Genomic DNA, 144,179 nt, shown 5'->3' with positions numbered 1-144,179 from the left:
TGCCCATTTTTGGATTGGGTTGTTTGTTTTTTTGTTATTGAGCTGCATGAGCTGCTTGTAAATTTTGGAGATTAATCCTTTGTCAGTTGCTTCATTTGCAAATATTTTCTCCCATTCTGAGGGTTGTCTTTTGGTCTTGTTTATGGTTTCCTTTGCTGTGCAAAAGCTTTGAACTTTCATTAGGTCCCATTTGTTTATTTTTGTTTTTATTTCCATTACTCTAGGAGGTGGGTCAAAAAGGATCTTGCTGTGATTTATATCATAGAGTGTTCTTCCTATGTTTTCCTCTAAGAGTTTGATAGTGTCTGGTCTTACATTTAGGTCTTAAATCCATTTTGAGCTTATTTTTGTGTATGGTGTTAGGGAGTGATCTAATCTCATACTTTTACATGTACCTGTCCAGTTTTCCCAGTACCACTTATTGAAGAGGCTGTCCTTTCTCCACTGTACATTCCTGCCTCCTTTATCAAAGATAAGGTGACCATATGTGCGTGGGTTTATCTCTGGGCCTTCTATCCTGTTCCATTGATCTATCTTTCTGTTTTTGTGCCAGTACCATATTGTCTTGATTACTGTAGCTTTGTAGTATAGTCTGAAGTCAGGGAGCCTGATTCCTCCAGCTCCGTTTTTCGTTCTCAAGATTGCTTTGGCTATTCGGGGTCTTTTGTGTTTCCATACAAATTGTGAAATTTTTTGTTCTAGTTCTGTGAAAAATGCCAGTGGTAGTTTGATAGGGATTGCATTGAATCTATAGATTGCTTTGGGTAGTAGAGTCATTTTCACAATGTTGATTCTTCCAATCCAAGAACATGGTATATCTCTCCATCTATTTGTATCATCTTTAATTTCTTTCATCAGTGTCTTATAATTTTCTGCATACAGGTCTTTTGTCTCCTTAGGTAGGTTTATTCCTAGATATTTTATTCTTTTTGTTGTAATGGTAAATGGGAGTGTTTTCTTGATTTCGCTTTCAGATTTTTCATCATTAGTGTATAGGAATGCCAGAGATTTCTGTGCATTAATTTTGTATCCTGCTACTTTACCAAATTCATTGATTAGCTCTAGTAGTTTTCTGGTAGCATCTTTAGGATACTCTATGTATAGTATCATGTCATCTGCAAACAGTGACAGCTTTACTTCTTCTTTTCTGATTTGGACTCCTTTTATTTCCTTTTCTTCTCTGATTGCTGTGGCTAAGCATGTGTTTTTTGAATTATGGTTTTCTCAGGGTATATTCCCAGTAGTGGGATTGCTGGGTCGTATGGTAATTCTATTTTTAGTTTTTTAAGGAACCTACATACTGTTCTCCATAGTGGCTGTATCAATATACATTCCCACCAACAGAGCAAGAGGGTTCACTTTTCTCCACACCCTCTCCAGCATTTGTTGTTTGTAGATTTTTTTTGTATTGCTGAATTCTATTTGCTAATATTTTGTTAAGAATTTTACATTTATGAGGCATATTTGATATTTGTCTCTAGTTTTCTTTTTTTGTACTATCTGTGGTTTTTGTGTCAGGGTAACACCAGCTTCAGAAAATGAATTGGGAAATATTCCCTTCTCCTCTATTTTCAGGAAGAGATTGTGTAGAATAGATGTTAATTCCTCTTTAAATGTTTGCTACAATTCTCCAGTGATACCATTTGGGCTTGAGCAATTTTTTTTATTATGTACTAATTCAATTTCTTTAACAGTTATAGAGCTGTTGGACCCCCCAAATTCTACAGATATGAAACAGGCTGATAAAACTATTCAGCTGCCAACAAGTACTACCTTCCAGGAGAAAGAAAGGTTAACACCAAGACTGAAGCTCTGAGCTTAGAAAATGGAGCCTTGAGCCACAGAAGCCTTGAAACCTAATGAAATTTGCCCAGCTGGATTTCAGAATTGCTTGGGACTGATGACTTATTTTCTCCTTCCATTCTCCCTTTTGAATGGCAATGTCTTTAGCTGCTATTCTATGCCTGTCCCATCACTGTATTTTAGGAGCTGATGTCTTGTTTTCTAGTTTTACAGGTTCACAGATGGAGAGGAATTTTGCCCCAGGCTGGATCATAACCAGGGTCTTCCTCATACCTATTTAAATGACTTAGATGATGAGATTTGGGACTTGTACGCTGATGAGAATTTGGATTTTGAGTTGATGCAGTAATCTATTGAAACTTTCGACAGCTTTAGGATGTGGTGAATGAATTTCGTATGTGGGACAGGCCTGAATCTTTGGGAGCAGATTGTGGTAGGCAGAACAATTGCCCCCTCAAAAATTTCCACATCCTAATCCCCAGAACGTGTGACTATATTACCTTAGTTGGCAAAAAGGCCTTTACAGATGTGATTAAAGATCTTGTGATGGGGAGATTATCCTGGATTCTCCCAGTGTACCCAATATAACCACAAGGGTCTTTGTCAGTGAAGGAGAAAGGCAGGATACTCAGTGTCAGAGTAATGTGATATGAGAGAGACTTGACTGGACATTGCTGGCTTTGAAGACAGAAAGGATCCACAAATCAAGGAATAAGGGCAGCCTTGAGAAGCTGGAAAAGGCAAGGAAACAGATTCCCCACTGGAGGCTCCATAAAGTAACACAGGTTTCACACACCTTGGTTTTAGCCCAGTGAGACCCACTTTGGAATTCTGACCTCCAGAGCTGTAAGGTAATAGGTTTGTATTGTTTTAAGCTACTAAGTTTGTCATAATTTATCACAGCAGCAAGAGGGAACTAATACAAGTCCATACACTGAGATTTTGATTACTGTATTTTCCATTCTAAAATTTCCATTTGGTTCTTTTATATATGTTCTACTTCTTTGCTGAGGCTTCCTATTTTTAAAAAAATTTGTTTCAACTATATTCATAATTGCTCATTGAAGCATTTTTATCATTGGTTGCTTTAAAATCTTTGTCAGATAAATCTAACATCTCTGTCATCTTGTGTTGGCATCTGTTGAGTATTTTTTTTTCCTTCAGTTTAAGATCCTCATAGTTTTGGGGGTGATGAATGATTTTTGATTGGAACCTGGACTTGCTGTATTGTGTTCTGAGGTCCTGGGTCTTTTTTAAACCTACTCTTTTAGCTGGCCTTCGCTGACACCATTCTGGGAGGGGAAGTGGGGTTGCCACTTTGTTAGATCCAGGCAGGTTAGAAAGCCAGGTTCACCACTTGGTCTCCATTAACACTAAAGTGGTGGGGGTTAGGGAAGCTCCTTGTTATTGCTGTTGGGAATCAGAGTTCCAGTGATGGGAGTGTCCTCATTAGCACTGGGTGGGTGTGAAAGTTCCCATTCTCCACTAGGTCTCCTCTGATACCTCCCCTCTGGAGAGTGGGAGGTATGCCTCATTACTACTGGAGAGGTTCCCCAAGATGGGGGGAGGTTAGGGCTGCCTACCAGTGGTAGTGGATGAAAGTCCTGGCTTTCTACTTGGCCACCTCTGACACCACCCTGGTGGCGTGCTTGGGGCACCTCATTACAACCTCACAATGGTGGAAGTCGAGGCTCCCCACTCAGCTTTGTTGCTTTGGGCAGGGGTGGGGCCATAGTTTTTCCCAGTGACATTTGGCTGGGGCAGAACAGTTACTGTCTAAATGTTTTCTGTCTTGTTGGCTGCCCTTTTTCTGTCCTTTAGCTATAGACAGCAGACTTTTCTTGGGGCTTGTTTTTGTTTATACCTGCTGGCATTTCTGGATCACAGGCTTGCTCCAAATCTAGGATGTATGAGTCAAAAAGAAAACCCATGGGACTCACTACAGACAGTCCCCAACTCATGACGGTTCAGCTTAGAATTTTTCGACTTCATTATGGTGTGAAAGTGATACGCATTTCGGTAGAAACCATACGTTGAAGTTTGAATTTTGAGCTTTCCTGGGCTAGTGATATGTGGTACGATGCTGTCTTGCAAATCTGGGCAGTGGCAGCCACGTGCTCATGAGGGTAAACAACAGATACACTTACAACCATTCTGTACGCATACAGCCGTTCTGTTTTGCACTTTCAGCCCAGTATTCAAGAAATTACATGAGCTACTCAACACTTTATTATAAAATAGGCTTTGTGTTAGACGATTTTGCCCAATTGTAGGCTAAGTGTTCTGAGCACATTTAAGGTAGGCTAGGCTCAGCTCTGATGTTTGGTGGGTTAGGTGTATTGAATACATTTTTGACTAACAATACTTTCAATTTATGACAGGTTTAACCTCTGGGTCTTTTTTATATTATATTGATTATATTGGGTCCACTGGGAGAATCCAGGATGTAACCTCTTCTTAAGTCGAGGAATATCTCTGCTGTGCTGTTCCTCGGGTCCCAAGATCCCTATCTAATCTGGCTCTTCTCTTCACTTTTTAGTAGTGTTTATTTTGTATATAGTGTCCAGGGTTTTTGGTTGTACTTAGTGGGAGGAATAGGGAAACATATGTCTATTCCATCTTCCTGGAAGTGAAAATCTCTCCTTATCCTTTAATGCTGGTAACTAGTTAAAAGTAAAATTCACACATTTTGGGAAGGAATGTCAAAGAAAAGAAATCCATAGATCTTACTTGGCCTAGGGCTGTCAGTTTATGATTTCTGTGTTAACAGAAGAGAACTGAAGGAATGGAAGTGTTTACGTGTGTGCGCGTGCGCGCGGGCGCCTGTGGTAGGAAGTGGTGGTGGAAAAGAGGGAGGGATGATAGAGAGATACTGTTGGAGTTTGGGAATCCATGGGGCATGGCCTAGAATCAGGCACCTCCAAAACACAGACCACAACAGGTCTCTGGAGGGAGACACTCTGGCTTCTGAGAAGGCTCTTCGTACTTGAAAGTTCCTGTGATCAAGTTTGCTAGAGGTAACTGCTTTGGAATTTTTTTCTTTAATTACCTACTTAATAGAAGAAAGTTTTTCTGATTGTAAAATTAATGCAGTTTTGTGTGGGAAAATTAGAAAAATTCAGACAAAGAGAAAGTGGGCATAATACTTCCCTAGGCCCTTTATCCACAGACCGCTGTTAATATTTTTGTGTGTTTCCATTCAGTCTTTTTATCTGTCTATTCATCCATCTATGTGAATAAAATTGCAGCTATTCTTTTCTGTATGCCTTTAATCACCTTTTCCTCTTCATTTTAATTTAATTATAAATGTACTCCCCTGTCACTGAATATTTGGGAAAGTATGCTTTTTGACAACTCAATTGTATTCAGTTATTTGAAATTTAGCAATAATTCTCTTACTGTTGAATGTTTTAGTGTTTATTATTTCTCACTCTTATAAATAGTGCTGTGATGAGAATGCTTGACCACATGTCTTTTTAATCCTAGAAGCGGAAATACTTGAGCGAAGGACATTTGAGACTTTTGATTCCTATCATCAACTTGTTCTCCAGAAACACTACCAATCTACATTCCCACCACCAGTACTGGAAAAGTCTTGCTTCACTCTAGTATTGCAGGCATTGACTGTTATCATTTTACAAAATCTTTGTGAATTTGAAGGCAAAAAAATGTCTTACTGTCATTTAATTTGCATTTATTTTATTACTAATAGTGTTAAACACCTCTTCTCTTTTCTGCCTTTTTTCTTTCTCTTGAGAACTGCTTTTGTTATTTGCACATTTTTTTCTATTGTAATTTTCTTCTTAATGGTTTGTTAGAGGTGTTACAAGATTATTTTTCCAGTTTGTCATTGCCTTTTAATTTTGCATACGATGGTAATTGACATAGAACAGTTTACAATTTCAAATCTGTTCTTTTTTTCTTTTTTTTTTTCGATTCCTACCAAGATTTGTGCTTAGAAGGTCCTTCTCCACACATTCCATTTATCTACTGCTGCATAACTCATGGCACCAAAACTTAATGACTTAAAACATAACCATTTCATTATATGTTATCGTTTTTGTAGATCAGGGATTTGGATAGGCTCAGCTGGTGATTTTTTGCTCCATCTGGTGTTGACAGAAGTCATTCAGTGGACCTCAGCTGGCTGATTAAGAGGATCTAAGATGGTGTCACCCACATGTCTGGAGCCTTGTGGGGATGGCCGAAAGGCTGGGTTTAGCAGGGACTGTCCCCTGAGTGCTTCCATGTGGACTGTCTGACATGGTGGCATTGGAGTAGTTAGAATTCTTACCATGGCAGCTCAGGACTCCAAAAAGGGACATTCAAGCTAACAACTGTAAGGTCTTTCATGACATAGCTCTGGACTTTGTCAACTAGTCTATCAGTCAAAGCAGTCTCAAGCCTGCCCAGATGCAGGTGGCCTTCATGGGAGATGTATCATAGAGTCTGTGGTTGTATTTTCATATTGCCACTCCCATGATAAGTTAAATGCACCCTCACATTTTCTTCTATCTTGTTTATGCTGCTTTTGCCACTGCAGCTGCTGCTTCTTTTTCTTTCTTTTTATAAATATAAATCCTCAATCCATCGAGAAAATATTTTTATATAGGCTTATAATGAGGTTTGAATTTGAATATTTCCACCTAATAAATGATTTCACTATAATCTTTTCTTGAATAACCATCTTTTTGCTGATGGCTAACTATTAGAGACACTAGGGCCTGTGTGAGTATTTTGTTAATGGATGAAAAACACCCTTCACCTTTCTCTTGACTTTTCTGGCACTCTCCTCCTCAAGATAAAACTGGAACCTCCTGGGCTTCCCTGGTGGTGCAGTGGTTGAGAGGCCGCCTGCCGATGCAGGGGACGCGGGTTCGTACCCCAGTCCGGGAGGATCCCACATGCCGCGGAGCGGCTGGGCCCGTGAGCCATGGCCGCTGAGCCTGCGCGTCCGGAGCCTGTGCTCCGCAATGGGAGAGGCCGCAACAGTGAGAGGCCTGCGTACCGCAAAAAAAAAAAAGGGGGGGAACCTCCTGGTTAAGTGTAGCTGTCAGTCTGAGGGGCAACGAACCACACCACCGATGCCAGGTTGGCCAGCAAGCATCTTTCCAGAAGGTCGCTCTCGGCTAGAAGGGCTCTGTAACTCTGCGCCTGGCTGTTGACCTAACTCAGAGGGGCTCCTACTTTTCAATCTACTTTTTACAATAGCAGGTTCTTCCACTGCAGCAGAGCTGTGTGCCTTGGGCTGCTGCCCTGGGTGTGTCTGAGGTACTCTTGTTGTTGTGATTCCAAGTGCAATAATTCCCGGGGAAGATTGCTTCTGAGATGAAGTAACTTGACTGCTTCTAATGGGAGATGCATTCGCTCACCTTTACTAAGGTACTTAGCTCCGCTAAACAGGAAAGGAAACTCCAGTACCGTGAGGTGGTTTTTCCACAACCTCCCCCTCTCTCGCCAGTTCTTATCTCATGCTGGCTCCACCCTACATTCCTCCACCCCAGAGGGACCTCTGATCTGGCCTCCAGTTTCCTCACTGACATCTCTACTTCCTTCTACCACACAGAAACGCAGAGCCAAGCCCTGCGTCATAGGTCTCACAGTGCTGTATTCTGCTGCTTGGTTATCCATTTATTAATAACCTCCCACGCTATTGCTGCAGTTGCTATGCTACGCACATCCCTTATACAGCCGATATTCTGTTAGCTTTACTACCTTATTTAATTCCCCCTAACACTTTGGTGGTGTAGCTATTGATACTATTATTCCCGTTTTAGAGATAAGTGAATGTTTGCCTAGAGATAGGAATGCACTCACCCAGTGTAGTTAGTAAGTCCCGGAGCAGGAATTTTAATCTTGGTAGTTTGCTTAATTTTTAAACACTGTGCGATACTTCCCCTCTTCTTTCATCTTAATCCCCAGTTCCTAACTGTGGATCGGTGTTCCCACTTCTCCCTGAAAAAGAGCACACACAGCTGATACCATGGGCCACAGGAGAAAGATACCTGCTTGAGGACATATAATCCTGTCTGGCAGGAACATTTGAAACTCAATCCTCCTGAAAGTTTACTTAGCTCATCCCTCTGATTCTAGCCAACTCTTTCTGACAGGTAGGAACGTCATCCTCTTAGACAAGGCACAACAGAGATGACCACACTTTAGCTAACTGGCCCACCCTCTGAAAACTCCTGGCTGTTTCTTCAGGGGAGTTTTCTGTGTAACTTCACTCTGCAGCTTCATGACTCCTTTCTTCTTTTCGAGGTTGCTTCAGAGGAAATTTACTTCTGTGGTCCGAGCCCAGAACACACTCCAGCCCTCTCTGGAGAGAAGCAGGGTCGGAGAAGGAAGAGATTTCATAACTGGGGTAGCGCTGGTTGTTCACTGCTGAGGAATCTGAGAGTTGCCTTGCGTTTATCCTGGGTGGAAGGCCCAGCAGCTGGGGAAGGCCTGCTGTAGGGGGAGGAAGGACTCAGCGGGCAGCACTTCCGGAGAGGAAGGGGGTAGAAGAGTCAGCGGAGGCTCCCAGAGGCTGTGCCCTTTGTTCTCCTTTGGCCCTTCTGATATCAAAATTGCGGCTTGAGCTTTCAGCACCTGTGGTCCTGCCAGGTTTCAGAGAGTATGACTAGGAGAGAGACCGGCCAACCTTAAATCAAGTGAATGAATAATGAGTGATCAGTAGAACAGCAACTTGATCATCCAATTTAATGCTTAATATACATCTTTGAGAGGAAAACTTGCAGTCACATCTTGAGGAGGACTAGAAGATTTCAAGTTTTTCCAAAAGAACCTTTATAGAACCCCCAGAAGAGTCTCCGGGCAAGTCGTGAATTGTATTTTTTTGATCATGAAAAAAAGCATTGTATTCTTCAGAGGGAGGCATTGGTCAACTCTGTAACAGAGACTGAAACTAAAGTCAAATAGCACCGTTCCAACGTTGACATTTATCTGGAACTGGGATGTGCGTACCATTAAACCATGTGACTCAGCAGGTACTACAAGAAGATTTTGTTTTCTTTGCACTGGTGAGCCTACTTTAGTATTTTGCATAGTAGAAGATTTCAGTGGGGCCTTGTTACTGTTTCATCCCACACAGATAATAACGGTAGAGCCATTCCGAGTTAACACTTTCAGAAGCCTTTATCTCTTCAACCAGATTGGGCTCTGAGTAAGCAGAATCCTTGTCTTACAATAGTTTGATTTTCCCACACTTAAAATTAAGATACTTTTACTCATTTCCTTCCTAGAGAGGCCAAGGGACCAAACCTCTCTGTTGCAGAAACTGTCGGTTGCCTGCCAGGGAGCCGTTTCGATTTTGGTTGCCTTCCTTTAAAGGGTTCCGTCCTTTTGAGGAACTTAGACTCTAATCACATAGGGTGAGACTTCATTGGTCTAGGCCAATTGTGGTGGCCTCACCTTGCATAGTGATTAAGCATGGGCAGAGTGGGCTAATTCTGGCCAGGGAGACATGGGGAATGTCTGATGGAGGGACCAGGATGGGGACATTCCCTCTTCTTTCGGTGTCTAAAGCTTTTTGACAGCATATGAGGCCTGACCTACAGCAGATCTTAGAACTGTGGGGGGGGGAAGCTGCAGAAAAGGTAAGTGAGATCTGTGATGTTTGTGTGTCAATGAATTGACCCACTCTGAAACTGTCCTACCTCCAGACTTCACGTGATGCAAAATATCAACATCCTTATTGTTTTCAGCGGCTCATAGTTAGATCTGTCCTTTGCTATCCAAAACATCTTACACTGCCTTTTTAAAAAAATTAATTAATTAATTATTTTGGTGGAATTTGGTCTTTGTTGCTGTGCACAGCCTTTCTCTAGTCGTGGTGAGTAGGGTTTACTCTTCGTCGTGATGCACGGGCTTCTCATTGCAGTGGCTTCCCTTGTGGCCCAGCACGGGCTCTAGGCACACGGGCTTCAGTAGTTGTGGCTCGCGGACTCTAAAGCACAGGCTCAGTAGTTGTGGCACACGGGCTTAGTTGCTCCGTGGCATGTGGGATCTGCCCGGACCAGGGATCGAACCCGTGTCCCCTGTATTGGCAGGCGGATTCTTAACCACTGCGCTACCAAGGAAGTCCCACAGCCTTTGTTTAAAAAGGGGAAGTTGATGTTGGTTGGGGAATCAAGGCAAAAAGCTCCTTCCTCACTCATGTTTGAGGAGGGAGCCATGTTTGCCTGGCAGTTCTGGCTGGTCTATCTCCTAAGGCCGCTTCTCTGCTAATACTCTTCAAAGACCTGATACTGGTGGGAAGACTAGTTCCTAAGGTTGAGCTGGTTCAGAAATAGAATACATTCAAGAAGTAGCAAAGAAAGGTTTTCTCCCATGTGACAGGAGGCAGAACTCATTGTCGACACCTTTCTGCACAGCAAGAAGGGTTCATAACTGTTTGTGGCTAACTTTGCACAAACATGATTTCAAAATGAATCTCCTCTTGCCAAGTTGAGACACAGGTGAGGATCTAGTGAGGGATAGAGAGTATGTGGTAGTCGGGGTGGAGTGGGGCAGGACCTCTCTAGCTTGGGGCAGGGCCAGGCTGATAAGCATGTATCGGATGCCAGGGAGCAATAAGAGCTTCAGCATGAATACATTTATCAATTTAACTGACATTCACTGAGTACATGGTACATGTCAGGCACTGTGTGAGGTACCTGAGAAAGAAGAAAAAAATGTTCTTTGACCACAGAGAACATACAGCCTAATATACAGTCCAGCCTTTAGGTAACCACTCCCAGCCCCTTCTTGTCTTAGCACTCTGGCGGTGTGAACATCTCCTCCCATTCATAAATTATGGCAACGTTGGATTGTAAATGCATGCATACCAGCCGCTCTTACAAATATTCCACATGATTTCCTTGTTATCAGGATTAAGAAATGTAACATTTTAAGTCTGTGAAGAGTTACCAGTTCTCCAAAGAAGAAATACAGATGGCACATGAAAAGGTGCCCAACATCGCTAATTATTAGAGAAATGCAAATCAAAACTACAATGAGTTTGACCACACTGGTCAGAATGGCCATCATCAAAAAGTCTACAAATAACAAATGCTGGAGAGGGTGTGGAGAAAAGGGAACCCTCCTACACTGTTGGTGGGAATGTAAATTGGTACAGTCACTATGGAGAATGGTATGGAAGGTCCTTAAAAACTAAAACTAGAGCTACTATATGATCCTGCAATCCCACTCCTGGGCATATATCTGGAGAAAAGCATAATTCAAAAAGATACATGCACCCCAATGTTCATTGCAGCTCTATTTATGCTAGCCAGGACATGGAAGCAACCTAAATGTCCATTGACAGATGAATGGATAGAGAAGATGTGGTACATATATACAATGGAATATTACTTAGCAATAAAAAGAATGAAATAATTCCATTTGCAGCAACATGGGTGGACCTAGAGATTATCATACTAAGTGAAGTAAGCCAGAGAGAGAAAGACAAATATCATATAAATTTGGTTATATGTGGAATCTAAAAAAAAGGGTACACATGAACTTATTTACAAAACAGAAATAGAGTCACAGTTGTAGAAAACAAACTTATGGTTACCAAAGTAGAAGGAGGGGGAGAAGGATAAATTGGGAGTGTAGGATTAAAATATACACACAACATATAAAATAGATAACCAACAAGGTCCTACTGTATAGCACAGGGAACTACATTCAAAATCTTGTAATAACCTATAATGAAAAAGAATCTAGGGACTTCCCGGGTGGCGCAGTGGTTAAGAATCCGCCTGCCAATGCAGGGGACACGGGTTCGAGTCCTGGTCCAGGAAGACCCCACACGCCGCGAAGCAACTAAGCCCGTGCACCACAACTACTGAGCCTGAGCTCTAGAGCCCACAAGCCACAACTACTGAAGCCTGCATGCCACAACTACTGAAGCCCGCATGCCACAACTACTGAAGCCTGCGTGCCTAGAGCCTGTGCTCTGCAACAAGAGAAGCCACCGCAGTAAGAAGCTCATGCACCGCAATAAAGAGTAGCCCTGGCTCGTTCAAGTAGAGAAAGCCCGTGTTTAGCAACGAAGACCCAATGCAGCCAAAATAAATAAATAAAATAAAATAAATTTATAAAAAGAGAAAAAGAATCTGAAAAACTATATATAACTGAATCACTTTGCTGTACATCCGAAACATTGTAAATCAACTATACTTCAATAAAAATAATTTTTAAAAGAGTCATCAAGCACCACTACGATGAGCCAAATGGTGTGGGAAATACAAAGGTAACTAAGAAATCCTGTACTTCCAGGAAACCACAGCTCAGGTGGGAGTATATAATTTGCATACTAAAAGTCAGAGCAAGCAACTAGGTGAAAAGCAAGCATTTGAATGGTGCAGATAATTAGTGCTAGGGAAGTTGAATTCAATTCCACACATATTTGTCTAGCCCTTCAGTGTGTCAAGTACTGAGTCAGGCCCCTGGGACACAGGAATGAATAAGTTCAATTCCTTCTCTTATTGGAGCTAACTCTGCAGTAGTGATGATACAGTAATATTAGTCATATCAAATAACATTTATGAAGCCCTAATTATTATTATACATTTCTTTTTTTTTTTTTTTTTTTTGCGGTTGCGGCCTCTCCCATTGCTGAGCACAGGCTCCGGACGCGCAGGCTCAGCGGCCATGGCTCACAGGTCCAGCCGCTCCGCGGCACGTGGGATCCTCCCGGACCGGGACACGAACCCGTGTCCCCTGCATCGGCAGGCGGACTCTCAACCACTGCGCCACCATGGAAGCCCTATTATTATACATTTCTATGTGCTTTCCATATAATAGCTCATTTATTGGTTAACTCTATGAGTAGGTATTAATATTATCCCCATTTTAGAGAAGAGGAGACTGAGGCAGGCAAAGTAACTTTCCCAAGATCACAGAGTTAGTACGGTAGATAAGAGATTAATGAAGACTCTAACAGTTTATCAATTTTACCTGTAATAGATCTAGATATGGGAAAACTAGGTTCTTTAGGCAAAGGAGACGTGGTAATAAATGGACAGCTAGCCCACTATGGGACAAGTAGGTTAAATTGCCTACACATTCTCCCAGCACTGCTGGAACCACAGAGCCCCAGTGACGTCACTGGCCCACAGTTGTGCCTGCTGCTATGGAAAACAGAGAAGTCGGGAAAGAAAACTAGCAGAGCACCAGCTTTCTTCCATCCACATGTGCTGAGCTGAACTGAGGTTTATTGAGGACATTTGGGACATTGTGGGACACCTGGAGTTAGAATCCCATGGAAAATTACAATTGAACCAGGGTGTAAATCTCCCTAAATATGTAATCTAATTAAAGCCATCAACACCAGCCAATGAAAGACAGGAGGGTTGCTTGGCATTCTACATCAGGCTCTGCCTCCCATGGACCTGTAGGTAAATTGAGAAGTGCGGAGAAGGCAGTTTCTCATCTACATTATCTTCTCCTCTTGAGGGACTGAATACATCCCTCCTGATCCTAGGTCATCTTTTAAAAATGATAGGACCCATTAGCAGTCTTACCTTGAGGTGGCTGTGATATTGTGATTTATAATAATAAATATATATTCAGCCTTCCTCCCCTTTCCTGGCAGAGTTCCTAAAACTCTTGGAATTCCCCCAAGTGATAAGAGTCATAAAGATGAAAAGAAAGTGTTTTGTTATTCACAAGGAGGTTCTTTCGACCACACCTGAATTTGTTAATGAGCTGGGTTTGGGGAAAGCCCCTAGAGAACCACTCAACAGGTGCTGGCTGTCAGGAGAACTCACCAGGATTAGAAGTTTGGAACTTTTAGCCCCTTCTCCACCTCTGTAGAGGGGAGGGTCTGGACTTTGGATCAATCACCAGTGGCCAATAATTTAATCAATTATATCTGTGTAATGAAGCGTCCATAAAAATCCCTAAGCATGAGATTCAGAGAGCTTGGTGAACAAGAATGCAACCACATGCAGGGAGAGTGGCATAGCCCAGACTCCCAGAGGACAGAAGCTCCTGTGCCAGGAATTTTTCTGGACCTCACCCTATATCTCTCTTCATATCTCAATAAGTCAGTAATAATAAAGTGTCTCCCTGACTTCTGTCAGCTAGTCTAGTAAATTATCAAACCCAGGGCTGGGGGGTGGGTAGGTCAGTCAGAGCCCAGGTGAAAACCTGGGCTTGTGGCTGGCATCTGAAGTGGGGGCAGTCCTGTGCGACTGAGCCCTTAATCTGAGATGTGATGCTGTCTCTAGGTTGATAGTCTCAGAATTGAGTTAAATTGTAGGGCTCCCCTGGTGGCGCAGTGGTTGAGAGTCCGCCTGCCGATGCAGGGGACACGGGTTTGTGCCCCGGTCCGGGAAGATCCCACATGCCGCGGAGCGGCTGGGCCCGTGAGCCATGGCCGCTGAGCCTGCGCATCCGGAACCTGTGCATCCGGAGCCTGTGCTCTGCAACGGGAGAGGCCGCAACAGTGAGAGGCCCACGTACCGCAAAAAAAAAAAAAAAAAAAAATTGTAGGACACCCAGCTAGTAGTGTTGGAGAACCACTTAGTGTGGGGAAGAACCCCTATATATTTGGAGTACAGAAGTCCTCTGTGAGTAGAGGAGGAAACAGCAGCATATGACCTACATTTGCTAGAGATTACAATCTGTCACCCGTACTCAACCACGGACAGCTCTAAAATGAGTAGTTTCTTTAAGCTGTAAGGATGTATTTCTGCCCTAGGAACTGGACTCTTGAATTCAACATGATGCCCAACCTGCATGCTGTACATTTCTCTTCATTCCTGATCTATTTCATACCTCATTCTGCTGGAAGAAACCAAACCCCTACCTCATCACACACCCCCCAAAAGTAACTTATCTATATCCCTATGTTTCTAGAGTCTTCTGATTAGAAGAATATGCTCCTCAGCCTCTTGGAAGGACCTGAGATGGACAAATAGGAAGGAGATTCAGAAAGCAAGTGATAAATTTCTCTTGAAGCATCTATTCTTCCCTCCCTCCCTTCTTCTCTCTCTCTCTCTCTCTCTCTCTTTCTGTTTAGTGAGGCCCTACTTGGTGTGAAGCTCTGGGCCAGGCAATAGAGACACAGAGAGGAATAAGATTAACATGGTCTGTGCTCTCAGGGGTTTTCAGTCCACTGAAGGCAACAAAACATTCAATTATAAATTAAAATAAGTGCTGCAAAGGATAAAATATAGATAATATGACAGAGACAACGAATGGGGAGCAAACCAACTATACTTTTGTGGTCAAGGAAGAAGGTTACATTTAAAGCAAGACCTGAGCCTTGACTAATCCGTTTTGGAGAATCTTTCCAGGCAGGGGAAACACTTTCCTTTGAGACACTGTGGCAAAGAGAAACTTGAGTGTTCAAGAAATTAACTAAGATGGGTTGAGGGGAAGGAGAGAATGAGGAAGTGAGACTGAAGAAGCGGGCAGGAGCCACGGGAAGGATTTTGCATTTTATTCCAAGTGCAGCGAGCAGTCCCAGGAAGGCAATGTGTAACGACACTCCCTCCTCAGAAACTACGTGACATCACTTCCAGAGCGAAGGGGAGAATGCTTGAGGGGAGAGTGATGATGGAGGAATATCTGGTTTCCTCTGAAAACTCTGGGATTTTGGAAGACCTCTGTCTGGCTATAAATGATGTTGTCAGATGTGGGGTTTACAGTTCTAGTATTAGCACTATTAACGTAACGAGACGGCCTTCAAAGAAGAACTTGAAGAACGGATGTTTTAAAAGGAAGTTCTGAGTGGAGGCATTGTGACATCTTCAGGTAAGACTCATTTCCCACGGCGCTTCCTCCACCGGACAGCCAGGGTGAGACAGGGTCAAAATAAATACATATGTATTGAGCAATTACTCCATGCTTAGCACTGTGGTAGATGCAGTGGTGACTCCAAAAAATGGTCCCCGTCCTCAAGGACTTTAAAAGATATTATAGGAAGGATGGTCGAAAGAGTCCATCAGAACAGTCCCGTGAACAATCAGCCAAAATGTGTGTAACCTCCACCTTGGGTTTCTATTTGACATCTCACAATACAGAATTCAAAGTGGTCAAAGGATAAGGATCTCTGGAGGAGTAGTTTGCAAATCATTAGGGAGGCTTAGCCATGCAAACAGGTAAGCAAGGATGCTAAGGTTCTCCTCACAGGCTGTCATTCTTTCCCACGGGATTATTCCAGACATCTGGAAGAGAGCAGCTGACTGGGGTGTCCTTTCCTTGCCCACCCTATGCTTTTATCATTAGTGGTAAACTTGTGCAAACATGGGGAATCCTGGCTGTCATGGTTACTTCCCAAACTCCGAAAGGCCAGAGGGAACAATCACTTTAGATTTCTCATAGGGATGGGGACGTGTTTCCAGCGTCATACTGCCCGTTTCTGATACCAACTCAGGATTAGGAAGAAGAGGGTTGCACAGAGCTTGTGTAGAGAAACTTGGGTGCTCAGGCCTTAAATGCCACAGAGGTCGTAGGCTGGCATGGTAGAAGTCAGAGTCTGGGCCTGTCATCTCAAGAAAGACATTTGATCTCATTCTTATTCAAATGAACCATTTGTACCCGATAAACTCAGGCCAATGATGTCTCACTCCAACTAGTTCCAGATTCCAGGAGAAGTGGGGTCAACTGCTTTTCCCCTCTCCTGGTCATGAAGTAGAAAACTCAGGAGATGGCTATTAACAAAGAGTTGAAGCTGTGACCCAAAGCACACAGTTGAGTGTTAAGACCGCTCTTGGAATCTCGGTTCCTTCACGTACTAGTTGTGTGATGCTGAACAAGTTAACCCAAAGTTTCCTGATCAATAGAATTAATTCATTGTCTATCTACTAGGCTAGTAAAGACAGGAAAATGAAATAAAATACATGAAAGATCTGAGTAAGGCACAGAGTACTACACAGATGTGAAGTAGTCCTATCACACCTAGTGCTAAGGTAGGTGACCACTGTAACAGCTACCTTCCCCAAATCAACTACCACCAGCTCTCTATGTGGGGGTCCAGGGTCTAAAGATACACAGTTTCTCATCTTACCCAACTGATGCTGTAGGCATAGGGCCTAGTGCTTCGAATTTTTCACAGGTCTATTAAAATATTTGAGACAAGACATGGAAAAAATATACCTTCGAGACATGAGAAGGGCAATATGGAAAAAAGGAAGTGAATGTTTCAGTAAATGTCCACAGAAATGATTCTTTCAATTAGTCAACTGCAACACAACCTACTTCAAACAGAGCTGTATATCAATTGTTTAACATGTGATAAGGGTACATCTTAGTATGCTTAATATCATGTAAGGTAGGCTCTCTAAAAGGAAGTTCTTAGAGCCTGTGTGATATCCAGGCAGCCCTGTCTATGTCACTGGAGAATGTGAAGCAGGAACAAAGGCCTTTTTTTCTTTCTCTAGCTAAAACCCACATTCATCTGTTAAAAGCTGGCATCACATCTATTTTTAACTGCATCATAAATGCTCTTTTCATTTCTTTTCTTCCTCTAGTGCCCTGCAACTTATCCATAGAAGCTACAGAAGATGAACCGACTCCAGTTTTATTCAATCCAAGATTAGGCACGCCCACTTTCTGTATGTTTTCAGGAAGGTTTATGCTTCAGGAAGGTCACCTCCAATTTCCTTCTCCCCATCACCCCCTCTTGTCCTCCTATTCTTACGGTGTGTGGTACCCATGGGGCTCTGGTTATTTGCAGGTATTTATTGAATTGTGAGAAGGCTCATTGGTTAGGTGGGCCTGAGTGGGAGCTAAAAAGCTTTGAGAGAACAGGTGGACAACATACCAGGCTCCCTTCTTACCTCTGACACTTCACTGTCTGACCTTGGGCAAGGCCTTTCCCCGTCTGCTCTTCCATTGGCTTATCTGTATAATGAGATGTGTAACATCTAAGAGAGTGGATGACCAACAAATCCAGCTTTCACGTACTGTGATTCTGATTGCAGTTCCGAATGACTCTGTCATCCAAGCGTGTGTCACAGACCCTAAGTAGGTAGACACTTCCATAACCTGCTCCATGGAACAGGTCAGGCTTCAGCTGACCTCGGCTTGTTTCTTTCTTCCAAGTTGACAAAACTTTTCAAGTTTGGAAAGCACTTTCAAGTTTGGAAGTGTTGCTTAAGTTGTATGATTAAACTCCAAATGTAATGAAACTCTTTCATCTCAGGAACCGAAAGCCACTTGACGTTTGTTTTTCCCGAGTTAATCAATCACCCGCTTTTCCTGCAGGGCTATCTGTGATGGGAGATGAGGGAAGATGGGAGTTCTGAGTTAGCCACACCGTTGGCGGCCTCCCTGCTGATACCTGCTAGCTAGCTGCACTCTGCCTTGCTGACAGACCCCTGATTTGGTTTAGGTATTGGTGTCCACACTCTTCAGGGGGAAGACAGGTCCCTACCTAGCCCTGGGAGGTGGGAGAATATGGATTAGATAATTCAATCATAGTAATTCCATTTCTTTTGTCTGTAATTTTGTGCTTTAATTCCATCCAGTGCAATGTGAAGGGAAATCTGCTAGGGTGGGGGAAACCTACAGGGTAAGTTTCTCTTGTTTTTTTAAAAGGGATGCAAGGTACGATGCTCTTGATTTTCCTGCCTTCCCATGTCACTGTGTGAGTCTACAGGGCTTGGGACTGTACCAGTTATCTGGATACCATGAGCACAAATACCTACAAGCTGAGGACGGTAGAGAGAAAATGGAAAGAACCTGGGTCCTTGGTAATATCTTTGAACCACTCATTTATGTAACCTTGGGACTTCTCTGCTTTGGAAGCTCTTATGGTGAGAGAGAATCATTTGTCCTGTCGCTCAGGACCACGTCTGGTTGGGTTTGCTGTTACAAAAGCCTGCTAACAGCTGAATGAAGCTGCCTCCTTGGTGCTCACGTTTCCCTTTCTGCTTGGAGAGGTTTTGGAGAAAGTATCCCAAAGGCAGAGGTACCTCAGTGGGCAGCCTCACACCAGAGCTTTTCAAACCAGTCCACAACATAGGACGAAGGGGAGGGAGTCTAAATCCCTTATGGGATTGGGAAGTAAAGCCTAAACCTGCAACCAAAAAGCTGAAATTTATTTGACCTCTTATGTCTTTAACTTTGAAATTCACGTGAAATTTTCATTCTGTTTCCTAATACCTTTATTTCCATGTAAAATCAATATTTTACCCACTTACCAGTTAAATTATTTAACTTCTCCTACCCTGCGAATTTTCAATGTAAATTAATGCTGGACTGACCCCTGGCAATGTGTCTCACATGATGCCAACAGGCAGAGCATCTGCTTCCAGAAGGTGTAGGTGGACAGAACCTGCAAAGGCCCATGGGATTATTGTTGCAAACGTGGAAGAGGTCAAAGCAAGAGGAAGTACATGGGGAAGTGTAGCAACTTTCCCTTCCTCTGAATCCTCAGCCTAGAAACTCTAGGCAGGCGATGGTGACACAAGCCACACACGGACCACATTCCTGCCTCAGATAAGGTTTGTGTAGGTGAATTCCTGGGCTGCGCAGGTGACTCCTGAGAGGCTTGAGTCATTAAGCCCAAGAACCCAAGTGACTTGCCCCAGGCTGCTGCTCGATTTCAGGGACAGTGTCTCAGTCCACTGTGCTTCACCCATCCTGACAGGCTGTCATTTCAATCAGATGTGAAAGGGCAAATCACTGAATCATTTTGGGTAAGTTGTTCCTGTTTCCCTTCTGCCCAGGTCTAAACTCTCCTTTTGTGAAAGCCCCCTAGAGTATCAGCTCAGGGAAGCCAGGGACTTTGCTTCTCTTGTTCCCTGATGGATCCTCAGTGCCTCTTACTGTGTCTGGTACATAGTATATGCTTCATAAATATTTTTTGAATGACTTTGAAGAAGTCGAATTAGGAATACTTTGAAGGCCATTCTATAGTAGGAGAGAGGAAAAGTGCTTTGAGAGTTGAGGTGCTAGGAATGGAGAGGGACAACCAAAGATGGGACCCTGGAAACCCAGGAGCAGACCTCAGAAGGCATCCAGGGAAGGAGCTGCTGGAGGAGGTGAGGGTGTGAATCTAAGGGTGCCCCGTGGAAGAAGTGCTGCGCAAGTTCTCATGAGCCACGCGGGAGAACACGGTTCATCTTTACTTGTGTGAGAACCCCTGTGGGCCTGCATGGAGGGTCTAAGCCAGGCAATGCTTTTGTGGCCTAGGACAGAACTGTGATCCATCCCCTTGGCACCCCACCCATGGCCCGGCCAGGAAGACTGAATCTGATGACAAGATTTCCTTGGTCTCTGTGCAATTAATTATCTCTTCCTCTTCAATTACCCAACAAATTCCCAGAACACCAGTCAACTCAAAGTGGGTGGTTTCCACACCCTGGCGGAAAGGTTTGGGGAATTATTGTTAGAGATCGTTTGCAGGCCCTCTGCGCCAGCCACCTGCTGCCTAGCTGTCTGTGTGGCCTTGACTTCCTCGGCTCTCTATCAGCAACAAACTGGCCTTTCTCCTCCCGGGTTCAAGAACCTCTTGAATTCTTTGGTTCTGTTCCATCTGCTCCCTCAGGTACCTTACTTCTCAAATTATATAAACCAAAGGAGGGAAAAATTTGGTCAAAGGTTCTCAGCTGATTATCCCAGCTAAGATTACCTAGGCGGTTGGGCACAGTGGTTGGACACGCAGCCCGTGGGGTCAGCCCAACTGGCTTCCACTCCTCCCGTGCCTTTCTAGCTATCAAACCCTGGGCAATTCACTTAACATTTGTAGATTTTAGAATTCTTCTCCATAAAAGAGATAGAATCTTACGGGGCTGTTCCAAGGTTTAAAAGAGATGATGTATGTAAGGCATTTAACAACAGGCTTGGCATGTAGCAAGTGATCAATAAATGTCAACTATTTTTATTTTTGCTTCTCCTTTTCATTCTTCCTTTTTATCTCTTGCCTAAATTGATAAATACTTTCATCTCCTCATGGGATGAGTGTGTTTGTGAGGAGTGAAGATAAGAATGGTAGGGGGGCAGAGACATTATTCTGTTTTATTTTTTAAGTTTTTTTTTTTTGATGTAGACCATTTTTTGAAGTCTCTATTGAATTCGTTACAATATTGCTTCTGTTCTATGTTTTGGCTTTTTGGCCCTGAGGCATGTGGGATCTTAGCTCCCTGATCAGGGATCGAACCCGTATACCTCACATTGGAAGGCAAAGTCTTAAAGACTGGACTGCCAGGGAAGTCCCTGTCTTATTTTTTAAGTCATCAGATACACTAAAAAAATAATAATAATAGGGAGGAAGATGAAGATGGCAGAGTAGGAGGATGTGGAACTCACCTCCCCCAGCAAACACATCAAAAATATTGGGTTGGCCAAAATGTTTGTCTGGGTTTTTCCTAAGATGTTACAGAAAAACCCAAACAAACTTCTTGGCCAGCACAATACCTCTACATATGGAACCATTCTCATGGAAAACTAACTGGGAACTGGCAGAAGAATTCCTATACAACCAAAGCCGCAAGAAAGATCTCTATGTAACTGGGTAGGATGGAAAGAGGGCATTGGGTTGGGACCTGCGCCCTTGGGAGAGGTCTGAAAGGAAGAGAAGGTCCGCATGGGTGGACCCTCACCCTGGGGAGCAAGCAGGTTGAGCCACAATCTGGGCATCCCAGTCCTGGAGTCCTGCGTGGAGGAGACAAGCCACCTTGGCTTCTAGGAGAACCACTGGGGGAACTCCCCGGCAGTCCAGTGGTTAGGACTGCACGCTTTCACTGCCAAGGGGCTGCGTTCGATCCCTGGTCGGGGAACTAAGACCCCACAAGCCGTGTGGTATGGCCAAACAAATGAAAAAACAAAAAATGGTGAACCACTTGGACAGACAGAAGGGCTGAAGAACTTAGACTCTACTCACGAGGAGTGCACGTGGGCTGGTTTGCCGACAATCAGGATGGAGAGAGCCTTGCGCTGGCAGCGCCCCACCCCAATTCCTGAAGCCACAGCACCTCAGCTACTCTACACCACAGTCTTGCACTGGATCTGGGACTAACACAACAGGGGGAGGGACACAACCTTGGGCTGCCTCTGAGCATAATCATGGACACCTGTACAGGTGGCATACACGTCCTCTGTGAGTGCACGGGCCTCACTTCCTTCAGCAATTACCTCCTTTGGGGCAGGGCACACACTCAAGGGCAACAGAGCCTGATTCAGGCTGACCCTTAGGGCTTCTACATCAACAACTGGAGAGCAGGCCTACCCCTGACAGGACAGCGAAGCTACAGAGCAGAGAGGAAGTCCCACCTCACACCCTGCACAGGCTTTAGATCCCCCCAACACCAACCATACCCACTATCAAGGGCGCAACAGCCAGCACACCCTGAAGAAAGAGGGGGTTGCAGCCATTCTGAAACCAGCCCTTGCACCAGAGATATTGGACACAAACAGTCTACACAGGGACACTGCCACATAAAAACACCCCTTGAAGACCACAGTGGGGTAACTGTTTCTCCTAAATTATACAGACAAAGTTAAGTAAAATGAAAAGGCAAAGGAAACCATCAGTAAAACAAAAAGGCAACCTATGGAATGGGAGTAAATATTTGCAAACGATGTGACAAATAAAGGGCTAATATCCAAAATATACAAACAGCTTATGCACCTCAATATCGAAAAAACAAACAACCCAATCAAAAACTGGGGAGAAGACCTAAATAGACATTTTTCCAAAGAAGACATACAGATGGCCAACAGACACGTGAAAAGATGCTCAACATCGCTAAGTATTAGAGAAATGCAACTCAAAACTACAATGAGGTATCCCCCCACACCGGTCAGAATGGCCATCATGAAAAAGTCTGTACACAATAAATGCTGGAGTGGGTGTGGAGAAAACAGAAACTTCCTGCACTGTTGGTGGGAATGTAAATTGGTGCAGCCACTATAGAAAATAATATGGAGTTCCCTTAAAAAACCAAAAATGGAGATACCATATGATCCAGCAATCCCACTTCTAGGTACATATCTGGAAAAAATGAAAACTCTAATTTGAAAAGACACATGCACCCCAATAGTCATAGCAGCACTATTTACAATAGCCAAGAAACAACCCAAGTGGCCATCAACAGTCGATTAAGATGGCTTAAGATGAGGTTTATATATACACATATATATATATATATGCAATGGAATATTATTCAGCCATGAGAAAGAATATTGCCATTTGCAACAACATGGATGGACCTAGAGATTATTATACTTTGTGAAATAAGTCAGAGAAGGCAGATACTGTATGAGATCACTTATACGAGGAATCTAAAAAATACAAATGAATGTATACGCAAAACGGAAACAGACTCACAGACATAGAAAGCAAATTTATGATTGCCAAAAGTGGGAGCAACAAATTAGGAATATGGGACTCACAAATACAAACTGCTACACATAAATAGATAAGGAACAAGGATTTACTGTATAGCATAGGGAAATATATGCAATAGCTTGTAATAATCTGTAATGGAATATAATCCACAAAAAAAAATAACCTGAATCACTATGCTGTACACCTGAAACTAACGAAATATTGTAAATCAACTACACTTCAATAAAAACAAAATAATAATAATTGTCGTCACTTATCGAAGACCAGGCATTTCATATGCTGCAGTGCTTTAGAAGCACATCCAGAAAATTTTGACACTCCTTCTAAAGGAGGAGGGGTCTAATCCCTCTCCCGTTCGTTGATTTGGGTTGGCAGTTGTTACTCGCTTCTAGTAGAAGTGATGTTGTATGACTTTCGAGGCCAGACTAGTAAAGGTGATACAGTTGCACCTATTTCTCTCTCAGGACATATGCCTTTAGAGCCCTGTTCTGCCCTGTAAGAAATCTAGTGACCCTGCAGGGGCTGTGCAGGAAGGCCAGGTGGGTAGGTCCCCTGGGCGGGTAGGGGGATATCCCGGGGGAACCCCAGCTGCTCCAGCCCCTGCCGTTTGTCTTCCCAGCCCAGGCACCAGACGTGAATGAGGAAGTCTTCAAAATGATCCCAGCTCTAGCCACCGACTGACTGCAACCTTGAGGGAGACCCCCAGTGAGAATAGCCCAGCTTAGTCGCTTTCAAATTCCTGACCTGCAAAAAGCACTAGAGCTAATAAACAGATATTGCTGTTTTGAGCCAGTAAATTTCGAGCTGATTTGTCATGCATCGATACATGATAAACATGGTATCAACTAATAACACTGGGTGATAGGTACTGGAATCTCAGTTTTACAAACAAGGAAACTAAGGTTTAGAGAACTTAAGAAACACATGTAAAGACACCACTTGGAACATGCAGAGCAGGGACACAAACGTATGTCCACGTGAGTCTAGAGTCCATGCTTGATCCACTGCACCGGGACTGCTTCATTTGACTGATCCTGGAGGAGGTTGAAAATAATGGGCAAAAATGCCTTTTCCTTATCTGCCCTACAAGCTTCTCAATATTCCAGGATAAAACACATGATCATATTGTGTTTGGAAGATCACCACCTGCTCCACACTCTCTTGGCTCATCGAAAGTAACTGGCAAAGTGAGTTTCCCAGAAGTAAACTCTCTCATTGTCAGGCATTGATCTCAGGTAAGCTTCAGAGCAGGGTTGCTAGCAGTAGTCTGCTGACCCAGAGGGCCCAGGGTGCCCCGGGGAGGCTTGTGGACAGTTAGAAAGCCTGAGTTCAGGGCAGGCAAGGAAGAGCCAGATGGTGTGTGGTGGAGGAAGACAGTACAAACAAGGCGAGGAGTGGGAGAACAGCTGAGAAGGAAATGAGAAGTGATACACTGTGACAGAAATTCCAAAGAGAAAAGAGAAAAATGTTCACGGAGAGAACTGATGAGTGTTCCCTAGAGACAAACAACAAGGGCTCCTGCAGCTGCCGAAGGGACGTGATTGGCTTGATATGAGCCCCACGAGGATGTACATGCCACAGACTGCTTTAGAATCACCACCCTGACCCTTGCACCTCTAAGATGCTGCATCTCTAAGAAACAAATGTTTCTGAGAAGACAGGGTCTATTCATTCAGGTTTGAATGTCTATAAAGCACCTTTTGCACATCAGGGACCCTTTGACAATGGAACGTATATAATATAAATAAAAACATGTTTTCTGCCCTGGTGGAGCTTGAGGTCTGGAGGGGAATACTACTTTTTTGAGACCTGTTGTGTGCCCGTCCCTATACTGGATGACTTTCTTGTTATCTCATATAATCTTGACACCAATCCTATAAAAATAGGCATATTACCCTTACAAGAAAATGAGTGTAGAAAAATTAAACAACATGCTTAAAGTTATATACAACAAGCAAGTGCTTGGTATTTTAATCCAGGTTAGTTGAATTCTAAAGCCCATGGTTACTGTACTATAGACACTGCCTGCATCTCAGACCTGTGGGTTCATATTACCATTCTGTGTAATAGGAACTTTCAGACGGCAGAGGAGGAATAGGTTAGTTCTGCCTCAGAAGAGACCCAGGGAGGCGGTGCAGGGGTTTCACAGAAGTTATTAGATCTGGGCTGTGAAGCATGAGGAGGAGTTAAGTATTTAGAGAAGGGCATTGTAGGCAGAGGGAACAGTGTGCCAGGGAGGGAATGGAGGGAGACAGACCTGCAAAGACCAGCCGGGGCCAGGTTGTGAGGGACTCTGTTTCTTGTTAAAGGAATATGGACTTAGTCTGCAGGCAATGGGAAGCACGGAGGTTTTGAAGCAGAAAAGTTCCTTGATCAGATCTGCCTTCTAGAAAGGTCAGTCCCATAGCCTGTAGAATACTGTTAGGAACACAGAGTGCCTCTGAATTTTTACTTGGGTATTGCACTGATCCCTGAACTTCAAAATTCTCACAATGAAGTGCACGGTTCTCTTTCTCTTGCTTGCAAACCCTCACCTCCTCCTGGGGCCCCAACTTAGTGAACAGATCATATCATTCCTCTGCTCAAAACCCTGCCTTAGCCATCATCAAAAGTCTGTAAACAGTAAATACTGGAGAAGGTGTGGAGAAAAGGGAACCCTCCTACACTGTTGGTGGGAATGTAAATTGGTACAAGTCACTATGGAGAACAGTATGGAGGTTCTTTAAAAAACTACAAATAGAATTACCATATGATCCAGCAATTCCACTCCTGAGCATATATCTGGAGAAAACTACAATTCGAAAAGATACATGCACCGGAATGTTCGTGGCAGCACTATTTACAATAGCCAAGACATGGAAGCAACCTAAATGTCCACGATTGGATAAAGAAGAAGTGGTATATTTATACAATGGACTATTACTCAGCCATAAAAAAGAATGAAATAATGCCATTTGCAGCACATGGATGGACCTAGAAATTATCATACTAAGTGAAGTAAGCCAGACAAAGACACATACCATATGATATCACTTATATGTACAATCTAAAATAAAAAGATACAAATGAACTTATATACAAAACAGAAATAGACCCACAAAAGGGGAAAGGAGGGGTGGGCGGATAAATTAGGAGTTTGGGATTAACATATACACACTACTATATATAAAAGAGGTAACCAACAAGGATCAGTGCAGGGAACTATACTCAATATTTTATAATATTTTATTATAATATTATAATATATTTTATTAAAATATTTTTAAATAATATTTTATAAAAATATAATATTTTATAATAACATAATGGAAAAGAATCTAGAAAATTATATATATATATATATATATATATATATATGCTGTACACCTGAAACTAACACAACACTGTAAATCAACTATATTTCAATTAAAAGAGAAAAAGAACCTTGACACAGTTTTCACTGAGAGCAAAACCCAAAATCCTTAGGATGGCCAATCCAGCAGGGCCACACGGAAACTGACCCATTCACGCTCTGAGGTTTTGCCCATCACTCTTCCGTTTGCTCACACTGCTCCAACAGCACTGGGCTCCATGCTGTCCTTCACCACTGCAGGCGCACTCCCATCTCCCATCACAGGGGCTGTGCCCTAGCCTTCCCCTCTGTCTGCAGTGCCCCTCTCACAGTGCTCACATCTTGCAAGTCTTTGCTCAAGTCTTCCCTTGTCAATGGGGCCCATCCTCAACACCATGTTTAATACTACAGCCCTCCCTTTCCTTTCCTTTCCCCTGCAGTCCTGGACCTCTTTGCCCAACTCTGCTTTTTTCTCCATTGCATCTATCACCTCTGACTTGCAATATAATTCGCTGGTTATTGTGTTTCTATTCATTTTCCATCTCTCCTCTCACTAGAATGTAAGCTCATGAGAACATGGATCTATTTGTTGTGTCTGTACACTGATGCAGGCATTATCCTTGATTTTTCCCATTTTCTTTCTCCCTCTATCCAATCCATCAGCATATCTATGGATTTTGTTCTCAAGAGCCTGGAACAGTGCCTGCTTTTTGACCATCTTGCTTACAGTTTTGTTAGCAATTTTTATCTGACTCAATCACAAAATGGTACCCAATTATGAAGCAGAAAGCTGCCCTTGGGACCAGTGGTTAAATGAAAAGGAGAAACTGCTCCAGTGGGGTTCAGCTCTCAACCCTGGCCTGAGAGGCACAGGAGTTCACGATCATACAATAGCAGTTCAACAGGAGCTCCCTTCTTCCCACCGTCGTCTCCACCCATCCTCTGCCTTTCCTTCCCACAGTGTATGCATCATCCTCATTCTTATCAAGGGCCAACCCCTCCTTGCTGCTCTGGGTCCTCAGGCAATGACCCCTATAAACACTCTTTTTCTGTCTTCTGTGTGGAGTGTCTCCCTCTCACAGGGTTGCGGCCATCAGAATGCAAACTCTATTTTCCATCTTAAATGCATATGTCGTATACTACCCATATACTTTTTCTAAATGTTTTTTTTATTGTGGTAAAAGTCACAGAATGTAAAACATACTATTTTAACCATAGTTAACTGTACAGTTCAGTGGCATTAAGTACCTTCACATTGTTGTGCAACTCTCACCATCGTCCATCTTCCGAATTTTTCACCTTCCTAAACAGAAACTCTGTCTCCATTAAGCACTAACTCCCCATTCCCCCTCCCAACCCCTGGCCCCTGGCATCTACCAATGTACTTTCTGACTCTATGAATTTGACTATTCCAGGTACCTCATAAAAGTGGAATCAAACAGTATTTGTCTGCACCAAATGTATATTGGAATGCATTTTTAAGGTTAACATGTCCTGCAAGCAGGTTGTACCTTCTTTCCCCCCCCCCCCCCCCGTGTTATACAGTAGGCCCTCAGCAGCCTTCTACTTCATACATAATAGTGTACATACATCAGTCCCAATCTCCCAGTCCATCCCACCACTCCCCCCCCCGCCCTTAGTGTACATACATTTGTTCTCTATGTCTGTGTCTCTATTTCTGCTTTGCAAATAGGTTCATCTGTACCATTTTTCTAAATTCCACATATATGTGTTAACATACGATATTTGTTTTTCTCTTTCTGACTTACTTCACTCTGTATGACAATCTCTAGGTCCATCCATGTCTCTGCAAATGGCACAACGTCATTCCTTTTTATGGCTGAGTAATATTCCATTGCAGATGTGTACCACATCTTCTTTTCCATTCCTCTGCTGATGGACATTTACGTTGCTTACATGTCCTGGCTATTGTAAATAATGCTGCAATGAACACTGGGGTACATGTATCTTTTGGAATTATGGTTTTCTCTGGGTATATGCCCAAGAGTGGGATTGCTGGGTCATAATGGGCAGAAGGCCTAAATAGACTTTCCTCCAAAGAAGACATACAGATGGCCAAGAGGCACATGAAAAGATGCTCAACATCATTAATTATTAGAGAAATACAATCAAAACTACAGAGAGATACCACCTCACACTGGTCAGAATGGCCATCATCAAAAAAATCTACAAACAATAAATGCTGGAGAGGGTGTGGAGAAAAGAGAACCTTCCTACACTGTTGATGGGAATGTAAATTGATACAGCCACTATGGAGAACAGTATGGAGGTTCCTTAAAAAACTAAAAATAGAACTACCATATATTACCCATATACTTTTGGGTAAGATACCAGGAAAAAAAAAAAAAACTGACTTTAATTCATGTGTCCATTTCCTCACCTCGTGTCTCCTTAGCCAACTCCAATAAAGCTTTGTCCTCCCCACTGCACTGGAACTGCCCTTGTCAAAGTCACCAGTACCCTGCATCTTGCCAAATGCAATGATCACTATTCTATCCTTATTCTACCTTTTGGCAGCTTCCTACACATTTGTCCCTCTTTCTTGATAAGCTTTCTTCCTTTGCTTTCTGTAAATTTATTGACTGAGTTTTCTCCTTAAACACTGGCCATTCTTTTTCATTGCATTTTTGGGATCCACTCCCCGCTCCTTCCATCAGACCTCTAAATATTAACCTCCCCTCCCCTCTTTCCCCTCTGCTCTCTCACCTTTACCCTTTGGTTCCCCTCTTTCCACCCTCCCCACCTCTTCTCTTATCAACACCTTCTCCTTAGTAATCTTATCTAATTTGGGTCTTCAGATACCATCTATGTGCCATTAACTGCCTGACCATGCCATTGATCTCCAGAGCAGTTTATCCAGCTGCCTTTCTGACCTATCTACCAGGTTGTTTAATAAGCATTCCAAACTTTTCTTAGGCACCTTAACTTTTCCACTTAAACTCTTTTTCCCGCCATTTTTCCTCCATATCAGCGAATGGACTCTACCACCCCCAGGATGACTAAGCCCCAAACCTTGAGAATCAAGGCATATTTTTGATTCATCTCATTTCCTCTCTCCCTATAGTCAATCCATCAGCAAGCTGAGTTGATTCTACCTCCAAGATGTAACCTGAATCTGTCTGCTTCTCTCCATCTTCACTGCTGCCAGCCTGACCCAACTTTCACCATCTCTGCTAGATCACTCCAATAAAGGTTGAAACTCCAATAAGGGTTGATCTCTACTTTCTCTTTTGCCCCATCAGGAATCTAGTCTCTACTAAGCTGCTAAAGTATCATCTACAAATTTAAATCAGATCCCACCACTCACTGCTTAAAAATACATGAATGGCTTCCAATAGTGCTATGAATAAAATATAGACCCATTGGCACGGCCTACAAAGCCACATGAACTGTCCCTGCCTCTCCCTGAGCTCACGTCACTCACATGCCCCTGAACTCTGTGCTCCAGTAATCTGGCCTTCTTTCTTTTCCTTAAACAGGAACAGGTTTATTCCAGCCTTAAGGCCTTTGAGTTCGCTGTTCCCTCTTCCTGAAATTGCCGAATCCTTTTCAGAGTTCAGACTTCAGCCTGTCTTTACCTCCTTTGGGGAAATTTCCCCCAACACTGTAACCAAAGTAGCACAACAACAGATCCCCAACCCCTGGAACTCTGTTTTTTATCCTGTTTTATTTTCTTTATAGCACTTATTGCTTTCTGAATTTGTCTTCTGTGTTTATTTATTTACTGTTTCTTTCAAAGAGTAGAATAGAAGTTTTGTGAAAGCAGGGATTTTGTCTGCCTTGGTCACTGCTATGTTCTCAGTTCCTAAAACAGTGCCTGGCACTTATTAGAGTCTCAGTGGTTTATGTGTTGAATGAATGAATGAAGGAAAACAGAGATAGAAGAATACATAGCTGCTTATACGGATGGTGAAAAATTCACAGCTGCTTTGAAGGATGGTGAAAAGACCTTTCTTTCCCCACAAATCTTTCCATCTTGCCTCCTGCTAATACCTGAAGTTCCATTTTTAAAGAATAACAACTGACTTTTATTTCTGGTTATGACTTAGCTATACAGGACTCTCATGCCGAAAACATACATAAAACCTGAGTAAAATTTATAAAGCAATTTTTCTCTCTCCTCTTTGGTATTCTTTGTGTATCCAGAAGCTGAGGATTCATGCTTTTCACCAATTCTAGGAAAATCCTTGGTCGTTATCCATTAGATACTGTCTTCCCCATTCTCTCTGTCCTCTATCTTGTCGGACACATGTCGAAACTTCATATCCTAGTATTACGTTGTTTTCCTTCTCTTTCATTTTTTTTTATTTTTGGCTGTGTTGGGTCTTCATTTCTCTGTGAGGGCTTTCTCTAGTTGCGGCAAGCAGGGGCCACTCTTCATCGCGGTGTGCGGGCCTCTCACTATCGCGGCCTCTCTTGTTGCGGAGCACAGGCTCCAGACGCGCAGGCTCAGTAGTTGTGGCTCACGGGCCTAGTTGCTCCGCGGCATGTGGGATCTTCCCAGACCAGGGCTCGAACCCGTGTCTCCTGTATTGGCAGGCAGGTTCTCAACCACTGCACCACCAGGGAAGCCCTCTCTTTCATATTTTTAAGCTCTTTCTCTGTGCTGAATTCTGGATTTTGTCTTCAGCTCTATCTTGGTTGACTAATTCTTTCTGCGGGTGTGTTTAATCTGCTCTTTATTTTAGCTTTAAATTTAATCATACCATTTTTCCCTTCTAGGAGTTAAATTTTTCTGAAATTGCTTGTTTCTTGATAGTTACTTTTTCACGCTTTAAATGTTATCATTAATTTATTAATAATTTACAAACATTTTTATAATTTAACCAATAATTGCATTATCTCAATTCTTCGGAATCAGATTGAGCTCTTTTGTTTTTGCTGACTCTGACTCATGGTGGCTTAGTCACTCATGCTCTTTATGTGTTCACTTTTGAGCTCATGTTCAACTTGGCTTTATCTGTGGGATTCTGTGGAAGCTGTGTTGAGTATCTATCCCTCCAGGTATGATTTATTTTGGCATTTGCTAAAAGTTTGATTTTGTTAATAACCTAGGATCATTTTATATTCCTTTCTTATCTTGGGTTTCTGAGACTATACAGATAGCGTAAACATGAACCCCTAATTCACATGAGGGCAGGTTGGGGTTATGAACTCTCAGAGGAGACTTTTTTCCAAAGAGTCCCGGACAATATGTCAAGTATTGTTTTATGCCCCCTTTGTCGGTGGGCAGATATTTTTCTTGTTCCCCTTCATTGAGGATATTTCAATGTTCTTGGCTTTATGCAGGGGTCTTGGATTCAGCCCTCTACCTTGTGCGTTTCAAGGAATTGTCTCCTGTTCTCATGTTTTTCCATGGGTAAAGAGAATGAAAGTTATCCTCAGGATACTCTTTTCTTCAGTACTCTCTGGGGAGTTCCCTTCTTTCCATGGAAGGTCAGCTATACATCTCAGAGCCTTGCCATATGTGATCCAGCAATTTTAAGTGCTTTTTGTTGGGAAGATTTGTATAGTATATAGCCTACCATATTTTCAGAGATAGAAGTCATACATTTTCTGTAACCCATGTATTAGTTAATTCTTCATGTCTTTATATACTGTCTACCAATTATTGATAATAATCTTATCTCTTTAGATAATTTTTTTTTTTTTTTTTTTTTGCGGTACACGGGCCTCTCACTGTTGTGGCCTCTCCCGTTGCAGAGCACAGGCTCCGGACGCACAGGCTCAGCAGCCATGGCTCACGGGCTCAGCCGCTCTGCGGCATGTGGGTTCTTCCCGGACCGGGGCACGAACCCGTGTCCCCTGCATCGGCAGGCGGACTCTCAACCACTGCGCCACCAGGGAAGCCCCTCTTTAGATAATTTTAAAGCTCAAATCCTTTTCATACTTATTCTCCCATACAAATCATTGCTTTCTTTTTCTAAATATGAAAACTGGGCTCAGAGTTAAGTGAGTTGTCTAATAATAACTATCATTTTTTTGACATCTACTCTGTGTCAGGCACTATAAATATATTATGGAAAATGCTTACAGCAGACCCATGAAGTGGTTATCGTTTTCTGTGGTTCAGAAAGCTAAGTGTCAAATGTGTATGCAACTGGACTAAGGTCCCATAGCTCATCATACTCAGGCCTGCCTGATTCCAGAGCCTGTTCTCTTTCTAGTGCTGTCTCTGTTTATTCCATTTCCCCAGGCTGCTCTCCTAGATGTGGGCTTAATGAGGGCATTTATGCATTTTAGTGAGAATATTTACTTAGCAAGTTCTTTACTAATAAATGTGTTTAGTAGTAACAATGGTTCATTGGTTTGTTGCAAGTGTGCACTATGTACCTTTTCAATCTCAGTTACATCTTGGAGATAAGCTCTTTTGGAGTCTTAAATGACTCAAATGAACCCAGATACTACCAATTATTGTTGTGACCTTTTCACGGTGTAGATATCTCGTCTAAAGGTTACTAGCTGGTACCTCAAGCTGTGGTTTTTAATCCTTTTCTTTTTGAGCCATGAACTTATTTTTCAAATGATGTTTTACACAGAATCCTAATACAAATCAGAGAATTAGTGGCCCTTCCTGAGGAGTACATAAAGACCTGCCATCACAGTTCACTTCTTGAAAAATTAGTCACCTTGTAAAAAAACATGTATAAACAAGTACAAACAAATAAAAATCATCAGCTATGACAAATAAATTCAACTATCTGTGAATACAGCTCTTGATTCTTAGTTTTCAGTTTCCATTATTTTTGTCCATATAATTATGGGAGCCTGTGCTCTTGAAAAACCACGTCTCTAAGAAAAATGAAATTGTTTGTACATTGAACCTGATATGCTGTACCAGCTCTCTTCAATTCAGTCCAACATTCTTAATTTGTCAGTTTCAATGAAACAACATAGTGTCCATCAGCCAAAATCAAAGGAAGGGAATGTGAGACTTCAAAAGAAATCTCTCTTCCCAGTAGCCACTTTGTATTTTCTCCAGGAATGCATTTTTTTCTCTGCCAATCTGGGTACTTCCATGTAAAAGGTCTAGGAGGGCCTGCCTCAGGTTGGAGGTTTGAACTCTAAAACCAGGGGTCTTTCCACTGTACAACAGCCTTCCCTGGTCCTCCCTCTTTTTCTCAGCCTGGCCAAAATAATTCCATTTTTTATTTGAAACAAAAATCAAGTCTCATTTTCCTTCAGAAGCAACCCTTGGTTGTCTCTGTTCATAAAGATTTTTCTGTCCTTTGAACTTAGAGCTGATATAGGATTACAATTCCACTCAAAATATATATCTTGTATACCTTTTCTATCTATCTACCCCATTCCTTTAAAGGCTATATGGTACCTTATTATTTGTATAGTATACTTTGTTTAGTTCCATACTGAAAGACTTTTATTTTGTTATCACATTTTGGTATTACAAACAATTTTGTAATGATTTCATGGTACTTTCATCTTGGCATATTTGTTCCAATAGATATGTAAAATAAATTCTTACTATCAAAGCGGTTGGGTTAAAAGGTATAGACAACATATGTTTTTGATAGTTATTAGCAATTGTATGAGAATGACTGTGCACACCCTCACCATCACTTGGTGTCATAAAAATTTAGATAGAATAATTTGGTTTACCTATGTTAGGTTAGGTACATACACAGCTAGTGAGGCACTTAACAAATATATGTGCACCCTTCTCTTTTTTCTCTAGAGAAAGAGTTTTTTAGGTGTTGTGGCTTTGAACAAATTTCATCTAAGTCTCAGTTTTCTTATCTGAGAAATGGGGTTAACAAAACCTTAAGAATACATATAAAGTTGTTGTCAGGATGAAATCATACAAAGCAAATAAAGTACTTGACCCAATATTTGACAATGCTCACTACATGGCAGGAACTTTCTCTTTGTGTTTTCTGTACTGGGTACAAATGACACTCAGTGAAAACAAGGGGAGGAAAATTCCTTCATCATCATCATACCCAACATCTGCTAAATACTGACCACACGTGCTACCACTGTACTTCTTTACTTAAATTTTTATCCTATTTTACACCAACTTAAAGGTACAAGTTAATTAGGTGTGGATCAGAGATCTAAACCTACGCAGTCTGAATGTAGAAAGTGTTCCACCTTTTGGAAATCAGATGCTGTATGCAACAGGTTGCTCACCTCTTGTTTCTCTCAGGCCGATGTGCTGTCCCTGGAGCTGCCATCTTGCTAAAGCCAGTCGGCTTCCTCGGCTGGCTTTACCATTCCTGCCTGGACGTGACAGCACGTTTATAAGGGTCACCTGTTGTGGTTCAACAAAAACACTGTAGTTAAAGAGGACAGACAGAGAAAACAATAAGCATGTTTATTTCAACAAAGTAAAAAAAAAAAAAAAATCACAATTTATTTATCCAAAGACTGGTTTGATTTCTATTGAATACTATATAAAGCCCTACATCTAAAGATAAGCCCAGGTGGATCTCCAACAGCTAAAATGTTACACTAGGACTTTATCAGTGTGCGTTTAATAAGTCATGGGTTGTGTGTTTTCAGGTGAGTATTTAAAATGGCATTTTGAAATAAGTGTAAGTATTCATTGTTTGCTTCGCTTTTTATAATTTCTTTGCTCAGCGGCCACGGCTCACGGGCCAGCCGCTCCGCGGCATGTGGGATCCTCCCGGACCGGGGCACGAACCCGTGTTCCCTGCGTCGGCAGGCGGACTCCCAACCACTGCGCCACCAGGGAAGCCCACTTTTTATAATTTCTGTGTTGATATCATCAGTGAAGGATTGTAATAAGAACTGGGCACCTTAATTTTGAAAGAGAAAACATCCCCTACAGCCCAACGGATATAGGTAATTTTGTTTTACATAAAGGTAGGCTGATAGACAATGGTGATCTTCTCATTATACAAATGAACATTGAGGCCAGGAGTGTCAGAAACTTGAACTTTTGCTGTGCTATTAGGACAAACAGGGGTAGGTCTGTGGGGTGCAGCCTTGGGCTTTCAAAAGGGGTCCTGCTTTGTGCATTAAAAAAGTGTGTAACAATCACATAGAGAAAAAAATCTGGAAGGTTATACAGCACAATGTTAACTCCATGTGGTGGGATCAGAGAATATTTTTACATTTTCAAAGTATCTTTCTAAATAGCCTGAAATTTTAAAAAATGAAAATCTTTTATAATCAGGAAAATGAAGAAGCCATTAATGAATAAAGAAACAAATCTGACGGAAAGCAAAGAAAGCTCTGCCTTTCCTGGTTCCTCTGAAACTTGGGAATCTAGGCTGGGCTCCCTACTCTCCTGTCCGTCCTTCCAGATCTCATCCAGATTAGTGGGCATACTTGGGCTCTTCCCCTCACTCTGGCTCAGATGTGGTGTCTTGTTTTTCTGTTTCATTCTGTGAACTGAGGGGGGTCTTGGAGTTATCATTCAAATGAAGTTCTAGTCAGTTGTCCTCTGCTATCTGACCTTAGTCTCTCTCTCCAGTACTCCACACAATATCTCAGATGAATAACTTTTCACCCTGCTGCGTGGAATTGTGGAGAAGGAAGCTTTCAGAATTGGATAGCTGGGCATTCAGGTTATCTAACCAGCCTGAGTTTCAGTTTCCTTATCTGTAGAGTACAGATAATAATCCTACCCTCTTTTTGTTTGCTTTAAGTACTAGAGATGATATAAAAATAGTGTTCACCAAAGTACCTGTCACTCCCTCATTCAACAACAGCTATTTATTGTGTACCTATTTATGCCATGCACTCCTCTGGACACTGGTGATACACAGAATCTACATATTTTTTTAGATGAATATGTATTTTTCATTTCTTAATTTTAGTATAGAACATCCTCTATGACCTTTCAACTTACTAATTTTATAGATACAGAGCTATGCATATAAACTCTGCCCCCACCAACAGATGTTATCAGCAGTCCCCTGTGGCCATTATAGTTTTGCCATCAGTCATGGCTTAAGGTGCGTTTGCTGGGTTTTGCTTTTTTTGAAAGGCAAAGCAAAACACAAAGAGTGAGCTAAAAAACTGTAGTATCTAATACCACTTTGATATTATAGCCATTAAGTTTTATGAAAAAGATAGTTTCACTGTTCAGATATCAGAATCCTAACTTTATGAAAATGTCCATAGTTGTTGAGAGATTTATGTAAATGTCCACAGTTGTTGAAGACCTAGTCTCTTATAAATTTTATATGCAGTGAAAATAAAGATAAAATAAGAGCATCTTTTTAAGAGATCTGAAATGAAGAAGAGTTGGAACTGAAGCCATCAATATCTACAGTTCTCTGAAGAAATTTAAGCTTGTATAGCTAACAGTGTTGACAATTATTGAACACTTTTTAATGTGTCAGGTACTGTTCTAAGTGTAGGAATGAATTTAATTCTCACATCAAAGAGCTATTATTATCATTCCCCCCCACCCCACATCTTAAAAATGAGAAAACTGAGGCACAGAGAGTTTATGTAGCCAGGTTGCAGGTAATAAACGGCAGAGTTGGGATTTGAACCCAGGTAGGTGGGCTCTATTGTACTGATATATGCACATTGGTTACCATGTAGCTTCACTGTAGACTTATGTACAAATGGACTTATTAACAATTCTTTGAAATCTAATCTGCTCAGTGGTAGAGAAATTCCTGACTAGACACTTAACTACTAACTGCGGTTGTGGGGATGCCAGAGATGGAATTGTTGGGTCAGAATCTTTCATGGGAAACCCAATATTCTATTTTTTAAAGATCTCCCAATACTTGGAAAATCTGAGGAAGAAAAGAGAAGAATTCGCTTTCAGTGGGGAATCTATTTCATACCTCCATTTAAAAATTTTTTATCAAACACTGGCTGATGTTTAAATTGAACTGAAATGTTAAACTAAAAAGAGAAAAGACCCTTTAGGATGCCTAGAAGGGACTGGTAGTTACTGAACTCACTGGTAGTCTGGGACTGAGAAAGAAGTCAAAGGAGTGAGAAATAAAACATAAACTGAGTTACCATGAGTAGTCCCTTTCTCACTGGTGAGATAATCAAGGGCAGGTTCTGCCTATCTGACTCCAGGTTCTTTGCTTTTCTTCCATGACTTGAACCATGAGGAGGGAATTTTTCTAATACTGATAGTTTTTTCAATACTGAGTCTATTGGTGCCTTAATTCTGATGCTAGTAAACAGCTAAAGAGCTAACATAATTGTGACCAGCTGGTCAAAGTCTTGTGACTCTCAAGCAAAACCAACTCTAGTTTTGATGTCCCATCAGATTTGCAAGACTTCTGCAGAACTGGGTTTAGGCTCAATGCACAACTCAGGCTTAGAAGACTTACTGAATTGTGGTTAAATTAGTAAATCTAGTGACAGAAAGCATTTGACCTTGATGTTTGTATTTCTTTAGTTCATTCTCCAGGTTTGATCTCTGTGTTTATATTTTGGGAATAAGTTAAATAGCTCATTGCCTTAGGTAAAAATAGAGGAAATCTGAATAAAGCACAGACTTTAGTTAATAATAATGTATCAATATTGGTTAATAAGTTGTAACAAATGTACCACACTAATGTAAGATATTAGCATTACAGGAAACAGTATAGGCTATCTGGGGGGCTCTGCATTATCTTTCCAAATTTTCTGTAAATTACAAGTTATCATAAAATAAAAAGTTTACTTTTTAAAACAAACAAACAAAAAACTCATTGCCTTATCCTTTATATAAACATTGAGTTGTATTTTAAAAAACAGTGGAATTTTTATTAAAATTTTTGACTTCAGAGGTAATAATCACCAAGCTTAAGACGAATATACCTAGAGAGCATGACTTACTTAAAGAAACAACTCTTAACTATAATTAAGTACTTTCCCCCCAAATCCTTAATCTAATGATTCTAAATTATTTCTCTTTCTTTCTTTTTCTTCCTTCCTTCCTTCCTTCCTTCCTTCCTTTCTTTCTTTCATTCTTAATGTAAGCCATCCATTTTGGAAACTTCTGAGACTATGATAGTGTCAAATCCATCATGGCTCAAAGCAGTTCCATTACAAGCATTGGTGACCTTGCTGTATGCCGCACTGCATAATTATTCACCCTCTGCTCTTTTCCTCCTGTCACTGTGGAAGAGATGTTTCTTCTCTAGTTCCTGGGTATGGACCCTCTTTCTTCCCATACTTGCTGGGATGCTGCCTCATGCCTACTATCTTTTCTGGATTGTCCGTCTCTCCTTTTTTATTGATTTATTGCCCTGGTTTCACGCAGGCGTCTCTACTCTACTCTGAGCAACTTGGGAGAAGGGACGTGGATCACTTATTTCTGTATCTCCCAGCCTATCTAGCACACTGTAGGAGATCAAAATAAAATTATTTTTAACATTAAGATGTAATGATAAAGACAATAACCTTTTCTCTATTTTTCCTCTTATTCTGAGTTGATGAAGAAACAACAACGAACCTTAAGCAGAGCTTGGCTCCACGGTTCACTGAGTGTTCAAGTCCCTTCATGAGGATAGCTATGACTTAGTTTTAGCTCCTTTGCTACCACAGGATTGACTGTGTTGGTGTGGACATCAGGAGGGACGAGTAGACCAACCAGATCATTCCTTTCTGTCAATCTTGTGCCTAAATTTTTCCCTGAGGCAGAAGCAGAAAGAGAACTACCATCTCTGCATTGTCCATCCATATGTTGGCCACACAAGTCCCATGCTCTCTTACCAGTCAGATTTCTCTGTCAATTCACCTTTTCAGGTCCTCTACTGAGTGCTTACTGTACCACTGTGCTCCCTGCAACGTAGTTTTCCTTGGCGAGGAATCCTGTGAATATACCAGGCAAGCCAGGCAGTCTAGGACTGACCAAGAAGTCAAAGGAGTGAGAAATAAAATGTAAACTGAGTTACCATGAGTAATCTCTTTCTCATTGGTGAGATAATCAAGGGCAGGTGCTGCCTTTCCAGCTCCAGGTTCTTCGCTTTTCCCCTGCAGCTTGAGCTGTGAGGAGGGAATGTTTCTGATACGGGTAGCTCTGGAGTCTATTGGTATCTTTATTCTGATGACGGTAAACTGTTGTCAAGACCTTGGAGTGAAAGAATCTCAGCATATACCAGCCTCTGTTTCCTAGGACAGTTGGTATCTCTTCCACGACAAGCTATTTTAGTTAGGCTAACTGGAAAACAGATTTTCTAAAACTACTATTTAATGTATCACACATAAAATCACACATACGCCATGAGTTGTTAAAGCAAACTTGAAGGTAATCGCCTCTGACTAAAAGAAGCAAGAAGGAAAAAACGCAAACCTGATCCCTGAGTCTGGGAAGACAAAATGGGGATTGTAATATTTGGTTCACTTGAGAGAGAGAGAGGGAGGAGTACAATAATCTTATCTGTCTCTAACAGTCCTGTTCCTCAAGGTCATGCACATACAGAGATTTTTTTTTTTTTTTTAATTCAACAGAACTACGCAACACTCTTTCGGCTCCACAGTGTCCTGACTGAGGCCACCTCTCTAGGCTACTCTCCCCAGGCTTTTAAGTCACAGTGAGATTTGCCACAGGCATGAGATCAGGTCCACAGAACCTGAGCTGAGCAGTGACCCACAGGTGCGGGATTGCTGGGATTTGCACCAGATGATGCATGCAGGTGATAAACGAAGGAAAGGAAAATGTGTCCTGAGGGACACTGAAATCTGAGAATCGTTCTGCTCTAGTGACTCCCTAATTTGGTGGTTGATGGCAGTTATTCCTAGCAGCGCTAACCCCTTGTCTTGCATTTCCCTTGGCCAAACATCAAAAGAATGAAGAGAAATGCCAGAGAATGTCAACTTGAATTCCATTATCTTAGCACCCCTAATTTCATTTAATTAATTTATTTTTATATCAATATATTCTCTTCCGGAACTCATCTTTTAATCTACTGAACACACTAGTTAATGATGTAAAAAGAAGCAGAATCCCTTATTTGAATTTTCCTATTTAGTCAAGGATGAAGAAGATATTTTCACGTGGGTAGGAAAATTTTGGAAATTTGGGGGTGTCTGAATCTTTGGCTTTCTGGCTTCTGCTTAGTTGGTACCTTATTTAACATTTTTCTTTGTGACCTTGGGAAAGTTACCTCATCTTGCTGAGCCTTGCCAAAAATGGGTAGTAAAAAGCTTTGCTTCAGCCTGCAGAAAGGATGACCCAACATATCTGGGGGAGTGTTGATATGAATAATTAACATGGTACATACTACTCATTCTTTATAGTTGCGAATATTTTCTGTAACCCTTTCTAAAAAAATTCAAACCTACAGAAAATTTGCAAGAATAGTACAATGAATGCCCATTTACCCTTTATCTAGATTTACCAATTAACATTTTGCCACATTTGCTTTATCTCTTTCTTTCCACACGTATGCACATTCACACAAGTATATTTTTGGTAAGCCATTTGAGAGTTCTTTTCACAGAGAATTCAGTTACTATTATTCTAAATATCTTAACACGTTTTCTAAAAAAAGGACATCCTCCTACATGACAACCATAAAAGTATCACATTCAGGAAATCTCACAATTGAAAACATATTATCTACTATACAGACCAAATTCAAACATCCTCAATTGTCTCAATATTTAGAAAAGATACATCCACCCCTATGTTCATTGTACCATTATTTACAATACCCAAGATATAGAAGCAACCCAAGCACCCATCAACAGATGAGATAAACACACACACACACACACAATGGAATATTACTCAGCCATAAAAAAAGAATTAAATCTTGCCATTTGCAACAACATGGATGGACCTAGGGGGTATTATGCTAAATGAAATGTCAGACAGAGAAAGACAGATATTGTATGATTTCACTTATATGTGGAATCTAAAAAACAAATGAACAAACGAAACAAAACAGAAACAGAGTTCTAGATACAGAGAACAAACAGGTGGTTGCCAGAGGGGAGGGTGTGGGGCAGAGGGAAGAAAAAGGTGAGGGAGATTAAGAAGTACAAACTTCCAGATGCAAAATAAATGAGTCATGGGTATGAAATATACAGCGTGGGGAATATAGTTAATAACTATGTTATCTTTGTATGATGACATAGCATAGCTGGACTTACTGTGGTGATCATTTTGAAATGTACAGAAATACCAGATCACCATGTTGTGTAACAGGAACTAATAGTGTTGTAGGTGAGTTATACTTCAAAAACGAACAACAAACAGACAAACAAACTCATAGCAAAAGAGATTATATTTGCGGTTACCAGAGGTGAGGTGTGGAGTGAGGGGAAATTGGATGAAGGCAGTCAAAATGTACAAACGTCCAGTTATAAGATAAATAAGTACTCAGGATGTAATGTACAACATGATAAACATAATTAACACTGCTGTAAGTTATATATGAAAGTTGTTAAGAGTGTAAATCCTGAGTTCACAACACAAGCAATTTTTATTTCTTTAATTCTGTATCTATACGAGATGATGATCACCATGCTTATTGTGGTAATTGTTTCATGATATATGTAAGTCAAATCATTATGCTGTACACCTTAAACTTTTACAGTGCTGTATGTCAATTATACCTTAATAAAACTGGAAGAAAAAAAATTTGTTTTTCAATCCAGGATAGAATTAAGATCATTCATTCCATTAGTTGTCCAGTTTTTTTTTTTAAATCTAGATCAGTTTCTGAACCTTTAAAAAATTATCTTATCACCTTGATAATTCTGAAGAGCTCAAGCCAGTTGTTTTGTAAAATGTCCCTCAATTTGGATTTACCTGATTGTTTCCTCACGCTTAGATTCAGATTAAATTTGGGGGGTGGGGCAGGAGTACTGCATATGTAATATTGTATCCTTTTCAGTACATCATATCAGGAGGTGTAAGATGGCAGACAGTCCCATTATCGATGCTGTAAACTTTTATCACTTAGTTAAGTTGGTATCCACCACATTTCTCCATTTAGAGGTATTTTTTTTTCTGTTTTTAATAAATAAGCAACTTGTGGAGTGGTATTTTAAAATTGTTCACTGTTGGTGGATTCTCGTATGCTCATCTTTGTTATTGGAACCAATATTTCATTAATTATTTTATTCATAACAATACTGTTTTCTTCATCTTTAACTCCAATTGCAATTCTATATCTATCCTCACTAGTGGCACGGCTTCTAGCATGCTTGGTCATCTTCATTAGTCCTCTACTTGAGCTTAATAAGAAAGTCCTATAGTCTAACTTGGTGAAACTTCGCTCCAAAGAGGGTTTGACTTTGACTTCTGCCCATGGAAGCATCACTTCCAGCCCTCCTTGTGGCTTTTGACTTTGAATGGAAAGGTGGGCTCAGCTTCCCGACCTCACTCCTCTTCCAAGATTCACGACCCTCACTGCAGAGAAGTTCTTAGAACCTTGCCTCTTTCTCTGTTTAATAATATGGCTTAAAAGAGTCTTAAGGGTGTTGCCCCACAGCAGCCTCACAGGGAGCTGAAGGTCAAGAAAGACCTATCTCCAAGCATTTGTGGCTGTGGCTTTTTGCCTAGTGGAGTAAATTATAAATCGATACCTAAAAGTTCACAGAGTTTTAAAAAGAATTGTATTGGCTTAGATTGAAAGTGACAAACAGCGTGAAATGAAAGAACTTTGGACCCCTCAATCACTATAGACAAGGAGCTGGTTGAGAAAACTACTCAGCTGCTAACTCAGGCCAGTCTTATTGCAACGGAATGATGACTCAAAGGGCAGAACCAGGAGCCCCAAGGGAAGAGCTAAGAGCCACAGAAAAAGCAGCAGAGCTGAACCCACAACAAAAACTGGCCCCATGTGCCCAGCTGGCTTTCAGGATTGCTTACAGATCTGTGATTGCTGTGTGCCTCTTGTTTTCCCCCCTTTTGCACAATAGTGTCCACATTGGTTAGATTCCCCTCATTGTATATTGGCTGTGTAGGGGCCAAAGCTAATTCTCTGGTATTTAGATTGGAGAAGTGGAGCCTAAATTGCTGCATCTGGGGAATTCACGCACACATGGACCTGAATGAAATGACTTGAGCTGGTGTCATGATGAGCTGGGACTTGGTGGTCTTGGGGGAGGGGATCAGTATAGTTTGCAGGTGGGAGGATGTGAATGAAGTATTGTGCTCTGAGGATGTGCTGTCGTGACTGTATTTTCCAAAGATGACCACAACAGTATTTCCTGTCTTCCTACAACATGATCTTGCCATTTCTCTTGCTGGGGCGGGGCAGGGTCTACGTTCCCTTTTCTTGAATTTGGGCAGATTTATGACCATAGTGGAAGTGAGGCTAGATCATACATGGTGATATAGTGTCCTGCCTGGTTCCCTTGGGATCGCATTCTTAAAACCCAGGCACTTTGCACTGAAGTCCAAGCAGCCACGTGGACAGGACACGTATAGGTGTCCCAGCCAACAGCCAGTATCGACTACAAGACATGTGAGCAGTGAGCCTTCAGATGGTTCTGATTGTTCAAGTCTTCCCAGCTGAGTCCAGACATTGTTGTACAGTGATAAGCTCTCCCTCTCTGAATTCCTGACCCACAGAACATGTGGGCATAATCAAATGTTTTTGTTTTGTTTTGTTTTTGCCATAAGTTCAGGGTCATATGCATCACAGCGAGAGTAACTGGAACATTGAATAGAGCTTGCATCTCACTGGGGACTATTCCGCATTGTCTCTGCAGTTACTCTTGTTCTCCTCAGTGCCTCCAAATAGAAGGTAGCTGGGGGAGCTCTTTAATTTTTAGTAAACTAGAAGCAAGGAACGAGGCATTCCGCAGATGAGGCAGGATGCCAGATATTGCCTGAAGAAAAAAAAGTTGCGGGGAGGAGCAATCTTATTTCAAAGCTGGACTCAAGGAGTTTATCTCAAACATTCTGCTGAGCACCAGGGCATGGAACAAATGGAAAGGACGAGCCTGGGGACATATACCATCAACAGTTCAGCACTTCTTCCTATGTCCAACTGCCTGCTTCTTTTTATATTTTCCACTCCAAGTTCTCAAGAAGGAATATGATTTTTCTACGTAATTACCATTATTCTTCACTGGACAGAGTTTTCATATCAAGCCACTTGATGGCCTGCTGACTAACCTATGGACTGTCTGCCTTTGGGTCAGCCATCTGCCCACTTTAAGCTTTTGTGATTGAGGTGATTGGAACTGTTTGGGGCTGAATTGTATCCCCTCAAAATTCATACATTGAAGCCCTTTATTTGGAGATATTTGGAATGTGACTCTATTTGGAGACAGGGCCTTTAAAGCAGCAATTAAATAAACATGAGGCCTTTAGGGTGGGCCTTAATCCAACCTGACTGGTGTTCTTATAAGAGGAGGAGATTTGGACACACAGAAGGGCACCAGGCATGCAGCAAAGAGGAAAGGCCATGTGAGGACACAGTGAGAAGGTGGCCATCTGCAAGCCAAGGAAAGAGGCTTTAGAAGAAACCAAACCTGCTGACATCCTGATCTTGCTTCTATACTTTAAAACATACATCATCTTCTTTGTAAGGAATTAGAGATACTCCAATAGAGAGGTGTGAAATATTACACATATAACTTAACATATTGACATCAACTTCAAAGTAGGTCGTAAAGCACAAAGTTCGTTCTTAAAATGTGCCTTTAAACAGGCAAAACACTTCTACAGTCTAACATGTATCGATAGAGGAGGAAGGAACTGGGGGCAAGGTTTTTGGTCTCTGAAAACAGAATCTATCAGCGGGACCAGGATGGGCATCACATTTCAGGAGAATAGAAGGATTCTTCCAGGTGAAAGGATCCTTGAAGATTGTCTGACTTAACCTTCCACACCACAGATGAGAATCCTGTCATTCAGGGAGCCTCTGCCAGCCTCCCGGATTCCTGCAGAATCGGCCCATCTCTGGAGCCCAGCTTTTGCAGACATGGTCCAAGGCAGTTCAGTTCCAAAGCTGAATATTTAAAATGTCAAATTCTGAGGGTAACTGCCTTGGAGTCTTCTGTGCCACAAGGTGCCCCCCTAACAACAAGGGACAGCATTTCCCAACATCTTCATCAGAAGCTCTTGGGCCGTTTGTTAAAAAAGAACACCAACAAAACGGATTTCCAGGACACCGCCCAGATGTAAAGACTCAGAACTCTGGTATAGGAATCTGTTTTAACAAGCATCCCAAGTGATTTTTATTTACATTAAAATTTGAGACCCACTAGCCCAGGACAAGTACAGAAGTCTGAGATCGTCCCTGGTGATCATCTTTTCCTTTTGGTCGCCAGCCCCGACGTCTCTGGCTCAGTGCTTTGCTGGGCCTCCCCAGACCACACGCCCCCTGCAGCGTTCTTGCTTCCCCCATGCTCCTTTTCATCTTTCCACTGCCCAGGCATTTTCCTGTTCCTTTTCTCTTTCCTTCTTTTCGTTGCTCTTCTTTGCTCTTCTTGTTGTCTCCCTTTCTTCTTCCTGTATTTTACTTCCTCTTTCCCTGGCTTCTACCCACCCTACTCCCTGCCCCACCCAGCCCCTTCCAAAGTGGTGCTGGAGCACTGACAGGATCTAGAGGCAAGGAAGCTCCAGGTCACAGAGAGCAGAGTTCTGATCAGAGATGACAGCTCAGGAAGCACCTGGGGAGGCCAGAGACAGACTCTGTATAGCTGCAGGGGATGTGGCAGGGAAGAAGGGAGGGAGGGAGGGAGGGAGGGTGCAGATTTACGGCACAGGAAATGCCAGGAGGAAGTAGATCAAGGATCCCAAAGTGCCGGGCGGGGCTGGGCAGAGAGAACTTGTGCACACCTGCTCACTCTCTTCCTAGTGACCTGTGTGTGGGTGCGCTGATGAGCAACTGAGAATCAGGTGTGCACTACCGCATAGCCCCTTCACCAGACATGTTCCCAAGTGCTCACTCTACCTGCCAGGAGGGGTTTGTGTTCTCATTTTTCAGATTCAAGATTTTTTTTTTGTAGTATGTTGATTTGTGTCGTATTTTTTTAAATAGATTTTTTTTAAATTAATTAATTTATTTTTGGCTGCATTGGGTCTTCGTTGCTGCTCTCAGGCTTTCTCTAGTTGCGGCGAGCGGGGGCTACTCTTTGTTGCAGTGCACGGGCTCTAGGCACAGGGGCTTCAGTAGTTGTGGCACATGGGCTCAGTAGTTGTGGCTCTTGGGCTCTAGAGTGCAGGCTCAGCAGTTGTGGTACACGGGCTTAGTTGCTCCGTAGCATGTGGGATCTTCCTGGACCAGGGATCAAACCCGTGTCCCCTGCATTGGCAGGTGAATTCTTGCCACTGTGCCACCAGGGAAGTCCCACGATTTTTAAGGAAAGCCGTGAACACACTTTAAAGATGTGGGACCTTAAGCATATGGCAACTGGAGGCTTGCTCCACGCATCCCTCACGCACAGAGGCCCGGAAGGCAGGATTCTACCTGAGTGTCCGATGCACTCTGCCTTGGGTGAGATTGAGAAATGAAGTTGGTCTTGTTTATTCAGTATAATCTAACAAGCCAGTATAGAAGCACTTACAGTTATGTGTATGTGAATAAATATTACTTATACTCTGGCACGGAGTAAGTAAGCACTCACTGCATGTTGGCTATTATTTATTTTTTGCAAATAGTCTTATATCTGCCATACGCCAGCATTTACTTCCCACTCAGGGTGGCGGTAGGCCTAGCATTTTGAAAGCTCTCACGAGGGGGCCCAGAACACCTGGAAGGACAACTGGAGGCCATTTCTCCTTCTACTGGACAGACAAGATGCCATCCCCATCGGGTGTGGGCTGGGCTCTTCGGAGGCCCAGGAAGTACCACCGCTGACAAAAGAGACCTGCACCTGTTGCGTGTAGGTGTGGCATGTTCCATAAACCCCATGGGGCAGGACAGTGCCTCGGGAGCAGAAGGGTCCTCACCCAGGAGCCCTCCTCTCCAGGATGGAGCTCCCCCAACAATGCTGTCTGGGTAGGTCAGCAGCACCTGAGGCAGGAACTCAGGGAGGCTCTCTTGTTGGTCTGGATCAGCCAGAAAGCAGCCTCATTTCCTTACTTCCTTTCTTTGGACTCCCAGGTATCTCCCCTCAGAGGGTTGTATTCCTTAAGGCTAGAACACCCTTGGTGATAGGGGCTGCCCTGCCATTCTGTTCTCGTCTTCCAGGGCAGGGGATCTTATTGGGCATTTCTTCTAGAGGCTGTATCTGAATTTGAATGTGAGTTTCTCCATCCTTTGTGAGCTGCCTTCTAGAATCACAGGGTGAGCCCTACACATTTGGGGCCGGCCTTAGCCTCCTTTAGCTGACCCATTCATTCTTTCATTCATTCCTTCTCCTGTGCCCGCCGTGATCACTCTTCCTAAAGCAGGAAGCCCCTGCTGATGCTGATCAAAGTACCTTGTTTATTTTCTTCTTGACCTTACTACTGATCTACAATTATTTGTCTATCTCCCTCATTAGGATACAGGTTCCTTGAGGACAGAGATCTCATCTGTCTTTGCTCTAGTGTCTTCAGCACCAAGTACTGGGCCTGCTCCAGTATTTAGGGAATGAACCAATGAGTGAGCAAACGTACATTTCACTGGTTCTGGGTAAAGGACAGGAGGTACAAAAGAAGTAAGCCAGAACTTTTGTTTTCAGTAGGCTTGCTCACAAATGGGGAAGCTGATGATACCACAAGGCAGAATGATAAAAGCTGACAGAGCAGAACACAGGAGCTCATGGGAAGGCGGAGGACTAACCCAGACTGCGGAGGAGGTGGGTGTGGCTGGGAAGTGCCACATTTGTGTGGGTTCCTGAACACGAGCAAAAGTTGGCCAGGCCGGGCTTCCCTGGTGGCGCAGTGGTTGAGAGTCCGCCTGCCGATGCAGGGGACACGGGTTCGTGCCCCCGTCCGGGAGGATCCCACATGCCGCGGAGCGGCGGGGCCCGTGAGCCATGGCCGCTGAGCCTGTGCGTCCGGAGCCTGTGCTCCGCAACGGGAGAGGCCACGGTAGTGAGAGGCCTGCGTACCGCAAAAAATAAATAAATAAATAAAAGTTGGCCAGGCCAAGGGGTGTTGGGAAGGCCATTCTAGGGAGGTGAGGCACACGTGCAAAAAGCCCAGTGGGAGAGAATGGGAGATGGAAGAAGTGCAGTAGTAGGCCACAGAGGGACGGGCCTCTTGCAGGGTGGCTGGCTGTTCTGGGTGGGCGGGACTCTACTTCCTTCAGCTCTGGGCCAACACGCAGACACCAAGGCCTGAAGAAAGTGAAGTGCTGCATGCCCGGATAACCCCAGTCTTTCCCCACTCAGGCTTTTCTCTCCGTGGGATCCCAGGAGGCAGAGGACAGAAAGGCAGTTCTAGGGCGACCCTGCCTAGCGGCAGGCTTTGCACAGGGCCCTCCCTGAAGGGCACACGGCTCTGAGGAAGCCGGTCCAGGGAGGGCAGTGTTTGGCAAACGGTGCTGAGTCAGTAGGAGTAAGAGAAACGCAGAGGAAGAACCAGGGCTCTGGTTCCTGAAAGAAGGCAGAGGACAAACTCCAGGAAGCTTCTTTTCAAGACTCTGTGGGATATACACACTACTATATATAAAATAGGTAACCAACAAGAGCCTACTGTATAGCACAGGGAACTCTATTCAATATTTAGTAACAACCTATAAGGGAAAAGAATCTGAAAAAAATAATGTATGTATAACTGAATGACTTTGTTGTACACCTGAAACTAACACAACATTGTAAATCAACGATACTTTGATTTTTTTTAAAAAAAGATGGAAAGAAAAAAATAAATAAGAAAGTAGGGGGAAAAAGTCTTCTGTGGATACTCTTGAGCTAGAACCTTCGGGGGCGCCGTTTGAGATGCAAGAGAGGGAGGGTGACAGCTGGCCTGTTTACTGCCCTCCTTTCTTCCTTTCCACTAATAACGGGTGTCTATTATTTGCAGGGAATGTTCTAGTCATTGGAAGTAGGACATCGAGCCAAGCAGTCAACGTCCATGCTCTCACAGAGCTTACATTCTAGGTGTGTGTGGTAGACACATATAAGAAAAAAACCACATGTGTAATGCATGTCAGGTGATACGAGTGATGAAGAAAAATAAATGAGGATGAGAGAAAAAGGGTGATGAGGATGGGTGTGTGCTGTTTGAGAGACGGGGCCAGGGATGACCTCACTGGAGAGGTGACATTTGGACAGAAACCTGAATGAAGTGAGGGAGAGAGCTGTGTGTGTTTCTGGCTAAAGTGTGTAACTCTGTTAAATGAGGGTCTTGTTCTCTGTGGAGGTGGTCTGGTCTAGCAGGGTGAACAGGGCTGGAAATACTCCCCCATTCATGAATGACAGAGAAATATAATACATGATATATATATATAATACATGTGCTATTATAGTATTATAATAAATAATTATATTAATTATGTGATATAATACATTATCATATGTTATGATGATATATTATTATATAACATGGTAGTGCTAAGATTTATTTTTTTATTGGAGTATAACTGCCTTACAGTGTTGTGTTAGTTTCTGCTGTAGAACAAAGTGCATCAGCTATATGCATACATATATCCCCATATCCCCTCCCTCCTGAGCCTCCCTCCCCTGCCCCCAATCCCACCCTTCTAGGTCATCACAGAGCACCGCGTTGAGCTCCCTGTGCTATCCTGCAGCTTCCCACTAGCTATCTATTTTACACATGCTAGAGTATATACGTCAGTGCTACTCTCTCACTTCATCCCACCCTCCCCTTCCCCCCCTGAGTGGTAGTGGTAAGATTTAGAATAAAATACTTGAGCATTTTTCTCCCTTTGCAATTCCTGGATTTACCCTCTCTTCATTCAGTAGTGTGATTATATTGGGCAGGGATTTCCCAAAATACAGACAGCAGAGAATCAAATTCTTGGCTTTTGTGTTCCAAAATGGGCTGACTTCATTCTTATAATAATTTCCCTGTAAAAGTAAGTATAATTATGTCCATATTTTTGAGGCAAGAAATCAGAGGCTTAGGAATTCTTAAAACTTAAAGCAGAAACAGTGGTCTGAAAGGCCACGGTTTTGACTTGCAAGAGTCGAATCACTAAATAATCCGCTCAAAAACAACAGATTGTTAAGGGAAGCACTGAGCCACGAGGGGTCCTGGCCCTGGCCTGGAGACTAGTTGAGAGGGGAGTGAGATGGGAAGCAGGAGACCTGAGAGGCAAGGTCAGCGTCCCTGGAAAAGGGCTCCGTGTTGGCCTTCCCTCTCTGGGCTGAGATGGAGCCAGTGGCTGGAAGTCTGAGAGTCAAGGCCACCTTCTGCTGTAGGAGGCGGCCACCAAGCCTCTGCAAGGGGAGTAGAGGGAGAGAGAGGGTTTGCATAGCATCACAACGGATGGGTCTGATGCTGCATTTCAGTCTCCTGCCTGGAAGGTCCATCAGGAGGAAGGGCTCTGATATCCTTTGGGGCAGCGAGGAGGGGCTCAAATGTGCTGAGTGATGGCCTGTGTACCTTGAAACCTGGATGAGGGAAAACAGAAAGACTCCTTGTGGACCAAGGACTGGAAACCAGATGGAGTCTGAGACTTTCCAGCAAGCGCCTGTGAGAACAGGTGCCCATAATGGAATGATGGTAGCATAAACAGCTGCCACTTAGGCATGAGGAAGATGGAGGAGGGGGATGTGGAAATGACTCTGTTTAAACTTGAAGTGAATACCATTTTTCCCTCAAGGGACTGGATCGAGATTTCTGCCAATGGCCAGAATCAGTGCATGAAACAGAAGTTGAGTCATAGAAGAGTAAACAGAGCTTTTTTTGTTGTTGCTTTTTAGGGGCACATTTGAATCCTGTAGTTTGCAAACTAAGCATTTTTACCCACTCCACTAATGTTGACAAGGTAGCAGACAGATATGCAGAGTTCTCTAGGAGATTTTCCAGCAGAAAATCCATTATCAGTCTTTGTGTCCTCTGAACCCAGAAAATGTGATCAATTCTCCTCTGCTGAAAAAACTGTGAGAGTTTCCTCAGGCTTAAAAGCCTTGTGGTTCAGAGAGGGAAGTCGGTCTCCTTCTTGCTTTTCTACAAATACTGTGATGTTATTTATACCTCATCTGACTTCAGCAGCCCTGCTCAGTCTTGTGCCTTTGAAATCCCAGGCACAGGTCTTTATGGGATGCTCCCTGTTAATATTTTCATTTTCATGGGAATCTCCAAGCCTGGTGTTTTGGAACAGCACAAAGGAAGTTTCAGGGTTAGAATCGAGTGTGGCCTCAGGGGCCAGGTAGGAAGAAAAAAAGAGAAGTTAGAATCAGATAGATTTTGGCTTTGCCACTTGCTGGCTGTGTGACCTCTGGAAAGTTACTTTACCTTTCTAAGCCTCTGATTCATCACCTTGAGAATGGACATTTATACCCACTTTTACATAAATATTATAAAAAAAAAATGAGGTAGTGTATTAGTTTGCCAGGGCTGCCATGACAAAATACCACAGACTGGGAGGCTTAAACAGAGGTCACTTATTTTCCTCACAGCTCCTGAGGCCAGAAATCTGAGATCAAGTTGGCAGCAGGGTTGGTTTCTTAAGGCCTCTCTCCTTGGATTGCAGATGGTTACCCATCAGTCTGTGTCCTAACATTAATTTTTTTTAATTAATTTTTTTTAAATTGAAGTATAGTTGATTTACGATGCTGTGTTTCAGGTGTATAGCAAAGTGATTCAGTTATACATACATATATATCTATTTTTTTTCAGATTTTTTTCCCTTATAGGTTATTACAAAATATTGAGTACAGTTCCCTGTGCTATACAGTAGGCCCTTGTTGGTTATCTATTTTTTTTAAATAATTCTACAGCATTTCCATTGATTTATTGACTGATGGATTGGCTGTGTCGGGTCTTCGTTTCTGTGCGAGGGCTTTCTCTAGTTGTGGTGAGCTGGGGCCACTCTTCGTCGTGGTGCGCGGGCCTCTCACTGTCGTGACCTCTCTTGTTGTGGAGCACAAGCTCCAGACGCGCAGGCTCAGTAGTTGTGGCTCACAGGCCCAGTTGCTCCACGGCATGTGGGATCTTCCGGGACCAGGGCTCGAACCCGTGTCCCCTGCACCGGCAGGCAGACTCTCAACCACTGCGCCACCAGGGAAGCCCAGTTATCTATTTACATATAGTAGTGTGTATATGTTAATCCCAAACTCTGAATTTATCCCTCCCCGCCCCTTCCCCTTTGGTACCCATAAGTTTGTTTTCTTTGTCTGTGGGTTTATTTCTGTTTTGTATATAAGTTCATTTGTATTGTGGGGTTTTTTTTGGTTGTTGTTGTTTGTTTTTGTTTTAGATTTCACATATAAGTGATACGATATGGTATTTGTCTTTCTCTGTCTGGCTTACTTCACTTAGTATAATTATCTCTAGGTCCATCCATATTGCTGCAAATGACATTATTACCACCACATTAAAAAGAATAAAATACCTAGGTGCTGGGAAAACTGGACAGCTACATGTAAAAGAATGAAATTAGAACACTCCCTAACACCATACACAAAAATACACTCAAAATGGATTCGAGACCTAAATGTAAGACCAGACACTATCAAACTCTTAGAGGAAAACATAGGAAGAACACTCTTTGACATAAATCACAACAAGATCTTTTTTGATCCACCTCCTAGAGTAATGGAAATAAAAACAAAAATAAACAAATGGGACCTAATGAAACTTCAAAGCTTTTGCACAGCAAAGGAAACCATAAACAAGACGAAAAGACAACCCTCAGAATGGGAGAAAATATTTGCAAACGAATCAATGGACAAAGGATTAATCTCCAAAATATATAAACAGCTCATGCAGCTCAATATTAAAAAAACAAACAACCCAATCCAAAAATGGGCAGAAGACCTAAATAGAACTCTCTCCAAAGAAGACATACAGATGGCCAAGAAGCACATGAAAAGCTGCTCAACATCACTAATTATTAGAGAAATGCAAATCAAAACTACAATGAGGTATCACCTCACACCAGTTAGAATGGGCATCATCAAAAAATCTACAAACAACAAATGCTGGAGAGGGTGTGGAGAAAAAGGAGCCCTCTTGCACTGTTGGTGGGAATGTAAATTGATACAGCCACTATGGAGAACAGTATGGAGATTCCTTAAAAATCTAAAAATAGAATTACCATATGACCCAGCAATCCCACTACTGGGCATATACCCAGAGAAAACCATAATTCAAAAAGACACATGCACCCCAATGTTCATTGCAGTACTATTTACAATAGCCAGGTCATGGAAGCAACCTAAATGCCCATCGACAGACAAAGGGATAAAGATGTGGTACATATATGCAATGGAATATTACTTAGCCATCAAAAGGAATGAAACTGGGTCATTTGTAGAGATGTGGTTGGATCTAGAGACTGTCATACAGAGCGAAGCAAGTCAGAAAGAGAAAAACAAATATCGTATATTAACACGTATATGTGGAACCTAGAAAAATGCTACAGATGACCCGGTTTGCAGGGCAGAAACTGAGACACAGATGTAGAGAACAAACGTATGGACACCAAAGGGGGAAAGTCACTGGGGGGGGGGGTGTGATGAATTGGGAGATTGGGATTGACATGTATACACTGATGTGTATAAAATGGATGACTAATAAGAATCTGCTGTATAAAAAAATAAATAAAATTCAAAAATAGTTACAAGGATATATTGTACAAACTGGGGAACATAGCCAATATTTTATAATAACTATAACTGGAGCATAACCTTTAAAAATTGTGAAACACTATATTATACACTTGTAACATATAATATTGTACATCAACTATACTTCAATAATAAAAAAAATTTAATTAAAAAAAAAGAAGTAAGGCCCTTTTAAAATAGATAGCTAGTGGGAAGCAGCTGCATAGCACAGGGAGATCAGCTCGGTGCTTTGTGACCACCTAGAGGGGTGGGATAGGGAGGGTGGGAGGGAGATGCAAGAGAGGGGAGATATGGGGATATATGTATATGTATAGCTGATTCATTCTGTTATAAAGCAGAAACTAACACACCATTGTAAAGCAATTATACTCCAATAAAGATGTTAAAAAAATAAAGAATACCTAGGAATAAACTTACCTAAGGAGGCAAAAAACCTAACCTCTTCTTATGAGGACACCCATATGACCTCATTTCACCTTGATTACTTCTGTAAAGCCCCTATCTCCAAATACAGTCACATTCTGTGTTATACTTGAAGTTAGGCCATTAACATATGAATTTAGTGGGGACACAATTCAGCCTTTGGCCATACAGGTAGTGTATGCTCTACCGTTAGTGTATGAAAGGGCTCAGCACGTCCAAGATGCTCAATTAATGTGAATTCCTCTCACTGTCTCTTCAGGTTGCAGTATGAGACTCAGACTATTAATGACATCTGCTCTAAAGAGATGTTCCCCTCTGAGGTTGCCCATGGGCAAATGGCTTAGAGGCAATATACTGAATATAGGAGATTTAATAGTTTTAACAGAAAATGTAATTCCACTGATACTCTTCAGACGTTTGAATGTGAACCAAACCCATGATTTCTCCGATTCACTTCCTGACAATAACAACTAGCTAACAGGGTGGATATCAAAATTATAACAAAGCGATAGCTCTGAAAGTGCCTAGTACACTGCTTGACTTCTGTTAGGTGTGTCATAAACATTTCTTCAGTTGGACATGGAGGTTTTTGGTAAAGTCCTCAGTGTTAAACAAATGTGAGATACTATATTCTCCTGCTGCCATGACTTTAGAGCTCCACTTTGGGAAGTGGAAATACCCACAGGTTATAAAAAACCCAGATTTGCTTATCTCTTTCATGCTGTTTCTCAGGCGACTGGCTCCCTAGATGTTTGGGGCTGGGTTCGCTCCCCCATAGGTACTACCTGAAGGGGATGTTCCAGGTAGTTGCTGTTCTCCAAGGTTCTGAGGGAGGAACTGGGGTGCTTGTTCCTTCTGTTTTCACTCCTATTGTGTGGGAATCAGTGGGAGAGCCCTGCAGGCCTCCTCTCAGGTTTCTCTGTACCTTCTCCTAAAAAGACACACACAATGTTCCACGCCCCTAGTAACCAAATGTGCTTCAAGCTCCCACACTGACTGGCTTTCTTGAAGGCAGAGCCAGGTGTGGACTTCTCACCACAGGTGCCTGTCATCCCTTCTGACAAATGGTTCGTGCTCAGTGTTAACTCAGTGGATGCCACCTTTCCCTATTCTCAGCTGAATGGCCTTCACAAGTAGTAGAAATCCCTCTCGGGCTTTCATAGTTCCCAGAACCTTCTCCATCTCCATAGAGATACTGTCCTGGTGAGGGCTTCCCTCGGCTGTCTGATCCCCATGGGAAGGGGGAGGGTTCATGGAAGAGAGAAACTTCAATTTGTGTGCTTCAGCAAGAAAGTGCAGGGACAAGAGTCGGCCTGTAGTTGTCTGGTGATCTCATTTCTTTCCAAACCAGCTCTTTTTGCTTTCTATTTTTGTTTTCTTTGTCCTCGGAGGCCTTACCCATCCAAATGCTCTTGTTATGAAGTCCAGAATGTGAGTCAAATGGCTGTTTTGGGCCCACAGGGGATTGCCTGCCCTTTCTTGATGGGAGATCAGCGTGGGGAATAAATCACAAATTCAGTTCTGCTTGGAAAGGCTGGCGTGGACATTCAGTGAGCAAACGCATTTGAAGGAGATGATTGACCAGTCCCATTTGTTGAGGTTTTCCTTTACAGTCAGCAGAGATGCTTTTAGGCTCCCAGAACCATCTGGAAGGCCCAGTGACGTCAAAAGGAGAAAGATTTTATTGGATTTTTCCCTTCAAAGGAAAATTTGGTTTATGTGTGGTATCCTAAATAGCACTTCATTTTTATTTTTAGAAAAACCTCATTGGGTTATAGTGATTCCTCTGTAGTGGTCAATATTGACTCTCTTGAGTAGACAGGTGATTATTTTAATTTGTTAGCACAGGGGAAGCCATTTTTTCCAAAAAGTTGGTTTAACTGAGGTGATGTTTACATGCTGATATAGTGTACCTGGGGAAAAAAACGGGTCCCGGTGAGATTTCCTGACACATGGTATATATAGATTATTGCTGTAGCTGGGTGGCCCTGCTTCTGCTCTGGAAATAGGTGTCCTTATTCTGAAAAGGAAAGGGATTTATTCCTATAGTGATGATAGCTAAATAGGAGGGCATATTATGGCTCCTTGCAGACAACGAAGGATATTAATGGCTACTTTGCTTTTAATATATTTATTCCCTGCAATTACTCAGTGAGTCCTATCAATTTTCCAATCACAGGCATACCTCAGATATTATGGGTTTGGTTCCAGACAACCCCAATAAAGGGAATATGGCAATAAGGCGAGTCACATAAATTTTTTGGTTTCCCAGTGCATATAGAGGTTATGTTTACCCCATACTGAAATCTATTCAGAGTGCAATAGAATTATGTCTAAAAAAATCAATATACATGCCTAATTCAAAATAATTTATTGCTAAAAAATGATAGCCATCATCTGAGCCTTCAGTGAGTCATAGTCGTTTGTGGGTGGAGGGTCATGCCTCAATATTGATGGCTGCTGAGTGATCAGGGTGGTGGTTGCTGAAGGCTGGGGTGGGTGTGGTGATTTCTTAAAATAAGACAATGATGTTTGCTGCATCAATTGACTCTTCTTTTCACAAATGATTTCTCTGTAGCATCAATGCTATTTGATAGCATTTTAACCACAATAGAACTTCTTTCAAAATTGGAGTCACTACTCTTAAGACCTACTGCTTCTTTGTCAACTGTTTATGTAATATTCTAAATTCTGTTGTCATTTCAGTAGTCTTCACAGCATCTTCACCAGAGTAGCTTCTATCTCAAGAAACCACCTTCTCTGCTCATCTGATGCAATTCCTCATCTGTTAAAGTTTTTTCATGAGATTACAACAATTCAGTTACAGCTTCGAGCTCCATTTCTTTTACTGTTTCCACCACATCTTCAGGTACTTCCTCCACGGGAGTTGTGAAGCCCTCAAAGTCATCCATGAGGATTGGAATCAACTTCTTCCAAACTACTGTTCATGTTCATATTTTGACCTTTTCCCATGAATCATGAATTTTCTTAATGGCATCTAGAATGGTGAATCCTTACCAGAAGGTTTTCAATTGACTTTGCTCAGATCCATCAGAGGAATCCTTATTTATGGCAGCTATCACCTTACAAAATGTATTTCTTAAACACTAAGACTTGAAATTGAAATGTCTCCTTGATCCACGGGCTGAAGAATGGATGTTTTGTTAGTAGACATGAAAACAACATTCATTTCATTGTACATCTCCATCAGAGCTCTTGGGTGACCAGGTGCATTGTCAATGAGCAGTAATACTTTGAAAGGAATTTTCTTTTTCTGAGCAGTAGGGCTCAATAGAGGGGCTTAAAATATTCAGTAAACCATGTTATAAAACAGATGTGCTATCATCCAGGTTTTGTGGCTCCATTTACGGAGCACAGGCAGAGGAGATTTAGCATAATTCTTAAGGGCCCTAGGATTTTCAGAATGGTAAGTGAGCACTGACTTCAACTTAAAGGCACCAGCTGCATGAGCCCCTAACAAAAGAGTCAGCCTGTCCTTCGAAGCTTTGAAGCCAAGCACTGACTTCTATCTATGAGAGTCTTAGATGGCATCTTCTATCCAATAGAAAGCTAATCATCTACACTGAAAGTCTGTTGTTTAGTGTAGCCGCCTTCATTAATTACGTTAGCTACATCCTCTGGGTAACGTGCTGCAGGTTCCACATCAGCACTTGCTGCCTCCCCTAGCACTTTCATGTGATGAAGACAGCTTCTTTCCTTAATCCTCATCATTAACCTAGTTTCCTTGAAGGAACCTCTGCTAGCTTCAGACTTTTCTTCTGTTGCTTCCTCACCTCTCTCAGCCTTCACAGAACTGAAGAGAGGTGGGACCTTGCTCTGGATTAGACTTTGGTTTAAGAGAATATTGTGGCTGGTTTAACCTTCTATCCAGAACACTAAACTTTTCTCCATATCAGCGACAGGGCTCTTTATTTCTCATCATTCATATGTTCACTGGAGTAGCACTTTTAATTTCCTTCAAGAACTTTTCCTTTGCATTCACAACTTGGCTAATTGGCACAAGAGACCTAGCTCTTGGTCTGTCTCAGCTTTTGAGATGTCTTCCTCACTGAGCTTAAGCACGTCTACCTTTTGATTTACAGTGAGAGATGTGTGACTCTTCCTTTCACTTGAACACTTAGAGGCCATTGCAAGGGTTACTCATTGGCCTAATTTCAATACTGTTGTGTCTCAGGGAATAGGAAGGCCCAAGAAGCGGGAGAGAGACAGGGGAAGGCTGGTGGGTGGAGCAGTCAGAACACACACAACATTTATCCCTTAAATTGGCTGTCTTATAGGGGCACGACTTGTGGTGCCCCAAAACAATTACAGTAGTAATATCAAAGATCAATGGTCACAGATCACCATAACAAATATAATAATAATTTAGAATCTGAAATACTGTGAGAATTACCAAAATGTGATACAGAGACATGAAGTAAACAAATGCTGTTGGAAAAATAGCATCAATAGACTTGCTTTACGCAGGGTTGCTACAAACCTTCGGTTTGTAAAACATGGAATAAATGTGAGGTGCAATAAAGTGAGGCACAATAAAATGAGGTGTGCCTGTCTACAGATGAGGAAACCTGCTTAAATACCCACAGCCAGAATATAAAGGAACTGAAATTCAAACTTAGGTCTAATCTGATTTTAAAGCTTTTGCCCTTAAGTGCTACATTCTCCTGCATCTCAATTTAGGGGTTATCTAATCAGAATGTCCCTACAGTAGCTCTCAAAGTATGGTCCCGAGGCCAGTATTATTAGCATTACCCGGACACTTGTCAGAATTGCAAATTCTCAAGCTACCTCAAATGATTACATCAGAAATTCTGGGGGCTCAAGCTTGAGTATCACTGCCCCAAAACATTCCAAACAGGTAGTTATATAACCTCTCCGTGTGGCTCTTACATCCCATAATGCAGTCATTCTCTATGCTTTGCTTGTTTAACTGCACCAATCATTAGAAAGTTCTTCCTTATACTGGAGTATAATTTGCTTCTCTTCATTGTTCACTCTTTGGTTCTGGTTCTGCTGTTTGTCTCGTCAACAAAATAGCTGAATGTAGCTATTGAAACTCACATGATCAACAACAGGAAATTGCTAAGGTATTAAAAAGAGCTTGTCTGATGGAACATGTGAAGTTTGAATGCCAGCTTCCTTTTTTTGTACATTTACCACAGATGCTTTATTCTTTGTCTCACAAATAAGATAGAAGCGGAACATTTTTGAAAAGGGGAAAAAAGAAAGACTGAGGAGTCAGGGTTCAAGGCTCCGCTATGTCTTTAGGATATAGCCCTTCTAGTAGCTCTGGACCTGGAAGATGTTCCGTTTCCTCCAAAGTCATAGGTCAGATATAAAATCTCTCATGATGAGCAAAGTGGATCACTGAAACTTGAGGGAGTTTCAGAGCAGGGTGAGACTAGTTTGGTTAGAGTTGCTGTAGGTCAGAGTGGAAGGAGAGTTTAGAAGACCAGAAATCATATGTGATGAGCAGATGATTGAATCTTTGCCCTTGGAACTAAAGGTGAAGTTCATGTACTTCTTTCTTAACTTGGCTACCCCAGAAAACAAAGCTTCCATGCTATGGCTGCATTACATGCTATCTTGGGGGGGAAAGGAGTGAGGGGAAAGGGATGTGATTCAAGAATAGAGGGAAAGCCAACACAACAATGCGTCACTGAGTTATCTTCTACTCCGTATGAGTACGTGCTTGATTCTGCTGGACCGGCTTTTCAAAGCTAGATTGTTATTCTTGGGGGAGAAAGAAAATTTATTCACTGGTTTCCATCTACCACCTGTTAAAAGTTCCACCCACAGAGTCTTAACTTCCCCAAACTCTGGGTCATGCATGTGTGGGCCCCATGTTGGGTCCTACACCATCCCATGCCTCATGGTCAATGGGATGGGAGGCGAGAGGCACTTGGCATAGGCATGAGATGAGGTACTGTCAGGTTTTACCTGTGTGAAATTGGTCAGAACCCAGGCAGAACTGATGGCCACAGTGGTGGCTAGAGCAAGAGTCAAGTGAGGCTGAGAGGCTCTGAAATTGCACAGAAGAGGTTTCTGATATAACACCCTTAAAGTAATTTTGAAAAAAAAAAGAACATCCTTTTACATTATAAGGTCGATGTCTAAATTTTTTTCGTCATTAGTTTAAAGAATGGCAAAGGATAGCATTCCTAGCTTATCATAAATGCTGATTAACATTTTAAAACAAAATTGGGTTCTGGTTTCAGGTATGATGACTAAGACTCTACTGGATGACCACTCAACTTCCATCCACGTAGAAAATAGCTGCAAAGTCTGGACCTAACACCAAACCAAACCAAACAACCAAAAAACCAGAAAATCAGTATCTGAAGGTACTGGAGAGCAAGTAGAAGTATACCAACTCTGGTGGGAAGTTCATACTTGTTTGGAGAGGGAAGACTGAATTAAATAAATAAATTTCTGTCTCTGCGGCATTTAGCTTGAGGCTAAGTACAGCCTGCATGTGGCAACAGCACACGTGACAAAACCTGCAATCTTTCAAGCCTGGAGAATAAGAAAATTGAAGTTAGGAAACTTACTAACTTTAATACTAAAGAGCGTGGGTAAATTCTGGAAGGGAAGAACAAGAGTGGGGACCCCCAAATGCTATCTATCCACATCTCTGATAGGACTCCTGAACTACGCATGGGCAGAACAGACTCAAAGCAGCCAGCTAAAGATGAAAAAGATCTGAAGAGACCCAAGTTGCCATATAAGAAACAGAGTTTGCAATTCAAGCCCAGCCACGGAAAAATACCTGCTAAAACAAATTTCCTCTTTGGAGAAAAATAACAGAATCCATATTTTCCACACTATGGCATTCATAATGTTCGGCATAGAATTCCAAGTTACGTTTCACATGAAGGAACAAGGAAATAAAGCATATTCTCAAAAGAAAAGAACATGAAGCGGATCCGACGCTGAGATTAAATGGATGTTGGAACTAACAGACAATGATTTTAAAGTAGCTATTATAATTATTCTCAATAAAGTAAAACAACGTATGTTTTTAATAAAGGAAAGTCTCAGTAAATACAAAATTATTATATCATTCTTTTCACCATATCCATTTGAATTTTAATATTATAGTGATTAAATATTAAAAAATTGCACAAACATTTCTTTTTTAATGGTCATAAATTTTACATTTTTTTCTCCTTGAAATAAAAATTTCATTTTACTAGTCCCACAGAATATTATCTAAATATAAAATAATATGGTTCAAATATTTTGATTATTATCATAATTCTCTTAAAATACATTTAAAATTTGCTTTTTTTTTTTTTTCTTTTTTTGTAGTTTAGAATCTTTAGTCACACAACATCAAGAATAGGTTAGTTCCAGGGCAGTGCGCCATTCCATCACCTGAGACCTTCTCTCCCCCCTGCACACTCCACAACGCAGTATCATCAAACGGCGCCTTCGTCTAGAATAGAATGTTTAAATGATACCTGTTCAATAACTGTCCTTGCTTCTTTGTGGTGTTGGGAAAGGAAAAAAAAGAAACAAAACCCAAAAAAACAAGAAAGCAACAGAACCCAAACCCTTTGCGAGCCGCTTGGTACCTATATTCCCAGGGCATTTTTAGTGGAGTTTCTGCTGGGCCCTGACCTCTGCCCTACTACATCAGTGAGGACAGAGGCCGTGGGACAGGTTTGGGCATCCGTACTGGAGTAGAAAGAGAAAACAAACAGAAGTCGGGCCACAAGTGGATTCTGGCACATTTTTAGATGAGGTTAAAAATGTCATGGCGTGCACAGGGAGCAGGCAAAGGACTTTTCCGTGGGAGGTAATGCCTGTAGGCAGAATAAACTGTCCAGTCTACTCTTGGGGAGGAGCTCCCTGCGGTAAGAACAGAGGAACGAGGGGGACTCGAGGAAGGTGTTGGCTCGGAAGATGGAGGAGACGATCTTGCCGGTGGCGTTGATGGTGCCTTCGCTGTCTGAGCTGGACTCAGAGTCGCTGCTCCCAGAGTAGGCGCCCAAACCTGGTAGGATGCCGATACATACAGCAGCGGAGGGGCAGTCGACGGAGGGAGGGACCACTCAGAGATGTGCTTCCACGAGACAAGCAGGATGGGGCTTATTGATTCTTGTCATCTGGGTCAGGGTCCGATTGCAGTCTTTTCACACTGTTGCCACTCTCTGAGCTCTTATGCTTCAGAGCTCCTGCCGACAGCTTTGCCTGGGAGAACTTGGTCTTGGTTTCTGTGGGTTTCACAGCCACTTTCTAATCCACTTCCTTCTTGTTTTCTTGAGAAATTCCAACCTTGTTGAGATTACTTCTGTATTCCTTCAGTGCTTTCAGTTCTTCTCTTCCCTGCTTTTCTATTAGTTCCTGCTGCCGAGAAACCTCATCAAGGAAGTTGGCCTCATCTTCGTCCAAGCCTCTTACCATGTTTTTCAATTTGAACTGTTCTTCATACTCTTGCTGCTTCCTATCTTTCTGTTCCTGTTAGCCTTTCATACAGAGACCGAGGATCATAAACGTCCTCCGGGCATTCTCCTGGATCTTCAGGTTTTCGAACTTTTCGAACTTTCTCCCATTCTTCTTGCCTCCTTTTGTGCCGTTCATCTAATTCTGCCTCAGACACAAACCTCTTTTTGATAACAAAGGTTACCATCATCCCCTCCACCTATAATGGAACAATCAGTCTACCAGCGTGCAGGAGGCGAGACCCCCTCACCTTGACGGTGCCCACCCCAAACTGCCACCACAAGGGCCGCTCGCTCTTAAGGAAAAAGAAAAAGAAAGTAAAAACAGCCGTTTAAAATTTTTGTTTTATGTACTAGCATAAGGTTCTAGGTGTTAAAAGTCTATTTTAAATTGAATCATTATTCTCGATAGTATTACTATAGAATTGGTCAAAACAATGCAAGTATATTACACATTTTTATAGCTATTCAATGGAATACAATTTTATTGCAAATGCATATCTTGATAAAACAGATGAGGTTATTTTATTTTTTCTGTTTGTTTCTGTGTTCTTGGATGGATATTACTGCTAGTGTAAGTTAATGTTTTTATTTTTTATAGGTATAAATATTGAGAAACTGCATTCATATAAGTAAGTGGACAGAACTGAAAGGGGGATTATATCAGTAGCAGTCAACAGTTATTGTTCACTAAAAATGATTCTTAATGAGCCATCAACTAACATCTTCCATTTTGTAGAAAGCAAAGCATTGGAAACCACCTGATTTATGAATATTCTTTTCCCTAGTTCATTAGAGACACTCACTTTCTTATCACAAACACAATATTTAATTGTTGCATTTTTAGTGCCCTGGTTTTTTTTTTTTTTTTTTAACACTCTGGGGCAATGCATTGAAGTAAGTTTAGAATGGATGAGCGGTGAGTTTTTCTTTCATTAAGTTGGACAGGGATAATTAGTGGTCCAGGAAAACTCAGCTTGAGCAACTATGTTGTCACCCATATCAATGAGGAATGAGTTTAAACAGAAATTTAAAATCTAGAAACTGATCCTGTTGAAATTGTGCACTAGTATGTACTTCCTGGAAACTCTTTATGTATGTGAATGCGTGCTCTAGTTTGCAGATCACTGATTTAGATAATCAGGGTGCTGGAAACCACCCACTGGTTAAGAGACCTCAAAGGGAGGGAGTTTAAGAATCAGTTTTGTTTTTCTTTTTTACCTGAAAAGGTGAGAAAGGATCTCAGACTAACACTAGCCAACAGATTAATGTGAAACAGGAAAAACTTGAGGTGGTACAGACTAACACAGTATCCAAAGTGCAGCTAACAACAGTGAAATCTTGGATTTCTCAAGGAGCTGGAGAAAAAAATTTCTCATCTGAGCAGTGTAATGCAGTGAATACGTGCATAAAAATACAAAGAAACAAAGATGGAGAAGATCATCAGATGTGATAAAAGTAGCAGTACCAGCAGCACTTGTAGTTAAGGATAGAAAGTCATTTTTAGTAGATGCTGGATTTGAGTGAGTGCACTGGAGTCTGAGGAAACCTGTGGAAATAGCCTACTTCTAGAGGTATTAATAATAACAGAACAAAACCGTCAGTTTCAGGCAGGTTCAACTGAGGACTTACTTAAATACAAGGTGAAATAAGAAGCTATTTAGAACTGAAATAGTGATGGCACATGACTGAGTTCACTAAATGTAGTTACTTTTGACAGCACTGGTGAAGAAAGCAGGGTTCAGTCTTATGCTATCACATCCTTTCTACACCTGCCTCTTGCTGTATCATGTGACCAAAGAGTTTAATGGAGATTAGACCAGATAATTGCTAAACTTCCTTCTAGTTCTAACATCCTATGGAAGAACACTCTGCAAATGTTCATAGCAGCATTATTCATAAAAGTAAAAAAGTGGAAATAATGAATGGGACAAAAATAAAGGTGGAATAATGAATGGACAAATAAATGTGGTATATCCACTCAATGGAATATTCTTTGGCAATAAAAAGGAATGAAGGGCTTCCCTGGTGGCGCAGTGGTTGAGAGTCCGCCTGGCGATGCAGGAGACACGGGTTTGTGCCCCGATCCGGGAAGATCCCACATGCCGCGGAGCGGCTGGGCCCGTGAGCCATGGCCGCTGAGCCTGCGCGTCCGGAGCCTGTGCTCCACAAGCGGAGAGGCCACAACAGTGAGAGGCCCAGTACCGAAAAAAAAAAAAAAAAAAAAAAAGGAATGAAGTACTGATATATGCTACAATATGGATGAACCTTGAATACATTATAATAAGTGAAAAAAGCCTGACAAAAAAAGACCACATATTGTATGATTCCATTCATGTAAAATGTTCATAACAGGCGAATCTATATAGACAGAAAGTTGATTAGTAGTTGCTTCAGCTTAGGGGTTGGGGAGAAATGGGGATGACTGCTAATGGGTACCAGGTTTGTTTCTAAGATGATAAAAAGTGATTGTGATTATTACACAACTCTGTGACTATAGTAAAAAAACTACTGAAATATACTTTTAAATGGGTAAATTGCATGGTATGTGAATTATATCTCAATAAAGTTTTAATTTTTTTTCAAAAGAACATTATGAAAGAATTTTTAAGAAGAGAAAAGAGCTTGGATCCTGGCACAGACATAGGACTGTTCTGTTTTGACAGAGATTCTAAAAGGAGAAAAAGGCCAGGAGTAAGTAGGGATGAGGGGCTAATTAGGGAGGTTAGGGCAGACAGCCAGTAGCCTGAGGAGAATGGGCATTTGGTGGTAGGGGAGGATGCTGGCGAGATGTCCTGAAATGGAAAAGGAGGGTATCTTAAGGCAGACTCTCTGCCTCAAGCCTTGTCTTTTGCCACATTTGCACCTGGGCATGTCTTTCTAAATGGACCCCGCTTGGCCCTCTACCCCCATATTCATATCCAGGCAGCTAAAGACACAACTTTTCTCTCAGTTCTTTTAAACTCTTGTTAAAATGTCTTCATCTTCCCTAGCTTCTGCCTCTTTTGACATAAAGTCCTTCTCCTCTTTTCATTGGGTGCATACCGGGTACTTTCTCTCTCCTAGGTTTTGACTTTTATATTTCATTTATTCTTCCCTTGGGTCTTTTGTGACCTTATCATAAAGGTTTATTACATATAAATGTGAAGATTCACTAATACACTTAAGATGAGGGAAACCAATGTAGCAATTGCTGATAAGATGAAACACTGTATACAATAAAAATAAGAACAAAGCTATCTGACATTTATTTTCAATAATTTACACAATAAAGAAATCGAGAGCCACCTTAAATTTTTTTTTTCTGTATTCTCATTTATTCTCTAACCAGTAAGGACACAGTTTTATGTCTTATCCAGGGTTTAGCCAAAGTATCATCTAACTTTTTACACAACTAAAACTAATGCTAGATTTCACATTCATTCATTAATCTAATCATTCATTCACTCATTTAACAAATATTTATTGAGCATCTACTATGGACTAGGCATCTTGCTAGATGCTAGAAATATAATGATGAAAAAAGGGGCAGAGTTCTCCTGGCTCTTGACACATACAATCCAGCATGAGAGACAGACGTTAAGCAAATAATCACACAACTTCCATAAATAATGATATAATTTAAATTATGATGTTTTATAAAGGATAAATATAAGGTAATGTTATATATTGGGTTGGTCAAAAAGCGCCTTCAGTTTTTTTTTTTTAATTAATTAATTTATTTTTATTTTTGGCTGTCTTGGGTCTTCATTGCTGCTCGCGGGCCTTCTCTAGTTGCGGCGAGTGGGGGCTACCCTTTGTTGCGGTGTGCAGGCTTCTCACTGTGGTGGCTTCTCTTGTTGCGGAGCACGGGCTGTAAGCTCACGGGCCTCAGCAGCTGTGGCACACGGGCTTCAGCAGTTGTGGCTCGCGGGCTCTAGAGCGCAGGCTCGGTAGTTACAGCGCAAGGGTTTAGTTGCTCCACGGCACGCGGGATCTTCCCAGACTAGGGCTCGAACCCATGTCTCCTGCATTGGCAGGCGGATTCCTAACCACTGTGCCACCAGGGAAGCCCAGTGCCTTCGGTTTTTAAGTAAAAATAAAAGACACATTTTTCATTTTCACCAAGAACTTTACTGAACAATGTATTCACCCTTTTGTTCCACTACCTTCTGCCATTTTCCAGGCAACTTCATAATTCCATCTTCCCAAAACTTTTTATCTTTTTCAGCAAAGAACTGTTCCAGGTGCCTTTTGCAGTCTTCCAGGGAATTGAAATGTTTTCCATTAAGAGAATTTTGTAAAGACTGAAATAAATGGAAATCCAAAGGTGCCGTATCCGGTGAATATGGCAGATGAATCAGAACTTCCCAGCCAAGCTGTAATCGTTTTTGCCTGGTCATCAAAGAAACATGCGGTCTTGTGTTATCCTGATGGAAGATTACACATTTTCTGTTGACTAAGTCTGGACACTTTTCATCGAGTGCTGCTTTCAGTTGGTCTAACCGGGAGCAGTACTTGTTGGAATTAATCATTTGGTTTTCTGGAAGGAGCTCATAATAGAGGACTCCCTTCCAATTCAACCATATATACAACATCACCTTCTTTGGATGAAGACTGGCCTTTGGTGTGGTTGATGGTGGTTCATTTCGCTTGCCCCGCAATGTCTCCTGCTCCACATTATTGTACAGTATCCATTTTTCATCACCCGTCAAAATTTGTTTTAAAAACAGAACGTTTTCGTTACATTTAAGTAGAGAATGGCATGTGGAAATATGGTCAAGAAGGTTTTTGTTCTCTTAACTTATGTGCAACGCAAACTTCAAAGTGATTAACATAACCAAGCTGGTGTAAATGATTTTCAGTGCTTGATTTGGACATTTTGAGTATGTCAGCTATCTCCTGCATGGTATAATGTTGATTGTTCTCAGTTAATGACTCAATTTGATCACTATCAACTTCAACTGATCTACCTGACCATGGAGCTCTGTCCAGCAAGAAATCTCCAGCACAAAACTTCCCAAACCACTTTTGACACGTTCGATCAATCACCACACCTTCTCCATACACTGCACAAATCTTTGTGTTTCAGGTGCATTTTTACCTTTCTTGAAATAAAAAAGCATAATATGCTGAAAATGTTTTCTTCCATCTTCAATATTAAAATGGCTACACAAAAATTCATGAATTTTGATGTTTTTTTAAAAAAATGCACATTGATATGACAGCTGTTGTAATAAAATCTAACAAAATTGTTTCAAATGAAGTTCGAAGAACTAAGCACTACTAGAGCCATCTTATGGGAAAAAATGAACGAAACTTTTGGCCAAACCCAATATAACAGGGCTCCTTCTTTCTTGATTTTCTTCCTGCACTTATTTGATAAAGAAGCCCATGAAAATATGGGAGGGGATTTTCAAGTTACTGAATATTTTAAAAGATATTAAAATTTAAATCTTTCAAGTAAGTGCTTTAATTAACTCAAGTAGAGCTGGCTTTAGTTTAGTGACTAGATCACTCACTTGTAAAGCAACATTAAAAAGTTTTAATAACTTTTAATTTAAGTATAACCTACGTAGGGAAAAGTGTGGAGATCATATGTATACAACTCAATGATTTTTTACAGACTGAACACACCTGTGTAACCAGACCCTAAATCAAGAAACATTATTAGAACCTCAGAAGTTCCATACATGCCTACTTTTCTTCACCAAATTCCGTTTACAAGAGGACTAGTAGCTTTGAGCACTTGTTATGTGCTAGGCTCAATGCAAAGTCTTTTATAGACCCCATATTATGTGAAGAGCAGTTTTTTTCTCTCTTTTGTTTTAAATTATTCCCTGAGAATCTAATTGACATCCATCATTTAATTAGCAAATTCATCCTTTTCAGATAGCCAGAACAGTATCCTTCAGCCCAGCACAGATAGGACTCTGCAGTTCTGCTTTCCTGGAGACTTTCCACAAGTGCAGGAAATTTCCATGATGGCAGTGGCCTTGGAGCCCATGAATAGAAGCAGGGAAGTAGCAGTTTATCTGGATGGCTGTGTGCCAGGCCCTTAAGCAATCGGGTGCCAGGATTTCTTAATTTGCTGTTCCATATCTCTTCCTTCCCCAAGGAGAAGAGTCAGCCTGCGTGCCTCTCTCCAATCCCCTCACCATAAAGTCCTCCTTAAGGATAACTAAGATTGATTTGCTAACTTCTCTGAATAGTGAAGGTCACTGTTAGGTGAGCATCTCTTAGCCAACTGTAATCACTCAAAGCTCTGAAGAAATTTATATCTAGTATTTGGGACACCATCTCTTTGAATTCTAGGGGCTTGTGGAAGGGGATTGCAGTGGGGTTTTAAGGAGTCTGGCTGGAAAAGAAAAACAAAGGAATCCAAAGGACTCTGGGAGAAATAGAGACAGAAAAAGTTACCTACTGCCCAAAGGAGGTTTGGACCTCTAGGAACAATACTAAGAAAGTTTACAAGCAGTTTTGTGGGGTTTTTTTGTTTTTTTGGTTTTTTTTTGCTTTAGAGACCAATCTAGATGAGAAAGCAGGAACAGGAACCAAGGACTTAATATTGTTATCAATTATCCTAGGAGCTATAGGGGACAAAATGTATTGGTGAGGTTATACCTACCAGAAACTGTGCTGGTGAGACCTAGCCTATTTAGATGATAAGGTAGCTGCATACTTATTATTATGGTACATGCTAGGTTGGGAGGAGTAGTGTGATCTCTGGAGATTAATAAAGTACCATGGGCAGGACACGCCTTGGGCACTGGTGAAAGGGAAAGCCATCTCTGTGGTTTCTCCAAGACATAATAAACATCTCCTTATTATAAAAACAAATATGTGAACAAACAATAAGAAAACTACTTCTAACTGATCCTGACAAGTTCCAAAGTCCCCTAATAATGTGCCTCTTTGTGCGAGGCACTGAAATCCCCAGAAACAATGTGGGTGTCTTGTAGCTGGTGAGATCTCAGAATTTCTGACTAGGCCTTCTATAAAACCTAGGCTTCTCCTGGGCCCTTGGTGCTTTTTGAGTATGTGCTGATTTTCCACCATTGTTCTTTCTGGCGATGTGAAAGGCTGTGTCATATCTCTCCCACCTCCACCCCAACCTCAATCTCATGTTTTTTCCATGTGGGGAGACAACTTTGCTTTTCCTTTGCTGAGAATCTTGAGGTCACCATGCAAGGTCTTCCTTACTTTCTCTCACTTCTCTCCTCTGCCCCTCAGCACAGTCTTTTCACATGGGCTTTGTTGATTTTTCTCCTGTTTCAAAGGACAAAACTCCTTCTTGCATCCCAAAGCCATTCTCTGTGCTTCTTCTCTGGGACTGTGTTCCTCAGTAATTTCATTTCTCTCATACTTTTGTTTTAAACTTTTATTGTAACATTTTCCAAACATATACAAAAGTAGAGAGAATAGAATGATTCCCTCATATACCCTTCACCCACATTCAAAAAATTATCAACATTTTTGCCCACTTACTTTATCACTTTTTCCCTTCTCTCTTTGCATCGTATCTTGAAGCAAATTCCATCATTGTCTCAGAATGTCTTTTTACAATTGGTTTGTTTAAATTCGGATTCAAACAGGGCTTACATATATTTGAGTGCTGTGTCACTTCATTTTTATCTAATCCAAACATCTCCCCAGCCCCCTTCTATTTTCTGCCATGTTATTGACTAGTGAGGAAAGCAGATCAGTTCTACAAAATGTGCCACAATCTGAATTTTTCTGGTTGCTTCTTGGTGTTATTTAACTAGGTGCTCAATCGCCTGTATCTTCTATAGCCTGGAAATTAGACTTAAAGGCTGATTAGTTTCAGGGTCTCCCCTACCCTCTTACTTCTCTTGTTTTATGATCTCTGTCATGCACAAATAGCTCATGACTATTCATTATAAAGTGTTTGCTTTTCTCTCTGTGCCCAGACGGCCTCTGTCCCATCATTGCTCCATATATAGAGCAAACAGTCTGCATCAATTTTCTCTCCTATTCACATACATTTCCCCCCTAGCGCTTTTATATGGCCTCTGCCCCTATCAACTACAGAAATAATTCTTTCAGAGATCACTGAACATTCTTTAACACAAAACCCAATGACTTGTTAGTATTATAATTAATGATTATCATCATCACTAGTTGCCAACTCCCATTTGTAGCCTTGTAACAACCTATAAAATGCTTTTTGTCACTACTCTTTTTTTTTAGTCCTCCTCCTTTATGACCTCATTCCTCTTTCTTGACTTTTTTATTTTCACTGTTTAATACTATTTATTTCTTTTTATATAACGCTAAGGGCATTTTTTTCTGTTTTCCTTTACTTATTGCATTATCTCCTCCCACCAACAAACATCCGTGATTGTTTTTCAAAGTATTGTCTTTTTCCGTTATTGGTTTCAGGAACCTCAGGGCTTCATTGCTTAACTTCACGTGATGGCTCTGCATCTCTATCTGTAGCTCTGACCAAATCCAATGAGCTCCAAGCCCACATCTCCTTTTTCCTAATGGGCAATTTTTCCTGTAAATGATTCACCAACCCTTGGAACTCAGTTGATTTCAGTCATGTCATTTTCCCCTCAAATGAACTGCTTCTTCTAATTTCTCATCTTTCATAATGATATTGCTGTAAGTACTTCTGCTTGGAAGTCATTTTTACTTCCTTTTTTTTTTTTTTTTGCTGCCATTTCTAATCTATTGACAGCCCAGCCCAGCTTGATCTGCAATATCTGTCCCAATCATTTCTTATTTTCCATCTTTTCGGTGCCCATTTTCTCCATTTAGTCTTCTCTACCTAGTTAAGACATTGTTAATCTCATGTCCTGCACATTCTATTGAAAATTGAGCCACCACTACATTTCATATCCTTTTCCATGCTTAATTTTTCTCCATAGCATGTAACAAATTTGTTTTACTATGTATTTTGTATATGTTTTTTAAAATTGTCTGTCTCCCTTGACGGGAATATAGGCAAGGTAGGATTTTTGTTTTGGACAGAGAGGAGGTACTCCACAAATATTTATCAAAAAGACAATGTAGAGCCTGAATCATATAATCGGATTCAATTTAAACAATCTTTATTATGTAAACTTATGATAATGCTAAACTGATTTTCTGAATCGTAAGCTCCTTGAAGATAGAATTCATATCTCATACGTTTTTGGTATTCCACCCGACCCTCTCCCTCCTCATCCCCATTTGAATACACCTATATCTCTATGCTTTTTGGTGGTTGGCTTGGCAAATGTGACATAGGTGGTCTTCCAGACCACCTATGGTCTGTAGAGAGAGAAACAGGAGTGAAAGCAGGAGCCACAAGAAGGAAAAAGGGATAATGATGGAAGTCTTATCAGCAGGAATGAACTAGAGAAGGGTCTTGAAGACTAGTGTGTGTGTTGGGAGATGGTGCAATACAGAATCTACAGAATGGCAACTGTATTTTGAAAATGGAGTTTCCATCTGAATAGGTCCATAGATCTTGCTATTTTCTAGCTTATTAGTCTCATATAATTAACATTACTCAAATTGCAGAATAAGTCTTTGGGCTGCGCCAGTAAAGTTGTTTGCAAATTAATCTAAAAAGAAAAGAGTGATTAGAAGCTTCTGTTGATTTCTCTCGTATCACTTTCATCCTGATTAAAAGACTTCTTGTAACATCTCTTATGTCATGAGTTTGCTGATTATAAATTCTTTTAACTTCTTTTTTTTATATATCCAAAAAGCTTTTATTTCATCATGATTTTTTGAGAGATATTTTTGCTAGGTATAGGATTCTAGGTTGACAGTTTTTTTTCAGTACTTTAAAGATATTGCTCCATTGTCTTGTTGCTTTCATTGTTTCCATTAGGAAATCTTCTGTCATCCTTATCTTCTTTTTTCTCTATGTGTAATATGTCTCTTTTCTCTGACTCCTTTTAAGATTGACTGGTATTTTGGTTGTTACAGGATGGTAGGTTAAATCCTTTTACTTTATCTAAGAGAGATATTGTCCTAAAGCAGCTTTTTGCAAATTTTTCTATTTAGAGATTATGTTTTAGAATTAAGTATTTTTGCCCAAAAGATCAAGGATAATGACACTTATATTGATTTATTTTGATTTGGTGATATGACATTTAGTTAAGAATATGTATTTAATAAATGAATTTAATTCAATAGGCATTCTTACTTTTTATAATGCATTGTGATATATTTAATACAAAGAGAAATAAATCCTTATCTCTATCCTTGAGGATATCTTGGAGTTAATATATGCCCAAAAATAACAATGCAAGGAAAAAGTATTAAGTGTCACAAAGGCATGGCATATACTTTTGTGGGAAACATATGATTGAATCTTCTTATAATAGGAGGACTTTGCTTCTAATTGGGAGAATGCAGGAGACTTTGTGGTTTTGAGGTAATCTTATATGATAGGTTATTTGAAAATGAAGTGGTTTGTGAGTACATGAGGAGGGTGATTCTAGAACTGATAGAAAACGTTGATCAAGTGCCACACAACAAGAAATACAGGGTATGTTAAAAGGCACACAGGTCAGTTTGGACTGGATCCTAGGGTGTATGTAGGAAAGTAAATCAGGCTTGCTTGCAAGGAAGGTTAGTACCAATTCATGAAGGATTTTGAATGCCTAGTTAAAGGTATTTTCCCTTTTATTTATTAAGTATGGGGCATCTTTGAAAGCTTCTGGGCAAGAGAGTGAAAAGATTAGAGAAATGCTGTGGAATTCTTGAAAGTAGTGAGAGTGGATGGGAAGGGCAAATGTGGAAACAAATTACGAGGCAATTGTTTAAGAAGTCATGAACTAATGTAGTGACCATGGGAAAGAAGTGGGGATTGAACTTATTTTCAAGTGATGTTTCTTGGATAATATCCACAGTGTATGGAAACAGAATAAAAGAATTTGAATTCTCAAATCTTCATAATAATAGCTAATATTTGTTGTTTACCATACAACAGTTTGAGTGCTGTACATATCAGTCTGCATTCTCTGTATCTCCACTTGGATATCTAATAGTCATCTCACAGTTAACATGTATATAACTCAGCTCCTGAGATTTCTTCCCAAATCTGCCTCTCTATGTCTTTTCCATTTCAGATAATGGGAAATTGTTTTATCTAGTTCTCAAACCAAGATTCATCCTTGACTCCTCATTTTTTGCTCATACCTCACTTCTAATTTGTCAGCAAATTTGTTGATTCCATTTTCAAAATATATGCAGAATTCCACCACTTCTCACCACCACCACTGTCATCACATCTCACTAGGGTTGTTTCAGTAGCCCCCTAACTGGTCTCCTTGCTTCTGTCTTCGCTTCCCTTAAGTCTATTCTCAATACAGCAGAGTGATTTACTTAAAGCATAAATTAATTTTAAACCTGTGCTCAAAAACTGTCCAATAAGAACTAGAGTCCATAGAGTGTCCTACGGTGCTCTCCATGATCTGCTCCCTGCCCACTGCATTACTGCACAGGTATTTTCTTTTCTTCTCTCTTTCCCTCAATCCATTCTAGCCACACTGGGGTTCCTTGTTCCTCTAGTTTGCCATCTCAGGGCTTTTGCACTTGTGGTTTCTTCTGCCTGGAACAATTTTCCTCCAGTATCTGCAAGGTTCACATTCTTATCTTTTGGAGCCTTTGCTGAAAGTCACATTATGAGTAAGGCCACCATACTTAAAATTACAACCTATCCCTCTTGACTTCACATTCTGTTTCCCCCATTAAACTGCTCTGCTTCTCCACCCTCACACCCTTCAGTTAACTTATTACACTGGGCCCCCAGTGGGAACATGCCCTACAAAGGGGAAGGAGGCAGGCCTGGAAAAACAGGTGGAGAGACTCTACATATTTCCCTCTGTATTTATGGAGTCACAAAAACAGAAGTTTCCCACACCTGTGCCTCATCTTTAGCCTGCCTGCTTCCTTATGTTACCATCTTGGAGTGAATAAGATGGGAGGACAATGAAAAATTTCAACACAGAAGAACATTTGGAGGAGGAATCTGAATCACAGGCTCTTCTAAGGTGTGATCTTCAAAACTTCTTTGAACCCTGGATACCCCTCCCACTCTACCTAGAAACCATTTCTACAGTCACACCTCTGATAAGACATATTTCTTCTGTGCCTTTGAAGCTTTTACTCAGCTCTTTGAAAAGCAGCAGTAAAAATCTCTTAAGTGTCAAAGAAAATTGGTCATGACCTCCCAGCCTGTGGGAGCAATGCTGCTGAAAACAGTCAAATGGTGTGGCACACTGCCTGCAAATAAACACACACAGGGTAGCTTTCCTGGTCACTGCTGTGCTGCTTGCAGCTGAGGCTAAGGGGAAATTATAGACTGTCCATCTCAGCGCCAGGTCCAGAGGAGGCTGATGAATTCACCTTGGCCTTGACTGTCTTGATGACTGTGCACAGATGTCTCTGGTCGGGGGGCTACCAAACATGCCCACACAGAAGAACCTCTTTGGTGAGTTCCCTGGTGGTCCAGTGGTTAGGACTTGGCACTTTCACTGCTGTGGGCCTGAGTTCAATCCGTGGTGGGGGAACTAAGATCCCACAAGTCTCTCAGTGCAGTAAGAAAAAAAAAAAAAAGAGAAGAATCTCTTTGGAGTCTTGTTAAGCATACTGATTTCTGAATGTTCTGAATCTGAACCTTTGGAGGTGCTGGGTCTAGAAACCTGTATTTGTCCCAAGCTCCTCAGGTAGTTTTCTACAGCCCACTGATGACTGCTCCACAGACTAATGTATGGGATTCAGTGCTCTTCTCACATTTCTTTAAAGGTTACTTATACGTACTTTTTTTCCTTTTATTGGAGTATAATTGCTTTACAATGTTGTGTTAGTTTCTGCTATACAATGAAGTTAATCAGCTATATGTATACCTTTATCCCCTCTCTCTTGGACCTCCCTCCCCTGCAACCCACCCATCTAGGTCGTCACAGAGCACCGAGCTGAGATTCCTGTGCTTTATAACATGTTCCTGCTAGCTATTTTATGCTGGGTAGTGTGTACATCTCAATCCTAACCTCCCAATTCATCCCACCCTCCCCTTCCCCCACTGTGTCCACATGTCCGTTCTCTATGTCTATGTCTCTATTCCTGCACTGCAAATAGGTTCATCTGTACCATTTTTCTAGAGTCCACATATATGCATTAATATACGATATCTGTTTTTCTCTTTCTGACTTATTTCATTCTGTATGACAGACTCTAGGTCCATCCACATCTCTACAAATGACCCAATTTCTTTCCTTTTTATGGCTGAGTAATTGGCCGAGAGGCACATGAAAAATGTTCAACATCACTAATTATTAGAGAAATGCAAATCAAAACTACAATGAGGTATTATTTCACACCTGTCAGAATGACCATAATAAAAAATCTACAAACAATAAATGCTGGAGCAGGTGTGGAGAAAGGGAACCCTCTTGCACTGTTGGTGGAAATGTAAATTGATACAGCCACTGTGGAGAACAGTATGGAGGTTCCTTAAAAAACTAAAAATAGAACTACCATATGACCCAGCAATTCCACTACTCGGCATATACCCTGAGAAAACCATAATTCAAAAGGACACATGGACCCCAATGTTCATTGCAGCACTTATATGTACTTTTGACATTTGGTTTTGTGTGAACTAATTCTTAACCACAAATAACCTTGTCCTGCATGAGTTGGAGGTGGTGTTTTCTCCTAGTTCCTGAAAACCTGTCTTGTGTGGAAGATCCATCCCTCGGGCATACTCTGTGTACTTACCCAGCGAGTGCCCACAGTCATCACTGTCTCCCTGACATGACCCCCAGACATGGGCACTTCCATTTTCTCTCTATAACAGTGGGATAGGTATGTGGTGCTTGGGGTGTGACAGCTCTGAGAGGCATTCAATTAAGAGGGAACTTTAAATCTGGCAGTGTATGGAACAAGACCATGACTTGTGTTAGGATTTAATAAGGGAAAGTACAAAGTGTAGTTTGAAAGGTTATTTTGGTAAGTGGCCCGGAAAGAGGGTGACACACTTTAGAGTCATGCTCCAGTAATAACAGATGTTTATCAGTTGCATTCTTAACGGCTGGGGCAAGCTTGGATACCTTCAGGGTTTGGGTGGAAAACTGCTGTGTGGAATCTTCATGTCCGAGGCTTGGGTCCCATTCATTAGGGAATGAATGGGTCCTTTCTCTGACTCCCTTTCTCCACGTGGCATTCATCATTTGTTCTGAATAGAGGTTGAACAAATACTATCTGCCAGGTGAGACACCCCAGTAGGGAGTCAGACAATACAGACTTTAGGTCTGATCTCACTGTCAAGTCTCCTTGGTGTTATCCTCTCTAATCTTTCCAGGAAGAATTAATACCTCCCTTAGCATCTCATACTATTGTTGTACGATCTTCTACAGATTGACTCTTGGTTTAGAGGGTTGCGTATGTGTCTGCTTCTCCTACAGACTGTGAATTTCTTAAGGACAGGACTCATGTTTCATGTACCAACTTGTTAATTAATTCTATGTGTTATTTGGTGTCTGCTATAGCCAAACACTATACTTTGTGGCCTTTGGATTTGAAACAGTAAAACCATAGAACAGGCAAAGGGTCAAGGGAGCAACAACAACAGTAAACATTAGCTAACACTTATTAAAATTATTTCCCCTTTAAAGGATTTTCATTCAAGTTTAAAGCAAGTTTAATTCATTTGACCATCACTCTAATCCTATGAGGTAGTTACTATTATTAGGTTATTTTACAGATGAGCAACTGAGACACAGAGACATTAAGAGAGCAGCCAGAGTCCCAGAAAGACACAGGAAGCTGTCAGGTAAGGCATTTCTGCCTGGCCATTAAGTGGAGTCTGGTCTTCAGTAGAGTTGAGAGAAGAGACGTATTTTTAGAAATCAATTGGTGAGGACACTTAAACTAGGAAATTATAGCAATTATGGAAGCAGAGACCAAGAATTTAATTTTCTATAAATTGTAATGTAATACTAAGAAGTTCAACCACCTTCGGTGGTATTTTCATAAAGTCCTTAGTTAAAATACCCTTCAGATAGAATTATAAATAACTTTCTGAATCTGTTGAGCTCTAACTGAGAATTATAGTCAAAGTTTTATCCAGAGTGGGCAGATCAAGAAGACGACCTACTTGGAGAATGCAGTTTCAAAAGATGTGTTCTGTATTGTACTCAAGGTTCGGGGCTGAGAAAGGTGACAGAGGGAACACAGAAGAGAAATTTCTGTGAGGGATGGGGTTTTTGTCTTGTTTTGTTCACTGTTATATCATTTGTTCTAAACAGTGCTTGGCACATGGTATGTGGTTTAACCACGATTTGTGAATGAATGATTGAGTGACCGGGGAGAGATATAGATAGAGCATGGTGGAAATATGCATAACATGTGCTCAATAATTATATGTGAGGTTGAATGGAAAAGACAGTTTACAGAGAGGTCTCACTAAGGCAGGAAATCAAGTAAAACTAAAAACAACAACAACAAAAACCCTAAACAAATTAACACAGAGGTAGTGTAAGCCAGACTTTCTTGACTTCATGGGTACTAGTATGTAATAACCTGTGAAATATTTTAAATTCTGCTTCTAGCATAGAATCTCTTTTCAGATGTCCCCTCTCCATGCCCCTCACGTCATCCATGATATTGTGATTCAAATGGAAAAAGCCTAAGGTTTTTGTTCTCATCAAGTTTCATCAAGGAGAGCTGGGTGATAAAGAGAAGAAAGAAGACTCAGTCCTTAGAGAACTTGGAACAGGTTGCTGAAGGAGAGAAGAGGTGGAAGCCTTCCCAGAAATCTTGGGCTCTCTTTGGCAGGACCTCATTTGAGAAAACTTTTTTAAATTATTATTTACAGGGCCATGTCTCTTTACGCCACCACTACATTTTCTGCTGTTTGGGTCCAGTTTTGCTACTTGACTTAACTTGCCTGTGACGGGTGTACATTTGTCCTGCTGGCATTTTCTGTACATGTGGGAAGGTACGTCTGCACATAGAACAAGACCTTTCCGGTCTCTTTTGGTGCCTGGCGTGGGGAACCCCATCTCTTTAGAATGACTTCCCTGGGGATAATTTATACCTCTAAAAAGCTCTACCAGGGTGCCATCTCAACTTTAAAGTTCTTACCAACCTACTCAGGTAGAATTAATGACACTATTGCTATTTGTTTCTTGTATCGAGTTCCATTTATTGTTACATCAATGGAGGAATGAATGAATGAATCCAGAACTCTCATCTTATTCTTTGTAACTCCACAGCTCTGCCCAGCACCTGACCCAATAACCACAAAATCACGGCATATCATGGAGGATCAACAAATGTGCAACTGTACTGAACTTCACCTTCCATTTTTTTCCTTTTTTCCTTGATATGATGATCATAAGAAATTAGAATTAGTGGGAACTTCAGAGATCATCTGCTCCTTTATACTAATCAATTTAGAAATCCTCTCTAGAGTGGGTTTTATTGCCAACTTGAACATCTCCAGTGGTGGGACAGTCACTAATCCATAATACAGTGTGATCCATTTTGAACCACTCAAATTGTTAGAAAAGTGTTTTTATATTGAGCTGAAAATTCCTTCCCTATAACTTTTACCTATTGGTCCTATTTCTCTCCTCCCCCCCCCACTGGGGACTATCTAAAATAAGACTGAACTCCCCGTATATGGCCATTCTCAAGTGTTTGAAAACAACTGTCATGTTCCATTTAATATTCTCTGTTCCCAACTTGGGCCATTATATGCTAAATCAGACTTCAACACTCTCTCATATCATATGGTCCCTAGGCCATTTCTCTTCCTAGTCTTTCTCATTTGACATCCAGTTAGTCAATGTGGTTTCCACAACCTAATACCCAGGACAGGTGCAATGGTACCCAAAAGTTCAAAGTTATAGTTATGATCCTTGTTAACCTTTTTGAGCCTTCTGAATGCCAGGGCTGTGCCGGGGGCTGAGCATTCAGAGTTGGCAGGGTCTGCCCTCAACAAACACCTGAAGGAAAAGACAGACTTCTCACTGAACTTCTGCTCCAACACCCTGTTTGTTTAGTTCCTGTTGCTATGGCAGAAGCCAGGTGCTCATCTCTTGTTGGCCTTTCTTAACTGAGGTGATCTGAAATGAATGAGATTGCCTGGAGCGGATGAGGGAAGGAGTGGTCAGTGGTGGTATTTGGGCCTTAACAACCGCTGGCAGGGATGAGGAGGCTGTGTATGAGGGCCTGTGGTGGGTATCAAAGCCAGCGGATCCCTGGATGACGGGAGAGATTGGCATAGCATTGGGTTGATTTCTGAGACTTGCTGAGAGCCCACTGAGGTGGGGGCTCTTCACTTTGGGAAAAGCAACTTCAGTTGTATGGACCCTCGGCTGCAGTCTGCGTGTTCACCTGCAAAGTGGAGGAGGCACACAAACAGTGTGGAGTAGCTGCCAGGTGTTAAGCACTGAGAAGTAAGTGGGAGAAGACTGGGCCTTCACTCTCCTTCCCCTCCCCTCAGTACCTACAGTAGGTTTACAGACATGCAAAGGGTTCGTGCCAGACAAGAACTGACTGGATCAAGCAGTGCTTTCAGAAAAGTCTTTCCTCCTTCTCAAACTCCAGGTGGGACCTCACTGCCAAACATCTGGGGAAATCCAGAGGAGGGCAACATTTGCTATACCTCTGGGGTTCCTATTATCAGATACCAGATTGTTGCCCGGAATTTATTATCAGGAAGCTTCTGCAGCTGGCAATACATTTCCAAGACTCAGAAGTCATTCTCAGCTTAAAGACATGCACACTGAGAACCCTTAAAAAACAAAATGGTGTCACAGAAGCAAGATATAAACATTAAAAAAAAAAAGTAGATGAAAGGAAGCCGACTGTACTGAATGGAGGTCATCTGATTAATACAGAACACAAAGGAGTCATGAGTTTCAATGATTGGGTCTGGCCCTGTGCCCAGAGAAGAGCAGATCAGGGGTTGGAGGACACAAAGGGATAAAGACAGTGGGAAAAGGCTGAATTGGGACTCTGACAGAAGCTGTGGTGACAGATATTTTGTCATTCTTATTAGGTGTCGCATTTGAGGGCAAAGGCCCATGAGACGGCTTGTGTGGGACTCTGAGCAAGCTTGTGTCTGCAGGGAGAGGTATGGTGTTGGGCATGGCAGGGTTGTGATACTGGAGAAGGAGCAGGAGACAGGAGGCTCTGGCTCTGGTTTCTTCTTGGGTACTTGAGAGATGACGCATGGATAAGCTGGCCGTAACACAAAGCTCCTCACAAGTAGGTCCCATGTGGCATGAAGGGCCACGGCGAAATATGAGTGACTACCTCCACTGTTCATCTGCCAGTGTGAGTCCTGTGGGAGCAGCCAGATGAATGATCAAAGCTGGCAGCAGACTCTGTCGGTAAAGGACACACTCAGAGCAGTACAGGATCCTGCCTAAAGACCTTAGCCCCTGTTTCTACCTCTTCTTCTTCTCTGATTCTGAGCGAATCATTCTTTGTCTTTCTCAAACATGTCACCATGAACAAACATCCATTTGTTTGTGAACTGTGTCCCCAACTTAAGTCCTACAGCCCTCACAAGACCTAGAATTCTCTCACCTCAGTACAATCACTCTGATCCTACTTCAAGTCAAGTAGGATCAACTGATGCGGATGCCAGTTCCCCCTAGTCTCAGTTTTCCTTCTTTTCCTGCCAATGATTTTTCTTGGACCATAAACTAGTGCCAAATGACCATTCCTTTTTCTTACTCACTGCATCCTTGCCCAGGAAAGTTACACTCAGCCCTGGTTACTGCAGTTGAGAAGAGTAGAAAAATAACTAAACTGTCTTTCGTGAAAACCATTTGGTCTGGGGGACCTTCAAGATGGCAGAGGAGTAAGACGTGGAGATCATCTTCCTCCCCCAAAATACATCAAAAACACATCTACACATGGAACAACTCCTACAGAACACTTAACTGAACACTGGCAGAAGACCTCAGACTTCCCAAAAGGCAAGAAAATACCCACATACCTGGGTAGGGTAAAAGAAAAAAAGAAGAAAACAGAGACAAAAGAATAGGGACGGGACCTGCACCTCTGGGAGGGAGCTGTGAATGAGGAAAAGTTTCCACACACTAGGAAGCCCCTTCACTGGCGGAGATGGGGTGTGGCGGGGTGGGGGGGAAGCTTCAGAGCCATGGAGGAGAGCACAGCAACAGGGGTGCAGAGGGCAAAGTGGAGAGATTCCCAGACAGAGGATTGGTGTCAACTAGCACTCACCAGCCTGAAAGGCTTGTCTGCTCACCAGACGGGGCAGGTTGGGGCTGGGAGCTGAGGGTTGGGCTTCGGAAGTCAAATCCCAGAGAGAGGACTGGGGTTGGCTGCGTGAACACAGCCTGAAAGGGGCTAGTGCGCCACAGCTAGCCGGGAGGGAGTCCGGGGAAAACTCTGGAGCTGCCTAAGAGGTAAGAGACCACTGTTTCAAGGGTGCACAAGGAGAGGGGATTCAGATCACCACCTAAATGAACTTCAGAGATGGGCGCGAGCTGCGGCTATCAGCTCAGACCCCAGAGATGGGCATGAAATGCTAGGGCTGCTGCTGCAGCCACCAAGAATCCCGGGTGCAAGCACAGGTCATTATCCACCCCCCCACCCCGAGAGCCTGTACAGCCTGCCACTGCCAGGGTCCCATAATCTAGGGACAACTTCCCTGGGAGAACACATGGCGCACCCCAGGCTGTTGCAACATCACTCTGGCCTCTGCCACCGCAGGCTCGCCCTGCATTCCAATGATAACTACCATACCTCTCCCTCTCCAAAGGCCTGATTCAGCAAGAGCCCCCTAATCAGCCACTGCTTTAACCCCCTCATGTCTAGGCAGGGAACAGATGCCTTAGGGTGACCTACATGCAGAGGTGGGGCCAAAACCATAGATGAACCCCAGGAGCTGTGCGAACAAAGAAGAGAAGGGAAATTTCTCTGTGCAGCCTCAGGAGTGGTGGATTAAATCCCCACAATCAACTTGATGAAACTTGCATCTGTGGAATATCTGAATAGGCAACGAGTCATCCCAAAATTGTGGCGGTGGACCTTGGGAGCAACAGTAGACTTGGGGTTCGCTGTCTGCGACTGACTTGTTTCTGATTTTTATGTTTATCTTAGTTTAGTGTTTAGAGCTTGTTATCATTGGTGGATTTGTTTATTGGTTTGGTTGCTCTCTTCTTTTTTTATTATTAATTTTTAAATTTTTTATTTTCATAATTTTTTTAATTTATTATTATTTTTCCTTCATTTTCTTCTCCCTTTTCTTCTGAGCCATGTGGCTGATAGGGTCTTGGTGCTCCAGCCTCATGTCAGGCCTGAGCCTCTGAGGTGGCAGAGCCAAGTTCAGGACATTAGACCACCAGAGACCTCCTGGCCCCATGTAATATCAATCAGCGAGAGCTCTCCCAGAGATTTCCATCTAAATGCTATGACCCAGCTCCACCCAAAGGCCAGCAAACTCCAGTGCTGGATGCCCCATGCCAAACAACTAGCAAGACAGGAATGCAACACCACCCAATAGCAGAGAGGCTGCCTAAAATCACGCTAAGGTCACAGCCACCCCAAAACACACCACCAGACGTGGACCTGCCCACCAGAAAGACAAGATCCAGCGCAACCCAGCAAAAACACAGGCACCAGTCCCCTCCACCAGGAAGCCTACACAAGCTGCTGAACCAACCTCTCCCACTGGGGACAGACATCAAAAACAATGGAAACTACGAACTTGCAGCCTGTGAAAAGGAGACCCCAAACACAGTAAGGTAAACACAATGAGAAGACAGAGAAATATGCAGCAGATGAAAGATCAAGGTAAAAACCCACCAGACCAAACAAATGAAGAGAAAATAGGCAGTCTACCCAAAAAAGAATTCAGAGTAATGATAGTAAAGATGATCCAAAATCTTGGAAATAGACAAAATACAAGAAACGTTTAACAAGGACCCAGAAGAACTGAAGGGTAAACAAATGATGAACAATGCAATAAATAAAATTAAAAATTCTCTAGAAGGAATCAATAACAGAATAACTGAGGCAGAAGAACGGATAAGAAACCTGGATGATAAAATAGTGGAAATAACTACCTCAGAAGAGAATAAAGAAACAAGAATGAAAAGAATTGTGGACAGTCTCAGAGACCTCTGGGACAACATTAAATGCACCAACATTCGAATTATAGGGGTCCCAGAAGAGGAAGAAAATAAGAAAGGGTCTGAGAAAATATTTGAAGAGATTATAGTTAAAAACTTCCCTAACATGGGAAAGGAAATAGTCAAGTCCAGGAAGCACAGAGAGTCCCATACAGGATAAAATCCAAGGAGAAACATGCCAAGACACATATTAATCAAACTATCAAAAATTAAATACAAAGAAAAAATATTAAAAGCAGCAAGGGAAAAGCAAAAAATAACATACAAGGGAATCCCCATAAGGTTAACAGCTGATCTTTCAGCAGAAATTCTGCAAGCCAGAAGGGAGTGGCAGGAAATATTTAAAGTGATGAAAGGGAAAATCCTACAAACAAGATTACTCTACCCAGCAAGGATCTCACTCAGATTCAATGGAGAAATTAAAACCTTTAGAGACAAGCAAAAGTTAAGAGAATTCAGCACCACCAAACCAGCTTTACAACAAATGCTAAAGGCACTTCTCTAGGCAGGAAACACAAGAGAAGGAAAAGACCTACAAAAATAAACCCAAAACAATTAAGAAAATGGTAATAGGAACATACATATTGATAATTACCTTAAATGTAAATGGATTAAATTCTCCAACCAAAAGTCACAGACTGGCTGAATGGATACAAAAACAAGACCCATATATATGCTGTCTACAAGAGACCCACTTCAGACCTAGACCATACAGACTGAAAATGAGGGAACGGAAAAAGATATTCCATGTAAATGGAAATCGAAAGAAAGCTGGAGTAGCAATTCTCATATCAGAAAATATAGACTTTAAAATAATGTTACAAGGTACAAAGAAGGACACTACATAATGATCAAGGGATCAATACAAGAAGAAGATATAACAATTGTAAATATTTATGCACCCAACATAGGAGAACCTCAATATATAAGGCAAAGGCTAACAGCCATAAAAGAGGAAATCAATAACAACACATTAATACGGGATTTTAGCACCCCACTTTCACCAATGGACAGATCATCCAAAATGAAAATAAATAAAGAAACACAAGCTTTAAATGACACATTAAACAAGATGGACTTAACTGCCATTTATAGGACATTCTATCCAAAAATAACAGAATACACTTTCTTCTCAAGTGCTCATGGAACATTCTCCAGGATAGACCATATTGTGGGTCAAAAATCAAGCCTTGGTAAATTTAAGAAAATTGAAATTGTATCAAGTATCTTTTCTGACCACAGCACTATGAGACTAGGTATCAATTACAGGAAAAAAAAAACTGTAAAAAACACAAACACATGGAGGATAAACAATATGCTACTAAATAACAAAGAGATCACTGAAGAAATCAAAGAGGAAATCAAAAAATACCTAGAAACAAATGACAATGAAAACATGGCAACCCAAAACCTATGGGATGCAGCAAAAGCAGTTCTAAGAGGGAAGTTTATAGCAATACAATCTTACCTCAAGAAACAAGAAAAATCTCAAATAAACAACCTAAACTTACACTTAAAGTAATTAGAGAAAGAAGAACAACAACAACAGAAAAAACCCAAAGTTAGCAGAAGGAAAGAAATCATAAAGATCAGATTAGAAATAAATGAAAAAGAAATGAAGGAAACAACAGCAAAGATCAATAAAACTAAAAGCTGGTTCTTTGAGAAGATAAACAAAATTGATAAACCATTAGCCAGACTCATCAAGTAAAAAAGGGAGAAGACTCAAATCAACAGAATTAGAAATGAAAAAGGATAAGTAACAACTGACACTGCAGAAATACAAAGGATCATGAGACATTACTACAAGCAACTATATGCCAATAAAATGGACAACCTGGAAGAAATGGACAAATTCTTAGAAATGCACAACTTGCCAAGACTGAACCAGGAAGAAATAGAAACTATAAACAGACCAAACACATGCACTGAAACTGAAACTGTGATTAAGAATCTTCCAACAGGGCTTCCCTGGTGGCGCAGTGGTTTGGAGTCCGCCTGCCGATGCAGGGGACACGGGTTCGTGCCCCGGTCTGGGAAGATCCCACATGCTGCGGAGCGGCTGGGCCCGTGAGCCATGGCCGCTGAGCCTGCACGTCCGGAGCCTGTGCTCCGCGGCGGGAGAGGCCACAACAGTGAGAGGCCCAAGTACCACAAAAAAAAAAAAAAAAAAAATCTTCCAACAAACAAAAGCCCAGGACCAGATGGCTTCAAAGGCGAATTCTGTCAAACCTTTAGAGAAGAGCTAACACCTATCCTTCCTAAAGTCTTCCAAAATACAGCAGAGGGAGGAACACTCCCAAACTCATTCTATGAGGCCACCATCACCGTGATACCAAAACCAGACAAAGATGTCACAGAAAAACTACAGGTCAGTATCACTGATGAACATAGATGAAAAATCCTCAACAAAATACTAGCAAACAGAATCCAACAGCACATTAAAAGGATCATACACCACGATCAAGTGGGTTTTATCCCAGGAATGCAAGGGTTCTTCAATATACGCAAATCAATCAATGTGATACACCATATTAACAAACTGAAGGAGAAAAACATATGATCTTCTCAACAGATGTAGAAAATTCTTTTGACAAAATTCACCTTATTCATTATTTATGATAAAACCTCCAGAAAGCAGGCAGAGAGGGAACTTTCCTCAACATAATAAAGGCCATATATGACGAACCCACAGCCAACATCATTCTCAATGGTGAAAAACTGAAAGCATTTCCTCTAAGATCAGGAATAAGACAAGGTTGCCCACTCTCACCACTATTATTCAACATAGTCTTGGAAGTTTTAGCCACAGCAATCAGAGAAGAAAAAAAATAAATAAAAGGAATACAAATTGGATAAAAAGAAGTAAAACTGTCACTGCTTGCAAATGACATGATACTATACACAGAGAATCCTAAAGATGATACCAGAAAACTACTACAGCTAATCAATAAATTTGGTAGAGTAGCAGGATTCAAAATCAATGCACAGAAATCTCTTGCATTCCTATACAGGAATGATGAAAAATCTGAAAGAGAAATTAAGGAAACACTCCCATTTACCAATGCAACAAAAAGAATAAAATACCTAGGAATAAATCTACCTAAGGAGACAAAAGAGCTGTATGCACAAAACTAGAAGACACTGATGAAAGATATTAAAGAAGATACAAACAAATGGAGAGATATACCATGTTTTTGGATTGGAAGAATCAACATTGTGAAAATGACTATACTACCCAAAGCAATCTACAGATTCAATCCAATCCCTATCAAACTACCAATGGTATTTTTCACAGAACTAGAATAAAAAATTTCACAATTTGTATGGAAACACAAAAGACCCCGAATAGCCAAAGCAATCTTGAGAAAGAAAGATGGAGCTAGAGGAATCAGGCTCCCTGACTTCAGACTACACTACAAAGCTACAGTAGTCAAGACAGCACGGTACTGGCACAAAAACAGAAATATAGATCAATGGAACAGGATAGACAGCCCAGAGATAAACCCACTCACATATGGTCACCTTATCTTTGATAAATGAGGCATGAATATAGAATGGAGAAAAGACAGCCTTTTCACTAAGTGGTGCTGGGAAAAACCGGACAGCTACATGTAAAAGAATGAAATTAGAACTCTTCCTAACATCATACACAACAATAAACTCAAAATGGATTAAAGACCTAAATGTTAAGGCCAGACACTATAAAACTTTTAGAGGAAAACATAGGCAGAACACTCTATGATATAAATCACCCGAAGATCCTTTTTGACTCACCTCGTAGAGAAATGGAAATAAATATAAAAATAAACAAATAGGACCTAAAGAAACTTAAAAGCTTTTACACAGCAAAGGAAACCATAAATAAGATGAAAAGACAACCCTCAGAATGGGAGCAAATATTTGCAAATGAATCAACTGACAAAGGATTAATCTCCAAAATATACAAGCAGCTCATGCAGCTCAATATCAAAAGACAAACCACCCAATCCAACAATGGGCAGAAGACCTAAATAGACATTTCTCCAAAGAAGATATACAGACTGCCAACAAACACATGAGTGGATGCTCAACGTCATTAATATTAGAGAAATGCAAATCAAAACTACAATGAGGTATCACCTCACACCAGTCAGAATGGCCATCATCAAAAAAATCTACAAACAATAAATGCTGGAGAGGGTGTGGAGAAAAGGGAACCCTCTTGCACTGTTGGTGGGAATGTAAACTGATACAGCCACTATGGAGAACAGTACAGAGGTTCCTTAAAAAACTACAAATAGAACTACCATATGACCCAGCAATCCCACTACTGGGCATATACCCTGAGAAAACCATCATTCAAAAAGAGTCATGTACCACAATGTTCATTGCAGCTCTATTTACAATAGCCAGGACATGGAAGCAACCTAAGTGTCCATCGACAGATGAATGGCTAAAGATGTGGCACATATATACAATAGAATATTACTCAGCCATAAAAAGAAATGAAATTGAGTTATCTGTAGCGAGGTGGATGGACATAGAGTCTGTCATACAGAGTGAAGTGAGTCAGAAAGTGAAAAGAAATACTGTATGCTAACACATATATATGGAATCTTAAAAAAAATGTTTCTGATGAACCTAGGGGCAGGACAGGAATAAAGATGCAGATATAGAGAATGGACTTGAGGACACAGGGAAGGGGAAGGGTAAGCTGGGATTAAATGAGAGAGTAGCATTGATATATATACACTACCAATTATAAAACAGATAGCTAGTGGGAAGCAGCTGCATAGCACAGGGAGATCAGCTCAGTGCTTTGTGACCACCTAGAGGGGTGGAATAGGGAGGTTGGGAGGGAGATACAAGAGGGAGGGGATATGGGGATATATGTATACATATAGCTGATTCACTTTGTTATACAGCAGAAACTAATACAACATTGTAAAGCAATTATGCTCCAACAGAGATGTTAAAGAAAAAAAAAACTCTTTATCCTCCTGAGCAGAGATATGCCCCTTCTCAAACATGATGACTGTTACTGAATGTTCTGACATTTACTTAAATTCTTATGGTTTTCGTGGGGATGGTGTTACGTCCATTCCTGTTTCTTCAAACAACACTGCACAGAAGTGTGTCTGCAGTATGTCTATATATGGGCTATGAAATCACTGGGGAGAAAGTAGAGACACAGAGAAACAGCTAGCTGCCATCCCAGTACACCTGTTTCTCTTTATAAAACTGCCAAGTATATAATATGAGAACAGCAGAGATAGTATTATAAATTTAAGAAATACAACCATCCTTCAACTTATTCTAGAATTTTTAAATGTTGACACTCTACCATATCAACTTCTGGGCTTTTTATTTAGTTTTTTTAAATAAAGCAACAAAATTATATACACATACAAAAGCCATACCTTTCACATCCCCCTCAGTTCTTGTTCTCCCCTTCCTAGAGACAACATCACCTTGAATGTGCTGGTATCCCTCATGCATTGCTTTATGGTGTATATGTGTTCAAAAAAATACATTGATAAAAGGAATCAACACAGCAGAATGGAGAAATAAAACATGATGTAACTTGCAAAAAAAACCCAAACATTTGCTCTCAATCTCCTTGTGTTTGTGGACCATTTTACCAAGGTAATGCCCCCCTCCCCCTCCCCCTCCATGAGATCTTGTATTACATAAGAGTTTAATATATAAAAAGGAAGGTACTGAAAATCAGAGGAGTAGGAACTGGGTCTTGTTGTCCATTGAATTCCCAATGCAAAGCACTGGGCCTCGTACAGAGTAGGCATGCAAAAAATATGTGTAGTACAATTAGGGACGAATGAACAATTACTCAACAAATAATCATTTGATAATTTTTCATTGGCATATAGTTGATTTACAATGTTGTGTTAGTTTCAGGTATATAGCAAAGTGATTCATATATATATACATATATATATATATATACACACACACACACATGGCTATTTGAAATTTGAAAAGAAAATCCATTCAGAGAGCCATCATCTCATAGTATACAATAACAGAAATTCCAGGTTAATTAATATATTTTAAAGTAAAAAAAAATTAAATCTTAAAAAAACTAGAAGAAAACATAGAACGTTGTTTATTTGATATAAAGAAGGATTTTCTAAGTTTAAGGCAGTGGATGGAATTACACAGGAAAAGATTGATTTGACTAATTAAAAAATTAAAAGCTTCTGTATTAAAAAAAGGTGAAAGGTAAATTTGAAATAGTATTTGGAAAAATATTGTTGAGGTTTCAGGGGACTCATAATTAATATTCCTTTCTTTCCCCTTCAAGTTTGGAACCAGTTTAGTAGTAGACACAGAAATTAGACTGAGATCAAAATATCACCTTATTGGTGATAAAAAATCGATTGGAGTCTACAGTTTAGATTTGAGGCTGTACCAGATTTCCTAATACTTTACCCAAGAAATAAAGTTGCTTGCCTTGTCACAGGCAGAACAGGATGGCTACAGAACTCCCCAAGGGCAAAGCTTCTCTTGGTCAGTTTATTTCATGGCAGAGAGTAGGTAGATCAGAGAAAGAGAGATAGAGAGACAGACAGATGCGTTGAAAATATTCCGTTCCTTCTCTAACTCCTTATGAGTCAGATGAGTCAAGGGATGGAAAGAAGCCATGAGTGTTACTCCAGGGCAAGAATTTTTAAGTGTTTGGTGCCATGGACCACATTCACAGTCTGGTGAAGGCTATGGACTCCCTTTTCAGAATAATATTTTAAACTCATTTAATAAAATACATAGAATTATAAAGGAAGCCAACTGTACTGAAATGAAATTATACAAATATTTAACAATTTTTGTGGTTAAGTAAAATACACCCTTCTTAATTACCCCATTACATATCATGACCTAACAGCAGACCTAAAAACTACTATAATTTTGGTGTGATAAATCATAATTTGATATATGCAATGTGATATAAAAATACCTATGATTTCTATTGGTGGCAAAGTCACAGGTACTGCTAACATTAGTTAAAGGAATCCTAATTTCAAGGTAGGGTTCATAAAAATAAAGATGTATTTTTTCCCATTCAAGTTCAAAAACAACACTCCCCCACCCTCTACTACTTCTATCGCCAAACCTGATAGACTTCAGGTGAAGAATCCTTTCTCTAAGGAAGTGCCTTCGTCCTAACATGAGGTCAGGAACTTCAAAGTTCTCCCAAATATTAAGCATATAAATGCCTCATACAAATTAACAGGAAAAGCCCCAAAAGACGGACAGGCCATGGGCATGATGAATAGATAGACGATCATAAAAAAAACTGAAGAAAAATTCAACTTCAAAACAGAGAAGCAGAAATTAAATTTTTTTGGCCTATTAAACTAGTCAGGTAAAAACATGCACCCACACAAACACTTACAAATTCTGCCGAATGGCACTGATATGACTATTCTCACTGCTGTTTGAATTGAAAATTGGTACAGTTATTTTGGAAAACAGATCTTAAATTATTCTTTTTTTTTTTTTTTTTTTTTTTTTGCGGTGCGCGGGCCTCTCACTGTTGTGGCCTCTCCCATTGCAGAGCACAGACTCCGAACGCGCAGGCCCAGCGGCCATGACCCATGCGCCTAGTCGCTCCGCGGCATGTGGGATCCTCCCAGACCGGGGCACGAACCCGTGTCCTCTGCATCGGCAGGCGGACTCTCAACTACTGCGCCACCAGGGAAGCCCCAATTATTCACATTTTTGAATCAATAACTTATTAAATCAACTTGAATTATTGTCTTTTATAATGGCTAAACTCTTAAGGTTTTTCTCATAATACTGACTACCCAAATCTTAAAGGACCCACTGGGTCATGTATACCAACAGCTCCCGCCATCACTAATATTTCCCCAGTCCCAAAACCATATATGTAATAAACCCCACCACATTCCATTATATATGCTTAAACCTCAAAGGGGCTGGTTACTTATGCTGAACTCTCCTCTGAATCTGCTGAACTCTCAGAATATTCCTGGAGGAATGGCGAACTGCCCAGGAGAGCACGTATTTGGGTCCAACGGTTAATTTTATGTGTCAACTTGACTGGGCTAAGGGATGCCCAGATAGTGGGTAAAAAATCACTATTTCTGGGTGCATCTGTAAGGGTGTCTCTGGAAGAGATTAGCATTTGAATTAGTAATCAGTAGACTGAGTAAAGAAGATTATCCTCGTCAGAGCAGGTGGGCATCATCTAACACATTGAGGGCCTGAATAGGAAGAAAAGGCAGAGAAAGGGTGAATTCACTGTCTCTGCTTGAGCTGAGACATGCATCTTCTCCTGCCCTCAGACATCGATGTTCCTAATTCTCAGGCTTTCAGACTCAGATTGGGACTTGCTCCATTCTCAGGTCTTTGGAATCAGATGGAATTATACCACTTTTCTTGGTTCTCAGCTTGCAGACAGCAGATCACAGGACTTCTCAGCCTCCATAAACATGTGAGCCAATTGCTTTAATATATCTCCATATATATAATATATATTATATATCATATATGGTATATGGAGATTATTAAATGAATTATATATTAAATATACTAATTATTAATCAATATTGCTTGATATATTATGTTAATTAAATTATATATTAAATATATTATATACGTATATATACACACAGCTCCTACTGGCTCTGTTTCCCTGGAGAACCTGACTCATTGGGCATGGACATTTGGGCACAATATTTAGTGGCCTATATTCAATTTTTGCTCAGATAGTTTTCTTTGTTCATATTTTTACTATTATCTTTGTTTTCCCTTTGGCCTTTCTACCATTAAGTCTTTTGCTTGATCCTGGCATCACTGTCCCATCCATTTAATAAGTATTTCTTGACAGCTTATTATGTGCCAAGAATTGTACTAGGTATTAGTGATTCAATGGTGAATAAAATAGACTTATTGCTGTCCTCATAGAGTTTACAATCGATTGCTGGGTCAGCAAACTACAGTCCATGGGCCAAATTCAGCCTGTCATTTTTTGTACATTTTAAAATGTAATAAAAATCAAAAGAAGAATAAAGTTTTACCGAAACACACCACACTAATTTGTGCATTATTTATGGCTGCTTTTACACCGCAGCAGCAGAGTTGAGTAGTTGCAACAGATATCGTATGGCACAAACCTGAAATATTTACTATCTATCCCCTTACCGGAGAAGTTGGCAGATTCCTGAATAGTGGGATAGATAGAAAAGAAACACATAATCAAATTATAAATAATCACAGATTGTGGCAAGTGATATGAAGGGGAAAATGAGGCCAAGATTGAGAATGTCAGGAGCACCTGTGTGGATGGGGTGGTCAGAGAATGCTTTCAGGTGCAAGTGACAGTGAAGCTGAGATGGGAAGGGTGAGAAGAGTCCAGCTATGCTAAGAGCAGGGGCAGTTCTGTTCCAGGCAGTGGAGAGGGGGTGGGTGATGGCAAAAGGACTGATATGGGAAAGATGTCAGCCTGTTTGAGGAGGTGAGACGCCTTCATGTCTGGAGAATAGTAAGAGGGGAGCCTGACACATAAGTACATGGGAAATCAGTGAAGAATTTTAAGCAAGGGAATGACATGGTTTGATTTGCATGTATCAAAGATCACTTCAGCTGCTCTGTGGAGAATGGATTGCAAGAGAAAAAGAAAAGAGAAGGAGAGAGTATTTAGAAAGGGAATGCTCTAGCCTTTCCTATAAGGCCCCCTCCCACACCTTTCTCCCATGAGCATGTACTACGGTCAACTCCATAAACCAATCAAGGTGAGATGCTTCAGGATTCTGTAATGTCTTGCAATTCTTTTTTTGAAAGTCGGTTATCGAGGTTTAGATGTGTAGAATAGCAGCTGCTAAAAATTTCTGAAGAAGCGTGTGTTTTCTATCAGATTTTACTCTAATAAGAACTCATTGAGGAATATTTTCTTATGAAAAAATAAGAGTTTTCAAATATGATGCAGTAGAATATAAACACTGTTATTAGAAACCGTAACTAGTGGCAGTCACTTTAATCTTCTGGCAAGCTGTGTAACACTTCTCTGGAGTAGATACCCATACTGGGAAGGAAGGTGAGGCCAACACTGATAGCTAAACATCTGTGCACAAGAAGTGAACAGTAATCTGTGGTTGATGCAATCAGGGAGATGGAAAGAGTTTGGAGAAGGTAAGATAGAGACTGAGAAACATGGCTGTGGAGACCAATGAGGAATTTCTGGAGAAGGATTAGCCTGAGGACTTTTAAGAACTCTGGTATCTATTGTTTAATTGTGTTACATTTTGCAGTGCTGCCATTTTAAAACCTTCCTTTTTTTTTTTTTTTTAAAGACTTCAGTGAATATCTTATACAAGTGCACAGACTTGGGTTGGTGGTTTTCTGGAAGTAAATGGGGTGCTATCTCACAAAATATGAGATAGTATAGAGAAGGAATCACGTGTGTGGGGTGGTCGGGTGATCTATAAAATAAAATAGTTAGGTGAAAGCAGAAATTCAGAGTCAGATGGACTAGGAGAAAATTTAAGAAATATAAGAATTCTAAGAAAGACCAGGTGAGAAAACAAGTTTCTCACCAAAAGTAATAGGGATTTTTGAGGCCATTTTATTTGACAGTTTAAGGACACTACAGCTGCAGCTTACATGCGGGTTACAAATCATGGCCTCTCATTAGTTCTATAATTTACATAAGGTCAGTAGTGTGTTCATTTCAGAGACTGGGAAGAGCAGCCAGAGAGCTTAAATAACATCCAAGGGCACTGACATTCCCAGGGATAGAACCCCTGTTGTTCCTCTGGCCACTGGGGCCCTTGATAAAGCCCGTGCTTCTGGCTACTTGCTATATGAAAGCCAAGGTCAAAGAAAATCCAAAAAGAACAAAAGTAAATGTTTATGGAAAAACACAATCCAGCATTTACAGGAAGTATTTGCTTCCTCGTGTCTCTTGTCCTTTCTGAATTCTGGGTTTCCCTAAAAGAAACAGTTCTATTTTTAGGAACACACACACACACACACACACACACACACACACACTCATAAGGGCCAGATTTTGCTGAGCCTTTTTCAGGAAGCATTTTCCCACCAATCTGTTTCTGGGTTTCACACACCAGCTCAGAGAGTGTGAAACATGATGTTTCCATAGTCTCTTCCAGTCAACTCGGTATCCAATAAAAAGACACAATTAAAAGGATAGTTTTGTAATTTAAGAAAGATGAGGTAATTTAGCATTGAGGATCCCAGTAGGAATCTGCCTAAATCTGCACAACATGAAGAATAATGAGGACTTTAGTCAATTCAGTCTCATGAAGAGCTTCTTTGATATGCTTTTTACTTTCCTAATCTTAGGACTGACTGACAGTGTCCTGGAGACTAGAGTGGGCCTCTTGTTACCCAAGAACCTAAGCAAATGACCTTAGCTATGAGGTATCTGGTGCAATGGTGTGGATGAACCTTCAGGATGTGAGTGGGACTCCAGGGTCTTCCCTGGAATGGCCAACAGGAGTTGAACTGCCTCACTTCCTCTCTACTATAAGTCCTACCAAAAAATTCTGGAAGAGCCCCTCTCTCTTTCCCACATGTCTTGGATGAAATCCTGACCTAGACTCCTAGTAGAGATAGGAGCAGGCCAGATAAGAGGGCACAAAACCCTCCTTCCACAGACCCATAGAAATGGGAGTCAATACATGGATGAGAAGTTGTCTTGGCTTTCCTGACCCTGCTTCTCTCCATTTTTCCAGACTCAAAAGAATGTTCTTCTTCCTTCTCTCTCAGAATGCAAGAATGAATAAATAATTGTCTACAAAGCCTCTTGAGTTTCTTGAAGAAAAGTACTGTCTGAATATAAAAGTAAATGTGCTAGACAGCTATCAGAGCTCAAAGCAAGAAAGTTGCAGACTGGGAAGAAACTTGCAAAATATAACTTAACATGTCAAAGTCAAAATCTTGTACAAATAACTCGGTAGCATTTTTTTTTTGAGGTCAAGAGAATCTGCAGAGCCTGCCGTTCCCACTAAATAATAATCACCACCACCAATCCCTGTTTAGTGATTAATAGTTTGCAAAGCACTTTTAATACATGGCCCAATTTCTCATCAATGAGACATGCAAGTAAAACAGAAACATTGTGAGATAATATCTATTCTTACCACCAATTAAGATGAAGAGAACCTAAGACTCAGGAATGGTAAATTTTGCTCATTTCCTCAGTTGATAAGTGGTAGAATCAGCACCTGAATCCAGATCTTGTGAAGCCCAAATCCGTGCCATTTCCACTATATGGGACCACTTCTCCAGAGAGTTAAATATCCCTTTCCCCTCCAACTTCCTGTCTTGTTATGAATAGTCCATTAAAATATGATTCCTGACTTCTTCAGTGAGGAATCAGCACTTTAGATACCAGAACCAGCCTAGAGTGGCTCACAGGGGCAATAGAGAGCTACTTCTAAGGTGATTTAAGTCAGGTCCTTCAGATCCAAGATATTCCTTCCTCTCCAAGCTGTAAAGTTTAAATTCTAAGTCACCAAGTGAAATAAGTTCAAGTTCTAGATCACCAAGAAAAACTCTAGACAGCCTTTCTTTTCCACAACTACCCCTCAGATATATCGCGTTTAGCTATGATTTATTGCCCCTTCTTGTGCTAGACATGAGCACTTCACATAAGTCGCCTCAGCCACTCTTTCAGCATTTGTGTTTATGAGTGTTTGGGGCATATTTCTAATTGCTGCACATAAAGTAGTGAACAAAATGGTCAACCCTAACCCTACAAGGGGTGGGTGGGTGGCACAAACAATATGCAAACTAAACAAGTAAGTAATATGTCAGGGGGTTGATAAGCTCTGTGGATATAAATTAAGTAATCAAGAGGGACAGAAGTGTCAGGGTTGGGTGGTACAGGGGTGGCAGTGGGATATTGCTGTTGGGATGTAGCTGGGTCTCTGATTTAAACAGCTCTCCCAAGGACATGGGAAAGCAAACCACATGGTTATCTGGGGACAGAAGTTTCCAGGAAGAGAGAAGAGAGTGCGAACGTCCTTGGGAAAGAATGCTGGGTGCGTTTGAAAAACATGTAGTAGAACAGTGTGACTGGAGCAGGGGGCACAGGGGGAGAAAGGTAGAATATAAGACAGGAAAGGCGTTGGGTGAGAGGTCCAGACAGCTTGGAGGCCATTGTCTGAACAGAGATTTCAGATGAATCTTCACAACAAATACGTTTACTGACCCCCCCCACCTTTTTATTTTTTACTATTTTTTAAATCGAAGTATAGTTGATTTACAACATTTCAGGTATATAGAAAAGAGATTCAGTTGTAATAAATATACATATAACTATTCTTTTTCAGATTCTTTTCCATTATAGGTTATTACAAGATATTGACTATAGTTCCCTGTGCTATACAGTAGGTTCTTGTTGTTTATCTGTTTTATGTACAGTAGTGTGTACCTGTTAATCCCAAATTCCCAATTTACCTCTCCCATCCCCTTTCCCTGATTTTAAAGTTAAAGACACTCAAAGAGAAATTTCATAGTTACTCAGGGCTACTGCAGGGTGGTCAGGAGTTTAAATCCAGAATTTCTGATTCCAAAGTTTGCTTTCTGTTCTCCTTCTTCTCTATCCTGAGGGTCCTTTTGCTCCCATGTTCCTGAATATAGACTTTAGGCAAATAGCTGTGTCCACAACACATAAATTTTGATGCACATTTCTAAAGTGTAAACATTAAGAAAACTTCATACAGGACATTTTAATGAGAGGCAAATTACATTCTAAATTGTTGCATATATTAAGTTGGGATTTACAATCTAGGTAATCTAATGCTTTGTTTGTAACAAGGGGAAGAAAGGCAGAAGAGAGGAAGCTATGGCTGCAAGTCTCAGAAATGTTGAGCACAAGGGCATACTGAACAATCAGAGATCAAAGAGGCCAGTGGAAATGCAGCCAGCGTGAAATGCCAGGCCAATCCCCTGAGGATGAGACAGAGATGCTCTGCACCTGTTATCTAGGAAATCTTCTGAAATGCACACAATGAAAATGCTGTCCCATGCTTTGGTTTGAGTCCCTTTGACAATGACTACAAACTCTAGAAAATGTCAAATCTCTCTTTCCCATGTTATTTCAAAATTCCAGTAAATATGGTTGGTCATTCACATCATACCACTAAAAGCAGTGCTCCTGTGATTATATTTTTTGATGAGCCCTAGGGCCCCTGTGCAGACCCTCTGGAGCATATCTCATTTGGGGTCTGCTCATTCATGTCTTGACTTCCGAGCTGTGTGGGACCGTCCAGACCAGGTTCATCCTTCATGTCAGATACATGCATCCCTAGGTATGATCCCCTGTAGGTCCAGGCAAAGTCACCTGGTTTCATGTGGAAACAGATGGATAGTAAACCTTATTGACCCACACAGGCAGGTTGGGTGTTTAGAACACTGGAGCTCACTCCCTTCAAAGGAGCAACTTGATAAAAATCCTACTGCAGCATCGGCTCTCAGCAATTATGATGCTCTGAGGAATTCCAAGGTAGCTCAAGAGTTCTATCAGAGCAGATGACTTACTGGAGGTTCTGTATGTCCTCATCCAGCTGTTCCCTGGCTTCCCGACAGCCATCATTCGCATGTGGAAACCAGGTAGAGTTCTGAGACCACACCCCTGGAGGAATCCCCTCACCAGCACAGATAGAGAAGGCAATGTAAGGCTGATGAAAACAGTTAAATGAGAGTTGTAGGAGGTCCAGGAAAAAGAAAGGTATCATTCTGGTAGGGAGGGCAGGGTGCTGCTAAGGAATTCATCCAGACAGATCCTGAGAGACAGCCATGAAGTCTCGCTTGTGAAAAGGCTGACTGGACCTGTGGCTTCCTCTGTGGTATAATTTCAGAAATGCCAGGAAAAAAACATCATGTTTTCAGAACACCTTCTTGCTCCTGATTGTTGCTGCCTACAATTCCTTTCACTTATAAGCAGAGGAGTGAGTATAATTTGAGGTCAAAACCCAAAAAATCTAGGAACAGCAACATCTCAGTGTAAACTCACCTTAGTGTGCAACTAACTGACCCTTCGAGAGGAGGTTGAATGAGGAGTAGTGGAATGAGGTGATATTCGTTTTCTATTGCTGGAAAACAAATTAGATCAAACTTAGTGGCTTAAGACAACACACATTTATTATCTCACAGTTCTGTAGATCAAAAGTCTGGGCAGCTTGGCTGGGCTCTGCTCAGGGTTTCACAAGGCCAAGATCAAGGTGTTGGCGGAACTGCAATCCTTACTGGAGGCTCTGGGGGAGGACCTACTTCCAGGACCTCTCAGGTTGTTGGCAGAATCCAGTTTTTTTAGTTATAGGACCAAAGTCCCCGTTTCCTTGTTGACTATAGGCCAATGTTCTCAGCTTCTAGAGGCCGCCTGCATTCCCTGGCTAATGGCTCCCTCTTCATCTTCAAAGTCACCAGTGCTGGTTGAGTCTTCATGTTCCACATCTGTCTCATCTCTCCTCTGCCCCATCTCTCCTGCATCTTCTTCCACTGCATCTCTCTGATTCCAACTGGAAAAATTCTTTGCTTTTAAGACTCAAGTGATTAAATTGGGCCCATCAGAAATTCAGGATAATCTCCCTGTCTTAAAGCCTATTACCTTAACTACATCTGCAGTCTCTTTTGCCCTATAATTTAACATATTTATAGGAGCCAGGGATTAGAGTGTGGACATCTTTGGGAAGAGGGCCACTATTTGCTCTATCACAGAGGTGAAGGGGGACAGGTCAGGCTTTTTACACACATTATTTCTTTTAATCCTTACAATTACAATGAAGTACCAGAGGCTCAGAGATGTTAAGAAACTTAACCCAGGTAATATGGCTAAACCTTGGCAGTGTTAAAATCTGAATACAACTATGTCAACTCATAGACAAATAGACTGTTGGATACAGAAGGGGCCTTAGAAATTATCTAGACCGGAAATTGTTACCCTGGGTCTGTAGATTTGAAGTCCATGGGTCCATCAGGGAGTAAGAGAGCCAAGAGAAATTGAAAACAAGGAGGTATATATGTAAAAGCATGTTTTTGTTTTTGTTTGTTGTTTTGAAAGAAAGAGAGGGTTCATGGTTTTCATAAGGACCTCAGAGGACTCCTATACAAAAAAGGATTAAGAAGCACCAATCCTCATGCTTCATTAATTGAGTTTATTTAAACATCGCCAACAACCCATTTTGTTGTAGCTGTGAAGAACAGACATCTAGACCCAGGAGATTTCTTCTTCAGATCTCCTTACATCCATCAGCATCATTCAATTTCTATCCTAACATTCACTGAAAACAATGCAATCCTACAGGGTTATTTTAAAGGTTGGTGTAAAGCTGAAAAGATATTAGCATCTCACCTAGGGCTTCTCTATCACTGTTATTCATGAATATTCATAAACCCTGGAACACTGGAGATACTTTGATAGAGGAGGGAGGTATAAGAAAACGGAAAGCTGTGTGGTTGTGAAATTGTATAGAATCTCTTTCAAAGGTCAGTAATTTTAACCTTCCTCTCAACCAAGCCTTTTTAGCTAATTTTCTTTGCTGTTCCTTTGGTGTTCTGTGCCAGCCTTCTGCACTTCATTCATTGCTTACCTTTTCCTACTCTGGATTTTGACACCCTCAAGGTCATGCCTACACTGTGCCAGGAACTGCGCTTAAATCCATGAAACCAAAGAGACACGTTTTCCATAGAGCTTACAGACTAATGTTTCAAGAAACGTTTTTCTTTTAAACTGAATATTAAACAGTCAATATACAAATATTGGTTATATTATTTCTACTGATAATAAAGAGATTGATTTAAATTGCTGACTAGAGATTTCAGCCATGATATTGATTCAACATAATGTTTTAACTAATTCAGCCAAAGAGCCAAAAGAATTATTAAAATAACATATTGACCACTGAAATAGAAACAGAGGGCCATTTTCTATATTTGTTCAATTATGGAAGCAGAGGGGAAAATATGAAAACGTTATGATCCTTACAAATGAATTTCAAGATATTACATACTAAGAGAATAACAAAGTAGATTTTCTTTGATTTTTCTTTTAATTGAGGCAGAATAAAATGGAAAATAGACAATAGAAGAAAATACCCTATGGTATATATATGAAAGTAAGAAAAGTGACAGCAAATGAAAAGATACATTCAAATAAAATTATCAACCACTAGCTTTGCAGAGTGGAGACAAACAGAACTGTATGAGTTTAGACAAGTAACTTAAAAACGATGAGCTTCAGTTTTCTCATCTGTAGAGTCATGACAATAACTGTCTTTCTATATTTTTAAAGAGTAAATTTTAAAAATTAAATTATATTATGTATATTTATAAGTAATCACTATCTAAATAAGAATGCATATGCCATAGTAAAATACCTTGAAAACAGTGGAGTTTTAAAAGTGTTACTAGTGTTTGATTGTATTGTCTCTTTGTTTAAAACATCAGTGAAAAGAAAACTATGAAGGACCCAAGATGTATTATTGTTCTTAGAGGAAAAAACAAAGAACAAAAAAAACACTCAAGGCACCTGCTGTAAATGGTAGCACAGGAGGAACCAGACCATTTTTCAGTTTTATTGTGACTTTCTAATGGAGTCTTTGGCTTTGGGGATTTTAGCTAATCATTCGACTCATACTTGTGTCTACCACAATGATAAGGGTCTGGGTGTAAACACAGAAAACAAGTAATTAACTTAAGGAGGTTGCAGGGGAGCATGACTGTGGTTTGTCCTCACTTGATGTGCCTACGCTTTTGTGTGAGGTTTAAAGAATGCTATTAGAGCAGGAAGGCTGATGGAACTCAAAGGACAGACCTGCCACATTGCCTGCAGAGAACCTCCTCTTGCTATTGTCGCAGAGCCTGACAAATGTGAGAGCCCCTACTTCACACGTACCTATGAAAAGCAGTGACTGTGGTCCTCATTACCACTGCCTCAAGGAATAACTTCTCCGTGGCATAACTCTGCAGAAGGCTGTCTTGTTCCTAACAATATACTGGAGTCCTACCACGGAGTTTAGCATAGGATAGGTCTCGGTAAATATTTGTTGTATGAATATATGACTGAGCTTTTTTTTTTTTTTGTGGTACACAGGCCTCTCACTGTTGTGGCCTCTTGCGTTGCGGAGCACAGGCTCCGGACGCGCAGGCTCAGCGGCCATGGCTCACGGGCCCAGCCGCTCCGCAGCATGTGGGATCTTCCCGGACTGGGGCACGAACCCGGGTCCCCTGCATCGGCAGGCGGACTCTCAACCACTGCGCCACCAGGGAAGCCCATGACTGAGCTTTTATGTAACTATTTGGTTCAAATATATGGAAATAATGCCCAAACATCTAGCTAAGCTGCAAAATGCCTTATTTGTCAATATGGTGACATGGCAGAGGAGCTTTGCTGGCTGCACAGAATGAAACATCTACCATTATGGACTTCTATCAACATATTTTGTTCCTCAATTAAACCCTTTTCTATGGCCACAGGTTTCCCAAATAAAGAGCCTTTAGATGAGAGGAAGGGAAGGAAAGAGAGATGAAAAGACAGACAGGCTGGTACAACCGGATAAGTCATCACTACCACTATATAAATGATTTATACATCATGTATAAAAAGGAAGAGTTCAGCCCTTTTTTATTACAACTTATTTTTTTTTTTTCCTGTCATATTTTAACCCTAGGAAGGTCAGACAGATCTAGGTTCTGCAACTTGCCATCTTGAGCACTAGGGCAAGTGACTCTGGGCTTCAATTTCTTCATATGTAAGACGAGAATATTCAAGGATGATGGGGAAGGGGAAGAAACCAAGGAAAGGCAAGTTTTAATTTGAAAGAAATTCTCTCTTTCACACACATAAACACACACAGAGCCTGTTTCTCGTTAGGACCTTTCGCACCCAGCATAGAGTTTAGTAGTGCTCAATAAATACTCCTTGAAGGTGCAAAAAAAAAATTCCACTCTCCATGATATTGTGTCATCACAGACCCTAATTTACACTAGAGAACACAGCAAACAGGGCAAGACCAAAGCCACTACCCAGTCATAAAGTTCAGAGCCCTCAAGAGGGGAAAGGAGTTTACCAGAGGTTGCTATGGGTGGGCCAGGGTGGAGAGGCCAGCCCACCCAGGTAAAGCTCATTCCAGGGTCTACTGGCTTCCCAAGAAGCCTGGCAGGGGGCACTCCTCAGCAAGCATGCAGCCTAACACCATCCTTTCCCGCTGAGACTAGAGTGCCTTGTGGGATAGGGATTGTAAGAAATGTTTAGAGCAAGCCTGGCAAACTGGCAGTCCACCAGTCAGATGTAATTTTTATTTTGTTTTGGTTTGGTTTTGACTTTTTCATAGTGTTTTCCAAACGCGTGATTTCAAATGCTTTATTTTTGATGCAAGGGCGCAGGTGTGCCCCAGGTGACGCTGCCCCACCTCTTCCTAGTCTTCTTCCTGGCAGTTTCTCTAATTCACATAACCCCCAAATTTTGGGTTTATAACCTCTGCTTGGAAGGAAGCCATAGGAAACATTTAGCCTAATACTGTAGAGAAGATAATAAAAGTATTAATTATAGTAGCAAACATCCGGGTATGTGCTTACTCTGTGCCCGATTCTATCTTAAGGGTTTTTTTTGGTTGTTGTTGTTTGTTTGTTTGTTTTTGCAGTACGCGGGCCTCTCACCGTTGCGGCCTCTCCCGTCGCGGAGCACAGGCTCCGGATGCGCAGGCTCAGCGGCCGTAGCTCACAGGCCCAGCCGCTCCGCGGCATGTGGGATCCTCCTGGACCGGGGCACGAACCCGCGCCCCCTGCATTGTTAGGCGGACTCCCAACCACTGCGCCACCAGGGAAGCCCTATCTTAAGGGTTTTATAGGCATGCATCATCTAACCTTTAGAGCAGGCTGAAGCCAACACTGTGGGGTTGTGTTCAGATCTCAGAACTTCAAAGAACTGCAAGAGAGATCAGCTGACGTGTTCTATTTCCACATTCACTGGAGTGACAACTAAGCTTGAGGCTGCTACAGAGGTGGGCTAAGGGCTGAGGTGGGGCAGTTGGGAGACAGGGCTTGGAATTGAAAGATTTCCAATGACCGGATAGCAGCATCAAACCCTTCTCTTACAGCTTCTTTCAGAAAACAAAAGATACCAGCTGAACTCTCGGGAGTGTTTTGAGAGGCAAGGCAAATGGCACATTTGAGAACTGAATTTGGCTCCATTTGTTCAAGGGAAGGTGGGTGGCTTCAGCTGCCTAGGAAACAGGCTTTGAATATGTGCTTCCTGGAATTCTTTATGCTTCTCTCCTGAAAGGGTTCCTAGTGTTCCTGATGAAGGATTCTTATTATTTGGCATTTGCAGGCAGCCTAGTTTTGGCAGCATTCTGTTCAATTCTTTATGTTGGTGAGCTCTTACAAAGCCCCGTATCTCTTCAGAGCTAGGCCAGAATTCTCCCTTCTCCCTGCCTCTTTCTCCTTCCCTCTCTTTGCCTCACTCCCACCTGCCAAACTTGTGCATACTTTTATTTTATTTCCAATCTGAGAGCTGAAACTCTGGCACAGCTAGGTGAAGCTACACACAGAGCATCTGCTTCAGTGTTTCAGGCTGCTGCCTAGGAGAGTAAATAGCATATGCAAGGCAGGGGTGCTGTATTGGAAGTGAAACAAGCATCACCGTGAATGGCTGAATGTTGACCGTGACACAAAACCCATGAACAAAACCTCTAAGACCTTGCACTCGAAGAAGCAAAAATAAGCCTTGGCCTGTCCTTTCATGTCATCCAGATCTAAGGTGTAGAAAACAAAGGGAATGAGAGAAGAAGGTCTAGGAAGAACAGCTTCATTCTTCATTCATTCACTTGTATGTTCAGTAAATCTTCACTAAGCAAGTATTAGTTTCAGTATTGTTCACTTATGAGAATCTGAGTAATGGAGCGATACACTTCAGTTAAATGAGATAACGTACCGAAGGACCCAGTAAAGCACTGGGCACACAGTAGGCATTCTATACATATTAATGATAGCTAACATATTCTGGGCTTCCTACTTGCCAGGCACTATTCTAAGCATTTTATATGTAATAACATATTTAGTCATTGAAACGATCTTTTGGAATAAGTTACCCCAATATTACAGATAAAGTCAAATAACATGTCCAGTATCATTTACTTAACTCCTTTGTCTTACTTATATGTAGTGTACATCTCAGGAGCCCTGCCCTTCTCAGCAAAGATTAGCTGAGCACTTGACCAGACTAGGGAAGCAGAACTTCTTTAGGAAGTTTGGGACTATGTATCTTGTCGGGAAAGATGAGAAAGAGGAGATAGCTGTAATCCTAAGAGACTATTACAGCCTAGGAGTCTCACCATAATCCTATTGGTTCAGCATGCTGGTAGAGGAAGGTAAGCCACAGTAAGTAGCAATAGGGGCAGAGACTAGGGATCCTGCCACTATTTCATCACACATACACATACATGCGTACACATGCATACGCACACACAGAGTTTCTGCATTCAAGAGGCTTGAAATCTTTTGTGGATACAAATCACATATACCTGAAGAGACTTACAGTATAATACAAAACAACAACTAGATTTACCATGCTAAATACTATAGGGATATAAAATTAAGTGTTCCTTTCCTCAAGAATTTTGTGATCTTGTTGGTTATATCTGTACATGATTCGTAATTTTTGGAATTCAGACCAGTTGATGTCTACCCATGTGAGCTATTCACTGCAGCCTGAGTGCTCTGCTCAATGACATTCCAGGCAAGGCTTACACACAGCTATATTTGTCACATGGTCTGTCAAAGAAACACAGTGGATGGTTCAGTAATAAGCTAATAGGCAACATATTGCATTGGGATCATGTGTTATAACTGATACTTTCATTGCATATTTTATGTTGGACTTGTTTGACTTTTATCTTCATGATAAGAAGTTCCTACTATTGTTAGATATTGCTAGCAAAACACTATTACTCCTCTTTAAAGCATTTGGATCCATGTAATTGAAGCAGAGCCTAAGACTGCAAGGGATGCTGTTAAAAACAAAATTATACTGAGGCTGATATAAAAATACAAATACCATGGATAACCCCTGAATTAAAACTTTTGTGTTCGGGCATCCCTGGTGGCGCAGTGGTTGAGAGTCCGCCTGTCGATGCAGGGGACACGGGTTCGTGCCCCGGTCTGGGAAGATCCCACATGCCGCGGAGCGGGTGGGCCCGTGAGCCATGGCCGCTGAGCCTGCGCGTCCGGAGCCTGTGCTCTGCAACGGGAGAGGCCACAACAGTGAGAGGCCCGCGTACGGCAGAAAAAAAAAAAAAAAAAGTGTTCATCATTAGTTTTTGTGTTGAACTTTTGTGTTCGTCATCATGAACGCTCCATTGTTCTATTTAGTTGACAATTTGCATTCGGCTTTATACAAAGAAATGCATATAGGGAGGGTTCAAAATAAAGGAATATTCTTTTGAAATCTTTTGTGCCACAAATGACCATCTTCTGATCTATCCTTTGTACAAATCTTTCATATATAGTGAACTTCATCTGAAACAATTTCATACCATAAAAGCAATTGAAAACCCCTGACGTAGAGTATCAACTCTGTGGGAAAAATGAGAGAGAAGACTTGAAAGGCAGAGTGAAGTCTTATACATCATAGAATGATATTAGCAGCTATGACTGTAGAGCCAGATATAGGTAGGAAATAGATGCAGAACACAATCAGATACTTAACTATCTATGCAAAATATGGTCCTTCCAGAGAGGAGGAATGTGTAAAGAATTCTATGGAGTCAAGTGGCCGATTTATTAATTGAACCAGTTGGGTAGTAAATCAACCTGCACGAGCATATGGAATTTTTTCCCACATCAATCAGTCAACAAAGCTAAAATAGATTATTAAAGAATTAAATTAAAAACATCATTAGAAATTTGAGAGTGTATTTGTGGAAACAACCCCATTTAAGGCAAATGGCCAGGATCTCCAACTGGCAAAGCATATTATGAATAGGTCTCAGCTTTCAAAGAAGTATGACTCTGGATATGGGCAGTTTTAGAATTCACACCCCAGCCAGAATCATTGGTTGGTAATCAACCTCTTTTAGTTGAGCATTATAATCGTCTCCTGTGAATTCTAGTTCACTTAGGTGGTCTTCCTGTTTCTTTTGTGAGTTGTCTTTTCACTCTGAGAAAAATTATACAATATGCATAGATGAGATGCTATTTTCTATCCATCGAGAGTGGCAAAAGTTCATAAGCTTGACAAATTATATTAGTGAAGTTGGGAAACAGGCATTTTCATACATTGCTGATGAAAATGTAAAATGTTACAAACTCTATAGGCATTGTAAATGTTAGTGTTTACCCTTTGATCCTAGGGCCTACCTTGAAGATATACTTCTAACAATAAAAAAACATATCTGCAAAAGGTTATTTATTGCAGCACTGTTTATACTGCAAAATTTTGGAACTACCTAAATGTCCAAGTATAGGAGATTGGTTGAGTGAATTATGGTACAGTCACATAATAGAATGCTACATGGCTGTAAAAAAAAATAAGAAAAGTCTCTATGAAAGTATTGAGTAGTGATTGCCAAGGGACAGTATTAAGTGAAAAAAAAGTACAAAAGAGCATATAAATATAGTATGTTACCCTTTGTGTAAAAAAGATGAGGAAGTTTAAAAAAAAACATATGTATACAGTTTCTTTTTACAAAAAGAAACAGGAAGAATAAACCAGAAAACGATAAAGTTGGCTACTTACAAGGGATGGTGGAAGGGAAATGAGGTGGAAGGGATATGGAAGGGAGTTACATAAAATTATTCTTAGAGAATAAAAATATCTTTCTGTTTAATTTGCCTTTTGGAAGCGTGTTTATGCACTACATATTTAAAATATATACAGTTGTCCCTTGCTATCCACAGCAGACTGGTTCCAGGACCACCCCGCAGATATCAAAATTCATATATGCTCAAGTCCTTTATACAAAATAGCATAGTATTTGCATATAACCTATGTACATTCTCCTGTATAATTTAAATGATCTCTAGATTACGTCATAATACCTAATACCATGTAAATGGTATATCAATAGTTGTAAATACAATGTAAATGCTATGTTAATAGTTTCCAGCATGAGGCAAATTCAAGTTTTGCTTTTAGGAACTTTCCGGAGTTGTTTTGAATTTTTAATCTGTGGTTGTCTGAATCCACGAATGTGGAATCTGAAGATAACAGGGGGCCAACTGGGTATAAAATATACATTAATTAAATCAGCAGGGATGGGAAGGGGGAAAAGAACCTAACACTGAAAGCAAACTGAAACATATGAACCTTAAAGAATTTCAAAGAAATTCTGAAGCTACTTCAGGTGTATTCTAGGATTAAGCAAATGAGTAAATATATAAATATATATTTTGTTGGGGTCCAGATATCTCATTATGGAGAAGGTACATATATGGAATGGGAGTAGGCAAGAACAAACCCTGTGGGGATAAATTGTATTTCATATTATCTGTGTGAACTCGTTATTTCTAAATTATGTTTATGTATGCATAAATATATACACATTTATGTACATGTTTGTATATGTATATATATAAACATTCCTATATTTTCTAGCTTTGTCTGCAACAAGGATCTAGAAGCAAAATCACCCCAACAACACCTGTAGCAATTAGCTCATCTTGGTTTCTAAATACTGCTTCCCAATAAATGGAATCAGGGCTCCTTAGAGAAATGGCAAATCCCAGGGCTGGGATAGGGTAGGTAGAAAATGAGATATTTTGTTATGTTAGAAAATAAGGAAGTTAAAACACACAAAAAAGACACAGATCCTACTTGAAGGGGCTCTCACTGACCAAATCTGGGACAATGTCAACACCAAAATAATTAACGGCAATAAGAAGGTCACTGATAATCAACAGATAAGTAAACAAATAAATAAATGGGTGAGAAGAGAGGGCTCTTGCCTAGAGTAAGTCTGAGCACTGACTGGAGGAAATGCTGGAGTTAGAAATCTATCATTCTGCAAGCATCCTAGTTAAGATTGGTTCAGGCAAGAGCCAGTAATGGATACTAAACCTAGTGGGGCACTCGGATAGGCCAGGCCTGGAAGTGGGGCCTTTGGCACTTCCATGCGCATCCTATCAGACCAAACTCATTGACGCGGCCACACCTAATTTCAAAGGAGGCTGGAAAGTTTGGCGTGCCCAAGGAAAACAAGGAGAACACAGATATTGGTGAACACTAGTAGTCCTCATCAGGGTTTAGGAGATTTTGGCATACTGGAATATTCAGCTGTGATAGCTAGTCTCTAAGGAAGGTCCCCCAGTGAACCACACGTCCCGATACTTGATGCTCTTGTGTGGTCCTCTCCCACATTGAATCAGGGCTGGACTCCTGTTAACAAATAGAAGGAAGTGGAAGTGACTCTGCTCCAGTTCTATGTCTGCTTAGACGTTAAGAAGACTTGTAGCCCTCACTGTTGGAACCCTCACTTTTGGAAGCCATGTGCCGTCGTGTAAGAAGCCTGGCTTTCCTGCTGGAGGGTCCATGGGGAGAGGCCACGTGGAGAAGAGACATGGGACTGAGGGGGAGGGAGGGGAGGGAGAGAGAGAGAGAGAAAGAGAGAGAGAGACATAGCTGTCTAAGCAATTCCAGTGAAGTCTCCAGATGATACCAGACAGAGCTCTGGGCCCAGAAGTATGACAGCATGTTTGGCACATAGATCGTATGACCAAAAAAAAGAGAGGAATTTCAGAAACCTGACCTCAGAATTCCCAAATTCTAAGTTAGGGATAAGATTTTCCATGACGGGTTTTGTTTTTCGGGGAAGTGGAGATAAGTCATGAACGCTCTCCTAATAAACGCTTTACAAAGTCTTACTCTGGGGCAGTTGAGGAGAAATGATCTTTATGCATGATATGTAAGTTCGGCACCGTGCAGACTCAATCTCTGAACTGGCAGAAATGTTTCAGGCAGCCAGCTCACAGATAAAGCAGGCCAGGAAGCTGGTCCCTGGTCCGAATCCTCTGATTGGGACATTCAGACCCAGGGATGGTGTGAAGGGGCCCCTGAGGCACAGATGACGCAGTCCTTCCAGGCCAACCACGTTAAGAGAAAGGCCCAGTACAGATTCAGTTACGGAAGGAGGGTGCTGTATGCATCTTTGAGTTCTGCCAGTTTAGTCCAGAAGAGAGAGAAGTGCTCAGGATGAAGTTAAATCCTGCTAAAAAGCTCACTGATTGTTGAAAGGGGTGGGGATGGAGGGTAGAAGTTGCAGATGTGCAGAGAACGAGAAATAAAGGAGGAAGGAGAAGAAATAGGAAAAGAAAGGAGGAGGAAGGAAGTTTTATGTTAAGCTCTGTCAATATCTAAATTTGGTGTCTATGTTTAGACAGCCAATAATTTATTTCCGGATCACTTATTCTGCCCTGCTGTCTATGTGAAATCTCACACACTCTTCACAGAAGTGGATTAGATTACCGCGGGTTGGGGTTTGGGGAGAGAGAAGATTTTAACCCACGCTCCTTGGCAGTGGAATGTCAGTATTTCTGTGTAGGAAGTACTCTGGATAGTAATGTAGTTGGAAAAGGGCTGGCTAGGAGACTTGCATTGAAACTCTGCTCAAATGTGAGAACACTTTTTTTTTTTTTAGCTTATATTCTACTGCTTATTTGTGATGGATTGAAAAGGGGTCTAAGGTGTCCCCAAGTCTCCCAAATCTCCACCCCAACCCCATCCCTGGCACCTCTCACAAGAGACCATGGCAATTGCCAAGCTGTAAGAGTGCCTCTCTGTTTCCGTGGCTGAGCTGGCTGACAGGACTGGTGGATAAGCTGACCATAGACTGGCAGCCATTCCCCCAGCACTCTCAGGATCTTTGTAGGTTCGAGAATCTCCCTTTCGTCTAGTGACATAGATCCTTTATCCAAGCCACCCACTTAATTTCTGTTTTCCTACCGGTTCTTTAGTGATCTTTCTAGTGCAGGAATACGGCTAACCTTAGCTTTTTACACGTTTCACTCATGGCATTTTCAAAGGCCCTACATTTATATTGTGTCTAGGACAATGGACAGTTTTCATCAACTCGTCTCCATTCTTTGGGCATTATATTCTAAAATAATGCTACTGGAAGTGTAGTTGCTGGGCTAGCAGCATCACTTGGGAGCCTGTTAGAAATGTGAAATCTCAGCCTCACCCCAAATATACTAAATCAGAATCTCTGAGTCTAGGGTCCAGGAATCTGTTTTAACAAGTTCTCCAGGTGATTTCATTGCTATCCAAGAGTCTGAGAAACACTATTCCATTTGTCATTTTGTATTTTTCTTCTTTCTCTACTGTTTATTACTGACTGAGATTTTATTTTTGAATATAGGGATAAAAAAATAAATATCTGCTCAAGCAAGTTGATTTGAGACGTTACATAAAATTTTACATGCCCAAAAAACATCCCTAAAACATGATATTGCCATGGCGCTGTCTCTGCTTTTGTTAGTTTCTGGACTGAGAATGAGTGAATGAAAGAGAATCTCTAATGTGCTTTGGATATCAAGATCCAGGAGGAAAGGGCATTGTATTAATTAGGATTTTGTTTCGGCTCTATAACAGAGAGATCCCAAGTAATAATGGAAATGGATTAATCATAGTAAAAGTTTATTTCTCTCTCACATAGAAGTCTAGGTGGGCAGCATTGTAGTTCCACAATGATGAGGAATCCAGGCTTCTTCTGCTTTGTTGCTTTGCCATCCTCAGACTACATCATTCATTTTGTGGCCCAAGGTGGCTGCTCCAGCCACTGTCATTACATCTGCATTCCAGCCCATAGAAAAAGAGAAAAGGGAAGCGAATAATACTATAAATAATACTACGAGACAATATGGCCAGAGCCACAGAAGATGTGGATCCAAATTGCACTGGGTGCTGTTTTGGTCTTGGTCCTCTTTGACCTTAGACCCTTTCCTCCTCTTTTTTCTGCTTTTCTCTGTTTGGACAAAGGGCTGACCCTTGGAGGCTGTATCTCCCAAGCTCCCTTGCCAGCTGACTTTCACTGGATTCAGTCATTGGGAAACACTGGTGAGAGATTAGTAGGTAGCAGGAAGGGAGCAACTGAGGTATTTTTTTCCTGTCTCCTTCTGTCTTCATGCAGCGATTCCAAGGATGACTGTGTCTGTCTGAGGTTCCAGCTCCTACCGGCCCCTCGGCTCTAGAAACACTACCTCCTTTCTTCATCTTTCCAGTCCTCTGGTGGTAATGGCTTCTTGCTGGTGTTAACCTCTGGATTGCTTCATCAACCTGTTTGGTTTTTAAGCTCTTCCATCTCCTGAAATCAACTCCTTGTATTAAAATCCCCCAGTTGTAAGTAAGGTGGTCAAACGCTGTCCAGCATAGAAGGGGATACACTATCTAGGGGAGAATTCACAGAGGAAGTGACATTTGTTCTGGATCTTCAAGGTTTGCTGATTGATTTCTATTAATTAATGCCAATTTGGTCTTTCTGGACCCTGGGTGTAGGGAAGACACAAAGGAAGAAGTGGTTTGGGGCTCAGATAATTCAGCACAGGATTAGCGGAACTCAGAGCTATGGGTTAGAACTGCTTCCAATGCAGGGTTTCTTGAGCTCCACACTACTGACATTTTGGGCCAGATAATTTTAGTTGGAGTGCTGTCTTGCGGACTGCAGGATGTTTAGCTGCATCCTTGGCCTCTACCCATTAGATGCCGTAGAACCCCCGTCCTGGTCAAGTTATGATGACCAAAAATGTCTTCAGATCTTGTGAAATGCCCCTTGGTGGGGTGGGGGTTAGGGATTGTAGGTGAAATCACTCCAGTTTACAAACACTATTCTGTGCTGATGGCTCAGCATCTAAGCACTGCACTGGAAAACATTTTAATTCTAAAGGTCAGAAAGTCACTACCTTCCAGAGAGAGCAGCTGCCACCCTGCCCCTCTCCTTCATCTCCACTTCCCTCAGCTGGTGAGTGCCTTCAATTCTGATAAACACTGTCCACTAGAGAACAATGATCCCTTAGTCTCTAAGGGAGTGTCAGGGCCAAACCACTGTCTTCTTGCCAAGCAGGGGTGACACAGGAAATGGGGAGTCATCACCATTACAATATTATAATTCTTCTTTGAATTTTGAGATGAAAGTTGCAGAGCTCTGAAGGATATTTAATTTTATCCTTATGATAACCTTTCTTTCGTAAGACAAATTTTGTTCCTCTCACCTCCAAAGGCACATCAATCCTGGCCTATTGCACAATAAAAGGAACGAGGAAAAACACATCCTCTCTGAGAAAAAAACAACACCCTTACTGCTATCATCATTCCATCAAGAGCTGCCCATCACAAGTCAGACAGCTTACATGCATGCCAATATATGATTAATCCTTATAACAGCCCTGTAATGTCAACATAGGTTTTTCCTATATTACAGATAAAGAACTAACTTCCGTAAAGAAATACAGCCAATGTTGATGAAGGCATTAAAAGCTCTCCTACCAGTTAAAGATAACAGCAATTCTTTACATTTGCATCGTGCTTTCCAAATTTTTGTTGGGTTGGCCCAAAATTTCGTTCGAGTTTTCCATAAGGTGCTATGGAAAAGCCCGAATGAACTTTTTGGCCAACCCAATAACTATTACTTTCACATATGTTATCTAAGTTGTACTTATAGCTCAAGTACTGTGAGAGTTCAGGAAAAGTTCTAGAATGTTTGGTGTGGTTGGAGGGAGCTTCTGAAAGAATTAGGAAGTGAGTTGGTCTCAGAGAGTGAAATGGGTCTGAGAATGGTTGCTGGTGTTATTGGTGGAGGTGGTAGTAGAAGGTTCATTTAGACAGAACATGTGAGCAAAGACCCAGGGTTAAGAATAAGAGGGTGTACAGGGAAAAGCAAGGGGGATAGGTTACCTAACAGGAGCAGATGATTTGTGATGGCAGGGAGAGAGATGGGGTGGTTATGTCTGGTGGGATCAGATTATGCAGGACCTAGAAATCCAGACAGGGGAGTTAGGATATTATGAAATAGCCATAGAGAGAAGTTGGAAGTTTATAAACACAGATGAACATATTGCACTGTACTGAGTATCACCTCCCCTCTGATGCTCTGCTTTGGGTGTCAGTCTTTTAGTATCCTGGGGCTTCCCTTGATCATGGCCCTACAAGACTGTAAGCTCTTTGGGGGACAAAGTTCTGACTTACCCACACTTGTGTCCCCAAGGCCTGGCACATAGATGCCCTCACTGAAGGTAGTAAATGGACAGAGAACCATGTGCTTCTCAGTGCCCTGAGAAGAGGAAGGCCACTAGACAGATGAAATCACAGATTTTGAAAGCAGGAAGGTATTGTGAAATATACACATGGACTCTCAAAGGGATTCACTTGCAGAGAGCACAGTTGGAGAGGAGATGAACTGATGAAACTCCAGGTTGTGGGGGACAAGGATATGGATGAGAATCACCAAGGTAATCAAAATGTATTTGAGAAGCATGACCATCTTCACCCATCCTGAAACATGGTACCTTTCAGACATTAGGAGAGAATTAGACATGACCACTACTACAACGAATGTGCACTGCCCTGCTGCACGAAATGAAATACTCATACTCTTGATCTAAAAAACTGAAAATCAGAAAAGGGAGCTTCAAGATGGTGGAAGAGTAAGACGTGGATATCACCTTCCTCCCCACAGATACATCAGAAATACATCTACATGTGGAAAAACTCCTACAGAACACCTACTGAATGCTGGCAGAAGACCTCAGACCTCCCAAAAGGCAAGAAACTCCCCACGTGCCTGGGTAGGGCAAAAGAAAAAAGAATAAACAGAGACAAAAGAATAGGGATGGGACCTGCACCAGTGGGAGGGAGCTGTGAAGGAGGAAAAGCTTCCACACACTAGGAAGCCTCCTCGCGGGTGGAGACGGGGGGGTGGTGGAGGGAAAGCTTCGGAGACGGAGCTGCGGAGGAGAGCACAGCAACAGGGGTGCGGAGGGAAAAGTGGAGAGATTCCCGCGCAGAGGATCAGGGCCGACCGGCACTCACCAGCCCGAGAGGCTTGTCTGCTCACCCGCCGGGGCGGGCGGGGCTGGGAGCTGAGGCTCGGGCTTAGGTGGATCACAGGGAGAGGACTGGGCTTGGCACCGTGAACACAGGCTGCAGGGGGTTAGTGCGCCACGGCTAGCCGGGAGGGAGTCCGGGGGAAAGTCTGGACCTGCCGAAGAGGCAAGAGACTTTTTCTTCCCTCTTTGTTTCCTGGTGCGCGAGGAGAGTGTGGATTAAGAGCGGTGCTTAAAGGAGCTCCAGAGACGGGCGCGAGCCGCGGCTAAAAACACGGACCCCCGAGACGAGCATGAGACGCCTAGGCCGCTACTGCCACCACCAACAAGCCTGTGTGCGAGCACAGGTCACTATCCACACCTCCCCTCCCGGGAGCCTGTGCAGCCCGCCACTGCCAGGGTCCTGGGATCCAGGGACAACTCCCCCGGGAGAACTCACGGCGCGCCTCAGGCTGGTGCAACGTCACTATGTCCTCTGCCGCTGCAGGCTTGCCCTGCATCCGCACGCCTCCCTCCCCCCAGCCTGAGTGAGCCAGAGCCCCCGAAGCAGCTGCTCCTTTAAACCCGTCCTGTCTGAGGGAAGAACAGACGCCCTCCAGCGACCTACACGCAGAGGCGGGGCCAAATCCAAGGCTGAACCCCGGGAGCTGTGAGAACAAAGAAGAGAAAGGGAAATCTCTCCCAGCAGCCTCAGAAGCAGCGGATTAAAGCTCCACAATCAACTTGATGTACCCTGCATCTGTGGAACACATGAATAGACAACGAATCATCCCAAATTGAGGAGGTGGACTTTGAGAGCAAGATTTATGATTTTTTCCCCTTTTCCTCTTTTTGTGAGTGTGTATGTGTATGCTTCTGTGTGTGATTTTGTGTGTATAGCGTTGTTTTTACCATTTGTCCTAGGGTTCTGTCTGTCCGGTTTTGTTTTTTTTTTTACTTAAAATATTTTTTTATCTTAATAACTATTTTTTATTTTAATAACTTTATTTTATTTTACTGTATGCTATTTTATCTTCTTCTTTCCTTCTTTCTTTCTTTTCTCCCTTTTCTTCTGAGCTGTGCGGATGATAGGCCCAGGCATCAGTGCTGTGCCTCTGAGGTGGGAGAGCCAACTTCAGGACACTGGTCCACAAGAGACCTCCCAGCTCCACGTAATATCAAACGACAAAAATCTCCCAGAGCTCTCCATCTCAACACCAAGACCCAGCTTCACTCAATGACCAGCAAGCTATACTCCTGGACACCCTATGCCAAACAACTAGCAAGACAGGAACACAACCCCATCCATTACCACAGAGGCTGCCTAAAATCATAATAAGGCCACAGACACCCCAAAGCACACCACCAGACATAGACGTGCCCACCAGAAAGACAAGATCCAGCCTCATCCACCAGAACACAGGAACTAGTCCCCTCCACCAGGAAGCCTACACAACCCACTGAATCAACCTTAGCCACTGGGGAGAGACACCAAAAACAAAGGAAACTACGAACCTTCAGCCTGTGAAAAAGAGACCCCAAACACAGTAAAAGTTAAGGAAAATGAGAAGACAGAGAAACACACAGCAGGTGAAGGAGCAAGGCAAAAACCCACCAGACCTAACAAATGAAGAGGAAATAGGCAGACTACCTGAAAAGGAATTCAGAATAATGATAGTAAAGATGATCCAAAATCTTGGAAATAGAATGGAGAAAATACAAGAAATGTTTAACAAGGACCTAGAAGAACTAAAGAGCAAACAGAGATGAACAACACAATAAATGAAATTTAAAATTCTCTATAAGGGATCAATAGCAGAATAACTGAGGCAGAAGGACGGATAAGTGACCAGGAAAATAAAATAGTGGAAATAACTACTGCAGAGCAGATTAAAGAAAAAAAGAATGAGAAGAATAGAGGACAGTCTCAGAGACCTCAGGGACAACATTGAACACACCAACATTTGAATTATAGGGGTCCCAGAAGAAGAAGAGAAAAAGAAAGGGACTGAGAAAATATTTGAAGAGATTATAGTTGAAAACATCCCTAATATGGGAAAGGAAATACTTAATCCAGTCCAGGAAGCACAGAGAGTCCCATACAGGATAACTCCAAGGATAAACATGCCAAGACACATATTAATCAAACTATCAAAAATTAAATACAAAGAGCAAATATTAAAAGCAGCAAGGGAAAAATAACAAGTAACACATAAGGGAATCCCCATAAAGTTAACAGCTGATCTTTCAGCAGAAATTCTGCAAGCCAGAAGGGAGTGACAGGACATATTTAAAGTGATGAAAGAGAAAACCCTACAAACAAGATTACTCTACCCAGCAAGAATCTCATTCAAATTTGATGGAGAAATTAAAAGCTTTACAGACAAGCAAAAGCTAAGAGAATTCAGCACCACAAAACCAGCTTTACAACAAATGCGAAAGGAACTACTCTAGGCAGGAAACACAAGAAAGGAAAAGACCTACAATAATAAACCCAAAACAATTAAGAAAATGGTAACAGGAACATACACATCGATAATTACCTTAAACGTAAATGGATTAAATGCTCCAACCAAAAGACACAGACTGGCTGAATGGATACAAAAACAAGACCCATATATATGCTGTCTACAAGAGACCCACTTCAGACCTAGGGACCCATACAGACTGAAAGTGAGGGGATGGAAAAAGATATTCCATGCAAATGGAAATCAAAAGAAATCTGGAGTAGCAATTCTCATAACAGACAAAATAGACTTTAAAACACAGATTATTACAAGAGACAAAGAAGGACACTACATAATGATCAAGGGATCAATCCAAGAAGAAGATATAACAATTGTAAATATTTATGCACCCAACATAGGAGCACCTCAATACATAAGGCAAATACTAACAGCCATAAAAGGGGAAATCAACAGTAATAGAGTCATAGTAGGGAACTTTAACACCCCACTTTCACCAATGGACAGATCACAATGAAAAAAAATAAGGAAACACAAGCTTTAAATGATACATTAAACAAGATGGACTTAATTGATATTTATAGGACATTCCATCCAAAAACAACAGAATACACTTTCTTCTCAAGTGCTCATGGAACATTCTCCAGGATAGATCATATCTTGGGTCACAAATCAAGCCTTGGTAAATTTAAGAAAATTGAAATTGTATCAAGTATCTTTTCTGACCACAACGCTATGAGGCTAGATATCAATTACAGGAAAATATCTGTAAGAAATACAAACACATGGAGGCTAAACAACACACTACTTAATAACCAAGAGATCACTGAAGAAATCAAAGAGGAAATAAAAAATACCTAGAAACAAATGATAATGAAAACACAATGAGCCAAAACCTATGGGATGAAGCAAAAGCAGTACTAAGAGGGAAGTTTATAGCTATACAAGCCTACCTGAAGAAACAAGAAACATCTCAAATAAACAACCTAAACTTACAGCTAAAGCAATTAGAGAAAGAAGAACAAAAAAACCCCAAAGTTAGCAGAAGGAAAGAAATGATAAAGATCAGATCAGAAATAAATGAAAAAGAAATGATGGGAAACAATAGCAGAGATCAATAAAACTAAAAGCTGGTTCTTTGAGAAGATAAACAAAATTGATAAACCATTAGCCAGGCTCATCAAGAAAAAAAAGGAGAAGACTCAAATCAATAGAATTAGAAATGAAAAAGGATAAGTAACAACTGACACTGCAGAAATATAAGTAACAACTGACACTGCAGAAATACAAATGATCATGAGAGATTACTACAAGCAACTATATGCCAATAAAATGGACAACCTGGAAGAAACGGACAAATTCTTAGAAATGCACAACGTGCCAAGACTGAACCAGGAAGAAACAGGAAATATGAACAGACCAATCACAAGCACTGAAATTGAAAGTGTGATTAAAAATCTTCCAACAAACTGAAGCCCAGGACCTGATGGCTTCACAGGCAAATTGTATCAAACATTTAGAGAAGAGCTAACACCTATCCTTCTCAAACTCTTCCAAAATATAGCAGAGGGAGGCACACTCCCAAACTCATTCTACGAGGCCACCATCACTCTGATACCAAAACCAAATATGTCACAAAGAAAGAAAACTTCAGGCCAATATCACTGATGAACATAGATGCAAAAATCCTCAACAAAATACTAGCAAACAGAATCCAACAGCACATTAAAAGGATCATAAATTATGATCCAGTGGGGTTTATCCCAGGAAGGCAAGGATTCTTCAATATATGCAAATCAATCAACGTGATAAACCATATTAAATAACTGAAGGAGAAAAACCGTATGATCATCTCAATAGATGCAGAGAAAGCTTTTGACAAAATTCAACACCCATTTGTGATTAAAAACCTCCAGAAAGTAAGCATAGAGGGAACTTTCCTCAACATAATAAAGGCCAAAAATGACGAAACCACAGCCAACATCATCCTCAATGGTGAAAAAGTGAAACTATTTCCACTAAGATCAGGAACAAGACAAGGTTGCCTACTCTCACCACTGTTATTCAACATAGTTTTGGAAGTTTTAGCCACAGCAATCAGAGAATAAAAAGAAATAAAAGGAATCCAAATCAGAAAAGAAAAAGTTAAGCTGTCACTGCAGATGACATGATACTATACATAGAGAATCCTAAAGATGCTACTAGAAAACTACTAGAGCTAATCAATGAATTTGGTAAAGTAGTACAATACAAAATTAATGCACAGAAATCTCTTAAATTCCTAGACACTAATGATGAAAAAATCTGAAAGTGACATTAAGAAAACACTCCCATTTACCATTGCAACAACAACAAAAAAATATCTAGGAATAAACCTACCTAAGAAGACAAAAGACCTGTATGCAGAAAATTATAAGACACTGATGAAAGAAATTAAACATGATACAAATAGATGGAGAGATATACCATGTTCTTGGATTGGAAGAATCAACATTGTGAAAATTACTCTACTACCCAAAGCAATCTACAGATTCCATGTAATCCCTATCAAACTACCACTGGCATTTTTCATGGAACTAGAACAAAAAATTTCACAATTTGTATGGAAACATAAAAGACCCCGAATAGCCAAAGCAATTTTGAGAAAGAAAGATGGAGCTGGAGGAATCAGGCTCCCTGACTGCAAACTATACTACAAAGTTACAGTAATCAAGACAATATGGTACTGGCCCAAAAACAGAGATATAGATCAATGAAACAGGATAGAAAGCCCAGAGATAAACCCACGCACATATGGTCACCTTATCTTTGATAAAGGAGGCAAGCATATACAGTGGAGAAAAGACAGCCTCTTCAATAAGTGGTGCTGGGAAAACTGGACAGCTACATTTAAATAATGAAATTAGAACACTCCCTAACACCATACACAACAATAAACTCAAAATGGATTAAAGACCTAAATTTAAGGCAAGACACCATCAAACTCTTAGAGGAAAACACAGGCAGAACACTCTGTGCTATAAATCACAGCAAGATCCTTTTTGACCCACCTCCTAGAGTAATGGAAATAAAAACAAAAATAAACAAATGGGACCTAATGAAAGTTAAAAGCTTTTGCACAGCAAAGGAAACCATAAAGAAGATGAAAAGATAACCCTCAGAATGGGAGAAAATATTTGCAAATGAAGCAACTGACGAAGGATTAATCTCCAAAACATACAAGCAACTCATGCAGCTCAATATTAAAAAAACAAACAACCCAATCTAAAAATGGGCAGAAGACCTAAATAGACATTTCTCCAAAGATATACAGATTGTCAACAAACATGAAAGAATACTCAACATCACTGATCATTAGAGAAACGCAAGTCAAAACTACAATGAGGTATCATCTCACACTAGTCTGAATGGCCATCAAAACATCTACAAACAATAAATGCTGGAGAGGGTGTGGAGAAAAGGGAACCCTCTTGCACTGTTGGTGGGAATGTAAGTTGATACAGCCACTATGGAGAACAGTATGGAGGTTCCTTTAAAAACTGCAAATAGAACTACCATATGACCCAGCAATCCCACTACTGGGCATATAACCCGAGAAAACTATAATTCAAAAAGAGTCATGTACCAACATGTTCACTGCAGCTCTATTTACAATAGCCAGGACATGGAAGCAACCTAAGTGTCCATGAACAGATGAATGGATAAAGAAGATGTGGCACATATATACAATGGAGTATTACTCAGCTATAAAAAGGAATGAAACTGAGTTATTTGTAGTGAGGTGGATGGACCTAGAGACTGTCATACAGAGTGAAGAAAGTCAGAAAGAGAAAAATAAATACCATATGCTAACACATATATATGGAATCTAAGAAAAAAAAAGAATGAAAATGGTCAGAAGAACCTAGGGGCAAGACGGGAATAAAGATGCAGACCTACTGGAGAATGGACTTGAGGATACGGGGGCGGGTGTGGAAGGGTAAGCTGGGACAAAGTGAGAGAGTGGCATGGACATATATACACTACCAAACATAAAATAGATAGCTAGTGGGAAGCAGCCGCATAGCACAGGGAGATGAGCTCGGTGCTTTGTGACTACCTAGAGGGGTGGGATAGGGAGGGTGGGAGGGAGAGAGAGGCAAGTGGGAAGAGATATGGGGACATATGTACATGTAAAACTGATTCACTTTGTTATAAAGCAGAAACTGACACACCATTGTAAAGCAATTATACTCCAATAAAGATGTTTAAAAAAGTAAATAACTGGAAAATATCCTTCCAAATGCTTCCCTCTTCCTGCATCCTCCACCCCCACCCATTCACATGGGTCTGTTGGATATATTCCCACCAAATTAGTCAGACAGGTTAGAATATTAGTCTATGTGAGCAGATGTCACTTTAAAAAAACAACATTGTACCATTACACAAAGCTTACCATAATGCCTGTCATGTAGCCACGGTTCTGATATAAAGAAAAAGAGTAATTTTGGTGAATTCAAAGGAGATAAGATTACTATAATTATGAGGCACTGCTTCTAGATAATCTCAGAAAAAAGAAAGGCTGCTTTGTATCATGTTGAGATATGGGAAGGAGGAGAGGAAGCCTGGCAAGGAGGTAGGCTGTCAGAGGGGAGCGGGTGGGAGACAGCAGTATTTCCTGGTTGTATTCTTGTGGCTGACTTAGCTTGCCTTGCTCTGAACACTTCCCTAAGAGAAAACAAGATCTCTGAAGGTCACTGGGGGAAGAATCCAAAGGGTTTGCTCAGAATAAACTACACCTCTCTCTCCTCACAGGTTGCCTAAATCAAACTCTTCTTTTTCAAAGCCCCACTCAAATCCTTTCCCTTCTGTGAAACCATCCAATTTCACTTCAGTCTGCAACACCCTTTACCTCCTGAATGGCAGTACCAGTCATAGGGCAATTAATTGGGGTGAGTATTATGACTTCAGTGGTGATGAACCAATATCTTCTATTATTATTTAATCTTTCTTGTGTTCATATACAGATTCCCTAACCATATTGGCACCTTTTTTAAGAAGGCACGGTGGCGTATCCCACCCTAGGGTCCCTCAGAGTGCTGTAAATAAAGTATATCCTCAATGCATCCTGGTTGGTTGATTAGTTTGACAAGTTTCTGGTAATTTGTTACAGCAGCAAAAAGAAACTAATACATGAAGCAAGAATAAATTGGTGTTTGTTCCTGTTACAAACCTATGGAAGATTGAAGGGCTTGAAGAAGAGAACAGGAATCCACTGAACTTACAAAGAGGTGGAGAGAAAGGATAACAAAAGCCAAAATAAAAGGGTATAGCAGAGGTCAAGGATGAGGATGGGAACTCCTGGAAGGTGGGAATCATGTTCGTCTGCCTTGGCATCCCCAGTGCCATGCATGGGGCCTGAGATATAGCAAAAATCATTGATTCAACAGAATGAATGAATGGGTGGAGGAAATGATGAAGGAAGGAAGGAGAGAATGACTGGAGAAAAGGAGAGAGAAAAGAAAGTAGGTAAATGGGTATGGGGATGAGTGGCACCATAAGAGAGAAATAAGGTGGGCGAATAGCTGGACTGAAGGTTCTGGAATACATTTATGCTAAGGCTACCCCTTCAGTGAAGTGTGCAACCTATTCTGGAAACCCAATAAACAGTAAAATCCTTGTAAGCTTCTCACAAATATCATCACTGGCTCTGTTTCTTGACCCATTATTTCTTTTTTTTTCTTTGTATCCTTATCTTTATTTTTTTTAAACATCTTTATTAGAGTATAACTGCTTTACAACGGTGTGTTAGTTTCTGCTTTATAACAAAGTGAATCAGCTATACATATACATATATCCCCACATCTCCTGCCTTTTGCGTCTCCCTCCCACCCTCCCTATCCCACCCCTCTAGGTGGTCACAAAGCACCGAGGTGATCTCTCTGTGCTATGCAGCTGCTTCCCACTAGCTATCTATTTCACATTTGGTAGTGTATATATGTCCATGCCAGTCTCTCACATCGTCCCACCTTACCCTTCCTCCTCCCCATGTCCTCAAGTCCATTCTCTATGTCTGTGTCTTTATTCCAGTCCTGCCCCTAGGTTCTTCAGAACCTTTTTTTTTTTTTAGATTCCATATATATGTGTTAACATGCGGCATTTTTTTTCTCTTTCTGATTTACTTCTCTCTGTATGACAGACTCTAGGTCCATCTACCTCACTACAAATAACTCAATTTCGTTTCTTTTTATGGCTGAGTAATATTCCATTGTATATATATGCCACATCTTCTTTATCCATTCGTCTTTCGATGGACACTTAGGTTGCTTCCATGTCCTGGCTACTGTAAATAGAGCTGCAATGAACATTGTGGTACATGACTCTTTTCGAATTATGGTTTTCTCAGGGTGTATGCCCAGTAGTGGGATTGCTGGGTCATATAGTAGTTCTATTTGTAGTTTTTTAAGGAACGTCCATACTGTTCTCCATAGTGGCTGTATCAATTTACATTCCCATCAACAGTGCAAGAGGGTTCCCTTTTCTCCACAACCTCTCCAGCATTTATTGTTTGTAGATTTTTTGCTGATGTTCATTCTGACTGGTGTGGCGTGATACCTCATTGTAGTTTTCATTTGCATTTCTCTAACATTAGTGATGTTGAGCAGCCTTTCATGTATATCTGGCAATCTGTGTATCTTCTTTGGAGAAATGTGGTCTTCTGCCCATTTTTGGATTAGGTTGTTTGTTTTTTTTTTGATATTGAGCTGCATGAGCTGCTTGTAAATTTTGGAGATTAATCCTGTGTAAGTTGCTTCATTTGCAAATATTTTCTCCCATTCTGAGGGTTGTCTTTTCATCTTGTTTATGGTTTCCTTTGCTGTTCAAAAGCTTTTACGTTTCATTAGGTCCCATTTGTTTATTTTTGTTTTTATTTCCATTTCTCTAGGAGGTGTCAACCCATTATTTCTCATATATTATGTCAAAGAAAAAAATTAACTAAATAGAAATACAATTCTTCAGTATGACAGTCAAAGGGGAGTGGAGCAGCACTGATGAAGAACAATGGTTTTTCAGGCAATGGATTTTTTTAAAAAAAAAGTTTTTTTTCCCCAACATCTCAACTTTTCACTCCAGTGAAACTTCATTCAGAACACATACTTGAAGGATCAAGTGATAATTTCCTTTTCACTTAGACTTGTCTTCATTAACCTTATTATTCTATTGGAAAGCTTTAAACATGGTGTTAAAAGTAGATTCCTCATCGCTAATTCTTAAATCCTCTCAGTTCCCATAAAACTGGAGACAAGGTCTCCAAGACTGACAATATCCAAATACATGTGTTAAGTTACCTCCCTCTCAGCAGTCTGTCCAACAGTTTTTTAAAAATATGCATAATATTTATTGTCTTGAGTCGTAATATGGAAATTGATGTTTACAGACCCATTTTCTCTGAGCATTAGAAATATTGATTATATAAGAACCAGAGTCTCAAGTTCAGGATATGAAAGCTGTTAAATATTTGTTCTTTGCTACTGTTTCTTTCTCTTTAATCCTTTTATATTCTCATTCTTCTTCACTCCTTCTTTTTCACAGATACGTGGGCATGCACATTTGCGCACACACACATATATACCTCTAACACCTAAATTTTAATCTATGTGCATTAAATAATCCATAGAATAACCACAGTTAGGGGTCATCTAATCCAGTCTCCTTCAATAGATAATGAGATGCGATTCATGGCCAACAGAGATAACCAGTAAATGATAACAAGAAACCCAGATCCAGGTCTCCTAATTCCCTTCAGACCCATGTGTTTTCCACTATAACAAACCATCCCTAAGTGCAATAAATCTGACTATGAAAATACCCAGAGCCCCTGTATCCAGTTTCTTCCTCCTCCTTTCCCTCCTTTCTCCTCCCTCTGCTAGAATTAATTGTTAATCAGGTCCATCATCATTTTCTTTTTTCTTTAATAAATTTATCTATTTAATTAATTTATTTTTGGCTGCACTGGGTCTTCGTTGCTGCACGTGGGCTTTCTCTAGTTGTGGTGAGCAGGGGCTATTCTTCATTGTGGTGCGGGGACTTCTTATTGCGACGGCTTCTCTTGCTGCAGAGCACGGACTCTAGGCACGCAGGCTTCAGTAGTTGTGGCTCATGGGCTCTAGAGAGCAGGCTCAGTAGTGGTGGCACACGGGCTTAGTTGCTCCGTGGCATGTGGAAGCGTCCCGGACCAGGGCTCGAACCTATGTCCCCTGCATTGGCAGGTGGATTTTTAACCACTGCACCACCAGGGAAGTCCCCATCATCATTTTCTAAACCTGGTAGGTGGGGAATCAGATGTCTTACTGTCTTGGAGTGGCCCTGCCAAAATGATGAAAAAGGATGACTGGGGCGAATGCTTATGTTGGTAGAATTAAAGAAAAATTTAAAAATAAAAATATTCACTAGTTGGGAAAACTGTTACATGTATTATATCAATACTATGAAAATGAGTGCCTCAGTTAGAAATAATAAATTAGCTTTATACATACTGACATAGAAAAGGTGTCTCTGGTATGTTAAATAAAAAAATTTAATTGTAGAGTGCGATGTATAGAGTTATATTTTTGTTAAAATAGATGAAAAATATGTGCAAGGGTACACACCAGGTTGATTTTATTGATTATATGTGGAGTGGGATTATGGAAAAGGTGAACTTTTACTTTTTTCCTTTAGGAACTTCTGTTTGAAGTTTTTGCAAGGAGCAGGTCTTTTTGTAATTTAAACAGCATTAACAGAGAAGTGAGTTAGCCTGGGGCATGGATCTTAACTGGACAAAAGGTAACCACAGATCCAGCAGTGGAGCTGCAACCTTGGTGACTACCATGATCGGGCTCATCCTGTGTCACACTGCCTGCTTTGGCGTCTGAGCCAATCCTCACAGAGTTGAGTCCAGATCTTTATTAACGCTTAGCCCCCTTTTCCTTTGCTTCCTGTCTCCTCAGGCACTGTCTGGTAAATGAAGTCTTGCCCTAAAACCCAAACTCAAGTGGCCCTGCCAAGATTTCTGGGAACCTCTGTTGTCTCCACAAGTCTGCTTCCCTGACACCCAGCCCCTGGCTCTGTGTGCTTAGTCAGGGCAGGTGTGTGGGCCCTTACACAGCCCTTGCATACGGCCTTCTGCATTAGCCTCACCCACAAGCCTGGGCTTTTGTGGATGGTCTCCTGCTATCCTTGAACACCAGCCTGCTACATCTAGCATTGCTCATACGAGTCACCTCTTTGGGGTTGGATGGTTCCACCATAGCCCCAGCTTGAGGCTGGCCGCTATGCATGGACAGATCTATGTAGAAGGTTGCCACTGTCTGGGCTGACCCCTTGCTGTGGCTCTGCCTTACCTGCAACCTGGAGTACTTCAATGTGGTTAGTTTCTGGAATTCAACAAATTACGTTATTGTGTCCCATTTGCGCCCTACACCTGGACCTTAGAGTCACTTTTTATAAGGCCAACCTCCACTCTGTACTAGATTTTTCCATCACCATGCCATGTGATATTCCTCCTTGACAAACACAGACTGGGATGTGACCTGTGAAGCCAAGTTATCCCATCAGACCAAGCTTCAATAAAATGGTTTGGCTCAGTTTCACTCTGATGAATTCTTGAATAGTCCCTGCCTTCCAGCTGGACAGGGTCCCAATCTGCAGGGTGCCATTGTAAGTTTCCAAGACTCCTGAAGAGCTTACACTTTGTCATTTGATTCTCTCCTCCAGAGGAGACTGAGTGCGCAGATATTGAGCTAGAGGACAACCGCGTCCCTGAAACATCAGAGCACTCCATCTCCCAATCCAGGATGTAGTGAGACAGCATGTCATTCTCCATCAAGTCTTCACTGGATAATGGAAAAGCCTCTAGCTTTGGAGCTCAGGAAACCTGGCCTTGAATCCTGGGAGTTTTACTTGGTGGGCTTATGCAGTCACTTTGCCTTTCTGAGCCTAAATTTTTTAGATTAAGATTGAGGATACCCCCTTGGCAAGGCTCTTGGGAGGGCTAGAGAGAATGTTTGCGTAAACTGAGTGAAAGTAGAGCTGCTGAGGTTGAGGCAGAGGTTGCAATCCTGTAATTCTGCCAGCTTTGCCCTTATCTACTCTTCCCATTCATACCAGCTTCCCCATCTCAGGTCTGTCCAGAGCTCTTGTTACTGTACTACTTCTCTGGACACAGTGCAAAGACCACTGCTCTAGATAACATGGAGTCCCTGACATTAAGCTCAGAACTAGAAGCTATTAATATGCCTTAATACTGAGTCCATAAGATGCCTGTGACCTCAGAGATAGGTGAAGGTATTCTGACTAACTGTCCTGATGTTCCTAGGACTATCCCAGTTTTGGCACTGAAAGTCCTGCATCCGAGGAAACTCCTCAGAACAAAGTAAACCAAGACAACTGGTTACACTAAGAGAAGAAGGCAGATCCAAGGTAGGGGTCAATAGATACTGCCCAACTATTACAGAGAAGATTTGTATACAAGCATGTTGATCAGAGCATTTATTTAAAGTAGAAAGGAACCAGAGCAGGAAAAAAAAACCAAATTCAATCAAAGAGGAATGGTTAAAATGACAGTACATTTAGTTACATGGGTTATCAGGTAGTCACTAAAAAACATTGATGTACATTTAAAAGATAAATTTTCGTGATATACTGCTCAATGAAAAAGCACAGGGAAAAATTATTTATGTAGCATAATGGGGGTATTATTGGTGATTTTTCTTCTTTATAAATTTTCAACAAGCAGTTTGTATTACTTTTATAATCAGACAAAAAAGTCAATGATCATTTTAAGATACTATGGGTAATGAGAAGATTAAGCTTAGGTAGACCCAATTCCTAGACCATCAGGAGCCCCAAGGATGCCACCTGGGGTGACTGATCATTTATTTTACCTGGGACGAGGGGGTTCTTGGATCACAAAACTTTCAGTGTGAAAACTGGGAAAGTCCTGTTTACACCAGGATAAGTTGGTCACTTTAACTTCACGATCTCTACCAACGCATGTCTTACAGCTTCTCTATAATTTGTCGCTAGCAGTGTAAGAAGCAGCTGAGACTATCGGTGAGTCTAGTGGGTAGACTCATAGCCTGTGGAAAAATAGCTGGACTTCTCAACTCAAGCATCTGCTCAAGATTGCAAAGATCTCCTTAACTGGTAGAACAACTCGAGAGCAGGTATCATGGACCTTGGATCCCTAGGACTCCACCCAATACCTCAGCCAGGATTTATGTAACAGGTGAGTTTGGCTGGCTGAAATCACAATGCTAAAAGCTACAGACAGAGCAGCGATCCCAGAAAAGCCCCATTAGCCTCGTGGGAAGAGACTGTTCCTCAGAACCGGAGGCAGAATAGCCACATGAAAAGGACTTGTTCTGATGATGAGTGCTGACCAGTTTCCATAAAATTTTCAATTGGGCAATAGAAAAGGAGCCCCACGAAAGAGTTAAAAAGGAGCACTGGATCTTCTGCACCCCTAGCCAATAAGTCCTTGAAGGACATTTCCATTGATGCTCCAGATGCTATGGTATTAGCTAAGCTCCATGGTAACCCCATTCAGTATCTTCAGGTTCCTAATCCTTAGGAGCAAATAACATTAGTAAAAGTGGAACTCAGATGACTTGGACGAAGGTAACACTGCCAGCATCATCCCTGGGTGATTTTTGCCAAGCTCTTTTCCTAAAAATAATACATATACATGCGTGTGCGTAGTTTGAGATAAAACCTATGTATATAATAAAACGTCCAAGTCTCAAGTATAGAGGCTCAATAAATTTTGACAAATGGTCACACTCATGTAACCAAGATCAAGATACAGAATATTTCTACCATTCCAGAAAGTTCCTTTATGCTTCTTTTCCGGTCAAAACTCAACTACTCATCAGAGGCAACTGTTCTGATTTGTATTTTCATAGACTAAATCAAAATTAGATACACTCAGAAACGTGGGTACAGAACTTGGGAAAGAGCTTGAAATTTAAAAATCATTTGGAAATGAAAACTAAACTAGAAGGAACACAAGAGTGGCTAAAACCAACATATAATGCATTCGAGAAACAGAAGGTGAAAATGTAGAAGAATTTAAAAATCAAAAAGAAATGAAAAGATAAAAAGGATTTGAGAGAAAGCGACAAATATTGAAAAGAGGTGAAGACCTAACATATGGATACTAGGAACCACCATAAAAATACTAGCTATTTGCTTAAATAATTATGTCCCATCTCCCTAGCTCCTCTCTGGTAGGTTCCCTGTCTTCTTTGAGTTCACTCATTACCCACCACACAGTAAATACAGTACTTTAAAAATAATTTAAAATCGAGGAAAGGAAGGAATAAAAGATAAAGAGAATGTAAAGGAGGGAAGAAAATAAGGAAAACATGTAAAATCCCTTCCAACTCTGAAACTGGGTATATTTGGCAGGGAGAAGAAGGCTGGCCCTGAACGTTTCTATAAATCTACAGGTGACAGTCCCTAGAAAATAGTTTTCATTTTTAATAATAAGTCTCTGAGTCCTATAATCCCTTAGCATACCGTATGCACGGCAACATTTGGATTGGAATAGTGTAAGATTTCGCCGTCATAAATCATGCCTCCCATTAATAAGAAAAGTTTTGAGAACCCTGCTTGTGCCCCCATCAGGAACGCAGTGGATCCAGGGCATTGGTGGATACTTATATCCCTTCTCTCCAACTATCAATTGCCCATCTTGCCCCTTGCTCCTAAAGAAGGCCCACCTACGTAAAACATGTGTGATGGTGTTGGTATTCTGCCCAGGCTCAAGGTGAGGACTGACAAGAGGACCTTGTCTCAGCCTCTGTTTTGCTGCTTCGCTCGAGCAGCCCACTTGACCTCTCTCCTCCACTGCTGGCAGATGCTTCTTCTTGCTCAGACTGCTGAGCCACCTGGACATTCTTCTGTTTCCACAGTGTCCTCTCCTTCTTTTGCTTCATTTTCTAATGCTGGACACACTCCTGCTCAGTGAATATCCTGTGGTATATTGGTGGTCTTTGGGAACAGGCAGTATGGTGTAGAGAAAAAAGAGATTAACCAGATTTTCATTCAAGTTCTGGCTTTACCATTTTTAAGGTGTATCATCTCAGTTCCCTCATCTGTTAAAGGCAAATGGAATAACAATATCTACCCCTCAAGATCGTCATGGGCATTAACACAAGATAATGCATATGAAAGAGCTGAACACATAGTTGGTGCTCCGTAAATAGCAGTTTCTTTTCTCCCACTGGATGGACTGTGGGCCGGTTGATCTCTAGATGAATTGATGTTTGTAGGATGACAGTATCTGTGCCATCTGTAGTAATTTAGCACTGATTAGGAACTCAAACAGAATGAAAGACACAAATGTATGGCACAGATGTGGTCTGAGATTTTTGATATCCCAGTTTTGTTTTGTTTCAGATTTAGAAAACGGATAGGTTTTGTTCAAATTTATACTACTTTTTAAATAAACAACCCCATGTTAGGTAGTGGCACAGGACAAGAAAAAATGCCTTCTTCTTAGAATTAACATTATTTATGTCACTTGATTTTGGTTCATATGAATCTTTTAAATCCCCTTCTCCTTTATCACACACACACATACACACACACCCCCCCCCCAATATTGCCAAAGGTAAATATAACTGGATTTCTTATTGAACTGGTGCCTTCTCTATAATGATTTTTAAATCAAAAGGAGTGATTGTCTTTGATGAAGAAAAGCCTGTATAGTTTTTTCCTATAATAGTTTTTAAGAGATGAATTAGTCAGATAATCAGAGCCTGGCTGCTTGGGGCCTAAGTAAGAGGAATGGTCAGATGGCAGGTGTCAGGGTGGGTCAGTTGTCATCAGCAATTATTACCTGAAAATCGGCAATTTTCCTATGACAAGGAAGTCAGGATGATACCCTTGAAAGAGTGGTTCCATGTCTGCTGCCATTCCTATGACCTTGGGCAAATCGTATCACTCCTAAGAAGCTATAGTTTTCTATTTATAAAATGAGGCATTTCTTGTAAATGATTTCTAGGATCTCTTCCAGCTCTATAATTCCATGGTTCCTTGAATACAAAAGTGATAATACAACAAAATCAAGTGCCAGGAACAACAATGGAGGCCAAATGAGCTAGCCTGAGAATACTAATGCAATGAACTTAAAATGGGCCTGAAAAGCAAAGAAAAATATGCTGTGGCCTGAGAATGGATAAATTAAAAGATGAGGGAAATACTGATTCAGACAGAACAATGTATAATTGGCAAGGGGGATATTTCATCATAATCTCTTCTAGCTTTTGATCTTTGTACTTTACTGTCCCACGGTTGGAACCCAACAAATCTCATGGGTTGCATTTGAAGGTGAGCTACTGACATGCTGCTAAAGAGGAAGTATTAATATTATAGAGTGACAAATGTGGGAACAATGACATGTCCAAATAGGGTAATTAGAAAAAAAGCATGACGGGGTCCAAGTTACTCTGGACAGTAATGAGGCATGTACTAAGCAGAGAAAAGTCAGGAAAGATAATTTTCAGAACATGAAGCAAATATTGCAGCTCTTTTCCTATAGAGAAAGATGGGAGGTACTAGGGAAAATAACAGAACACATGAATTACATGATATCTTCATGGTACTCATGGCAATGGCAATGTGGCCCAGAAGTGTTGTGGTGTTTGTGTGTGTTTACTGAGTGAGATGGCATCTCCATTAACAAGAATCTTCCTACCACCTCACACAACTCATTCCATTTTAAGTTGAATCTGGTTTTTAGTTGTTTCTTCTATGGGCTAAGACACAAATTTCTGTAGCACTGAATCATTGGTCCTTGTTTTATTTCCAGGACTATAGAGGCTAAAACTCTGAGTCTGTTTAACTTTGAAGACAGCTTGTGTGCACCTCTGGCATCTCTTTTCTTCATTTGTAACTTCTGTTTCCCCTTAATGGTCTAATACCCACAGGTTTCGCCCTCCTTTCCTCAGAAGTTTTGTTACCTACACCTGGCTTTCTATAGCAGTCCTAGATTTCCTTATTTCTGTCTCCATGTCTGCCCCAGGTTCTCTGCTGAGGTTGCATTTCCTTGTTTGGTTCTTTCATCACATAAATTTATACATCCTGACATATGCAGGTTTCAGCCTGTGAATCATGTAGGTAAGGTCCACATCTCCATCTGCAGGGAAAGCACTATAGTGTAGTTGCTGAGATCTAAGTGCTATCTCCATCATTTCCAGATTGAAAATATGGGTTGCCCACAGCTTTCTTCTTGAAAAGTTCATGGACTTGCAGCTCTGGTACCACCAAGCAATTGCTGACAGTCCCATTAAACACATTTTTTTTTTTTTGCAGTACGCGGGTCTCTCACTGTTGTGGCCTCTCCCGTTGCGGAGCACAGGCTCCGGACGCGCAGGCTCAGCGGCCATGGCTCACGGGCCCAGCCGCTCCGCGGCATGTGGGATCTTCCCGGACCGGGGCACGAACCCACGTCCCCTACATCGGCAGGCGGACTCTCAACCACTGCGCCACGAGGGAAGCCCCTAAACACATTCTTTAACACTTCCACAGATTAATTTGCCTGTATTACCTCATTACAGCAACCACATCATATATCTGGTACAGTATTAGACTCTGGGAAGAAAACTCAGAATGCCTTATTAAAGGCAAATTTGTCAATATATTATTCAATATATTAAACAGTTTAGTATAGTAGGATGACCATGGATTTGGAATCATGAACTGAGTTCAAGTTGTAGCTACCACTGACTCTTTAGTGACCTTTGGCTTTGGGAGGATTGAATCAGATCATAATGTTAAAATGTCTGGTAAATTCTATGATACCTGGTAGTTGCACAGTAATTGTTACTACCTTTATTCCTTTTCCTGGGAACCAGTCCTATGTTGCATTTCCTGACACTCCTTAGAAATCTCAAAGCAATGCACCTTCATATCTTCATTTGAAATAGGATTTCCTAGCTAAGAAAAATATCCTGTTATCCAGGACAACTGCCTTTCCTTAACAGTGCATTTTCTTAAGTGTGATTACTGACTCTGGATCACTGGAGTGATTTTTCTTCTTTGGGCATGTACTCAGTCTGACTACCCCACTGCACACACCATCAGCTCTTGCACTTAATCATCTGTGTCACTCTCATGACTTTGAATTAACTGCAGTGGAATAAACAGAAGGTTGTTTGGCATGTGGCTGCGGCTGAGTGAGCATTTCTAATGGGGGCTGAGCTAGGGCTGCTGAACTTTCAAAGTTCTTGTAAACTGAAGAAAGAAAGCAAATGCCAGTTTTTGATAATGTTGAAAATCTGGAGGAAGGCCAAAAAAAAGAAAAAGTAAAAGAGGTTTTGGTTTTTAATTAGTATTTTTAATATGGTCAAAAAGGATTTGTTGTTTCATACATCTAGGGTCTTATATCTTTTTTTTTCTCTTTTTTCTTTTTTTTTTTTGGCGGTATGCAGGCCTCTCACTGTTGGGGCCCCTCCCGCTGCGGAGCACAGGCTCCAGACGCGCAGGCTCAGCAACCATGGCTCACGGGCCCAGCTGCTCAGTGGCATGTGGGATCTTCCAGGACCGGGGCACGAACCCGTGTCCCCCGCATCGGCAAGCGGACTCTCAACCACTGGGCCACCAGGGAAGCCCTAGTGTCTTATATCTTGTATTGTGGTAACTTACAAGCACTTTGTTTAATAAGGCTAAATGGTCAGCATTGCTAACACAGATTAAACATAACCAAAAATAAGGTGGGTGATCTGACATAAACAAAAATTGAACTAATATCCAGCATGATCTGAGACTTGTAGAATGTAGCAAAAAAAAGCACTTAATTCACCTCTCATAAGTTACTGGACTCTATTCTAGCTCTTCTCTGCCAGATGGAAAAGTGTGGTGGTTGAAACAGAGACTCTAGAACCAGGTTCATTCTGTTCAAATCCTGGCCTGACCACTCATCTTTGTATGACTTTGGGCAAGTTATGCAATCTCTGTGTCTCAGTTGCCTCATCTATAAAATGATACAACCTACTTCATACAGTGGTAGTGAGAATTCAATGTAATAATATGTGTAACATAAAACTGAATAAGCACTACACTATTAAAATACCTAAGCTCAGAAGGGATCATTAGCTTCCATTCCACGACTGAACTACAATAATTGCTGGGCTGTTCTTTCTTATTTCTATTAATGTAACCAATATCATTGATAATTTAGAAAGTTCAAGCACTCTTCCAGGTGAACGGAGGCAAATAATTCTAGCAAAGTCCACGTGTTCAGCACTCAGAATCTGTCTCCTTGTAAATTCCACATGTTGGTCTTAGTTTTACATGTGGAAACATATGGAATAAATTTCCTCCCTTTTCTGCATGGCTGTATCCCTTTAATGTGAGGACAGTTCTAACTCTTCAGGCTTTGCTGATTAAACAGGTGCAATTCTTTCAACTACTCCTGATATGCTAGATGTTTTCCAGCTGTGTTCCTGGAACTCTTTAAGGAGTCACGAGAGGAAAGCATGAACTTTAACCGAGGCAACACTGAGGCTCGAATCTTGTTTTTGGCAGTCCTCCAAGTTTTACCTGCTTTCACTCTTAACCTTCTTGCTCCTGCTCTAGAATTAGCTTTCTTACTTTGTACCTTTAATAGGACTTTAGCTCATGTCTGTTCTCTGGTTCTTTCTGCACCTGCTTGCTTTTATACCATCTTGCTGCTGGGACCCTACTCAGACAGGACCCCAACTGTCCTAATTAGGTCCAACCCAGTTCACAAACTAATGGGTTTTAGATCCTGTAAATTTTCATTTTTTGTAAATGCTTTTAGTTGTCCTAAAGCCCCTGACCTCTGAGCTAAACTTTCTCATAATAAGCAAGGGAACAGAATTAATGGGCCTTATGTTAGTGAATCCAACAGGCACTTGATTGTAAGATACACCAATATTTTATGTAACACACACACAGAGTGTGGTCAAGTAAATCATGACACGATGCTTTCTTATCACTTAGAATTTTTATTTATACTTACTGAAGGAGCTCTTTTAGACTTATTTAGCAACAGACTTTTTAGTCCCATGTCACTCTTGTGCATAAATAACCATCAAGACCCATCGTGTCTCAAAAGTTTATTTTTAAACTGTTCATGATTAAATATCCATAAGGTGATTAAAGGGTCAACATACTAGGTTGGTTAGGTAGAGCTCCTGGACTTCTACATTTATCTAGGCCTTCAAAAGCTCAGAGATCATTGTTTCGGTGTTCTCTGTATGCATGGTAACATCTGAGAAACATCTTATTTTGAGGCAGAAGTGGATTTATTTGTAGCTAATGAATCTTAGGATTCAGGGCTCCTCGCTAGCGTAAGTCCCTTCCTATTTCTGTATAGACTATGTTATCACAGAATTTTGTCATATGAAAAGATCAAAAAATACGTAGTCACAAAATCTAGGGAAACATGAAGTCACGCCAAGCATCTAATTAATAAAAATATTACATTTTTGGGGATTATTGTATTTGCCAGCTTTAAAAAATTTGTAATTTTTCATGATTTATTTTCTCTTTCTTAATCTTCACTGTCATACCTTATTTTTATTCATAATTTTGTATTTGTTTTTTCCTAGAGTGGGGGTCTGTAAATTGCATAAATCTACGGACCAGTAATACCTGGATTAGCCCCATTTAAGTATAACTTTTAAGTTTAAATCTGATGGCAGCTCTAGGCCATTGGTAATACACACGCCATCACAGTGATATGCTTTTTTATGACCCATCCTTCAATTTTATGTGTGTAGCTCCTTTAACATTGATGGAATTATTTTGAGGCATGTTGAAGTACACCATGATTTCATTAGCATTTCCTACTTGACTAAGCCCCAGTGTTTTTTCCTTAATTGAATTACATGTTGTTGGAAGTTAAGAAGTTTCTGTTCAAAGTTAGCTGGAAATTGCTGATGAATTGATGTTCTGCCCAGTGTATGAGTTGGTTATACCAGCCTCTCATTGTTTTAAAATCCTTTTACGTATTCCCAGAGATTTGGGTGTTTTTCTCCTGCCTTTAGTTGATATGTTTTATTGATATATGATAGTAAATCATTTTAAATTTTGTACTTTTAATCATTTCAAGCTTATAGAAAAGTGGCAAAAATTGTGTGAAGAATTCTTGTATACTTTTCCCCAGATGCCCAAATATTTTACCACATTGATTTCTCATTCTCTAACTCCCTATGTTTATACATAGTTTTTCTCAACCATTCAAGAGTAAGTTAGAGATATGATGTCCCATTACACCTTAATGCTTCAGTATGTATTTTCTAAAAACAGGAACACTATAAGTAACCATAGTATAACCATGGAAACCAGGAAATTCACAATGGTACAAGTAACATGCAATCCATTGCCAATTATCCCATTAATATCCTTTTTAAGGTCTAGGATCCAATCGAGAATGATGTATTTACTTGTCATATCTCTTTAGTCTCTTTTGAGCTGGACCATTTCCTCAGGTTTTTCTTTTTATGACTGATATATTTGATGAGTCCAAATCAGTTACTCTGTAGATTATCCTTCAATTTGGGTTTGTCTCATGTTTTCTCATCACGGAATGATGCTGTGTTCTTCTCATTGCGTTATTTCAGGTGACACATGATTTCTGGTGTTGTTAATCTTACCACTTGGCTAATAACCTGTTTTCCAAGCTTCTCGACTATGAAGTGGATAACTACATATTAAGCATGTATGTGTGTTTTGTGGGAGTATACTTAGAGATTATGCAAATATCTTGTTCATTATCAAACTTTTAGCTACTAGTTTTAGCTTCCATTGAATGCTGGTGGACTGCTTTTTGTAAAGTTTCATTGAAACACAACCATGCCTAGTTTTTATGTAATGTCTGTAGTTACTTATTTGCTACAACAGCAGAATTTAGTATTTGTGACAGAGACAAAATATCCCCCAAAGCTTAAATTATTTACTCTATGACCTTTTATGGAAAAACTTGCTGACCTTGCTCTTATGAGCATGGTAATCTAGATTTTAACGAGTGTGTAAATATTTAAAAACATGGCTGCAGTATATGGTTTTTCATTGAACTTAGTCTATACTTGATAACTTACATATCTTTTCAGCTTTATAGCCTATTTTGTCCTTTTACATTGTATTTTGTAATAAAACTATGAGATTTATAAAAGCAGATGAGATTAATGTATCTTTGAAATACCAGCTGTATAAACTGTACAGAGTGGTATGCTAACATGGATTTTTAATAGATACTCTTTCATATTATGATTTGTTGTAAAACTTCACAATTTTGAGTAGAAAGAACCCTGATAATAATGTTGAGCTTGATTCTGACTCCCTCGTCTTCCAACGTCTTCAAATAATGCTGTCAGACTAGCCTTCCTAAAGGACAGCTTTGGGTTTCTCATCCCTGGTTAGAAAAGCATAAAGCATTTCAGACTCTCCCCATACCCTAATTATCAGGAGCAACATTTCTGAGGCTGGCACTGAAGAGCCATCATGAACTGGGCCTAACCTAGGCTGAAGACGGGAAGAGGGGAAGACAGAGGTGGTCTTAGAAATTAGAGGTCTTTTCCAACAACATGGTCCACTTCTAGCCACACCTTTCTTAATGCTTTAGATAGCTCAAGCGATCGACCCTTACCATAAGTAACTCATATTTAGATTTCTCTTCAGCTCTCTCTCTCACACACACACCCATCACATACCCAGCTTGTAGCCTGTGTTGGTACAATCCCTTGATCTGTCCTTTAAAACTGTCTCCATGGATCCAAATCTTATCTGCTTCAGTTTAAATTCTCTCTTTAAGAAAGCTGCTCTTCCTGCCATGCGTTGGAAGTCATCTTTCCCACCTTTGGACACACTTTATACTTTCTCTGTACTTCCCCTATGGAACTTATTTTCTATCTCGACTTATAATTCACTGTGCACATAATTTATCCTGCCACTATTTTATAAAATGGGAGAGGATAAGATTTATATCTGATCTCCCTTTGTAGTACAGTGTTTCCCCCTTAATAGATCCTCAATAAGCAGTGACTGAGGGACTCACAGGTCTGTCAGTGTGTCCACCCTCACCAGAACACCTGATTGTGAGTAGTGTAGCCGAGTACACAGGATCTCTTGGGACCTATGAGCTCCACTTGCTGTAAGGAAAGAGGCTAATCTGAGAGGTTCTGGGCCACTTTGCAGTCCTATTCCTTGTTACTCCACCTCTAAAAGCACATATCGAGAGCACTGTGAGGTGTAGGAGTTGATGTCTCCATCACAGGTCACTAACTATGTTACCAAGCCCAAGTTTGTACTGCTCACTGCATGACAAACCAATAAATGGAGACAAGTTATTAGGGCAAGGAATAGGGACTTTATTTGGAAAGCCAGCAGACCAAGAGGATGGCAGAATCATGCCCAAGAACCATTTTGCCTGAGTTAGAACCCAGGCTTCTTTTATACTAAAAGGGGAGGGAGTAAAGTCAAAAATTTCCTGGTTCCAATCTGCCTCCAGAAGGGAGGTGTTAATTTCTTCCTCCCTGCAGTCATTCACAGGTGGATCTGGTCAGGATGTTTCATGTGAGCTAAACAAAGATATTTTAGCATAATGCTCATTACCTGGGAGGCAGGGTGCCCAGAGATGGGCCATTATGTATAATTTAAGATTATTAGGCAATATCCCTTTAGTGATTAACCTGTAATAGAATACAAAGTTTCTTCCCTATTACAACTCCTCACTTTCAATCTCCATTCCACAGTCTTGTGGGGAAAGGACAAAGACCACTCTGGCTACTTCACGCTGAAAGCGGGGGGTGGGCAATGAATATTCTTTAGAATCTTTAGTCAGTAGTAACATTTTTTTAATCTACAACTATTTGAACCTGATGAAACCACTTAGCACATTGTCGTCTAATTTATAATTGAAATTGGGGTTGTTTCCAATTCCCAATACATATACTAAATTCCTGTGCCATTTGGATAAAATTAAAAATAGGTTGACCCTTCACTAGCTACAATAAAATTACCATTTACTTCAGTTGGATAGGCAGACCTGTTCGAGGCAAACTCATGAGCAGAGGTTGGTATAGTGTCCAAAGTTTCAACACAATTGGCAACTGCTCGGTCTTTTAGAGCATTTATAGATCCTCCCTCCTGGGCAGATACCTGGAATGGCCTATGATACAATATTTTAAAGGGGCTTAATTTAAGCCTGCTTCTGGGAGCCACTATTACCCATGGCAGGGCAACTGGAATGGTCTTATTCCAAGTTAAATTAGTCTCGACATATTTCAGAGATGTTCCTTTTTAATGTATGATTGATTCATTTTCTTGGTTTTACCCATCGATTGTGGTCTCCAGGACGAATGTAGTTTCAATGCTTTAATCCAAATCAGGGGATAAGTTCCTTAACCACCTCAGATTTTCTGCCCAGGTAGGATATGCTTCCACCCATCCTGAAAAAGTATCAACACTAGTATCTACAAACACTAGCAGGTTATCTAAAATTTCCTGCAGCTTGAGGCATTTAAGTCTTTTTTCCAGTCCTCGGTGGGGCAAGTTCCCCTGTGTCGAGTCCTCATCTGGGGAGGTCTGACAGCAGTCTGAATTATTTTAAGCGCGAGTCATGCAATTCTGAGTGACTTGCTGGATGGCCTTTTGTAGGTTAGGCCCCGTTATAGAAATTTTTGAATCCATTGTAAAGTGGCACCTCTCCCATAATTGGCATTATTATGAGTGTGCTGCAGCATGCTGTCGAGGAGCACCCCAGGAATCAAAACAATTGTGCATTACATTTTCAGTGAGGTGTGATCCAAGTGAAGCCCCACTCTTTTTGGCCCTCTTTGTCCTCTTCTGAATACACTGGCTGGTATTTGGACCAGTCAATCTGTGGGAGAAGTGATACCCTTGCCTCAGAGGATACTGTTTTAGATTAGGTGTCCCAGTATACTTTTTTAATGGGATTCACATTGGCCGTATGTTTTTGGCCTTCCCTGGGGTGCAGCTGGCACACATTTCCGGTCTTACCTTTTCACAGACCCAAGGAGGTAGGGAGAAGGGGAAGAGCTCTCCCCTTCTGGGGTTTTTACAAGTGCCATTTGTAGGCCTAAAGCGTGTTCTGGGGGGGAATCTGATATCAAGCTGTTCTGGTGAAAAACTTCAGGGTGAGGTCTATCAGAAAGTTAATCAGCTCATTCCCCACTGTCAATTTTACGTGGGGCTCCTGTGGAGAAATTGGAATTCATGGCTCACGGGCCCAGCCGCTCTGCGGCATGTGGGATCCTCCCGGACCGGGGCACGAACCCGTGTCTCCTGCATCGGCAGGCGGACTCTCAACCACTGCGCCACCAGGGAAGCCCAGTTCTTGTCTTTTTATTGTTTTTCTTATGTTTTAGCCTAGGGCAATCTGTTTTCCAATGTTCTTCCTCCTTACAGTAAGCACATTGCTCTTTCCCCAATCGTGGCTTACCTTCCTTCGGTTACTCCCCTTTCGAGAATCCAATGCTCCTGCCAGAAAAGTGGCATTTCATTTTGCTTCTTCTTTCTTCTGTCATTGTCCCCTGTTGAACACTTTAAAAGCAACATCTACCAACTGAGAAGGGTTCATTCCAAATGCACCGTCTAATTTTTCAACTTTCTCCTGATATCTGAGGCACTTTGCCCTCCCAAAAGTTAAATATTTTCAGGGACCTCAAGATCTGCATTAAGATGACATCCATAGGCCTGATAAATCCTTTCCAAAAATTCAGTTTTTTTTTTTTTTTTTTTTTTTTGCTGAGTTTCTTGAATTTTTTTCAAACTCCTTTGCTTTGTTTCCTCTTTTCAAAGCCCTACTGAGATGCACCAGTAAATACTGCTGTAACAAGGTCATTCCTCTCTCACTGGGGTCCCAGTTTGGTTCAACTATGGGTCCTGCCAAGTGGGCTTCAGGTGTAGGGGATCCTCCGTATAAGGAGGGTTGTGATCTTTCCAAATAAATAAGTCTGAGAAATCCAGCTGGCTGATCATTTGCATTTAGCCCCATATGAGATAACAGCAGTGGAAATTACCCTGGCCTGGGAGTGGCTCCTGGCCCAAATTGGGAGTCCTGTCGGGTCTTAGATGGTGATACTGGACCAAGTCCCTATACCCCAGAAACTAACGCAGGACTTTCTAATTGATCTCTAGAAAGAGGGGAAGTCCTTAGTCCCAGTGTCAGGAATTGGGGCTGGATAGGAAAGGAAGGGGTAGATATATTGGCATAACAGCCAGCTCAGCTGGAGGAGTTTAGGTTTGAAGCAACATATCTTCTCTCATTCCTCTCCTTTTCTTATTTTCCCAGATGTAACGGCACAAATGCTTGCTTGCATATAAAGGATTTCATCATTCTTTCCCGCTTCATCACAAAATAGCTACAGAATCATTCAAAAGCCACTGTAAAACCATGAATATCAATTGATCATCTCTAACCATTAAAAAGAAGCCTTTTAGCTTTGGCATCGACCAACTGGGATTACAATGCAATTGAAAAGAAAATTGGTTACTGCTGTGACATACAATTTAAGATAATTATGACTGATATCATTTACCAGGATATATCAGAATTTTAGGAGTTCCATATAATTTCTAGAGTGTGTATATTAATAATGTTTACACATATGATACAAGTTTGTTTGTTTGTTGCGGTACGCGGGCCCCTCCCGTTGCGGAGCACAGGCTCCGGACGCGCAGGCTCAGCGGCCGTGGCTCACGGGCCCAGCAGCTCTGCGGCATGTGGGATCTTCCCGGACCGGGGCACGAACCGGTGTTCCCTGCATCGGCAGGCAGACTTTCAACCACTGCGCCACCAGGGAAGCCCTGACACAAGTTTTTAATCACCATTTATTTGACAATGCTTCCCACATAATTTAACATACCAAATAAGCCTAATTACTTTAATATTCCTGATATGGAGAGAAAACAAATAATTTGAGGTGTTCCAGGGACCCTTTGGAAAACCTCAAAGTTAGCTAGAGGTCAAATGAACTTCATTTAGAATTTGATCTTTGGGAAGTCTGTCAAAAATATCAAAAAGTTTTAACCAGTGATAATAAAAGACCTCAATGGCAAATACAGATCACGTAAAGAAACTCAAAATTTATTACCAAAAGCACTTTAATATTTTAAGAAAACTTTGTCCTCTTAGAGAACCAAATTCAGGTTGTATACCATTTTACCTTTAAAAGTCATTTTCTTAATTAACTTTAATCTTAGCCAATCCTGACCATGCACAAAACTTTCAGTTTTCCTTCTCCACAAACTTTCCATAATTTTCTGTATCCATATTATCTGTCCCACACTTTCTTTTCCATTCAGAGACAACCGATTCTAGGACAAAACCACGATTTTCCCTTTAACAAAATGCATTTTCATTCTTCATACCTTCTTTGATGAAAACACACAGCCTACATCTTTGCATACTGATATGTTTCCCTTATAATTCTTAACCTTAAAACCTTAATCTCTAGTGAAAACCAAGAAGCAAGTAATTGTAAACTGTCTGTCATACCAGCATTTCCTAATTGACAAATTTATGCTTTAGTCTTCCTCTTCTTAGGAGAGGAAGATAGGTAAACTTAGACCTGCCCAGCAATTAGCATTCTAATATTTTATCATATTTGAGATGACCCAGGTACTCAACGAATTCTCTTCAACTAACAGTTTCAAGTTATGAAAACCTGGAGAGACTATTTTACATAGACATTGCTAGAACATAACTATTCCCAAAACATAACTATTCCTATAGAGTTTACCTAAAACTCTAACCGCATTTATCTCTATTTTATTTACTTAAAAGCTTTCTCATATTGTTGTTTTCCTTGCTGATAAACTTAGTAACGGAAATAATAAGGTCTTATTTGATTTCTAGCAAACCTAGATACTTCTATTGTATTATACTTAATGTTGATGACTCTAAAGATGTGTATTAATCAGACCAATAAGCTTAAGCTAACTTTAATACCAGATATTAATCAATTACTGAATATTTCCCAGACCATGTGAACTCAAAATTCATTCCGGCCAGTCTTGTATTTGAGTATTTATATAAGCACTTAATTTCCTTTAAGTTAATTAAATAAAGCTCTTTTACAAATTAATTTTGACAATGCCACACATGTACAAACACATAAAAAAACAGGGACCTCACAGTTGTCATTCCAAAATTTCAGCCATGAATCAGCTACAACAATGTAAAACCCATCAGTTGCTAAAGAGGTTGGATTCAAAGCATGTTTCTGACAGACGGGACAAATCAAGGTCACTGTCTAGATGGCTACACCATTTATACTAATGTTTATGGAAAAGATACGTCTATATCTTTTTGTCGCTTGTGGCGATTTTAGGAACTAAGTGGAACATTTCTCTTCTTCCTGGGAATGTCCTATTCTTGGACAAGAACAGACAAGGTTTTTGTTTGTTTGTTTGTTTTTTTCCTGTTCCTTTCCTCCACTTGATATCAGTAAAAGTTTTAAATATCACAAAGCTGATTTGGCTGTAAATGGAGAGAGTACCGAATGAAATGAAACAAAAAACCCATAGGAAAAACAGAAAATCCTAAATAAACGCTCAAGTTTAGACTTGGGGTTTTACATATAACAACCACACAGTTCATAAACGATATCATTAACACAGCAAGGGTAGCCGTACGTGGTGCACAGGGTCCCGGGATAACCCTGCTAAACCCCTTGTGGA

At 41.1% G+C, this 144,179-nt stretch overlaps 1 pseudogene across 1 annotated transcript; it reads right to left on the bottom strand.

Annotated features, from left to right (window-relative positions):
* Positions 1-62,203: 62,203 nt before the first annotated feature.
* LOC309822596 (PSME3-interacting protein-like) lies at positions 62,204-100,635 on the bottom strand (annotated as a pseudogene). Its single transcript has 2 exons — positions 100,599-100,635; positions 62,204-63,093 (listed from the first exon to the last, which is right to left on the bottom strand). The product of its transcript is annotated as a PSME3-interacting protein-like (transcript).
* Positions 100,636-144,179: the final 43,544 nt, after the last annotated feature.

The sequence above is a fragment of the Grampus griseus genome, assembly GCF_964374135.1.
Source record: "Grampus griseus genome assembly, chromosome: 1".
NCBI classification, from domain to species: Eukaryota; Metazoa; Chordata; class Mammalia; order Artiodactyla; family Delphinidae; genus Grampus; species Grampus griseus.
The sequence above is the reverse complement of the archived record's forward strand: the minus strand, read 5'-3'. Positions and strand labels throughout refer to the sequence as shown.